Genomic DNA, 144,179 nt, shown 5'->3' on the forward strand with positions numbered 1-144,179 from the left:
GCACATACACGTATGCTAACTATACCTACCCGTTTGTGCTGGGTTATTTGCGCGGGTTATCGGCACACAAAGCACAAACTTCTGTTTGCACCACACACAATCTATGCTCGGAGGAAAGATAAATCTTTTGTTTGAGAAAACTTTAGCTCTCGTCGTATATTAGTAATTCATGGGTCGGATGGGACCGCTACGTTGCGTTGGCGAGCCGGGCGGTTGGCCAACGCAGATTTACCATTCGCGTGCAGTAGGACACAACTTCAGCAGCGTGGTTTGACGTTCGAAGTTTATTGAAATTGGGTGTGCGTGCAGACGGAAACTATTCCTACGAAGATGGCAGGATCTGGTTGGTTAGAAGAGTAAACATTTCGATACACGGTTTATCTCTAAACAGCTTCGTATCATCCACCGTACCCAAGACTAAATTGGCTATTTTCACTACATTGCCAGATTTGGTTGGCAGTTCACAATGGTTGTTGCGATGCTAACGATAAGCCTAATTTCGAATCGTTAACGTAGAATGGCACCACCGAGGCACGGTCTGTGATTTTTTTTTCAGTACCAAACTGCCTTCCACCGTCATGATTGCATTGCTCGCTGCGCTTGGTTGGCTCTAAACTAATTAATTACTAGTGCAACCGAAGCTCAAATGGCAGTTGCCATCAGCTCGTCCGTCCTCGGAAAGAAGCATAGGGAAACCTTAATTTAAAATTCACTGATGTCAGTCGATTTTCGCGAAACGCGTTAGTAGGATTAGCACGGCTTGCAACGCATACAGTCCCGGGCTGCTGGATAGACGAGTACTTACTGTATCGTACGACTACCCGAGCAGCGGCAATGGCCGCCGCTATCGTATCCGCTTTCACAGAGACGTGTCTCGGGAAACTCGTAAATTTATTTGAGTATGAAATTTCACGCGGTCCCAGGCAGTCGGTCGTTCCAGTTACGCTTCTCATTATGCACTGCCTTTTATATTAAGCTTTATTGCATATACAGTGAACTCCACCGAGGCATCGGTTTAGTTGAACTTTTGGACGCTATTGACCCAAATGTTTGGATATCATAGTCGGACAGCTGGAGAAGCACAGAAATTTTCAAAAAGCAAAACATGTTTCTAAGTCTAAATATTTGCAGTATAATACATGCATTGCTCTGTTTAACTGACGACGTCCATCTTTATTTCGGTGCAGAGTAGGCTCTTTTTACGTCGCTAGTCCGCTCCAATTGAATGAAGAGAAGTCAACCAGAATGACAATTCATTGTAGGGCAGCGGTAACAATGTGCACTACTCTTGTGCGAAAATGGTAGTCATTTCACGTCAAATGGCAGAGAAAAAGTACAAACTTGTTATCGACCTTCTTCGATTCGAACCAAATTTTTTCTGATTGCTCGCATCAGATTAGCAAGAAAAAACCCTAAGTTTGGCGCCGATTGAACGTTCGCTCGATTAATGCGATAGTTCCATTTTTAAAGAAAAGACACGTTTTGGTCAAATACTCTCAAACAAACATTAAGCAAACATTCTTATACGTACGGTGACCACGAAAAATGTCGCAGTATAGAAATGACAGGCATTCGCCCCTTTATGCTTACAGTTCTAGCTGAAATAGTATGGACAAGCGATAGAGAATTACGTGTAATTAATGATACGTTTTTAACCTAAAATTTATGTTGTGAAAATTGTTGCATTTTTGCACGATTTTGAGATTGATCACTACTTTTAAGATCTGGTAAGAATAGATGCTGCAGAGTTCGGTTTCAATTTTGAGAACGTTCTTGTTTGAAACCGCATTATTTAGGGAAAAGCTTTAGGCATACGAATGAAGCAGCAAACGATAATACCAAAAGCCACTACACTCAAGTACTTTTTTTACACGGTTTGTTTTTTCGAATATTGAGAACGGGGCTATTTAGGGACCATTCATTTATTTCTCAATACGTTTGGGAGAGGCCCGACATTCGTCGCGTATTTTGTAAATGGTCCTTAAATTGCACCGCTCTTGGGTAATCGAAAAAACAAACCGTGTAAAAAAAGACTCGAGTGTACACCTTTTGTCATGCATGATGTTCGAATGTTGAAGCCACATCCCTGGCACGAACGTCATTCTCACGTCGTGTCTTGTACACAAGTCCTCTGATTTTTGTAATGGATGAAATATAATCGCTGACGCGCGCGTTGTTTCGTTGGATCATATCATCTATCAAGATGAAACCTAACCTGTACCTTTCCCTACTAACACAAATCCTATCCCGTGATACTTGTGGAGACGGAGTGGTACCCGCGGTCTCTAGCAATAGCAAGTATCGGACTAATATTCCTTCCTTTTCCATGTAGTACAGCCTTTTGGTTGTGGCCGGCGTCGTTATTGATGAATTTTTAAAGTATTGAATTAGTAGAAGTTGCACAATAAGAATGTCATGCTACTCCCAAGCACCATTCAATTGGTTCTTTGTGCAATCTTGCTGGTACGGCCAATCACGGAGTGCAACTACGGGCAGTCTACCTAAGCTAAGCTAAGCCAAGCTAATTAATATGCCTGCTCTATTTAGTAGAAAGTTAAAGTTTCTTAAATAATATCAAAATATTGTGTTTTCATATAAAGGAAACCTAGTTTCAGTCCCCTGGGATAGCTTTTCTTTTCTGCATGGGGCATGTTATGTTGCAGCTAGAATAACTACGAATTTAAACCTGGTAGATAAATTATTCCTAGCATTTTCATTCTACAATTCTACCTGAGGTTAATACTTTCATTTGACTGTTCCTTATACCTATTCATCTGTATTCATGTAACAATGGGGCATATTGCACCATCCATCGAAAGTGGGGCATATGGGCCGCATTCGATATGTCGACAAAAATATTGAATAAATAAGCAAATTAAGCGCTTTTCACCAGTTTTTCGCCTGAGATAATGGTTTAGAACTACACTTGAGGCAATTGAATCGCAGAAACCGGATTTTTACAGATTTTAACCACAAAAAAAGCTTACAGAAGCAATGCAAAAAATTACATTTGATGCTGGTGTTAAACAAATTTATTTTTCTCTTGGTTTGACAGCCAGTGACAACTGCCAAACTTGCGTAGTAAGCTGGTTTGATCGAATTTTAATGTTTTTCGCTAGTTTTGCATTTTAATTTACGCTAGTTTAGAAATAAACGAACTAGAGCGTATTGCCCTATTGTCCCCAACAACGAACCAGAGAGCGAAAGAGAATATACCGTCAGAGAAAACATCAGCAGCGAAAAATGCCGCACACATTCATGAATTAAGATGGCAAACTTATTGGCAGAATTTACATTTTTCCTTCGCGGGAATCGACAGTTTATTAATTAGAAAGTAAAAAGCCTGATAAAAATTAGATAAACATGTAATTTAAATGTGTGTTTTACTTTAACTTTGCGATTTATTTAGAGATTCATTCTCTCACGCCTATGCTGTTCAATAACGAATTTGTATATATATGTGCATAGCTCCGGGTAGCAGTTGATGCAAAGCAGAATGTGATCAAGCGGGATGAAATATGTGTGAGTTTTGTGCTTCTTGCTATGAAAACAGAAAAACTCACGCGTGATTTTTTCTGCATAGGTTCAAGTTGACATGATTCACAGTTGATTTTGATTTTTGATGAATTTCGAGATTTTGAGTTTTGACGTAGGACTACGTCTTACGGCAAGTTTTGAGATAGGGTGTCATTAAAAAAAAATCGAAAAATGCGTGCGTCACGAAAAATGAAAGGTTTTGAGCGCTAATAGCTCAGCGGTTTTCCGAACGATTTTCAATATTCTTACACCAATCGTTCAGAAAATCTTGTAAGAATTGACCCAAATGAAAAAATGGATGGATTTTTGATGTTCAACTATTGAAAAATTGAAAATAATGAACCTATGTTTTACCAGAATTGTCGCTTTGTGATTGGTTGGAAGATTCTTTACGAAGATCTAAACCTATACCAATTTGATATCTGTGCTTGGGAAGTAAGCCAAAACAAGTGACAAAGTTTCCCCATTTCAAAAAGATTTCTTAACACCGCGGTTAAACCTAGACCATTTTGATGTCTGTATTAGGGAAGTGTGCCAGAAAAAATGACACAAGTTTGCTGTCCCAACAGATCGCCAATTCTTTACTGCGAGACGATTAAACCTCGGCGAATTTGATATCTGTGTTGGAAAAATATGCTACAGCTGCAGTGTTCGGTTATAATACGACTCTGTATGAATACGCATGCTTGCCGTTTCATTAGAAGTGTAGTGAAAAGATGTGCTGTTGATAAAATAGGATTGAATTGGCAAAATCCCTTCAACGTGGGGAACCATGGGAAATAAAAACAATCTTTAATTTCAGTAAGGTAGCAGGAAAGCAATAGTTTGTGTTCTTGATTTTGTTAAACTGTTTTCAAATGTACAATCTTTTGAGAATTGAACGTATGCAATGTTACTACTTTGATAAATGAATCGAATGATTACAAGCATGAATACATGCCACCATCACTACAAAGAGACTTACGTAGTCCTGCGTTACCTATATATGCGGTCGTGTCTTGTACACAACCCCTCTGATTTTATACCATCATTGAGTATAGACGTCTTTCAGATTTTGACCTTTCTTTATCGACAGACTTTGCAACCGGTTATAAGAGTACAGGAAAATTACGGTGCTACTTGACTCATAACGAACCCCTATTTCCGAAATTCTAAAATCTCTCACGCTTTTAATTTTGGAGTAAACATGTAATTTCTTACGTTATATAGTTGATATTTGTATGCTCTACTCCCCCGTATATAACGTATATTCGTTATGAGTCAGGTAACACAGTAGTGAAAAGATCCTATTAACTCTGTAGCAGCATCGCCCCTGTCGAGATTCAAACATACGATGACTGGCTTGTTAGACCACCATCGTACCCCGGAGCTAACTGGCCGGGCAAGAAATATAAGCAAAATAAAATAAAAAGAATTGACAAAACCGTGTCGTTTCCCTAAAAATGGAAGAACTCCCGTTAATCGAAGGGACGTCTATTCTTATTCTTATTCTTATTAATACCAACACAGCCACAATAAAGGATTCCTGGAAATAATTTTGATTATTTCTAATCATAGAAATATTTCAAATTATTTTCGTGTCTGTATTAACATTTGCAAAATATCAGAGATATATTGCAAATGTTTAATCGGCCAGGCCAACTGTGAAGTATTGCCGCAAAGACGATTATAAGAAATAAATCTTGTGTGAATAAGTTATTCATACATAGATGCATTTCAAAATCAACAGGGGAAGAAGAAACGGGGACGTCTCGTACCAACCGTTACTGATTAATCGAAGGGACGTCTATTCGGCACCAAACTTAGGGTGTTGTCTCGCTCACCTGAAGCGAACAATTTGAAAAAATTTGGTTCAAATCCGAGAAGGTCGATTACATGGCATTCGGAGACTTGATGTAAAATGACCAATGTAATGAATTTATCGCATGATATATAATGAAATGTAAATATAATAAATATGACTAAAAATTAAACAATCTCACCAGCAGTTCTTTGTACCAGATATAGTTGCGACATTTGAGTTTTCATCAGTTTTACATCTAATATCCATGTAATTAAAGAAATTACGGTCACTGTTTTCACTCGAAACAAAAGATATGTTCACGAAATTTTTCATTGTGTTCTATGCCTCTGTCAGAACACAATGATAAAATTTCGTGAACAAAACTTTCGTTTTGAGCATAAAAACTCCTTTTGAAATCCCAGGAATCAATGACGCATGTTTGAACCTTAACAGAAAGAACTCGAATTAAGTCACTTCTGGTGTCCCTCAAGGTTCTCATTTGGGCCCTCTTCTTTTATATTGTGCCTAATTTCCTTCATTCACAAGGACATCAATTCACATATTCTATGTATGATGTAAAGGAGCCTATTAGTAAAAAGGCAAAACCTTGTGTTATAAACGTTTTTAAGACGTCCTGCGGAGAGAAAAGTTGGTTCGATTTCCAGCTTGAATGTAAATTGGTTGTTGTTTCACCAAAATTTTGGCAAATCGCTTATAAAAATAATGACTAAAGGGGACATTACTCTCCAGTTGTATGCCGGTGATTTGGTACAACCAGTTTCCGAAAATTGCGAAATTTCAGTGGCGCTTTGGTTTTATCAAACTATCCTATCAATATGCACGATAAAATATAATGCGCACATGCTGCAAACGAACTAAGACTGCTAAAAATTATTTATTCTGTGGGATATTTTAATATGGTCGCTATAAACCAAATCGTTCAAAATAATCTCACAGTAAAACTTTAACTTTTTTGCTCACGGATGTATTTTCAAGTTGACAAAGCTGACGAATTGATATTTAGCTTTTACCAGAGCGAAAAGCGCAAAGCTTGCTTAAATTATGGCGGTGGCTGTCAAGCAGCGAACGCTTAATCGGTTTTATTGCTGCTTTCAGTAGAACATGATACAACTACTTGAGTTTATAACCTGATTATTATAGAGGTTATGAAAACATTCTGAGGAGTGAGTCACTTGGTCAGAAAGCAGTTTTATAGGGGTCATCAGAAAGGTGCATCTGGTGGAGCTCAAAGTTTTATTAGAGGTTTTATGAAATTGGTCATGAAAACCACAATACAAACGTAATAAAACTTGGAATTGTTACTTGGGAATGTTCCAGGTCATTCTTAATTAATGCCAAGCAAGCAAAGAAATGGTAGGAAATCTTGAAAGCAGGCGCCACCTTCAGTCACTTCCGAATTGCGTTCCTTCCTGTATATACACAATGAGTTTATTTCACCATTCACCCAAGTTTTTGTTAAAATGATGACGTTATATTAGTTTAGTTGTCCATTACCGCAGCGAAAAAGTCGTCCATTTTCGTTCGTAATCCTCTAACATTCTGATAGTAAATGCTGAGGGATAGCACGCGTGTCAGAGCGGCTACGGTGTTCGTAGTTATTCCCACGAGATGCAAATATCAACAAAGATCGACCGTATCAGAGCTCCGCATGGTACAGTAGAGGCAAGATGCCCAAAGCACTCCGTTTGCGACTGACATGTTTTCACCCCTCCAGCCATTCCGTCATCGGCACGGTGTGGCTCCGTGTCTTTGTCGATGGCAAGGTCAGGTCCCGTGACCCAAAGTTTGACTAAGTTTACCATTGTAGGAAGCCGCAAAGCACACGGTATAGCAACCTCTAGCTTAGCTACTCAGTTGTAACTCAATTAAAATGTTTCCAGGTAATGCCACGTGGAGGCGCTAGGTAGCAGCAGATGACCAAAGATATGTTGCGCACTCGTGCACACATGGCTTACCATGTCACATGTGACTTGTATTGTGTGACATGTAGCACACCACACATTTGCGTTTTGTACTTTTAAGTTCTTTCCGTTGAGATTGGGATTTTTACTGTTTCCTCACTGACACCGCCAAGGTAGCTTCGATGCTGGTCTAACAAGTATGTTCGAAGGCGGTGCTGCTAGATAGAGTCTGTAGGATTTTTACACTAGCCCCGTAACTGTCCTGTACTCTAACAGCCGGCTGTGAAGTCTGTCGATAAAGAAGCATCAAGTCTTAGAAAGACATTTCAGCCCAACGCTTTGCTTTTTTCACTGACACTGATTGTAGCAAATTTCTTTTTGATCATTTTTACTGATGAGAAATGTGTGTCAGTTACTGCTAAATATTTCCAATTGAAAGCTATGTTCACATGCCTTTGTATGCAAGAAAAGCAGATGCAAACAGTTAAGAGGAACGGGTTGCACCGTTATCAGTGTCCATCAGTTCAATATTTTATAACTGGACTGTCGCAATAAAACTAAAACTATTCGTCCTTTGAGGTGTGTTAAATTTATTTTATTCTAAGCGCTCTTGATCTTACACTTAGGTTTCCATTTCCACTGAACCGAATCGCTCGAACAATTCATGCACAGATGACCACAGTTGTAGAAGGAATACCAAGCAGGAGCAGCAGCAGCAAAAGTTGCTCAACATAATGTTAACACGAAACACTGCTTCACGCGGTCGTCCTCTGTAAGCTAGCAATTACACGCTCCGCCGGGCAAGAACCGGCTATACGGGACTCAACTTTATCTTCGTGTGGACTGTGGATCAGTTGCACTCATGAACACAAAACACGAAGCTTTGCGGTCTCCTCGAACTAAATCAGTGCCTGCGGTCGGGACTGCATGCATTAAATCAATTATCTGCGATGAAACAACGCTGATACAGAGCACAGGAGAATGCATCTTCCTGGCACGACTGGCTGGCTGACTGGCTGGTTCGTTTGGGCAGGACTGGATGGTTCGGGTCCGTCGAGACCAAATCTAGTCGCAACTTCAAGCAAACGGTATAAATCAACCTTTAAATCGGAACAATGTATTCGTTGAAACTGATTTCAAAAACAGTGAACTTTATCTCCCGGGAGAGCACAGCTTTTTCCGCTTTTAGACGAGAACTTTAGCGAGGATGAAATCGGATGTGAAGCGTCATGTCACTGGGCTGGGAGGATTAAATGGGGCGAATTTTATCGGTGGCTCGTCAGCTTCACCCAAAAGTACTATCTCTGTATGGAATGACTGGTGTGCACACACACACACACACTTGACAGCGAGCGAGAGGATTCGTTTTTTTCCTGGCCTCTATCCTCTAACGAGCAGGACTCAGTGCTCGAGTGCTCGCCCTGTGGCGCTGCTGGCACTGGCGCTGTCAGCAGGAACAGGAGGCGCGCTGTGACGGGAAATTGAATCACGCGATTGCTGGTTTGATAATTTTTATTCAATTTAGCTCTGATGAAGAGAAGATGAGGCGAAAAATTGAGGTTCTTGTGTTTCTGTGTTTCTGTGGCTCCGAGCAGTCATCTGGGCTGGCACTGCACGGTGCTTATCGATTTGTTACCAGTTCACTCGCTGTGTGTGTGTCTGTGCTGCAATTCACTGCCATGCTAACTCTGTGGATGGTACAGGGATGAAGCTCGGACAATTTTTAGGTTAAAGCTTCACCTGAATGTAGCCTCTTTGAATTGAGATTCTTTAAACCGGACGAGTTTTATCCGGAATTGTAATGTCTAGGGCTGGTCCTCAAAGTCAGCAAATTCCGCTCTCAAATGATCTCTATTAATACTTAGTTTTGTTGTCAAAATTTGACGAAAATTTTTCACCTATGCATGGGTTTTTTCATACCATTCAATCCATTCAGCTTTAGTAAATGCAGTGTTGCATCCGATGCAAAGCGCATCCATCGATTCAACTACAAAAGGGTACGCATGGTCTTTTTTATTTTATTCGATAGCAACTTAAAATAAATAAACTTTCCAAGCACATAGGTTAGTCCCTGGGACTAAACTCTTACGGATCAGAGTTAAAGAAAAGAATAAGTATGTTCAAGTGGCGTTGGAATAATTTATTTCAGATTAGATGCTGAACAATTGTTCAAACATTTTGCTGGCAGCAATTTTCTACGTCTTTTCGTTTCCGTTATGGCTCTCCTCAAAGTCACTTCGAATTAGAGCATTGTATACTTTTACTTCTAATTGATAATCCCTCTATTAAAATTTTTGTTCAGAAATTCAATTTGCCTAATGTAGTTCCATTACCTCTATTCAACTATCCAAATTCATTTATTCACGTATTTCCCTAGAAAATGTTCATTATGAAACATCAATTAAAACCGTACACACTAAAACAGCTGATTACCGTTTTGATTACGCAATATGCTTTACCCCAGTTGGGTCCGTATGCGGAAGCCATTCGAGCCGATATCAAAATTCAAACAATTCCCTTGTTACGTTCGATTCTATTTCGGTGGATCGAATACCGTTGAATCATTTGGCGGCGTTTAGGCGAATCGTAATGGAAATTTGTATCCCAGTGGAGGTAAGGCACGGCGCATATTGATTCGTAGGGTTTCTCTCGTCTATAAACCAATTTGTCATTCAAATGTGACGAATCAATTTTCCCGGATGTGATATGCAATGGAGCTTATTAATGTTAGCCTCACCCCATCACCACCACCATCGTCTTCGATGGTGGAAAATTCAATTCCGATGGAATGTTTCAGATCGAAGAGGACGAATGCAGTCATTTTCCAACAACTGATTGATATTTTACTTCATAGGTAGATCGGTGAGTGTGCGTCGGCAAAAAGGGAAATTAGGTATAGTTCCCAACAGGGCTAACATCACTGAATCACTATCAGCATCACTGTTGGTGGTGATAGTTGAATACCGGATCGCGATTTGATTCGCAATGTCCTAGTGTATACTGGAAAATTAACATACGGTGAGCGAAAGTTCCTCTCACTCGTCATCGCATCCACCCTCGAAACGCGCCATTATTAAAGAGGTGCGACCTCATTCGGCACAGTTGTGCCCGCGCAAGGGCCCATGAAAAGCAACGCTGTCGCTTGCCGGATTTATGAGTGCCATTCATTTCAATTTATGTGTTAGAAAGGCAATCATTAGCCGGTTCTCGGTTCACTTCAGCTTCCCGCCCCTTCATCACCATTTCCTTTCTAACGGTTGCAATTCTGTTCGCGTTCGGTATTGATTCGAGGGAGGGAGGAAACTGTTGAAATAAATAACTAATGGAAACCATTGTACACAGCACGAAAGCTAGACGATATTAAACAAAAACACACACACTAACTGGCTTTGATAAAATTTGTGACGTGAAATGAATATTATATAGAGCTGGAGCTGGAGCTGATGGAATGGAATTTGAAATCGATAGTAATGATGGTGAAACTATACATGTTTTTCAAGTTATCAGTTCACAAGCCAGCTCACTTATTGAGATTTTTCAATACTTCACAATACAAGCCAATAACCTTCTAAATTTAATTTATTTGTGTCAACGGGTAGCATTTATCTATGAACTAAACTTAAAAAATATTTTGGAAGTCAATATCTTCGAAAAAGTTTACCAATTTGTCTGATCCTCAACTCTCTCAACGGGACATCGGAAAACAACTCGGAATCGTGCAGTCCATAGTGAGTCGCGTGACTAAACGTTGCTACGAAACTCTGAGCATCGAACGGAAGGTGAAATGCGGTCAGAATGGATGTGTGATCAGGATCACAAGCGTGGAGTGAAGCGTTTGGGCGCAATCCTAATACACCAACCTCGAGTTTTTTGTCCGGTAGGGGAAAGTAATGAAATATGTTTAACCGCATTTCAAGGTCAAGACTTTATACGGAACAGAGCCTTTCTCCGAAAATCCGCGCTGAGAATCGCGGCTAACACGCTGACAGACGAATAACGTCACGCGCAGTACCTTGCAAGTCGTAAGGGCCTGCACAGTGGCGTCGTCCTGAAGGTAAAAACAAGTTAGATTAAAACTTCTCGGTCGGTGGTCTCTACAGTTGATGGAGGAAGAGGCACAATTTGTGTGCCTAAAAATAACCCAAAAACCAGATACGTCGCTACATTAATAAGGGGGGTTGCGCAGTCTCCTTTTGTCCAGCGCCTCTATGGTTCAAAGGTACAAGTACCAGCGAGTCACATGCCCTGGCGGGTGTTGTGCATTCGAATCCGGTTATAATATCTGATTATAGCTTGGTTCGACCAATGCACCTTCCAGCATTGGAGAAAAGGTAGGAATCACAACGACAATTTGTTAAGCGTAGCCCCCCCCTTACCTTTCCGTTCTTTCCCCTCCATTTTCCAGAAAAAAAATTTTCATTGCTTTCCCCTACCGTCCCTTCATCAATTGTAGAACCACCGTTTCAAAAAAAATATTAAGCAATCCCAATGCTTCGGTCATGGATGTAGCCAAAAAGTTGAATCTGTCCAAGTCTTTCGTTCAGAGAGCCAAGGACCGGGAGGGACTGCATACGTACAAAGTGCAAAAGGCTCCAAATCGTGACGAATGGCAAAATACGGTGGCAAAAGTCACGGGCCCGGAAACTGTACATCAAGATGCTGACGAAGCCTCATTGTGTCATCATGGGTGATGAGACTTGCATCAAGGCGGACTTCCGGCAGCTTCCGGGGTTAGATGTACCGCAGGAAGTAAGGATGCAGAAACTTTCAAAGTTTGTCAAGAAATACATGATTTGGCAAGCGATCTGCTCAGGTGGCAAACGGAGTGCGCCGTTCATGACTACTGAGACTGTAAACGGTCAGATCTACCTCAAGAAGTGTCTACAGAAGCGTCCGCATCCTCTGTTGAAGCAACACGAGGACCATACGGTCGTCTGGTTGAATATAGCTTCGTGCCACTATTCAAAGGATGTCCTGGAGTGGTACCAAACCAACGGGGTTACTTTCGTACCCAAGGGCATGAACCCCGCCAACGCACTGGAACTAAGGCCCTTCGAAAAATATTAGGCTATTATGAAGTAGGCACTACGAAAGCATCCCAAGGAGGTCCAATCTGGGGAAAACATGAAGAAAAGGTGGGTTTCCGTACAGAAGAAGCTGCAGCTAGATGTTGTACAGAACCTCATGAGTGGAGTTAAGCCTAAGGTGCGAGCATACGGTTATGGTATTGAAGTTAAATGAAATAAATATGACAAAAGATTACTAATGGGTCATATTTTATTGTCTGAAAGTTTGAAAAAGATCGGTCAACTAGGTAATTTTCTACAGCGTTTTTGCCGTGATGCAATTTGATGTTGGACACCCATTAAGAAAAATAAACCGAAGAGAAGAGGAAATCGTGGTTTCCATAACCAAAACCAACTAATACCCGATCAGGAGGGCATAACAAAATTATAACTGATCCTGTTATTTTTCGACCGATTTTTTGCTAACAATGGCTGTTATAATTTAGCTACTGCAAGTGGTTAAAATAACTCAAATTCTAACAAAACTGCTTAGCAGTGATAGCAAAAATATAACAAAGTTTGTTATGTTTTGAACAAAATTATATCAAAATTTGTTACCATATTTCTAACAAATTGTGTTATAATTTTGATAAAACAAAAACTTCTTTACCTCTTTTTCTGCTATATCGACATTTTCCCGACCTATTGTCAAAAATAGTACAACTATTTATCGGGAACATTTACAAATAGCAACAGAAAAAGATTTCCACACATTTTTTCAATTACAAAAACCGCACCCTTTCAGTCGGAATTGAACTCACGACATACCGCACACGATGCCGTCGTCTTAACCACTCTACCAGAACTACACTTGAATGTAGGTAGTTTAAATGCTCATATGATTTGACCGATAGCTTATTCTGTCAGTTGTCAGTTTTTGCTGTTCGAGCTGTCTATAAATAGATCTCTTTTGGTACTAGACCGTGATCAAGAAAAAGAAATCGAATCCGTTTTATCAGTGTTGCACCGTTCTGACAGTGTTGCTCGAAGTGCTTTCAAATATACCAGAAAATAAATTGAAGTGAACCTGGCCATTCAAACTTTTTTTTAAATGAGTTTTATATTTCAGGTTTTGATTCTATAAATGTTATTGCTGATTTTGGCAGGAACCAACCATAGTAAAGATTAAAAACAATTATGAACCTAATTATTTTAGTGATGCGTGGAAGAAAATATTTCTCAATTATATGAGGTTTTGTTAGTAAAGGATTGGAGAAAACACTTGTTGCTTTTAAATATTGTAAACAAGACGTAAACCGAGAAAAAAACTAAAACATTTTATTTTATCGTTAATTATTTTTTTCATAATGTGTTTGCTCGATTACGTTTTGTTCCAAGCATCTACCAACAAAATAAATGTTTGAGAGATTTTCTTTTTAATCCTAATTCGTTGTTCGTTTCAAGTCGTTGTTAGAACCTAATAAAGTGCAGGAAATACATAAAAGATGGCTTAACAGGAGCGGCATTTTGCATCGAGTATATTTCTAACTGCAATAGTTTATGTTTTCATTTTATACACTTGCCGTTGTCGGATGCTTATAAAACTGTTATCCAAACAAACAAAAAAAGTCTAGAATTGACGACAAAATTTTCTTAATGCAAAATTAATAGATATAAGAATTCGCCACATGTAATCGTTATTTCGTTCTGATGCACTGAAACTGAACACTGAAAACTGACCAACTGAATAGGACTTAGATATCAATTTGCAATTGCACTTGAAATTAGACACGAAATTTCACTTTGAATTTCATTTGAAATTGCATGTCAAAGGGACATGGCATTGGATTTGATATTGGACCAAAATTTAAATTTGAAATTTGACATTAAATTCGAATTAAATTTAGAATTCAAATTGAATTCAAAATAAACGTGAAATTTGACTTGAAATAGTACTTGAAAGTTAGGCTGGTGTTGCATGTAAAATTTGGCTTGAAATCAGATTTGAAATTACACATAAAATTTGCGTTAAATTTTATAGAAAAGGTATGGCACGTTCCCCATTGTGTGTCCCGGGCACAACAGTGATGATATGTAACATTTGTAGTAGTGGCCAAAGCCCTAATTCTCCTATATAACTCAATGCGTTATAACTATCAGAATCTGTTACAAACTTGAAACTTTTGTTTTCACTTCCTGAACAGTTTATTTCCGATTTGTAACACAATCTATACCTATAAAGAAGGATTTCTGTCTGTCTGTCTGTCTGTCTGTCTGTCTGTCTGTCCTGTGTTCCTTATAGAATCAAAAACTACTGAACCAATCGGCGTGAAAATTTGCATGTAGAGGTTTTTGGGGCCAGGAAAGGTTTTAGTGATGGTTAGAGACCCCTCCCCCCACTAAGAGGGGGGGCTCCCATACAAATGAAACACAAATTTCTGCATAACTCGAGAACTAATCAAGCAAATAGAACCAAATTTGGCATGTGGGTGTTTTCGGTGACAAGAATTTATTCTAGGGTAATTTGAGACCCATCCCATCTTTATAAGGGGAATTAGAACTCCTCTCCCCTTTAAGAGGGGGGGTTTCCATACAAATTTCCTCATAACTCGAGAACTAATCAAGCAAATGGAACCAAATTTGGCATGTGAAGGTTTTCGAGGGCAAGAAAATTTTCTATGTTGAATTAGGACCCCTCCTCACTTTAAGAGGGGGGGGCTCCTGTACAAATGAAATACCAATTTCCTCATAACTCGAGAACTAATCAAGCAAATGGAACCAAATTTGGCATGTGTGTGTTTTTGAAGACAATTTTTTTTTCTATGATGAATTGGGACCCCTCCCCACTTTAAGAGGGGGGGGGGCTCCTATACAAACGAAATACAAATTTCCTTATAACTCGAGAGCTAATCCAGCAAATGGAACCAAATTTGGCATGTAGGTGTTTTTGGAGGCAAGAATGTTTTCTATGATGAATAAGAACCTCTCCCCACTTTAGGAGGGGGGGCTCCTATACAAACGAAATACAAATTTCCTCATAACTCGAGAACTAATCAAGCAAATAGAACCAAATTTGGCATGTGGGTGTTTTCGGTGACAAGAATTTATTCTATGGTGAATTGAGACCCCTCCCTCTTTATAAGGGGAATTGTAACTCCTCTCCCCTTTAAGAGAGGGGGCTTCCATACAAATTTCCTCATAACTCGAGAACTAATCAAGCAAATGGAACCAACTTTGGCATGTGAAGGTTTTCGAGGGCAAGAAAATTTTCTACGGTCAATTAGGACCCCTCCCCACTCTAAGAGGGGGGGCTCCTGTACAAATGAAATACAAATTTCCTCCTAACTCGAGAACTAATCAAGCAAATAGAACAACATTTGGCATGTGGGTGTTTTTTTTGGTGACAAGAATTTATTCTATGGTGAATTGAGACCCCTCCCCTCTTTATAAGAGGAATCATAACTCCTCTCCCCTTTAAGAGGGGGGACTTCCATACAAATTTCCTCATAACTCGAGAACTAATCAAGCAAATGCAACCAAATTTGGCATGTGAAGGTTTTCGAGAGCAAAAAAATTTTCTATGGTGAATTAGGACCCCTCCCCACTTTAAGAGGAGGGGCTCCTGTACAAATGAAACACAAATTTCCTCATAACTCGAGAACTAATCAAGCGAATTGAACCAAATTTGACATGTGTGTGTTTTTGGAGACAATTTTTTTTTCAATGATGAATTGGGACCCCTCCCCACTTTAGGAGGGGGGGTCCTATACAAACGAAATACAAATTTCCTCATGACTCGAGAACTAATCCAGCAAATGGAACCAAATTTGGCGTGTAGGTGTTTTTGGAGGCAAGAATTTTTTCTGTGATGAATTAGGACCTCTTCCCACATTAGGAGGGGGGGCTCCAATACAAATGAAATACAAATTTCCCCATAACTCGAGAACTAATCAAGCAAATAGAACCAAATTCGGCATGTGGAGGTTTTTGGAGGCAAAAATATTTTCTACGGTGAATTAGGATCCTTCCACACTTCAAGAGGGGGGGCTTCTACACAAATGAAATACAAATTTCCTCATAATTCGAGAACTAATCAAGCAAATGGAACCATATTTGGCATGTGGGTGTTTTTGGAGGCAACCATTTTTCCCATGATGAATTAGGACTTCTTACCTTTTTATGAGGGGGGGGGGGCTCCCATTCAAACGAAATACAAATTTGCTCATAACTTTAGAACTAATCAAGCAAATGGAACCAAATTTGGCATGTGAGAGTTTTAGATGGCAGAATTTTTTTTCTGTGGTGACGACCCCTTTCCCTTTTAAGAGGGTGGGCTCCCATACAAATGAAATACAAATTTCCTTATAATTTGAGTACTAATCAAGCAAATGGAACCAAATTTAGCATGTAGGAGATTTTTGAGTCTTGAATTTATTTTATGATAGTTAGAAAACTCTCACCCCTGTGGTAGGGGGATATGGACTCTCATACAAATAAAACAGAAATTTTTGCGAAACTCAAAAACTAATCCAACTCCAGAAATTCGAGACTCTTCCATATAACATTAATCAATAACAAGACCACAAAAACTATCTATAGTAACACTAGATTATTCAGGACGAGCCGGTCGCGAGTCTGTGTTATGTACAACACAGGTTAATTTGTGGCAATACGAAGTTTGTCGGGTCAGCTAGTGTGTTATAAATATCATAATGTGTTATAAATTTGATGTTATCTTGTTATGCCCTCCTGATCGGGTAACCAACGGTGAAACATAATTAATTACATTTGTATTGGATCAACATGAAATTACAATACCAATAGTAGATAATTTTCAAAAGATTTTTACGAGCCAGGCATGAAGTTGCACATTATACGTTCACGTCGCTTTTCACGCGAAGGATACGTCCTGCGTAAATCAAAACCGCGTAAAAAAACCCGCGTAAATTCCGAAATTCGCGTAAAAAACCGCGTAAATTCCGAAATTCGCGTAAAAAACCGCGTAAATTCCAAAATTCGCGTAAAAGCAAACCGCGTAAAAAGCGACTTCAGTGTATACTATATTTAGAAGTAACAGAGAGTTATATAGCATATTTAGAAGCAACAGAAAATACAGGGGTTAGACAAAATGATCGAGACAGGCAAAATTTTGATGAAATTCAAACGGTCATAACTTTTACAAAATTGGACAATTTTAGATGAAACGAATTGCATTTGACGGGGAAATTTTCCTAGTTTTCCAAAAATATTTCAAAATTTGCAATAGTCAGCGGACATTGGAGATATTCCGGGTTGTCTGGGGGTATATCAAAAACTGATTTTTTAATCGCCTGTAACTTTTTCTGTGATGGAAATTTATTAACTTTCATATTTTATCCCAAAACTAAATTTCATTTCCAGTCGATTGGTCGAAAAAGAACGAAAATCTGACGAGACACAATCGAGATTGGCCATTTTAGTGAAATCAGTTCTGGAAATGTTGCCAATAATGTCTTACCTTTATGACCATTTTAAAACATGACCAAAATGATTCCAATATGGATGTCAAACTTCAAAAATTTATGAGGGTTGAAAGTCCTGTAGTTTGACAGCCATATTGACACGATTTCGAATATTCCCTGAAACGACCACTTCCGCCGGGGTACCTAGAACCTGCTACAGGGTTGCCATGGCACGCTGCGGACCTGGAAATGCTTCCAGTGTCAATGGCTCATAAAACCTTAACGTTTGATGCTCATATTGATATGGTTTGCGTCATGTCCTAAACTGGAAAGAGCAATAGATGTTACTAGAGGTGATTTTACGAAATTGGCCGCAACTTGGCTATTTTTCGTCGGATTTCCGTTCTTTTTCGACCAATCGACTGAAAATGCAATCTAGTTTTGGGATAAAATATGAATATGAATAAATTTCCATCACAGAAAAAGATACAAGTGATGAAAAAAATCGGTTTTTGACATACCCCCAGATGACCCGGAATATCTCCGTTGTCCGCTGACTATTGCGAATCTTGAAATATTTTAGAAAAACTAAAAAGGTTTTCCCGTCCAATACAATTAGTTTGATCTTAAAATGTCTAATTTTATGGAAGTTATGGCCGTTTCAATTTCATCAAAATTTTGCCTGTCCCGAACATTTTGTTTAACCCCTGTATGTTAGTATATTCACTGGAAATCGAACCAGGGATCTTTTGTGGAAGTACTATAAGATCTGCCAAGAACCTAATATTGCATTTCATTAACACTATCGAAAAATCTATCTACATAGCATATTTCCGTTTGAAATTAAAAATGGAACCTTTTTGAAACTTTAATGAAGGAAAACCCCAATAATACGAAAAGAAGAGCAAAAATTTTAAGCAAAATTCAAGCTGGACAAATCCCCAAGTATGCAAAGAGTGAATTGGAAAAGCTAATTCTTAGCTACGAGGGCATTTTCTGCTTACCTGCTAATAATCAATAATTTCTATACATAAAGCATAAATTTAAATGACAATGCTCCGGTGTATGTTACCCTCCCAGTTGGTCTCTAGGTATGATACTGACCTTAAGACGTTTAAGCCCAAGGCTATGCTTTTTTGATGACCTCATAAACCAGTCGTCGTATGTTCGAATCTCGACTGGGAGAGGCTGTTGGAGTCAATAGAACCGTAGCAACTGGCCTGAAATTGTCTGTCGTATAAAAACAGAAGGTCAAGTTTCAATACCGGAATGTAGCACCTAGGCTTTGCGCTTTGAATTATTCCGATGTAAGTACCAAATTATAAAACAATACATTCGCAAAGTGAAGAAATCCAAAAACAAGTTCAAAAAATTTCGGACGAAGGAATAATTGAACCATTCGGTTCATCATAAAAATCTCCGATACTTTTAGTACCCAAGAAATCGGGGAACGTAGACAAATAATGGGGCTTAGTTATCGATTTTCGCAAACTGAATAAAAAGATTTTATCTGACAAATTTCCTTTACCGATAATTGATAGCATTTTCGATCAAAAAAGCTCAAACGTGCAATCGATTCTCACAGATTTGAACCAAATTTTGAAAGATTGTTCGTTTTCGGTCATAAAGTAAAAATCTAAACTTTGGTGCCGATCGAACATTACCTCGATTGAGGGGCCATAAACGACTAAAAATTTTAAAAAAATCATTTTTTTTATTCCAGATTTTGATTCTGCAGTCTTTTCCGCTTATTTTGATACTATATTTGTAATGATCCGACCACGGGAAGTGGCCGAAAAACGATCATACACATAAGCATTCCAGTGTGGCGTGGAACAACTTCGGCGGAATAAAACACCGCTCCTGGTAAACCACGATTTTCAAACTTTATGTACCTTTTTCTCAGAAACTACACAACGTATTGGAACAAACTTTTTTTTTGTTTTGTTGGTAGTAACTTGGCAAAGACTTTTTTAACTTTTGAGGTTTGTAAACGAAACACAGCCAGAGAAAAAAGAAAAAGAAGACAAAATTTTATTTTTTCGGGCATCTATTTTTCTTCTTTTCGTTTTCCTCAACCTGTATTTTGTTTACGAAACTGAAAAGTTAAAAAATCTTTGCCAAGCTACTACAAACAAAACAAAAAAAAAAGTTTGTTCCGATACGTTGTGTAGTTTCTGAGAAAAAGGTACATAAAGTTTAAAAATCATGGTTTTTCAGGAGCGGCGTGTTATTCCGCCGAGGTTGTTCCACGCCGCACTGGAATGCTTATGTGTATGATCGTTTTTTGATCACTTCCTATAGTAGGATCATTACAAATTTAGTATCAAAATAAGCGGAAAAGACTGCAAAATCAAAATCTGAAATAAAAAAATAATGATTTTTCAAAATTTTTGGTCGTTTATGTCCCCTTAATGGGAGCACCTCAATTTTTAAGCAAAAATATCCGCTTTTGTCAAAACCTCTTATTTTCTTTTGCATATATCTCCGGAAATATTAGATTTAGAAAGACACTATTTTCACATTTTCAAAGGAAATTACCCAAGGAATTCGTATTATTTTCGAGCGCCAGTGCTGCCAAATACTTTTAAACTCAATTTGAAAACTAATTTTACATTTTTCTCTCAATAAAGAAAGTTTTATCTCAAAAATTCCAATTTTATCGTGTTTCGCAGATTTTTTTTACATAAGAATCACTTATTGCCCCGAGGTGTTTTTTGCCGATCCCGAGATACAGCGCTTTAAAGCAAGCAATCCCCTATTTTTTATGTAAAACTAAGAGCAAAATAACTTTTTCTCGAAGCAGTGATTCTCTACGCAATGTAAAAATAATTTGGCATATCGGGAAATCATTTATACAGTATATAACAAAGTTTTTATGAACAGTGTTGCCAACATTTCAGTTGGCACTGGCGCTCGAAAATAATATCTTTTTCGAATTCCTTGGGTAATTTTCTTTGAAAATGTGAAAATAGTGTCTTTCTAAACCTAATACTTCCGGAGATATATGCAAAAGAAAATGAGAGATTTTGACAAAAACGGATATTTTCCTTTAAAATTGAGATGCTCCCATTAATCGAGGGAATGTCCGATCGGCACCAAATTTTGGATTTTTACTTTCTGACCGAAAACAAACAATCTGTCAAAACTTGGTTCAAATCTGTGAGGGTCATTACACGGGTCTCGGACACTTCGCGTGAAATATTTTTTAATTCCATCATTAAATAACACTAAGAAGCATTACATTTACGTAAGGTCATGATAAATATTTTAAAAAAACAATTTACACAAGAAAAAAAATTAAGCGTTTTTAAATTCAATTCTTGGGGTAAGTTCCGGCGTAGTGGTTAGCATTCACGCCTCTCAGGCCGATGACCCGGGATCAAATCCCAACCCCGCAGAAGTCACGAATCACCCAAACTGGTTAAAGTGACAATAATCAAAAACAAAAAAAATCAATTTCAAAGGGAGGCGAGGGGTTTGACGAAAACCTTAACTGAATCTGCAAATATCCAGTAATAAATGAAGTCTTATTGAAGCTAACAAAGTACAGAGGCACGGAAATGCTGAAATAACTGTGATTAAGAGATAGCTGCTATCTCTAACTTTAAGTATATAAGGCCTTTGCAAATCATTTTCAAAGTTTTTGTCACCCCCCCCCCCCCTTGGACATTGGCTTGAAAAATCGGGGGGCAAAAATATAATTTGCAAGATATGAGTTAAATTTTTTTTATAAAATCGATTGTCTGTAGGCTCTACAGCTTGAAAAACTCGAAAAATGAGTCTACGAGTTGAGTTAACGCTTCTAGCACGAAATAGAAATGGAAGTTCAAATAATGGAATTTCTGAAACTCGGCCAAAAAAATTTTCTTTCGTTTTTGTCTTTCTGTTCGTAGATTTTTGCATGAAAAATAACAACGTATTTATTAAAGGCAAGAATAGATTTAGTTTTCACGTTTAAACTTTAAGTAAAAATGCCTAAAATCCATATTTTTTTGCTCGATTAAAAAATTCTCTTTGTTTTTTTTGCACCCCCCTTCAGTGGCCTAACACCGGAGGGACCAAAACTTTTTTAAATATTTGTAATGGCCTAATTGGACTTTTACGTAAAGTTAATTTTTTGCAGAGCTTCTAAGTCAAAATGTTTAGCCCCTTTTAAGTCGGATTTTTTGCTTAACATTTACACTGTTACGAAAAGCTTTCTTTCCAGACAATATGATGTGTTGATATGCTAAATGAATGCTTGAATAATGCTGAATTGCAAGCTACTGTTTTTTTCAAAACCATCAACTAGAGAGCCTTAGAGAGTCGACATCTGAAACAAATAATCTAGCAACAATGCAGCTGCGTCTGTCAGTGTTGCCGCACGCACAGACTATTCTGTGATCAACAGACATTTGGAATAAATAACTTTTATAAAATCTGGATCTGTAATTCCTTTTCATGATAATTTTACCACAGTTAATGGTCGTACCGTAAATAGTTATGCTGCTATTGTCTGTTATTGCTAATTCTTTTGAGAATCAGCGATTTAAATTAAAGATTTCAAGTTTCTCGATGCTATATAATAACAACACACTAGAGGAACCTTTCTCTGAAGCTTTTATTTTGAATAGTACATAAAAAGCTGCTAAAAATTCAGAAAAATCTGCTCAAAAAATTTTCTTGATTTGAGATGGCGTCTCTCTATCTTTAACAGGCTCTGTAGTCGACTAGTCGTTACTCTTTTTAAGGCTCTCTAATCGGTGTTTTGACAAGTCTCCTGTTCGATTGGACTAACTTTTGACAACTGATTCTGTTCGATTGGAAATTTCGGTTTAAGATGGCGACTCTCTAAGGCTTTCTACCATCAACATATAAAAAGATTCATATCGTACTGAATAAGGCGCCTCCATCGATTTTAAGGAGAATGGGGACGCATAGTTATTTGTTCAATCTGTGGAATACCCGATTACCAATAGGCGTAAAAAAAATTCAGTTAATTTGAGTAAAAAATCAGATCGAATGGTATCGATATCTATCAAATACAATTTATTGGAAAGAATAAACAAATCTAATAGCAGGGATATCTATCATATCGCTAAGATAATACTAATCCAGCGATACGAATGATAAGGATTGTTTCTCCAAAGAAAAACAATTGGCGGTATGAAAAATATGTGAATGAATATTAGAATAAATTCAACAGATACCACAGCGAACGCTATCATTTCATTCATAAAATAAATTGCAATGAGCATTTGCGGAAAATGTTATCTACAGAAACATAATAAAGAAAACTCTCAAAGCCATTAGGTAGCAACGTAAAGTTAAAAAATGACCCAAAAGAGTACCGATCAAATTTCACATCCAAAACCATCAACCTCGAAACGAGTGGCAAAACGACTGAAGTTGAACCTTTTTTCCCACCATGGCATGGCATGGCACCAAGTAAAAAATCATTGCCGGCAAACTGTTACTCACAGAATAGAAAATAAAAATCCTCGCCGACCGCCGACACAAGGAGCCACTTGCGTTCGTTTTGGTGGTTCGAACTTTGCGGAACTCTCCGGAAAGATCTTCTATTTTTCTGGAAAAATAAAAAAACGCACCGCGGCGCGGTGCGGTGCGGTGATTTCTTAGTACTGGCACTTATAGCCAGGCGAAGAGGAAAAAAAAAATCTGACATGTTTCCCCCGATAGCGGGAAATCATACCGGCGCGGCAGGACGACAAACGAAATGGAACGAACAGAAATAGATGGCACAAGAAAAAAAAATTCATACCATCAAGCAAATCAACCAGTCGCGAACGTTTGCCACAGTCATTCTCCCCCAGCTCCATCCCATCGGATCGCATCGGGCGGGGCTTGCCTGATGTTTGCACAGTGAAAGACAATGTCACGGAAGTGGAAATGCGATGAGAGCTTTTTAATTAAACTTCGATGCAGATGATGCTGGGTGTTGTTGTTGTTGTTGGTCCTATTTTCTTTTTTCAATTCAACTCTAGTACCCGGAAAGAGCAGTAATGTTTGACAGTTCGAAGAAAGGAAGACACAGAAACGAAGTTTTGTTCCCAACAGCTAGCGTTGTGTTTGCTCTTTGGCTCTGCTTGGCAGGGGATTTGCTCGACTTTCAATTGAATGGACTTGAAATTTCCGTGATATATATGTGTGTACCGATCAAACAACGCAACGAGGGTGTGAGTGCGCTTATCGTCAAAATTTCCGTGAAGAGAAATACGACCAACTTCCAGCGTGCTGAACTTTCTCGAGTCGTTTGAAGTTGAAAAATAATTGTAAGCGCTTGCTTGGCACAGGGAAATCCAATTACGAACTTGTTTTCAACTCATTTTTTCCGGGGAAACCCTCCCCGGAATTTAGCAGGTACTTGGGAAATCGATATTCCATTCATAACAAATTGAGCGAGTTTTCCGGAATTGCATTGTGCGGCTTCTTTGTGTGCGGGTGTGAATGAAAAATGGATTGCCGGCTGTTTGATTTTCCTTTCACCCAATATTTTTTGAAGTTGAAACACGACACGGTTGCACTTACCTATTCATCTTGGTTGGCGGCGTGGCGTACGGGACGCCCAGGAACGCTTCGATGGGTTTGAGGAATTTGTAGCTCTCCAGCGGCAGGATCAAGCCCTGCAACCGCCCGTACCGGGTCTGCACGATTCGCTGACTGAGCCGGGAGTTTTTGTACAGGTCCATCGTGGAGCCGTTCAGGTGCCGCACCAGCAGAAAATAGATGATGCAGTAGAACTGGAACTTGACAAACATTTTCGGTCGGTTTCGTGCGGGATTTATCACGGTGCTAGAGGTGACGCGATGCAACAAACCATAGAAAAACTGATCGAACGGAAAGGAAAGAAAAAAACACCGGCGGGTGTAGGATTCGTCACTTGATGATTGCCTACCGCTAGAAGGTCATTTCATTGAGTGTGCACACTGTAATTAACTTTAGCACAGCTGAACCCGAAGATTCGCTTCATCGACGCTTATTTACACTGCTCTTCAATCGAACCGAAGTACTTTTTCTTGCACACAACTTTTTTTTCGCCCTGCTCTGGTCTTGTGGAAAATTGATTCTGGCTTTTAATTTGAACCTTTGCCTTCGCCACTCGCCGCCCTTCGTTTCGTACGTCACTTTCCAGGCGCCCAGGCAAGTTTTACCGTCTCCGGTTCGCTGCTGCAGCCAGCCGTTCGTTCTCACTAGTTTTCCGCCTCCTCATTGAGGGTGAAGCGGCGGTGAAGTGGAACTTGAACTGTCGATTGTTGCTGCAGGAAAACTTTTCACTGTTCGTTCACCACCACCAATCTCACTTTGCTCCATTTTTGTGCGCTCTCCTGCTCCTGCTGCTGCAGCTCTAAAGCACCCGGTCTTTCTACTGGTACCCGGGACTTACGGGTTTCCTGCGATGCAACAGTGACGGGAACGCTGAAAAGAGAAATGGGAAAATGCTATAAGTTTTTGTTTTACTTTCATCTTTTGTATCGTGACACTTTGCCGGGGGCAGAATATATATTTGCACGGGAGCTAAATGTAGTGCAAAATTGATATATAATATTCTCGATTCTTATTGAAATTGTAGCTTTATTACGGAAGAAAGTATTAAGTCGATGACAATGTCATTAGATACATTTGCCATAGGATATTGCAAAAGAAAAAGAAGTTTGGATTTTGGAATGTTTCATCCATTATCGTGGAGTATATCTTTTGTTAGAAGGTGCTTACGAAATTTTTACGATAGCAACGTTCAATCAGTAAAATGTTTAAGACCAATTGCACAAAGCCAATTTCAACGTAATGCAATGCTTCGATTTGTAATTTTAGTCACTTTTCCATCAAAGCGTACTGCACATTTGCGATTAATTAAAAACAGACAATATATTTTCTCCTTATGCACTTCCATATCTTCGCTATTAATTGAAAACTAGTCCCGAAAAAATCAATATCTAACCTCTAGAACTCCATCAGTAATGGAAGCAACAGAATAGCAAAGTTTTGCAAAAATATGCAAACCGGGTTTTCGACGTGAAAACTTGTGCGCAAGGAAAAAGGTACACACAAAAAAAAAAGAAAGAAAAGACTGACGTGGTGTTGCCTGCAAACAGCAGCAAGTTTCTAGTAACATCCGAAAGGCAAAGTTTGCACTTCTCAAACTTTGCCGAGTTATCTAATGTCGTCGTCGTCGTCGTCGTCATTTCATTCTAGGTACCTACATGCTGTTAAAAGTAGCAAAAAACAACCAAAGATACAGCAGTAGCAGTATGTTGCTGCAAGTTTGCAGTGTAGCAACATGCTGTTGCAGAATCAGTCAGGTAGTGTCATTGAAGAAGTTGTTTTGCGGAGAAGAACGTTGTTCCTGGAAGCTGCATCAAGGAAAGAAACTTCTAATAAAGTGGTAAAAGTATGAGTATGGAAACGTCATTCACATCACCATTAGGATGGTAACAAGCTAGATTAACTATGCAGGATCAGCTAAAAAGTCGTTTCCGATATCTGCCAAACAATAATATCGTTTTCGGTTTTTGTAGTTGCGATACAAATTATTAGCAACTGTTCTGATGCAAATGATTATCCTAACAAAAATTTTGAAACGACAGCTTTTTACAATTCACTATTTTTATTGGTTGGACATTGGAATTCTTCAAAAGAGCGATACCAAAGTTCATAAGGTCTTTGACCAACAGACTAGTGTGGGGGCTGAGTAGCCCTGAGACAGAGTATTACATTGCGTTGATCAGAAAAAAATGATTCGATACGACTATAGATGAAGCAAACGGTTCGGTACGACCATTGGTAATTACGATAGTTCTATATTGTCCTACATTGAATGGTTCGGTACAACCATCATAAATTAAATGATTCGGTACGATCGTTACTAGATGAAGTATATAGTATGGTACAACCGTTAATAAAAGAAATATTTCAGTTCATTATTACAATTGGTTTTGTACGACCAAAGATGAATGAGATGGTTCGGTATGAACATAGGTTTTGTTTGGGCATTTGGTATGACCATCAAAAATTAAACGACTCGGTACGATCATTATTGGATGAAATACGCGGTTCGGTACGACCATAGAGAAATAAATAGACATGGTTCGACACAACCATAGATAAATGAAATGGTTCGATATGACCTTTGATAAACAGTGTTTCTGCACGATCACGATCATGCCCATTATTTAATGCATTTAATTCATTGTGTACAGAAATGAGGATACTACAATAGCAGAATCAGCAATTTAATTAAGTGCTTTTTATCATGAACAGAATTGAACTATTTTTTCCCTTCTCTAGCATTATAGTATTTAGTGTGTCAGAAGGCAAATATGTATGGACCGTCATTGATGTTGATGATGTCTAATATGGAAGGGACTCCTCATACGAAGATTTTACTGTATTTAGGAAACCAAAAAAGAGTTATACGAATCTTGGTAGGAGAAATGCAACAGCCTCGTCTCGCAAAAATGCTAAAGAAATGAATTCTGCGGTTCGGAAAGAAGTGAAAATTGCGCAAACAAAAAAGTTGCTTGACGGCCTAAATAGGATGGAAAGAGTACTTTTCGTATTACCGAAAAGGCAAAAACAGCAGTTGCGTGAAGTCAAGATTCTTCCGCGGTTTACCTCACAAGTCGATCAATCTCCAAAGCCAGAAGTCTTGGAATCTTGTGGTTTCTCTCAGACAAAGACTGTTAATGTGGATGGAATACGCTGGGACACCCCACGGGAAGGTATTTCCAGCCCATTAAACGGTAGCCTGAACAATATTCAGGAACTACGTTGAAACTATAATATTTATTCGAGACAAGAGTTTCTACCAGTTGATAGAATAATATTTACTGAATATCGGCGTGTATTTTGGTCTTAATAAAACGCTACTGAACTTGAGTTATAGTCGCGAGAAATGATGAAGTCGCTGCGGCTAAATTGAGCCCATTTTCTATACTGGTGTCTGTGTTTTTCAAATCCGACCGGCCGAAAGAGCCAGCACATGGATTAAATGCTTTTCAAAAACAGATCAAAAGAAAGACCGATGGATAACGTGTCGGTATAGCCTACATACCGACTCTTTGAAGATAACTAGTTTTGCAGTGACAAAAGCTTGCTGCTGGCGCTAGTGTATCATTGAAACGATTATATACACTAGCACCAAAAGCAAGTGGTTGTCATTCAAATACTAACTCAATACCACAATAAAATAGTTTCAGGAGTAACTACCCCACACATTGGTAGAAGTGTAAATAGAGCACCATATGCTGAAATTAAAAACAAAATGCTGCAAGTGCTAGTGAATGAAAATTGATTTATATTTTCATATCAGAAAGGAATTTTTGTGTTCTTTCGTGATAAAAAGAAGTAGAATTGTTCTGTGATACCATATTCACAGCTGTTTAGTTTCTAGAATAAGTAAACGTGATCATAATTGTGTGTTTTCCAAACCATCATCGGATACGCGTAAGCGATTGCTGCTGGTTTTTTCAGCCTTTTTTTCAGCCAAACAGTGGTTTTGATGTTTATTGAATAATATTAAGCAAATTACTTACATTTTTATGAAAATAGTTATTACACATTAAAGCCTATGAGAACTACATTCGTTTCAGTATTGTTATATAGCGGCAAAGTTTTTATTTGGGAAAGTGTAGCCAAAAAAGGTAATGTATGCCGAAATTAGTAGCGTGATGGGAATACCCTCCCGTACCCTATATAGTATAACAGAGATAAAAATGTTTATTCTTCAATGTTTGGATTGTATTTCTAAAATAAGGGATGTCCGAAGAAATAGGAAAATTTTCTGATTGAGTTGACGTTGAATTTCTTAAATATTGTTTTTGTTCATATGTAAGTCAGGGTCAGCGAATAGTGAATATCAAAAACCGAAAACCAGTTTACTTGGAAACAGAAACCTGAAAATTAGCTAACGGAAAACTGAAAAATGGTAAAAGCTCTGGCACTAGCGTCCTAGATTTTTTCGAAGAACGTTTTGGCCTTGAAAAAATACAAACAATCGTAGGATGACGGGCTTGGTTTTACGTGATTAATTAATCTATTGTAAAAATACCAGCCGCTTCTAATACAAACTCTGGACGTCCGGGCTACACCATGAGGATTTTTTACATTAAATTTCATGATGCGTGTCCCAGTCTGGGCACACCAAAGAACTTGAAGATTTATACTTAAAATTGGAGTTGACATTAGGTTAGAATTTTGATTTTTATAACGGTAGTTTTTACAATCGACGGAGGGGCGGCAGAAGAAAGTAAGGAAACAAAGGTGTTGATAGTGTCCAAAAAGAACGGGACAAGACGTCAAGTTGGAAATTAGCAGTGACAATTTTAGACGTTTTCAGACAAAATCATATAGACAACGGACAGACTAGTTAGTGAGTAAATGATAAATACTAAAAATTTGTAAATATCTCAAATACAAATGTTTATAGCGATTCCTTGAAAAGGCCTTAGAAATAAAAAGCGAAACGTCGGAGAGTAACTGAATATCTGTTACGATTTTGGTTTGACTACATACGTCATTGGGACGATTCAAATGTGACGTCCACCAAATTTCTGCTTTTTAACCCCCCCCTCCCCCCTCTGTCCGATTGTGTCACAAAACTCAAACTCCCCCCTCCCTCCCCCCTTTGGACGTCACAAAAACTCAAAATAAAAATGAAAAGCGTGTTGAAAGTAAAAGTGGTTTATAAAACTAGCTTAAGGTTTTAAGAGTTAATGTATGATTAAAAAAAATATAGAAAATAACAATTAATAAAAAATAATAACTACGAACAAGGGCTCTAACAACATTCAATTGCAAATTGTTACAAATCAATGAAAAAATGAAGCTTTGGTTTCAATTGAAGTAGCATGGCTCCGCTTCAAAACAAGCTTCAATCTGCGTTGACGAAGCAGGTTTCACTACATCGTGACGATAGCTTTTAGAGTTCATTATACTTTTCTATCCATTATTTAGTAAAAAGCTAGAAACTTTGATTGCAAAAGGAACTGAAATTGATGTGTAAATTGATCCTTCAATGTAACGCGTGGTCTATCTAGTTAACATTGACAAATTGTGCCTGACTTTCAAGCGCCGTCAGCTGGAACAATAAGTTCGAAAATCGAAATAAATCAATGAGTGATGAATGACTGAGAAACATATTTTTGCTGCCTTTTGATGAAAATGCAATTTTTTTCGACGGATGTCACATTTGCCTAGACCCCCTCCCCCCCCCCCCTTTGCCACAACCTGTCACAAAATCGATACCCCCCTCCCCCCATAAGACGTCATTATTGAATGATCCCATTTCCCAAAACGTTACAAACAATGATTAATCGACATTATATTTTTCTTTATACAGTGAGTTTTGTTCTTAGCCTAAAATGACAGGAGAATTTCCCCACCTATTTTGGGTCCCTAAGCGAGTTCACCATTCGTGCTTACAAAAGTTCATTTTGGTGATCAAACACACGTAGTGGCTAATTTTCATATATATAAAAATGGATTTCTGTCTGTCTGTCGGGATGTTCCTTATAGAATCAAAAACTACTGAACCAATCGGCGTGAAAATTTGCATGTAGAGGTTTTTGGGGCCAGGAAAGGTTTTAGTGATGGTTAGAGATCCCTCCCCCCACTAAAAGGGTGCTCCCATACAAATGAAACACAAATTTCTGCATAACTCGAGAACTAATCAAGCAAATGGAACAAAATTTGGCGGGTAGGAGATTTTGGAGTCTTGAATTTATTTTATGATAGTTAGAGACCTCTCACCCCTGTGGTAGGGGGACTCTCATACAAATAAAACAGAAATTTTTGCGAAACTCAAAAACTAATCGAACTCGAGAAATTCGAGACTCTACCATAAAATATTAGTCAATAACCACCACAATAAGACCACATCAATCAATCAATCAATAAGACCACAAAAACTATAGTAACACTAGATCATTCAGGACGAGACGGTCGCGAGTGTTGCCGGCGACCCGCCGTCGGAAGCGCCGCCCACTGGGGGGAGCCAACTCCCCGCAGAAATCACTACTGTCTAGGTTTATTTGTTTTCCTAGGTCTACCTGGGTTTCCTGGAACGAGCGACAGCGAGTAAGGAGAGGATCGCGAAATGGTACTTTCCACAAAAAAGTTTTCCGTGAAATGGTACATTCCGCTTAAGGTTTTTCACAAAATGATATTCGGCGTAATGTTGTACAATCATGGCGAATATTACTATCCGCTTTCTGGCTATGCAATGAGGGGACAGGGGAGTTGTTTTCTATTTTACTGTGAGGAAAAATTGCAAATTTGTATAATAAACTACCCATTCCTGGTAACGAATAAGCATTAACATAAGCGGCAAATCAGCGTATCTGGCATTTTATACTGCACGCTGTTGTATATTAGCTTTTTGACTGCATAGGTGTCGTAAATTGGTATCCAAAATTGTATTCAAATTCTTCGTGTCAGTAATTAGCTGTAAATTAGCATTGTCAGCATTATAAGAAGGTTATCAGTAAAGTAGCTGTATATTTTGCCAAAATAGCATTTAAGTAGCATTTAAGGCGACTTAAATGCTTATTGCCCTACATTTGAATAGCATTGGTGATGCTTATTGGTTATCTGGGATGCTTTCATAGTTACGTAACTGCCAAAATGAATCATCTAAGGTTGAACTTCTCAGAAACTTGCAAATCTCCAGATTATGACAAAGATCATCCGAAATTCATGATTTATGTACAACACAGGTTAATTTGTGGCAATACGAAGTTTGTTGGGTCAGCTAGTCTTATATATAAAAATGGATTTCTGTCTGTCGGGATGTTCTTTATAGAATCGAAAACTACAGAACCAATCGGCGTGAAAATTAGCATGTAGAGGTTTTTGGGGCCAGGGAAGGTTCTTATGATGGTTAGAGACCCCTTCCCCCACCAAGAGGGGAGGCTCCCATACAAATGAAACACAAATTTCTGCATAACTAGAGAACTAATCAATCAAATAGAACCAAATTTAGCATGTGGGTGTTTTTGCAGGAATTTTTTTTCTATGGTGAATTGAGACTCCTCCCCTCTTTAGGAGGAGAATTTTGACCCCTCTCCTCTTTAAGAGGGGGGGCTTCCATACAAATGAAAAACAAATTTTTTCATAACTCGAGAATTAATCAATCAAATGGAAGCAAATTTGGCTTGTCAAGATTTTAGGAGGCAAGAATTTTTTCTATGGTGAATTAGGACCCCTCCCAACTTTAGGAGGGGGGGGGGGCTCCTATACACATGAAAATAAATTTCCTCATAACTCGAGAACTAATCAATCAAATGGAACCAAATTTGGCATGTGGGGGGTTTTGGAGGCAGGATTTTTTTTATGATGGTTTTAGTTGCCTCACCCCTGTGGTAGGGGGATAAGGACTCTCATTCAAATAAAACAGAAATTTTTGCGTAACTTAAAAACTAACTGAACTCGAAAAATTTTAGACTGTTCCCTAAAACATTAGTCAAAAACAAAATCACCAAAAACAATTAGGTTTATTTATTTTCCTAGGTCTACTGACCTCTATTAATTTCTTTCAGTTGGGTCCGAACGAGCGACAGCGAGTAAGGAGAGAATATCCCCGGCGAAATGGTACTTTTCACGAAAACATTTTCCGTGAAATGGTACAGTCCGCGTAAGGGTTTTCGCGAAATGGTATTCCGCGTTATGGTCAACCGAGAATTGGTGTTCCGCAAAATAGTATTGCGAAATGGTTTATAATGATGGCGAATTTTTAAATGCTATTTGCTTTATTTATCAGGGTCTAACAAGTTTATTACTGTCTCACTCGCGGATTTTCTTACACGCAACGAGGCGGACCACTCGCGACAGATTCCTCCCAGCAGGGCCTAAGCACTCCAGTGACAGCCCATGGGTCCGAAAGGCCTAGGGGGTCATAGGAAGCGGAATGTCATCTATTAGCACAGCCCTTAGGTCCGGAAGGCCAAGGGGGCGCAATAAGAACTTCCTAGCTTAACGGTGGATAGGAATCAAGTTGATTCATTTATTCAAAGACTGTTCTATTTATACTCGAAATGTGACATCGTCACAAATCGATATTTGGAATCGATACTTGGTGGTTTACAATGTTTCTTAACGTTAAAACGAGATAGACTACCGAGACAGCAGGTATCGAAAAAAGGTTCTATTTAATTGTTCAATTCCGCTATGTACGTAATGCTTATAATGTGACCCTTGCCGAATACAGTTCGATGCCGGACCATCAGCAGCGTGGTCAGCATAAAATGTGCAGCCGATCGACGGTGCTGGTGCTTGTGCATCGCGGCGGACGGAAGAGTTTGGCTATGTTCTTATGACTCATTTCTTACTGTTTGTTTACTGTTTAAATGATGATCAATTTGGATGGCGTACGTATAGTACAAGGGTGAGCAATGGGGGGAGTTGTTTTCTACTTTACTGTGAGGAAAATTTGTATATTAAAACATCTATGAACTCCTCAGAAACTTGCAAAACTCGAGATTGTAACAAAGGTCGTCCGAGATTCACGATTTATGTAGAACACAGCTTAATTTGTGGCAATACGAAGTTTGTCGGGTCAGCTAGTCTATACCTATAAAAATGGATTTCTGTCTGTCAGTCCCTATGTTCCTTATAGAATCGATAACTACTGAACCGATCGGCGTGAAAATTTGCATGTAGGGGTTTTTGGGGCCAGGGAAGGTTCTTATGATGGTTAGAGAGAGTATGGTTAGGTTAGAGGGGTTTTTGGGGGCTCCCATACAAATGAAATACAAATTTCCTCATAACTCGAGAACTAATCAAGCAAATGGAACCAAATTTAGCAAGTGGGTGTTTTTGTACGCAATTTTTTTTTCTATGGTGAATTGAGACCCCTCCCCTCGTAAGGAGGGGAATAATGACCCCTCTCCCTTTTAAGAAGGGGGGCTTCCATACAAATTAAATACCAATTTAATTCTAGCGTCATCCAATTTAGAATGAAAGCACATATTTCGCATACATAGTTTAAATTTCTATAAAACTGAGTGGCATTGCAAAATGTAGACATCACTGGTACTGGTATCGCTTCCAATCAAACTCTTTCCTCATAAGCAAAAGCATCGCAGCAACATTCTTGGCTAAACTTTTCCGAACTGTCTTAAATTTCACTGAAATTCAAAACACCCTCTTTGTCAACAACACACTGACCGGGTCCTGGGGCAAAAGGAAACAGTTGTTCCTGCTATGGTTTGTTGAAGCAAACAGTTTCGAAGCTCGTGTCGTCCACCTCTCCTCCCCGTCGTCCAGCGCGCCCCTTCCGGTCGCATTCCATTGAAGTACTTTCTACACATTCACGCCAGAACTGCTCTAATCGAATGTGAAGTTTACGATGGAGTTTCCGATAGTTCACTCCAGCTTGCCGACAGATTTCCATTGGCTGGCAAGACAACCACTGTGAGAAAAAGAGTAAGCGAGAGAGAGAGACAGAATGAGAAAGGGAACGGCGCCCGGAACTTTTTCCATTAGCTTATGATTTGTTGCTGTACCTTCCTGCAGGAAGCACCGATGCGGCCGCTTATGGGTCCAAACATCTTTCTTTCAACAGTCGGCTGGGTGGTTCAACTCCCATCGGGAGGACATTATTGATACTTGTAATAACAAAGTTTCTTCCTAACAACACGATAAAAACGTATAAAAGCGCTACACTTTTTTTTAACTTATAGTCAATTAAATTTCAGAATGTGTAAACAAACAGTAAACCTTCTCTTAGCTTTTGAAACCGAAAGCTCGGAGAAACAGTTTTCAATAATTGATAATTAAAAAGTTAATAAAGCTGTACCGTGCGGTTGCGAAGCGAAGCGACGGTAATGTGAGGGATTTCTTTTTAATTAAATTTGTTTTCCAACAATCCGACAGAAAGTTTTCCATGTTTGCATTTTTTGTGGTTTGAGTTGATGTGGCCGGGGCCCAGCAGTCAAAGAAACCACTAAAGTATGTAGTGTAGAGTGGTTTCAGACGGGCCCCGACAAGATAAATGTGAAATATTGAATCCGGAGAGCTAATGTTTCCGACTATAATCTAGGCGAAGCGTGGCCGCTATCCGGCGGAAAGATGCCAGCAGCGGAAGCGGTGAGTTTTCCGGACGAACATAAAGCCCAGGCCAGGGCCCAGGAAAGTCGAAGAATGTGTCCGTTTGAGGGCGCTTTTCTGCGCCTGGTCATGTTCGACGACGGGAACAATACCGAGCGGAAAACAAAAGTTTCGGTTTTATTATTGCCATAATGAGAGGCCGTTATTACTTCGGCTCACTGGGTTCGGCTTTGTTATCGCGGCTGTTGTACCGCGTGGAAATAGTCACAAGATGGGATGGAAAGTTGAAGCGGAAAAATTGTTTGATCTTTGCTCCCGGGCGTGGTCGGTAGGGCGCGGCTCTCGACGTAACACGAAGCAGGATTTAGCAGGCTGCAATAGTAATAAAATTTTGTTAACCAAACTGCGACGTTTTGCATTCGGTGAGGATTTGGACATCCACAGACGGCTAAAGGATTGGCAAAAGGAAATGATTTTCATTAAAGTTTTATGCATTTTTTGGAAAATGTTTCAAGTGATAAAACATGTTTTTCATTATGATTAGAATAAACATTATACTTTATTTTGCGTAAACGTGAAAATCAGATGTGGGAATATTGCCTTTTAACAACAACTCTTCAACGACACGTGGAAATAAATAGTAGCAAAAGCAAATTCCAGGGTTTCAGTTTTCTTAGGTGAAGCAAAAGCCCAAGCCCACTCGCTAATCATTTCCACGAGCCGATTTCATGGGGGCTGCAGCTACAATTCAATTAGGATTCACCATCAATTTGCCATCACAATCGATGCTCGTTGCCGTCCAGTTCCGATTCACTGCCTCCTGCTGGCGGCTCATAATTTGCTCTTTCGACCGAGCTACATTTTCACCGTGTCGATACAAGAAAACCTATAACAACAGTAACGCTCGACGCTCCAGGCTCCTCCAGTCAGTAGTTTTATGCTGCCATTGCTCATAGTAGAACAAGATAAACAAACACACCTGAGCCAGGATAATCCAGACCACCCTTTCCACCCCTCGAACGCCGAACTAACCCAAACGTCGCAGACAGATGCTTGAGCATCTGCTGACATCGGATAGCCGGTTGGTAGGAAACCTACCTGTTTCTATCAGGCTTCATTGCATGCTTGTTAGCAGTCTCAATCCGGATGATCGGCTACACGGCCAACACCGAACGTCTCATTTTCGAGCTTGTTTATGGTACTAATAAATGGTCACATGTTCCGATTGCGACTAGGCGTACATTGTGCTCCAGCAGGAGCTCTTGCGATGAGTATCGGACCAGAGATTGGGATCCGTGTCGGGATTCTTTATTACCAATCGTTAGGACGACATAAACAGTGAAACTCCGGTGCAGTGCACAGTGCTGCTGGAATCCAATAATGAAGAGAAACCAATTGTACCGGACGTCCCGACGATTTCGAAGAAACACAGTGCTGAACCGAGCAGGCAAGGGGACATTTGTTTTCCCGCCCCCTCAGCAGGGATAAGTGCAGTGCGGAAATGGCGACCAGTTAGATTCGGAATCGGAACCACCAGATCCAGGAAAGAGATCGAAACAAGTGGAATGCACCCGGCAGAAGAACTAGCAAAGTGATATATACTAGCAGTCGTTATTTCGCAATTATGTGCAAGCTGGAACGATAAATTCCTTACTTCCTGTGCTACTGTTTGATACGACAACGATGAAAATATATATTAACAAACGTCCACTTTTGCCGAAATCCTTCCCGCATCCGCGTCTTATGTTGGCAAAGAACGCTAGCAAGTTCACAGCTCGGTGTCAGCTTGTTTGCGAAACGAAAGATGCTGGTTTTTGGTTATTTTTAGCGTTCTTAGCAATAACGCAATGATATTTATTTTTCTGTTTTTGACCACCCGTTTTTGCTACACAAACGCTAAGCGTGTACTTGAATGGAATGAACACTTATTGGCAGCAGTGAGTATATTTCATACTTCAGTCATCCAATCATGTGGCAAATAAATACAATTCCAATGATTTTGGTATGCGATTTAGTACGTATAGTTGTAATGCCCTAATCTGTCCCAGTTGTCGAGTTGAGCTTGCTTTTTACGATAAATCATGTTCAACACGGCAACTCTCGTTACTACCTGCTGGTGGTGCCAACTGGGATACAAGCAACCTTAGTGGAGATCGGATAACCAGCCCCGAACCAAGGTCTTAAACTAACAGGTAAGGAACACACTATGGATTGAAAACTCGGGACGTGAAACTGCCGGTTTTACAATTTTTAAGGCAGCACTCGAAAGTTTCTCCGACGATGTGGGACGAGTGGAATTTCAAACTCTCAACACACACCAATGACACAGATAATATTATTAGCGCGTACTATCAGACTGTGCGAGGTTTAAGGACTATAGATGTAATCAAGTTAACTGAAACCGAATTAGATGGTTGCATCATTTCCATTCAGCAGTCTACAAGTTGTCTCGAACAAGTCTGTGTTCCTACTGACTGCTGTTATTAGAGGCCTGTTATTAGACTGCTGTTATTAGAGGTTATTAGAAGGTTTTGCCTATAGCAGTTTTCAATCCTCCCGACAGAAGCAAGGTTGTCAGGTTCATAGACGAGCATATTCACTCGATTCGTGAGTTACGTGAGAAAGGGGCTTCTGACCCTCTTTTGCGGTGATTACAACCAACCGTAAATTTGCAGATTTATTGGAGAGAATGAAGTACAATACGACAATTCCCGAGCAGGAGCGAAGAGCAAAATAATATAAAAACAATATCGAACTGTGTTTAATGCTATATTTTGTTATTGAATTGATATGGAGATACATTGATAACACATTTTGTTATTAAGTATATATTTAAAACAGTGGTTGTAAGATGAGTTTAATAACTGATTTTGTTATCATATCATATTATGACCTTAAAATGTCTCATATGCTACTGCATTTGTTATTCAATACCTTAATAATAATAAAATATGTTATTCCAAACTCTGAATACAGTCATGTTATTGCTTTGTTATTCAAATAACACAAGTAGTTTTTTTTTTGGCCTTAAAGGAGCAAAATTTTGATATTATTTTTTGTTATTTTACCAACTATGTCAGCCAAAACAAGACCAAATAGTGGGATAAGGACTCTCATACACATTAAACAAAAATTTTTGCGTAACTCAAAAAACAATCAAACTCGACAAATTTTTGAATCTTCCATAAAAGAATTTTTTAATCGAGCAAAAGCAATGCATTTTTATCTAAAGTTTAAACGTGAAATCCAAATCTATTCTTGCTTTTCATTCAGCCCTCCCCCTTCCGCAGAAATCACCTCTTTCCAGGTTTATTTGTTTTCCTTGGTCTACTGACCTCTATTACTTTCATTCAGTAGGATCCGAACGAACGATAGCGAATAAGGATAGGATCACCCTTGCGAAATGGTACTTTCCGCGCAAAATGTTTCCGTTGAAATGTACCATTCCGCGTAAAGGTTTTTCGCGAAATGGTATTCCGCATTATAGACCGAGAATCGGTTTTTCGCAGAATGGTAATCGGCGAAATCTATACCTATAAAGAAGGATTTCTGTCTGTCTGTCTGTCCGTATGTTCCTTATAGAATCGAAAACTACTGAACCAATCGGCATGAAAACATGCATGTAGAGGTTTTTTGGGGCCAGGAAAGGTTTTAGTGATGGTTAGAAACCCCTCCCCCCACTAAGAGGGGGTGTTCCCATACAAATGAAACACAAATTTCTGCATAACTCGACAACTAATCAAGCAAATAGAACAAAATTTGGCATGTGGGTGTTTTCGGTGACAAGAATTTATTCTATGGTAAACTGAGACCCCTCCCCTCTTTATAAGGGAAATTATAACTCCTCTCCTCTTTAAAAGGGGGGGCTCCATACAAATTTCCTCATAACTCGAGAACTAATCAAGCAAATGGAACCAAATTTGGCATGTGAAGGTTTTCGAGGGCAAGAATATTTTCTATAGTAAATTAGGACCCCTCCCCACTTTAAGAGGGGGGGCTCCTGTACCAAAGAAACACAATTTTCCTCATAACTCGAGAAGTAATTAAGCAAATGGAACCAAATTTGGCATGTGGGTGTTTTTGGAGACAACATTTTTTTCTATGATGAATTGGGACCCCTCCCCGTTTTAGGAGGGGGGGATCCTATACACATGAAATACAAATTTCCTCATAACTGAAGAACTAATCAAGCAAATGGAACAAAATTTGGCATGTGAAAGTTTTCGAGGGCAAGAATATTTTCTATGTTAAATAAGGACCCTCCTCACTTTAAGAGGGGGGGGGTCCTATACAAACGAAATACAAATTTCCTCATAACTCGAGAACTAATCAAGCAAATGGAACCAAATTTGGCACGTGGGTGTTTTTGGAGACAAAATTTTTTTCTATGATGAATTGGGACCCCTACCCACTTTAGGAGGGGGGGGCTCCTATACAAATGAAATTCAAATTTCCTCATAATTCGAGAACTAATCAAGCAAATAGAACCAAATTTGGCATGTGGAGGTTTCTGGAGGCAAAAATATTTTCTATGGTGAATTAGGGCCCCTCCCAACTTTAAGAGGGGGTGCTTCTACACAAATGAAATACAAATTTCCTCATAATTCGAGAACTAATCAAGCAAATGGAACCATATTTGGCAAGTGGGTGTTTTTGGAGGCAACCATTTTTTCTATGATGAATTAGGACCCCTTACCTTTTTAAGAGGGGGGGCTCTCATACAAACGAAATACAAATTTCCTCATAACTCTAGAACTAATCAAGCAAATGGAACCAAATTTGACATGAAAGTGGTTTTGGACGCAAGATTTTTTTCTATGGTGAATTGAGACCCCTCTCTTCTTTAGAAAACGAGTTATGACCCATCTCCCCGTTAAGAGGGTGGGCTTCCATACAAATGAAATGCAAATTTCCTCTTATCTTGAGAACTAATCAATCAAATGGAACGAAATTTGGCATGTGGGAGTTTTAGATGGCAGAAATTTTTTCTATGGTGAATTACGACCCCTTCCCCTTTTAAGAGGGGAGCTCCCATACAAATGAAATTCAAATTTCCTTATAACTTGAGAACTAATCAAGCAAATGGAACCAAATTTGGCATGTGGGAGATTTTGGAGTCTTAAATTTATTTTACGATAGTTAGAGACCTCTCACCCCTGTGGTAGGGGGATATGGACTCTCATACAAATAAAACAGAAATTTTTGCGAAACTCAAAAACTAATCGAACTCGAGAAATTCGAGACTCTTCCATAAAACATTAGTCAATACAAGACCACAAAAACTATCTATAGTAACACTAGATCATTCAGGACGAGACGGTCGCGAGTGTTGCCGGTGACCCGCCGTCGGAAGCGCCGCCCACTGGGGGGCTTGCAAAATTCGAGATTGTGACAAAGATCATCCGAGATTCATGATTTATGTACAACACAGGTTAATTTGTGGCAATACGAAGTTTGTCGGGTCAGCTAGTCTATACCTATAAAGAAGGATTTCTGTCTGTCTGTCTGTCTGTCTGTCTGTCCGTATGTTCCTTATAGAATCGAAAACTACTGAACCAATCGGCATGTAAATATGCATGTAGAGGTTTTTTGGGGCCAGGAAAGGTTTTGGTGATAATTAGAAACCCCTCCCCCCACTAAGAGGAGGGGGCTCCCATACAAATGAAACACAAATTTCTGCATAACTCGACAACTAATCAAGCAAATAGAACAAAATTTAACATGTGGGTGTTTTCGGTGACAAGAATTTATTCTATGGTAAATTGAGACCCCTCCCCTCTTTATAACGGGAATTATAACTCCTCTCCTCTTTAAAAGGGGGGGCTTCCATACAAATTTCCTCATAACTCGAGAACTAATCAAGCAAATGGAACCAAATTTGGCATGTGAAGGTTTTCGAGGGCTAGAATATTTTCTATAGTAAATTAGGACCCCTCCCCACTTTAAGAGGGGGGGCTCCTGTACCAAAGAAACACAATTTTCCTCATAACTCGAGAAGTAATTAAGCAAATGGAACCAAATTTGGCATGTGGGTGTTTTTGGAGACAAATTTTTTTTGTATGATGAATTGGGACCCCTCCCCGTTTTAGGAGGGGGGGATCCTATACACATGAAATACAAATTTCCTTAGAACTGAAGAACTAATCAAGCAAATGGAACAAAATTTGGCATGTGAAAGTTTTCGAGGGCAAGAATGTTTTCTATGGTGAATAAGGACCCCTCCCCACTTTAAGAGGAGGGGCTCCTATACAAACGAAATACAAATTTCCTCATAACTCGAGAACTAATCAAGCAAATGGAACAAAATTTGGCACGTGGGTGTTTTCGGAGACAAATTTTTTTTCTATGATGAATTGGGACCCTCCCCACTTTAGGAAGGGGGGCTCCTATACAAATGAAATGCAAATTTCCTCATAACTCGAGAATTAATCAAGCAAATGGAACCAAATTGGGCAGGTGAAAGTTTTCTAGGGCATGAATATTTTATATGGTGAATTAGAACCCCTCCCCACTTTAAGAGGGGGGGGCTCCTATACAAACGAAATACAAATTTCCTCATAACTCGAGAAATAATCAAGCAAATGGAACCAAATTTGACACGTGGGTGTTTTTGGAGACAAATTTTTTTTCTATGATGAACTGGGACCCCTCCTCACTTTAGGGGGGGACTCCTATACAAATGACATACAAATTTCCTCATAACTCGAGAATTAATCAAGCAAATGGAACCAAATTGGGCAGGTGAAAGTTTTCTAGAGCATGAATATTTTATATGGTGAATTAGAACCCCTCCCCACTTTAAGAGGGGGGGCTCCTATACAAACGAAATACAAATTTCCTCATAACTCGAGAAATAATCAAGCAAATGGAACCAAATTTGACACGTGGGTGTTTTTGGAGACAAAATTTTTTTTATGATGAATTGGGACCCCTACCCACTTTAGGAGGGGGGGGGGCTCCTATACAAATGAAATTCAAATTTCCTCATAACTCGAGAACTAATCAAGCAAATAGAACCAAATTTGGCATGTGGAGGTTTCTGGAGGCAAAAATATTTTCTATGGTGAATTAGGACCCCTCCCAACTTTAAGAGGGGGTGCTTCTACACAAATGAAATACAAATTTCCTCATAATTCGAGAACTAATCAAGCAAATGAGACCATATTTGGCATGTGGGTGTTTTTGGAGGCAACCATTTTTTCTATGATGAATTAGAACCCCTTACCTTTTTAAGAGGGGGGGCTCTCATACAAACGAAATACAAATTTCCTCATAACTCTAGAACTAATCAAGCAAATGGAACCAAATTTATCATGTGGGCGTTTTTGTAGGCAAGAATATTTTCTATGGTATATTTTCTATGGATTTCCCCACTTTAAGAGGGCGGGGGGGCTCCTGTACAAATGAAAAACAAATTTCCTCATAACTCGAGAACTAGGAGGGAGGAGAGTTCTCGAGTTATGAGGAAATTTGTTTTTTTATTTGTATAGGAGCCCCCCCCTCTTAAAGTGGGGAGGGGTTCTAATTCACCATATAAAATATTCATGCCCTAGAAAACTTTCACCTGCCCAATTTGGTTCCATTTGCTTGATTAATTCTCGAGTTATGAGGAAATTTGCATTTCATTTGTATAGGAGCCCCCCCCTCTTAAAGTTGGGAGGGGTCCTAATTCACCATAGAAAATATTCTTGCCCTCGAAAACTTTCACATGCCAAATTTGGTTTCATTTGCTTGATTAGCTCTCGAGTTATGAGAAAATTTGTATGTCATTTGTATAGGAGCCCCCCTCCTATCAAATTTGACATGTAAGTGGTTTTGGACGCAAGATTTTTTTCTATGGTGAATTGAGACCCCTCTCTTCTTCAAAAAGCGAGTTATGGCCCAGCGGGCGGGCTTCCATACAAATGAAATGCAAATTTCCTCTTATCTCGAGAACTAATCAATCAAATGGAACCAAATTTGGCATGTGGGAGATTTTGGAGTCTTGAATTTACTTTACAATAGTTAGAGACCCCTCACCCCTGTGGTAGGGGGATATGGACTCTCATACAAATAAAACAGAAATTTTTGCGAAACTCAAAAACTAATCGAACTCGAGAAATTCGAGACTCTTCCATAAAACATTAGTCAATACAAGACCACAAAAACTATCTATAGTAACACTAGATCATTCAGGACGAGACGGTCACGAGTGTTGCCGGTGACCCGCCGTCGGAAGCGCCGCCCACTGGGGAGCTTGCAAAACTCGAGATTGTGACAAAGATCATCCGAGATTCATGATTTATGTACAACACAGGTTAATTTGTGGCAATACGAAGTTTGTCGGGTCAGCTAGTATTATATAATCACGGCGAATATTGCTTTCCGCTTTATTATCCGCTTTCTGAGTAAGCAATGAGGGCAGTTGTTTCTACTCTACTGTGAGGAAAAATTGCAAATTTGTATATTAAATTAAATTTGTATATTATTATATGTATATTAATGTATATTTGATGGTGATGGTGATGATGGTGAAGATTGAGTAAGATTGCACAAAGAACCAATTGAATGATGCTTGGGAGTAACATGACATTCTTATTGTGCAACTTCTACTGATTCAATACTTTAAAAATTGACCAATAACGACGCCAGCCACTACCAAAAGACGGTACTACAAGGGAAAAGGAAGAAATATTAGTCTGATATTTGTTGTTGCTAGAGACCACGGGTACCACTGCATCTCCACAAGTATTACGGGATAGGATTTGTGTTAGTGGGGGTAGTGTCGGGTCAGCTAGTATTAACAATAGAAAAACTTAAATGAAATGCAACTTATCCCTAAAATCAAGCTAAGCCTATTTTTAATATTCGCTGGTGCCATGGTAACATTCACTATATGCTGTAGATCGTCGAAAGCTTTCCTGAAACTGCACATTGTCTCATCTTGAGAGTAATTCCTGTTTCAATGAGGTGTTTTAAACACCCGGGCATTCCGAAGCGCAACTTGGCTGTGATTGAAGTGCAACCATGAAGCAAGCATTTGACTGTCGGCTCGTCCAGATAGGATGTTTGTGGAGAACACTCTGTTGGCAATCTTATCTTATGTCTGCAGTGGATTGTGTCAATGTTGACTAGAGAGCATAGGTCGGGATACGGCGGCAGCTCATCTGCATTGCACCTCAAGTTCCGTAATGGAAAATGAACACTGTCTCTATCCGTTGCGGACGCCAAACTACTATTCAGTTGGTTCTTTGTGCAATCTTACTGGTTCGACCAATCATGGAGTGCAACTACGGGCAGTCTACCTAAGCTAAGCCTACATGTTGCGGACGCCAAACTACACTTGCAAAGTCTAAATTTACTTCGCACAAGACGTACATATATTGCAAGTATTGCATATGTATCCTTCAGGTCACGACCGTATCGTCTCACAAGTGCGAATAGCTTGAAGCAGTCTTTAATAACGTTGTTTATGTGACTTGAAAACGAAAGTGAACGATCAAATATGATTCCTAGGTCACGAATGGTTTCCTTGCGTGGCAAAACGATTCCGTTGTAGGAGTATTGAAATTCGATTGGGCGTAGTTTTCGGAAAAAAGTCATAACAGATCATTTATCTGGGTTGATGTTCAAGCCGCTATTGGAACAGAATATTCCAATGTTATCCATGTCAAGTTGTAGCTTAAGACAAGCACTGTCAGTCTTGATAGGTAAAAAGATTTTTACATCATCCGCGTATATTAAGATTGTAGCATTGGACAACATATCCGGAAGCCTGTTTATCACCAGTACAAAAAGCAACGGTCCTAGATGACTGCCTTGCGGTACTCCCGAATTGACAACAAATGAAGCAGAGAGGTTTTCGTTAATTTTTACATACTGAACTCTGCGCGAAAGGTAAGCTTATGAAATAGGATCTGAACCAGGCGATTAAGGATCTGTAGACTCCAAGTTTCTCTAGTTTTCTGGACAGAATTTCGTGATCCACACGGACAAATGCTGCCTTGAGACCAGTGTAGACATCATCAACTTGTCCACTGTTGTCCTTTGTGCGAACGTATAGTGATAGAAATTTGGTCAGGTTTGTCACTGCAGACCGCTTGGGATAGAAACCATGCTGCACAGTTAAAATTCAATTCTTAGATTCAATTTTCTGGTCTCATTAATGAGGAGGTATAAGAGTGGTTGTACATACTAAAGACATTCTTTGTCACTGTTATGAACAGAATTCAATTAATATCAATTATTTACAAATAAACAGTAATGTTTTATGTTTTATTAGTCCAAAGAGAACACTGTTGGAGAGAATACAATAATTAATTCGAAATAGGAGTTTAATTAAATGTGTAACAAGAAACATTGTACACATTATATAGATACATAGACACAATTCTCCACTTAAACATGGCATTTCGCGCGTTAGCGGCATCCTTCTTACAATTAAATCTAATTAGTAACAAAGGTTAAAAAATAGCAGCAAACGAAGCAAGCAAGAGCTCAACGGCATCCACGCAAGCCGGGATTACGGCAGGCAACAGGAATTTGCCGATAAGTAGATCACCAGTCCAATTTAATCCAAGCGAAGTCAAAAAGTGACAATTTGCTATCAATGTAATTATATCCCTTTTTTTGCCAGACAGGCCGGCCGGGTTGATTGGAACCATCTTGCACCGTACGTACACAGGATGCGTATCTTGCCGGCTGTCGCTGTCATCGGCCTTTCCTCGCTCTTTCGCAACGGCCGGCCCCGTTTTGGCCTAAGACTTCTCAGCTTGCAGAACAAAAGAAATCGATTCCTTTCCATATCATCATCGTCGTCGTCGTCGGAACAATCGAGAAACACAAACCAACTATCGATAGGATGACCTGCTTGATGGGCTAAAACTTCCTTGATTTAATTATTACTTACTCTCTGTGTGCACACTATAGTGTTCCAAAGGCAAAGGCAGTCAGCCAGTCAGCTAGTCAGCTAGCCAGCCAAACGAAAGGCTACGGCTGCCGATGAACGGCAGCAGAGCAAGCCGATCAGGAGCAAATTCTTTTCATGTTGAAATAAACGAGAAAGGCGCAAAAAAACTACGAAGAATCTAAGAGGCGCATTAGCATCGTCAATAAACCTTTGCACGGTGCCTAACCTCAACTCTGGTTTGACGTTTTTGTGTGTTTTGTTTTGATTCCCTTTGTAACCTAATTTTATTGCTAGTGAGTTTATTACTTGTTATTCGTGCCAGTAGTTTGCGGAAACCAAAAATACCCGACTTTTCCGAAGCAGGAAAATGATAACAGTTCTGTACAACATATATTTTTGTCCTTTTTGCAGTTTTTTGCTTCTGGGTCTTGCGAATAAGTAATCAAAACAAACCCCACAACACTGTCAAACCTGGGAGGAAAAAAACGCACTGACATCTGCGTGCAATGCTTTATGGGCCCATTTGGGACCGGCTCGTGTTCGTCTGCCTTAAGCCAAGCTATGTACATAGCTATACACTATAGCTGCAATACAAGCCTGGGTTTCTTTATGATAGGAGGCCGTAGCCCTGCGGGCCATTGGCAATGACTTGGATCCGGAAGAAACTGTGGTTGCGACTTACACCGTATGGAAGTTCAATCAATTCAATTTCAAACAATTTGATGTAATATTGATCCGTTTAATTCAATATTTAAGTCATTATTATGTTAGTCATTACTACAGCAGATGCAGTTTTAAGGATTCTAATTTGAAATTGCTTTATTTTAGATTTTCGCACTGATCTGAGGGTTTGCAGCTGAACCACAACAGCAACGAATCTGCTCTTGTCATCTGTCCGGTTAGAAAACCAGTGCTGAAAAAAGTTATTCCAAGAGCTATGTTTCGAATGACATGAATGCAGCGAGAAATGCATGCCCTTTTCGTTTTTCTCTGCAACAAGGGTTGCTCTTAAAGTTGTTTAAGTGAAAAAACTTTTCTTGAAAGTTTAGTTTTGGGCTCCCAAAAGTAAATTATTTATGAAAATCCCTGTTCACATTTGTATTTAAAATGGTTGAAACTAACAAACGGGTGGACGGGTGCTGTATTCCGCTTTCAACTGTTTGCGAAACTGTTTTAGGCGGTGAAAGTTTTCAACAGGCTAAATCTTTCCTAAATGGATTGGACAGCTAGCAGCGGACCGGACCAAACAAAAAAGGGCTCTGTGTACAGGCTGTAAATATGCCACGGCAACAACGTGCCGAAGTGAAGTGTAGCCGGAACGTGTTTCCACTTTCCGTATATATCAAATATGGAAGAATATTTTTTCTGCCTTACCAGCCTTGTACTGTACGTCAACAAACTAAATTTCTTTGTCAAAACAGAAGCGTTGTTTGTTTCTGTTCAACTAATATTTTAAAACTCTTTAAATCATTACAAAAGGTTTTAAAGTTATTGTTGAAGGTGACCCTTGTACCCAACGATTATCACAGGTAGGACAGAACGTGAATTTTCAGCAACGCAAAACGTGCTTACTTTATATATCAGGGATATGGTTCGATCACTTTCGCTCAATTTTGATTCATTTCCCAATACCTACCGTCTCAGCCGAGCAAAGTTTGACAAAATTATGTATGGAACATTTGTAGAACTTGTTATTATCTATAATTTCGCTGAATAAAGTTTTGCTGTATCTTACGCTGCTACAATGCTAGTAGTTCATTAGTAGCTAAGTGCAATTTCTACCACTTCCTTCATCTATTGTAAATATTACCGTTATTAAAAATTATTCAAATGTTTAACTTTATATAATAATCTAATACCATAAGCACCTTATTCTGTCTTAAACGATCGTACCGCGCGTCCTAAATGCTTTACACAATGCTGCAACTAATACATATGCACCTAAACTACAACTGGTGTGAGCCCTTCGTTAACACTCTCTTATCCGGGATAGGATTGTTTTTTTCGTCAATTGCGGAAATGCGGAAACTGTCTGATATTTAAGCATATTTTTGGAAGTAAAATATTTTTTGTAGCCAAAATCGAACCATGTCAAATTCGAATCCCACTGTACTTGGAATACAACGATGAACCACGGTTAAAAGCCCAGCGCCACAGCACTATAATTAATAGCAGAGTGCGTATCATTCGATGTTTGCATGCGAGCACTCTCTGTTGACTATTTTGTATGTAAAGTTTATCTGCGAGATATGCATATATAACATCATGCTATATTTATATATGCATAATTTTATGTCACAATTATACCTGATATTAAACTAGACTAAGAAAAGACTAGACTAGAAAAGCGCTATTTGTAAAGTTCGGGTCACTTGAGTAGTCATGGTTGGGCCACCATAATTTTAAGCGCAGAAGCGCATTAATCGCTAGAGAATGTCAGTCACGTAAAATGTGACAAAATAAAGTAAAATTAATACGATAAAAACTTAGATTTTTGTATTTTTCTTCATTGTAGTTGTACACTTCGGAAAAGGCGTTTGTAGCAATATTGATTTTACAAGATCGCCAAAATGTTGCAAAAATGCAATTAAAAATAGGGTATTTGTACCTATATGAGCCGTTGTTTACGGAATGCATTCTTTTCATGTCTCTATATAGAATTTCAATACGCATGTCTTAGATTTTATGCGGTGGCCCAAGCTGTACAACATGGCCCGACTTTGACAACATTTTTTGTCTTCACGTAAATGCCTATAACATTTTTATTTTTCAAGCAATCAGTACATCTTATTCTTAGACCTTTGCAACGATGTATTTAGATTTCCAAAATTCCTTTTGAAACGAAAGTTATGGGCGAATTCCAAAACTAGGCCCAACCACGACGACACTCCCTTACAAAATGTTATTTTTTGTCGAAAAAAGAAAACTTCTATCTCTTAAGAGAACGAAACTAGGGTGCTACAAACTAATGTATCCCCTTAATACCAATTTTTCTATTTTTTTTTTGTTATTTTCATTTCAATTCAGTTTTGATGTTCCACAAAGTTTAACCTACTATGAAAACACATCTTTTTGCTGAAAGAAGTGTAGCTCTACCTTTATGGGTTTCTGAGCTATACCAGCTTTTGTCTAATTTTCAAAGAAATTTTAAGGGCTCAGGTACGCGCAGCCAATCTCCGCTACTTTACGTACTGCAATATATTATATTGCATGTCATATGTATGTCACGGTCGATACGGTGGAACATTTGAGAAAACGCTAAATGAAATTCCCAGTTTTGCACCATTTTTTTGGTTTGAAATCGAAAAACGCCAGGTGTATATGCCAAAAAATATCAAAAGTAAAAATGATCAGATGTGAGTGTCTCAAATAAGCACCGCAGGCCATGCCACGTAACTGTTGAATATTTTTGGCAATATTTTTTCTTGCATATTTTGGGTATGAAATGGGGAAGGAAAATGAGGAGCGTCCAATATAGCTCTAGCCATCCCAAGCCCCTACCTAGCGCCTCCACGTGGCACAGTGGGGCGACTCCATACAAATGCTGGCCAAGCAAAAAAATCTCTTTAAATCAAGGATAATATGTGGTTCTTAAGTAATCTGGGGGTGCTGAGCCCGAATTTCAGGTTTATTTTGCATTAGAACGAATATTTTTTGTGTAAGGCAGAATTTTCAACTATTTTTCAAGTATTTTTAAGTATAATGACGTATAAGAAATGAGGGTCATTTGGAAAACTATTGCAGATGGATTTTTATAGGATAAAACATTATATAAAATAATACAAAGCAAGTATGAGCTTTAATAATCAACACAAAATCCATATGAGTTAATATTAATCAAAAACCAAAACTTTTCCCCTTATTAGTTTTCTTAATCTTCTTTATCTCCATCTTCTTTTTCTTCTTCTTTTTCTTCTTCTTCTTCTTCTCCTTCTGCAGAATCACTCGTTTCACGTTTCGTCTTCAATAGTTATATAGCGTTCTCAGAGAGATTTTTCTAATTACTTTTTTCGTTTCGAAGAATCTATAAGCTTTATCCGGAGAAATAAGAAGACGAATAATTCTATCACGATTTGTATTTTCACACTCATTTTTGCATGTAAAATATTGTCTTGTATTTTTATCACTATTTTTAGCTTAAAGCAATAACCTTATTTTCGTGAGGGTCAATACCGGTGTAGTGGACCGTGGTTCAATTCCCAACCCCGCAGAAGTCACGAATGACCCGAGTTGTTGAAGTTACTATAATTAAACAAAAAAAAAACTTATTTTTGTGCTTCTTCTGTCATTCATCCTATCAGCAATATTGTTGTCTAGATTCATTTATGAGCGCGAATTCAAATTCTTTGCATTGCAGTGGACGTATTCTACGAGGACTATACCCTGACATAAAGGTTTTTGGTATACAAACAATAAGTTTCGAATTTTTCTGAAATAATGTGTTCAAGAACTTGGTATAAGGAAATTTCTCAACCTTTTAATTAATTTCATATCTATACCCGTGATTTCAGAACTAATACCAGGATTGGTATAAGATCTTCAAGCTGTATTTCCGTCATTACTATGGCTGTATCCTCCAGATTTCCTCCAACCTCTAAAATCTAGTCAATATGCAATATGGACCATACATTCGAAGCAGGTTATCCAACCATGTAAAGGAGATATCCCATAATAAAGATATCCTACGTTTACTTTGAGTGTTTGCATTTTGTCTATATTGTTGAATTCTGATATAGTAGCCTTACAAGCGTAACATCTGTGCTCTGCGCTACTCTGCGCTAAATGAGACTATATCCAATTGAAAGCTCATATTTTACGCTAACTTTTACCGGTAGTGTCAATAGTGGCGAACCTTGGCTTCAAAACTTTTAAGCGTGTTTTACGCGAAAATATGGCACTTTTTTAATGAAAATTAAAATTGTGGCATACTATGATAAAATTACTGCAAACTCAATTAATGGACTTTATTCAGCACTATTTTTTGAAGAACTTTTCCTTAGACACTGTTGAAATCCGAGCTACCATTAGACCTCTAGCATTTTTTGAAATATTGGGTTATTTTTCAAAAAAACGCTAAAACATGCTGAGATTGCCTACTTTCAAGATTCATAGAAAATTCAAATTTTGTCAAATTGATCTAAAATTTTGGATTTGAACACTTCAATAGTATAGAATCATAGCAAAAATACAACGGAGAGTCGAAATGAACTTTCATTTTTTGGCTGCTGGCCAGCGATTCCCCACTGTGCGTGGCCATGCTCTGGTGGTAATGCTCTATTGAGTAGCCAAGCTAGGAGGTGCGATGCTGGGTGATTCCCGGTTGCCTGGTCTCAAAACCGCAGTTTCGGGCAGACGGCGGAGCCAGACGGCCTACTTAATAGGTAACCCAAGCAACACAGCTTGTTATAGAATAGTATAACATTACATACATCAGAACTTCTTTATTACCAGAAAAGCGCAAAAAATTGAAGTCTAATGAAACAACAATTGAAAGAAGTATGAATTAGGTTATTTCATACCATTTTAAAACGTTATTATAGCATAAGCTACAACTTGTTCTTCCAGTAGTTTAAATTTAGTAGTGGAGACATAATAAAAACTTCGTGTTGACATGTTGACAAAAACAAACATTATTCATTTGATATGAGCTGTCAAATAAATTCATGTTATCACAAAACATCTCAAAGCCTTAATAATAACGACACATGTTTTCAAAGTACGTTTATAGTACTCTTAAACGATTACTTTCCATGAAGATTATTTTCTAACTTGTTTTGTGTGTTACTTGGGAAGCCTAATAGTTAGTTAGTTTAGTTTAGTTAGGTGGCTTGCCGTCCTAAGACAAAGCCTGTTGAACAAAATTTCTCCATGTAACTCGGTTGAGGGCTACCGCTCTCCAATTCCTCGGACACCGAGTATTCTCCGCCAGATCTCGCTCCACCTGGTCTAACCATCTTGCTCGCTGCGCTCCTGGTCGTCTTGTTCCTACCGGATTTGAGGCGAACACCATCTTTGCAGGGCAGTTGTCCGGCATTCTTGCAACATGCCCTGCCCATCGCATCCGTCCAGCTTTAGCCACCTTCTGGATACTGGGTTCGTCATAGAGCTGTGCGAGTTCATGGTTCATCCTCCGCCTCCATACTCCGTTCTCCTGTACGCCGCCGAAGATCGTTCTTAGCACTCGTCGTTCGAAAACTCCGAGCACTCGCAGGTCCTCCTCGAGCATTGTCCATGTTTCATTCCCGTAGAGAACAACCGGTCTAATAAGCGTCTTGTACAGGGTACACTTTGTACGGGGACTTAGTCTGCTCGACCGCAATTGCTTGTGGAGTCCATAGTAAGCACGACTTCCGCTGATAATACGCCTCCGAATCTCACGGCTGGTATCATTGTCCGCCGTTACCAGTGAGCCAAGGTAGACAAATTCATCGACTACCTCAAACTCATCGCCGTCGATCAATATACTACTGCCCAAGCGGTGTCGTTCGGCCTCGGTTCCGCTGGCCAGCATGTACTTTGTTTTAAACGTATTTACCTTTAACCCAATCTTTTTTGCTTCGCGCTTTAGTCTGGTGTACTGTTCAGCCACCGCCACAGATGTTCTGCCGATAATATCCATGTCATCGGCAAAGCAGACGAATTGACTAGATTTGTTGAATATCGTGCCCCGCGTGTTGATATCTGCTCGGTTCATAACACCTTGTAGCGCTATGTTGAACAGCAGGCATGAAAGACCATCACCTTGACGAAGCCCTCTGTGTGATTCGAATGAACTTGACAATCCACCCGAAATTCGAACACAGCACTGCGTACCATCCATCGTAGATTTAATCAGTTTGATGAGCTTCCTGGGGAAGCTGTTCTCGTCCATGATTTTCCATAGCTCTTTCCGGTCGATGGTATCATATGCGGCTTTGAAGTCAACGAATAAATGATGCGTGGGAACTCTGTATTCGCGGCCCTTTTGGAGGATTTGCCGCAGTGTAAATATTTGATCCGTTGTAGACCGACCTTCGACGAAGCCGGCTTGATAAGTTCCCACAAATCTATTCGCAATTGGTGATAGACGGCGGAAAATGATTTGGGACAGCACTTTATAAGCGGCATTGAGAACGGTGATCGCTCGATAGTTCTCACAGTCCAACTTGTCGCCCTTTTTGTAGATCGGGCAGATAACCCCATCTTTTCACTCCTCCGGTAGCTGTTCCGTATCCCAAATTCTAACAATTAGTCGGTGTAGACAAACGGCCAGCTTTTCTGGTCCCATTTTAATAAGCTCCGCTCCGATGCCATCTTTTCCAGCTGACTTGTTGTTCTTTAGCTGCATGATGGCCTCCTTAACTTCGCCTATCGTTGGGGCTGGCACCTCTTCCCCGTTTGCTGCACCGTCGAAATCGCTTTCCCCGCCGCCATGGTTTTCCGCCTGGGCGCCATTCAGGTGTTCGTCGAAGTGCTGCTTCCACCTATCCGTCACCTCACGATCGTCCGTCAGAATACTGCCAGTCTTATCCCGACACATTTCGGCTCGCGGCACAAAGCCTTTGCGGGATCCGTTCAGTTTCTGGTAGAACTTCCGCGTTTCCTGAGAACGATGCAGCCGCTCCAACTCCGCATATTCCTGCTCTTCCAGGTTGCGCTTTTTCTCCCGAAAGATTTGGTTTCGCTGCATCTTCTTCTGTTTGAGTCTTTCCACGTTCTGACGTGTGGCACTGCGCATCTTGGCCGCCCGCGCAGCGTTCTCCTCATCCATCACCCTCCTACATTCATCGTCAAACCAATCGTTCCGCTGATTCCGGGCCACATGCCCGATGGAGCTCTCCGCTACACTGCTGATGGCTGTTTTGATAGTGTTCCAACAGTCCTCGAGAGGGGCTTCGTCCAGCTCGTCCTCTTCCGGCAGTGCAGCTTCGAGTGAATGCGCGTAGTTTGCGGCGACGTCTGGCTGCTTCAGCCGCGCGAGATCTAACCGAGGCTGGCGTCGGTACCGAATGTTGTTCACAACGGAGAGTCTTGGGCGCATCTTAACCATCACCAGGTAGTGGTCCGAGTCAACGTTAGCGCTTCGATAGGATCTGACGTCGATAATGTCTGAGAAGTGCCGACTGTCGATCAAAACGTGGTCGATCTGTGATTCTGTCTGATTTGGTGACCTCCAGGTGTACTTATGGTGGATTCTGTGCTGGAAAAAGGTACTACGTACGGCCATATTCTTGGAGGCGGCAAAGTCGATAAGTCTTAGGCCCATTTCATTGGTTCGCTGGTGTGCACTGAACCTTCCAATCACCGGTTTGTATTCCTCCTTCTGGCCGACCTGAGCATTGAAATCCCCGATGACGATCTTGATATCATGTTTTGGGCAGCGGTCGTATTCACTCTCCAACTGCGCGTAGAATTCATCCTTGTCGTCATCGGTACTTCTGAGGTGAGGGCTGTGCACATTGATGATGCTTATGTTGAAGAATCGGCCCTTGATTCTCAACCTGCACATTCGAGGATTGATTGGCCACCACCCAATCACCCGTTTCCGCATCTCGCCCATCACTATGAAAGCTGTACCCAGCTCGTGTGTGTTGCCGCAGCTCTGGTAGATGGTATGTCCATCTCTGAACGTACATACCGTTGAGCTCTTCCAGCACACCTCCTGCCGCGCTACGACGTCGAACTTGCGGCTCTTCAATACGTCGGAGAGCACTCGAGTGCTCCCTTGGAAGTTGAGAGATCGGCAGTTCCACGTCCCGAGTTTCCAATCCATAGTCCTTTTTCGTCGCGTGGGTCTATTCCGATTGTTCCAGTAAGAATATATTTGTTCTTCGTTCCATGCTTTAATATTTTTCGTGGTGACGGCTTGCAAAGCCTGCTACACCAACCCCCTGTTTCGCCGGAGGGCCAACGAAGCTCGAAAGAGCCCTCCTTTCCTGTCAGCATACGACCTTGGCTTCCACCGGAGTTGGTTACCCGATCTCCACCAAAGTTGCTCGTATCTCGGCTGGTACCACGAGGCGGTAGGAATAGGAGTTGCTGAATAAGAGGCTATGAACCACTGTAGGGTCTATTTTATGCCTACACGTGCACAAGGCACCGACGGTACGCATTATTCAGCCGTTTACCAGCCGGGAAGCCTAATAAGTTATTTCATTTATTTTTTTCGATTTAGCTTTTAGAAAAAAGCAATTGAGTGCGGTCGCAATGAAAATCCGGATCTCTCGTTAAGAAAACTTGCCAAAAAGCTTGGATTTCCTCCAAGCACTGTTCACAGTGTTTTAAAATCATTCGATACTCGCTTGACAACAGCTAGGAAGAAGGGAAGTGGAACAAAAACGGATCTGAGGAACCACCACAAGGATGCGAAGGTAAAACAAATATTACGGAGGAGACCAGAACTTTCTGTGCGTACCATTGCTCGTAAAATAAAAAAGTCGCCAACATTCGTGCACAATTCGAAGCAACGTAAAGGCATGAAGTTTTTCAAGGTAAGGGCTGTGCCAAACCGTAAAGATAAGCAAAATACGACGGTCAAAAGACGCGCTCGTAAGCTTTATCGCGAATATTTAACGAAGTTTCCTTAATGAACGATGAAACGTATGTCCTAGAAGACTTTAAACAACTTCCTGGTATGCCTTTTTACACTGCCATGAAATGGAATGGCGTTGCAGAGCATTTTAGGACAAAGAAGAAAGCCAAGTTCCCCAAAAAATATTTAATATGGCAGGCCATATGCAGCTGTGGTCGAGTAAGCAAAAGTTACATCACTACGGGAACGGTTAACAAGGAAATATATCATGAAGAATGCCTGCAGAAACGATTGTTACCGTTCCTACACAGCCATGGTGTACCCACGCTGTTTGGGCCTGATTTGGCATCCTGTCACTACGCCAAAGATGTTTTGGAATGGTATGATGCTAATGGAGTCCATATTGTACCGAAGGAGGCGAATCCACCTAACTGTCCAGAGTTACGCCCCATCGAGCGGTATTGGGGTTTGGTGAAGAGAGAGCTGTCCCAACACAAACAAGCAACAACTATTCGCTATGTGCGCGAAACGGTGCTGCCACCTTCCCAAGTTTGTTCTATTTGTGAAGTCTGTGCACAGGTTTGTTAAAGAGTGAAAAGGATAGACAAAACTTTGCACCAAATCTTCACAAACTTTCCATATGGCAGTTCCATGAGAGTACAAGATATCGATTTGTGCTTACATAGCGAATAGATAAATTTCGAAAATCTTGGACAAACTTAGCTAAATTGGTTGCCAACAAGTCTGCACTGACCCTCATTAAGGGTAAACTCCAAAGTTCGCCATTTTATCATGCAGACCAAATAAGTAATGTTAATTTGTTTGATAATTACACACGATACACACATAAATGATATAAAATTGTTTCATGGATTAAACTTCTAGCAAATTTGTTTTATTGCAAAATTGAGGTGTTTTGTCGCGAACAAGCCTTATATAGTAAAAACTTTGGTTAAAACGAATTTAATACTGCATATGGATACCAGAATGAAAAATTAAATTAACTATTAAAAGCACTTTGGAACCTCAAAGGACGCTACTTTGTTCCATACGAAGGACTGCTGGTGAGATTGTTCTATTTTTACCAATATACCACATTTCATCTTAATATCATATTATTAACATTATTAACATTAACATTGATATCATAAATGTGGAAGGCTGGATGATGGAGTGGATTGCCAACCTGAATCCTTAAGGTCTGAAGCAAATGTGGCACTTCTCAATTCAAAACAAACAAATCATCACGTGGGTTAAAGTTGGTATAGCGAAATTGATTATTACATGGAAGGATCCTAATGCTGGAAGGCGACTCTTATAACCCCGGAATGCGCACAAGTGCCTCTGCTTGTGGGTCCGCCCAATGCCTTTTGGCCGTTCTGTAACAGCATTAGTGTGAAATTCATTCGATAATCAAATTTGGATCTACTGTAATTCTACCCACATACATTGGCAAGTCCTTGAAATGATAGTGGCTTTCCTCTACATACATACATATTTTTTCTTGCATTTTGATTCTGAACAAAGAAATCATGCGAAATTGCGAATTATATTTGCAGTTTTCTCAAATGTTCCACCGTGATCCACCATGACATACATGTGCCATGAAACATAATATACTGCAGTACGTAAAGTAGCGGAGATTGGCTGCACATACCTGCGTCCTTTAAAAATAAAGCCCCTTAAAATTTGTTTGAAAATTAGACAAAAGCTGGAATAGCTCGAAACCCCAAAAGGATAGAGCTACACTTCTTTCAGCAAAAAGATGTATTTTCGTAGTATGTTAAACTTTGTGGAACATCAAAACTGAGTAGAAATGAAAATAACCAAAAAAAAAATAGAAAAATTGATATTAAGGGGATACATTAGTTTGTAGCACTCTAACTGCGTTACATTAAGAGATAGAGGTTTTCTTTCTTCGACAAAAACTCCTTAAATAACATTTCGTGCAACTTCTTCTTAGGAATTGTTTATTTTTGGGTTTAAATAAAAAAGTTAAATCATTTAATTTTTGATTCACCCCCTTAAAGCAATTTTTTTGTTAGATTATAGTCACTTTAACAGCTTGGGTCATTCGTGACTTCTGCGGGGTTGGAATTTGAACCCGGGTCCTCGGCGTGAATGCTAACCACTACGCCGGGACTGACCCCTAGCAAATTTTTTTTGGATCTAACAAAAAAGTACCGTCAAACGGGGTAACTTGCAACAGTTCTCAACTATTAGTGCAAGTAAAAACTTATCTGTAGTACATTTGAGGACATTTAATTAATGCAAAGTTATTCGGTCTAGGATAGAACAATTTCACATATTGAGAAAAAATTAGCGATCAATATTGGCAGTTGTAGAATTTTTTAACTAGTTTGTTACTAGTAACCCCTTAAACGGGGTAACTTGCAACAAGCAATTGTTTTTGGAAATTGAACGAATTTAATGATTTGTATGAGTTTCTTTTGACTTGAATATGCAAATGATAATCCGACTTGCGATTTTTAATGCTTTTGCTATGAATATACGCATTAACGTCCTATGTCACGTTGGTGAAAATAATTTATGAGCCCCGTAACGGAAAATTACGAATTAAACCTTTTATATTATTCACGCAGTTGATATTCCTTGTCTAGATCCGATAGAGCTGCCTTCTTTTAGGTTACGGACCATTCACATATTACGTAACGCACTTAGGGGAGCGGGAGTTGCGTAACTCACTACACGTCGTATATCCACTATGCAAAATCACGTCATGAAGTGGAGTGGGGGAGTTGAAAATCATCGGTATCTTGGTTACGTAATGTATGAATGTTCATTACGTTACGAGTGACCGTAATTAGACACTGTCATATTGCTGGTTGATTTCTCCCAGTGAGGATATTTTCTTTTTAGCCTCTTCTATAGCCATTTTCGGTATACCCAGAGAAAAACTGGCATATTTCTGACTTACCGAAAGTATCTTACACTCTTCGTTGTACTTTAGTATTGCTTGATGCAAAATTAAATGATAACTTGCCTCGTGAAGTTAACGGAACACAGCCTTTTATATCCACCAGCTGTTGCAAGTTACCCCGTTTAAGTGCTTTAAGTTTAAGTGCCCCGTTTAAGTTTTACGAATAATGTGGTAACAAGCAGGATAAACAAAATTAGTCATCAAAAATCAATTATTTTGTTTCCTTATTATTCATTTTACTATAAAAAATATATGTTAAGCTTCTTTTATTTGAAGTGCTTGTGGGCGACACAAACGTTTCACAAACGAAAAAATGACGATGAATTTGACATCATCTTGTGCGATTTTTTACAAATCACCGAAACAGCAAAAAATCACCATAACATTATCCAAGGCTTCTTAAATCTGTGAACAACAAGTTTCAGTGACTGATATAGATTAAAAATTGAAGTAAGAGATCAAAAAGTACAATAAATTGGATCGATATAGCGTTGTTGCATGTTACCCCGCTGTTGCAAGTTACCCCGTTTGACGGTACTTCGAAAATCTAGAAACTTTTGTAAAGACATCAATGCAGAAAACTTAGTAGGTTCTACGCGAAATCTGATGTCCTCCTTTATTTTAAACCGTTCCACTGTGCGTCTTGTCGTAGAGGTGGATCGGGCATACTTTGAGAAGAGAAGTAAGCGCATTCTGTAGAGAATCTGTAGGGATCCTCTCGGACGACAGTGCGGAAGAGGAAAACCCAGACGTTTAAGTCGGAGTAGCCTTGCAAATGATATTAAGTTTTTTTTATTTCGAACGTCACTGGGTGGAAGGCGAAAGTGAACTTGACTTCATACCTTTGGTCAATGGAAACGGAAAGATGGAGATGGAGATGGAGCTGGAGCTGGAGCTGGAGATGGAGCTGGAGCTGGAGCTGGAGCTGGAGCTGGAGCTGGAGCTGGAGCTGGAGCTGGAGCTGGAGCTGGAGCTGGAGCTGGAGCTGGAGCTGGAGCTGGAGCTGGAGCTGGAGCTGGAGCTGGAGCTGGAGCTGGAGCTGGAGCTGGAGCTGGAGCTGGAGCTGGAGCTGGAGCTGGAGCTGGAGCTGGAGCTGGAGCTGGAGCTGGAGCTGGAGCTGGAGCTGGAGCTGGAGCTGGAGCTGGAGCTGGAGATGAAGATAGAGATAAACTGGCAGACCAGCTTGCGCATTGGCTTGGATATTGACTTGTAGATCGCTTGGTCGGGACTTGGTGATCAACTAGAAGATCGACTTGCAGATGGAGAAAATAGGAAAGGACTGGACTCAAAAATACGGTGCATGGATAAAAGTAAAACAAGCCAAATACATGAAAATTTGCTACTGTCTGGCTGTAGATTATAAGTTGCTATTATGCAGGTCGAGGAAATATATTTCGCTTTATTTTGCATGTCCGTCCTCCAACACCTCTACCTTTATAAGCAAGTCTCTTTATTTTTGTTCTAGTTTTTTGAAGCACTATCGCAACCTCCATCTTTGTAGCCAGTCGTGTCAGCGTTTTCGTTTATTAGGTGGTTAGGTATGTGAAGTGTTAATAGTAAAGTCTAAATAATAAATTATCAGGATACGCGAGTCTTTAGACACCAACCAGAGGCAGGATCGTTGAAAAATAAAACAAAAAAAAAGTGGCCCAAGTTACTACCCTGCGGTACATCAGATTTATTACAGTCAAGCGTTACCTGCAAAACGCTGTGGTACAAATGCGTGCGTAGTCATCGGACAAACCGTTGCGAACCACCGAATCGTAAACTTTTATCTAGTAGCATGCAAGGTTTGACACTGTCAAAGACAGCTTTGAAGTTAGTTTTTTCGTCACGTCCAACAGTGGAGCGGATCACAGAAACACGATCATTAGCTTTTGCGAAAAAATGCATTATTTTACAAGCATGGTACCTATGAAGAAGTTTTAATCGAACAATCTTGACACTGCTCGACTACACATTGTTCTAAATTGGCTTGAAAATAATTGAAAAATAGCTGCTGGGTAGTTTCATTCCACCCGCCATATGCACCAGATTTTTCTCCACTTCGACTGCTTTTAATTTCGATCAATGCAAAATGCCGTTCTCGGATGACAAAGCCTTTGGGCGGGGTGGAATGTATATGCTAACTACATATAATGAGTTCTACCTAATAATGTTGTTTGATGATATTTCAATGCGGACTCCCCCTATGTTTTGCTTGAATTGGTATAGCTAAGCTCATTGTACCAAAATAAACGAATAAATTCAAGAAAACCAGAACGACCTAGTGAATACCAACTAGCTGCTTTTAGTCAATGTTTAACCGAACAAACAAAGACTGAGGTTGGAAAATGCTAAACTACCTTCTTAAGCTTAAGCTTGGTCTTGAGCATACAAAGCCCGCTCAATGTACGAATAATGTGGAATATTTTAGCAAAAACAACACAGCACAGCGAATCATCCCTCGCATGTTTTCGTTTGTTGCTTTTATCCTGTACCCGACAAAGCGCACATTTTTGCCTTCTTTACCACAAAAGGTATAAGCATTCCGCCCGACAATTGCGGTGTCCACCAGCAAAACAATTCCTTGCGCTGCTGGCTGCTTTGAAGAAAAGTTTGCCCCGATTACCACATCATTTACATACTAATATACCGCTCTCGCTCGTGAAAGCGATGCGGGCGAGCAATGTTTTTGTGCGAAACAGAACACTTTCGACCGACCAAAAATATAACCGAGAAATGAAATTTTCCGTCTTCGCCTGCGGCCCGGATCATTGCACGAATCGTACGGAAAACCCCACCCGCGCGCGTCGCGATCCGAAATAATACAATACCGTCGAATTCAAACCCGGTAAAGGATTAGCTCTAGGCGAACGGGATACACACTTCCAGTGCAATTTGCTGTGGCAGGTCCGTGGCATGACTTATGATGGCTGAAATATCGGAACATATCAACGAGCCCGCGCGCGCGTTTGTTTTCCGCTCTAGCATCTATTTAGTGAGTGAGCGAGCGGGCGCAGAAAAGACTAAAGGAAAGTACCCCCGGGTTGGGGTTTCCTGCTTTCACGTCTCATTAGCGCTCTAATTTATCATCCGTGTCGTGTTCGGTTCAGCCTGTTCAGCGCATTGGATCTTTTCCGGATTCCGGGTCGGATCGGAAGAGCAAAGGTCCTTTGTGTTCTGTTGGTTAGTCGGTTGGTTGGTTGGTTGGTTTGCTGTGCACATCCCAATCAATATTGCAACGGCCTCTGGTATCATCAATCTAAGCTCTCAGCTCGGTGCGGCTGAATTAAAATATCTATAGGCTTGTTCCGATTGGTGTCCCGGAAATGCAAGTACGGTGTAGCTCATTGGACTATTTTCAAAGCCACTGCTAGTCATTTGCAGTGGAACATATTAGGCTGTTCACTACTTTTCACTTCTACTGAATTAATATCTTTAAATGGAGTCACGGCTGTATTGGATTAAATGACGTTCTTCAAATCACAAGCATTGCTTTAATGTTGCAATTCGAAATTAATTTCACTTTAATGTATCGAATTGGTGTATTCATTTTGAATTATATTTATTAGAGTTCCACGACTGCAAATCAAAAGCTGAAAATTCGACTGCCCTTCAATGCAAATCATGCCTTCGTGCATTATAAAATCTCATTGCCGGCTATACTTTTAGTAGTGTTTGCCATGATTGAATCATTATGTCACCATCACACATTTCGCATAATGTCCGAACAATCGAATCACACTAATGGCTAGTTTAAACACCCTTTTGCTAATGACTATATTTTCCATTCGAGTATCGTACTGATTGGTTCCAGATTGTAAATCGATGGGCTTCACACCGATTATCCTAGAGAACCCGAGCAGAAAGAGAATGTAAAATGATATCAAATAAAATCGTTAAAATTACTAGTAAGTTTACTAAACAAATATTGAATATTGAAATTAAATAATACGATAATTTCATGCACTCGAAAGTTGACGCTGGAGTGAAGTGATAACTAAACATTACACCAACACAGCAGTTCGATGAAAGCCACCACACACTCTGGCAGGCAGCCCGTGAACATGTTCTGGCAACAGAAACAATCAGAAAGATTGGTGGTACAATCGGTGCATGTGATGGATGATAATTTGCGAATTGTTTCACAATAGTCCCCACATATATAGATGCACATGTGCGCACTGAAATATGCAAATAAATGCCAGGGCAATAAAAACACGAGAACGGGATCCTGTAATAAAAACCACACTCGGACATGTTCGTTTGCCAATCTCTACGACTGGCCATTTGCCTAATTGAAACATTGGTTTATGGTTTACGGATGGAGCAGTTTTTGATGGCGCTTTTCCTTCCCTGGAAATGTTTTGTGCCACTCAGCGCAAAACTATCGAGCGGAATGGATTTCAATAGAGTGATAGCTAAATGATATTCCAGTTTGATAAACATCAATTAGCTCTGTCCAACTGCGACTGACAGGGAATAAACAGTCAAAACGAGTTTTCGGCGATGGAGATAATTCGATCACAATGAAAATCCTGTGAAATATCGGCACGTGAGTTGGTGGAACTGTTGAATTATCCCAAATCCATGCTTCAATCCTAAAGCTCATTCGAAAGTGATGGCTCTCTTTAAACGGAATCCAAAGTTGCTATCAAGAGACAAAAATGGCAGAAGTTTCGTAATCCTATATCTATAAAGCAAAGAATACGATTTCCTCATAAAAGATGATGACACATACTTCAAGACCATTTTCGGACAAGATTTTTATACCGCTTTCGAAGTGCTCTGGAAGACTGCAGAATAAATAAAGGGATCGAAGTTCCTGAAACAGTTTTTCGTTTGGGAAGCAATCTGCAGCTGCATACTGAAAAGTGACATAACTTCTGTAACCATGAACCAGAAAATTTATCAAAAAGAGTGACTTCAGAAGAGGTTGCTGCTTTTCTGCGATTGATTACCTTTCATAGCTCATAGTGACAAGCTGTCACTATTACACTTACAATGTTATATCTATTACACTACTGTGTTACACTACACATTGTTACTCTATGATATATGTACTATGAATAATAAAATTACATTCAACCAGGGATGGAAAAATTTGCTTCTAGTAATCAAAAACATACAAGTGATTAGGTTCAGATTTATTGACATCATTACTTGTAGACGATTAATAATTTGCAATAATCGGTATATGTTATGAAATACTACATAACATATTATGTTCCTTGCTTGAGTGCGTTGAAATATAACAGATAAGTAATTCTGGTCAAAATAGGGCCACTACTGACAAAAGGTCTTCAAATTGTGTGGTCTGAATGCCCTCGATACAGAATATCGCTTATCTCAACATCGAAACATGTCTCGCGTAATACACCATCTCGATAGTGTTACGTTACGGTACCGTCGCGATAACATCGGTACATCATCGTAGCGGCAATCATCAGTATTTGAACAATCATTGTTGGTGAAGCATATGGTTCGGTACGACCATAGATGAATTAAATTGTTCGGTACGACCATTGATAAGTAAATGGTTCGGTACTACCATCGATGAATTAAATTGTTCGGTACGAATATTGATAAGTAAATGAATCGGTCGGTACAATCCTTGTTCAGTGAAGTATAGGATCCATTTTGGCAACACGCCAGAAAAATGAATGTTGCCCAAATCAAACTATGCCAAAAACGAACAGTTTTTAAATTTTTGATTTAATGTCACTATTGATTGTTCAATACAAAAATAATGTGTTACAATGCATTATAAAGATCATCAAACATACTTTTGTTTATTTGTTTAATTAAAATTCAACTAACAAACATGTCTTATTGAATATTATTGAATATTGAATAATAAAAATCTTATACTATTTAATTTATGTGCAAACTTATACGACGGTTCATTAAACTCGAAAAGACTGTCAACGTTCCTGAGATCCGAAAAGTTGTCTGATGGAATCGCGGCTGCAGCAATCCGGTCGACCGAGGTGAGTGTTGCGACGCACGAAAGTTTAAGGATTGTCGGTGAATCGATTCCGCCATTTAATATCTTCACAATTTCAAATCTTCAATTAGCAAAGCCTCGGTGCTACATTCCGTTATCGAAACTTGACTTTCTGTTTTTATACGACAGGCATCGCAGCCAGCTGTTGCAGTGCAGTGCAGGACAATTGCAGGGCCAGTTGTTACGATCCTATTGACTCTAACAGCCTCTCCCAGTCGGGATTCGAACATACGACGACTGGCTTATTAGGCCAGCAATATATCACGAAGCCAACAGGGAGGCGAGTAGTAGACGTATCAAAGAACAATATGGTGCCTTTAGACAGTGAGGATCATTGAAATCACGAGCAACTTTAGCGATGAACCCTGGGGCAGGTCGAGGAGCTTTCGCTATTACAGAGTTTGGGGTCAATCAGTACCCCAAGGTCGGTAACTTCATCAAGTCTAGTGAGTACACGGCGGTTTATTTAATAGTTGTAGGCGATTGGATTGGCGATGCGGCTGAAAGTGATTGCTTGCCATTTTGGAATGCTGATCACAAGCCAGTTTTTCCTGCAGGAAAAACAAATCCAAGAGCCTCTGCAGCCAGACGCAGTCAATAATAGAACTAATCACCGAATAAAATTTCAGATTATCAGCATACTTCAGTTTGCATCCAACACTAAGCAGCGTCAGAATATCGTTGAAAAACAACACAAACCGGAGAGGCCCCATGGTGCTGCCTTGAGGAACACCCGAGTAGTTGGTAAACTGAGAAGAAAAAGAAAGCTGGAGGAAGCAGTCGAGCTCGACACGTAGTACTCTGCCGCCGTACAAATACCATTTTGAATTGAACCATTTTGTGAAATTATGAGTTGCGACGTGTCGCGAAATTTTCTGCAGCGGTATTTTATTGTCAATACGATCGAACGCTGCTTTCAGATCACCAAGTAAACATTTTCATATGCATATCAGAGTAACAAATGAGTTATATGTACTTATATATACTCTGAAAAGTCGTATCTGATGCACAAAACTAGCATATGCGTACTAATTTGGAGGCCATATACGTACTACAAAATATACATTAACAATTCAATTTTATAAGTCTTTGTATGCGATTAGATCCGACTCAAAGCGATTAGTTTTATAATGCTATACAATTTTGTACTGGAAGTCGTAGGTCAATCAATTGTTATCGTCAAATACGACAGAATATGAATTGGTATGCATTTCGTTAGGCTATATTTACGATTCTGAATTTATTAAAAGTCAATAACGATACTTTTCGTACATTGATATACGAGTTGGTGTTTTCTGAGCAGTACAGATTATTCAATCTGTGTTTTTTTGTTCCATACAGGATATACAGGTGGACGTGAAATCCGTAAGGTTTGTGCTTACGAATCGAGCAGGTATAAATCCGTGTTGGTCGGTAGAGATATAGCATTTTGTTCTGCCGAGGACGAAATTACTCACTACTATTTGAAACTGTTTGGATGCAGCAGAAAGGCTGCTAATACCACGATAGTTCCAAACCTTCCGACGATCGCCACTTTTGAACACAGAAAACATGAATGACAACAGCTGGAATACCATCATACCAAAACTATTTTTAAATAACGCTTCAATTTTGGCACATGTGCCAAAAACGAACCGTGCCAAAAGCGAGACGCGCCAAAATCTAAATGATGCTGTATATGGTTCGGTACGACCATAGACGGATGAAATGGTTCGGTACGACCATAGGTAAATAAGATGATTCTCTATGGCATTTAATTAAAATGGTTTGGTACGACCATTGGTAAATAAAATGGTTCTGTATGGCAAAGAATTGAATGGTCCGGTACGAGCTTAGACAAATGGAATGTTTCGGTACGTTTATCTATACCTATAAAAAAGGATTTCTGTCTGTCTGTCTGTCTGTCTGTCCCTATGTTCCTTTTAGAATCGAGAACTACTGAACCGATCGGCGTGAAAATTTGCATTGGGTTTTTGGGGCTACGGAAGGTTCTCTCGATGGCAAAAGACCCCTCCCCCCACTAAGAGGGGCGGCTCCCATACAAATCTATGCCTATAAAAATAGATTTCATTATGCTCTATGCTCCTTATAGAATCGAAAACTATTGACCGATCGGAGTGAAAATTTTCATGTAGGGGTTTTTGGTGCCAGGGAAGGATGATGAATCTCATGATGGTTAGAGATCCCTCCCCCCACTAAGACGGGGGGCTCCCATACAAATCTATACCAATAAAAATGTATTTCTGTCTGTCTGTCCGAATGTTCCTTATAGAATCGAAAACTACTGATCCGATCAGCGTGAAAATTTGCATATAGGGGTTTTTGGGGCCAGGGAAGGTTCTTATGATGTTTAGAGACCCCTTCTTCCACTAAGAGGGGGGGCTCCCATACAAATGAAACACAAATTTCTGCATAACTCGAGAATTAATCAAGCAAATGGAACAAAATTTTACATGTGGGTGCTTTTGGAGACAAGAATTTTTTATATGATGAATTAGGACCCCTCTCCCTTTTTATGAGGGGGGGCTCCCATACAAATGAAATACAAGTTTCCTCATAAGTCGAAAAGTAATCAAGCAAATGGAACCAAATTTGGTATGTGGGGGGTTTTGGAGGCAGGAATTTTTTAATGATGGTTTGAGACCCCTCACCCCTGTGGTAGCGGGGATAAGGACTCTCATACAAATAAAACAGAAATTTTCGCGTAACACAAAAACTAATCGAATTCGAGAAATTTTAGACTCTTTCATAAAACATTAATCAATAACAAGACCACCAAAAACTATCAATAGTACCATTAGATAATTCAGCGCGAGATGGCCACAGGCCGCGAGTGTTGCCGGCAACCTCCCGTCGGAAGCGCCGGCCACAGCGGGGGGCAGCCCCCTGTAGAGATCGTCTCTATCTAGGTTTATTTATTTTCCTAGATCTACTGACCTCTATTACTTTCCTTCAGTTGAGTCACCCCTGCGAAATGGTACTTTCTACGAAAAGATTTTCTGTGAAATGGTACATCCCGCGTAAGATTTTTCGCGAAATGGTATTCTGCGAAACTCTACATTCCGCGTTATGGTCAACCGAGAATTGGTGTTCCGCAAAATGGTATTCGGCGAAATGGTTCGTAATGATGGCGAATATTTAAGTGCTATCCGCTTTATTTTAACAGGCTGAGCGATGGGGGGAGTTGTTTTCTACTTAACTGCGAGGAAAATTTGTATATTAAAACACTCATGAACTCCTCAGAAACTTGCAAAATTCGAGATTGTGACAAAGGTCATCCGAGATTCACGATTTATGTACAACATAGTTTAATTTGTGGCAATACGAAGTTTGTCGGGTCAGCTAGTATTTTAATAAAATAAAGAGGTTAAAAAACACGTGCCCATAAAAGCGCGGTAAATAAAACTAAATCATTGATGAATAAAGTACATGGTTCGGTACGACCATATATGGATGAAATGATTCGGTACGAGTGTACGACCGTTGATAAGTCAAATGATTCGGTAAACTCATAGATGCAAGAAATGACTTGATACGCATTGGTAAATGGAGTAGTTTTGTACGATCATTGTCGAAGAGATGACTTTAGGAACAGGAAAAATCTCTCTTCTTCTAAGGAGTTAAATATATCCCGATGTAAAATGATCGAAAGTCGGGAACACTGTAGAAAAGCCAAAACAAATTCCCCGAGGTGTCGCGAGGGCTTGCTAATTTAAATTACTCAAATGGTTATCCAGCATTTCCACAAACACCAAAAGTCCTACTGTCCCTGTTTTTCGAAGAAAAGTATCAGCTAGCATGCTGAGCCTTAAATTATTTGCCTATCAACAAAAGTCTTCTCATTATAAACGCAATTCGATACAACTGTAATTTTAGTTCGGTATGTTATTTTCCCCCGTCGTAAGACGGCAAAAAATCAGGTTGATTGAATAATCTCAATATAGAATTAACTAAAGAGTGGTTATTTAGCAGCCTAAACACCAATTATGGCAAATATATGATATAATAATTGAGCAAAAACCGGGCATTTGATTGAACGAGAACCGATACAGTATGAAAAAACTTCTCCTGACCTACAGTACACAAAGGTAATCGGTAGTTTGCCTGGGTAAACAATAAATCAAAGGACAAAATAAGCATCGTGTAGAATTTCCACCGGGAAACAAGCATAACCTTCAGCTGTCAGACTAAGCTGCTGAGCATAATGGGAAACGTGTGTTTCCATTTCCATTCCCGACCTACGTCTGCTACTGCCGTGCCGGCGTCGCGCCGGCTCTAACCAACGAGCCTACGAGCCCGGAACCCGATCAGTAGCAATCGTCTACACCTTCAGCTCGTATGTTAGCGTTTCTGTAACAAAGTTCCCATTACGGTAAATTAATTCAATTATTCATTCATTGGAAGAGAAAAGCTGCTCCGACACACTCGGCACGGGTCTTAAGTAGCTAGACGGAATTACCATTCCGTTTGCCGGTCACCGTTACCAATCTCCCTTCCTCCCCCCCGCCAGGACTGCCTATACTCTCAAGTGCGCCCATGCTGACTTTTCTCCATTCTCTGCCGGTAACTCGACTCGGCTCGCCGAAAATGGAAAGGGGATTCTTCTGTGAAAGTGCTCCAGTCTACCCAACCAACATCCGTCGCTTCTTTGTCCGGGGATGACTATGGATGAGTTGACAAGAAAAAAAGGACGAACCGCGTACCCCCTGGTTGGTGGTTGCGGAAAAACAACCGGGCCCCATATAGGAAAATTGTATTTCGCAGCTCAGCACTCTGTTAGTCAATTAAATGCCTAGCGGAATGAAGGTAAACATCCATTGATTTCCTTCCGTACCTCTCCTCCTTGCGTACCACGTAAGCAAACAATTGCGACTAAAACCCCAAACCGACCCGGGCTGCCGAATAATTTATCCCATTGTGAGGTAAACTGGTTACCTGACGTTATTGGGCGTAGAGTGAAAGGTAACATTGTTGGTTTGGCAATTGAATCCGGCTTTCAAACTGCAACCGAACACAAAACAGCATCTGACGTGAATAATTTCGTTACATCGTCGTCGTGTGACACGCCAACAACCGGCAACGCAACGCACGTGTGCTCTGTGCTGCTATGTACGAACAAGGATCAGGGGGCGGACGGACCACGGAGGGAATCGTGCCGTAATTACGGTGTAAATTGTAATTTATTTAATCTAGGTGGGGACAAGGACTAAATCAATGCAAGGTATGTTAATAATTTCCGAACCAGCTTTTGCTAGGTTCTGCTACGTTCTTGTGTTGGATTTTTTTTTTCATTTGCTTTCAACAACGAAGTCTTTGTCTCACCAACGTGAGTAATTATTATGTGCTCCAGTCGATGTCGTTTCTGTCTTCTATGTAAATGACAACGATAGGATTTCTCAGTTTTTAACATACTAAGAGTTTATTTTTTTAGCTAATCCGCTTACAGGAAAACTCATTACTTTGCATTGTCATTTGATATGCAATACTTTCAATGCCTAGCACAGACATAGAAGGAATAATACTTGTTAATCTCTAAATTTACTTCACTGTAGCATGTGTCTCGATTGGAATAAAATTAATATTAAAATCGTGTAAGTTACGATTGAGTTCGAAACTCAAATGACTGATTTTAAGTCAATTTTTATTTTTATTCTTACTAATGCCCTAAGAACAAAGCTCCCTATAAATGACAAGAACGTGGTACCTAAGCCACAAGTACTGATACTAATGCCATGACAACCACAAAAAATAATTACTGAAAAATAAATTTAGTTATTTTTGATCTTAGAAATATTTCAATTTGTTTACTTGTCAGCTTTAACATTTGCAATTCGTCTGAAATACATCTTAAATATTATTGCTGATTGCAAGGAAAATTGTACCATACAAAGTGCGATATCGCACATAAATGTGCTATTTTACATTACATCGTTTCGGCATCTTCGACGCACTTTTTCCTTACAATCCAAGCAATAAGTGCGCCGAAGAGGCCGAAACGATTTAAGCTGAAATAGTACTTTTATGAGCGATTGCGAACTTATTGCGAACTAAATCGGCTGTGGGACAACTTTTGAGTGCGATATACATAAATAGTTACATTTTAAAAACCAGCATCGAAATGAAACGAAATGGATGAGCAACTTAGACAAATGTTTTATTCGCTAATTGTTTTTGCTTTCCTAGGTCCATTTTACTCCAATCTTCCTGCTTCATCCAAAGCTGGGATTTCTAATTGTTATCAACTAGAGCGGTTAGAAAGAATAGGCTGGAGTGGCCTATGTCCAGCTGGGAACCGAAACCTCTGGCCACGCGGTGCGTTTAAAATTTCTGACAATTTTTTTTTCCATGGTAAATCAATTTCACATAGTTCTACAATAAAATACATTAAATTCACATTCCAAATCTGTTTTTTCAAGTCTTTTTTTAACATTGAACTTCTCAAGTAACATTTGCAGTTTTAATGCATTCTTAATATGAATTTTATAACCAATTTTGGTTAGTAGAACCGTTAGAAGTGCATAATAAAACTAAATATGTTACTTGGAAGAGGGTCAAGGACAGAGACAGGGTCAGGGTCAGATACAGGGACTGGTACTGGGACTGGGACTGGGACTGGGACTGGGACTGGGACTGGGACTGGGACTGGGACTGGGACTGGGACTGGGACTGGGACTGGGACTGGGACTGGGACTGGGACTGGGACTGGGACTGGGACTGGGACTGGGACTGGGACTGGGACTGGGACTGGGACTGGGACTGGGACTGGGACGAGTGAACATCGCCGGCGCTCAATTTAGAAGTTAGCGACATACTCGTTACATTAGTTGTAACATCGCACACTGGTCCAATCAGCGAAATTCGTGATCGTGTGATATTGCGCCTAAACGTGAGGTTTTTCGCATATAGTATCTTTAGGAACATTTCTTGGCCAAGCCCCTTCTTGTGAGAGAAATCTTTAGGCGATTAATTCCCTTAAAAGTGAGATAAGAAATTTATTTTCTCGTACATTCGAGATACAGGTTTGGTACATTCAGCAAAGTTGTAGTAAATATCAATGCAAACAACTTTGTCAAAGACACTATACTTGTATCTCTTCATGGAAATTGTCTATGAAGCGTTATTCGTGGACAAACCCTTCAAAACAGTTTTTAAACCCTAACTTATTCTGGTCAACTTTTACGTGTTCATAGTTTTCTAGAAAATTGTTTATCTTGCTAAAATCAACGTTTTTGTAGAACATTACTATAAGTGATTTTCTGCAGTTTCGGAGATTTTGAGCATTTTTGCTGAAAAATAGTACTACTTTGAGCTTAAATAATTGCCAAGGTGGCAAATGGTGGCAGACCAAACAACTCCTACTTAAAAGTACAACAAAAAACCTTTAAAATCAAATGTCAATTGACTGTATCTGTTTGTATCCTCAAAAGTTATAATTGTTTTAAAAATCCTTCACAGTCATGTTTATCGAACAATTAAAATGTACTTCGGATGCAATAAACGCCATTTTGTTTATGTTGACAATCTCTTTCTAACAAGTTGAGTTACCAGCAATTTTTTCGCCTATTTTCGAGTCGAAAATGAATGTAGACTCAAAATTATTTGACGCAATTCTTAACAGAAAAGCTTCCAAACAACTAACTTAAGTCTATTTTGTTCAATACCTTCGATTGGTGTCTTTTCAAAAGATCCCACTCATAATGGGCTGGTACCAAATGGCCGAAACACAAATGGTCGAATCCCGAATGGCCGAAATCCAAATGACCGAATTTCAACAACAGTCACAGAAGGTCGAATTTTCTCGGAATGACTTTTTAGTCTATTTAATTAGAAAACACGAATTGACAAGTAGTTAACAATTAACTTTACTCAAACAAAAAATAAAATAAGCAACACATCTTTTTGTTGTACTTTTAAGTACGAGTTGTTTGATCTGCCACCATTTGCCACTTTGGGAAATATTTAAGCTCAAAGTAATACTATTTTTCATCAAAAATGCTCAATATCTCCGAAACTTCAGAAAATCACGTATAATAATGTTCTACAAAAACGTTGATTTTAGCAAAATAAACAACTTTCTATAACACTATGAACACGTAAAAGTAACCAGACCAGACCAGAATAACTCAGGGTTTAAAAACTGTTTTGAAGGGCCTGTTCATGAATAACGCTTCATAGACAATTTCCATGAAGAGATACAAGTATGGTGTCTTTGACAAAGTTGTTTGTATTAATATTTACTACAACTTTGCCGAAAGTACTAAACCTGTATCTCGAATATACAAGAAAATAAATCTCTTATCTCACTATTAAGGGAATTAATCACCTAAAGATTTCTCTCACAAGAAGGGGCTTGTTATACCAACAAATGTTCCTAAAGATACTATATGCGAAAAACCTCACGTTTAGGCGCAATATCACACGATCACGAATTTCGCTGATTGGACCACTGTGCATCGGAGAGATATTGCGTATAACAGAACTGAGACTAGAACTAACAGGGACAGGAGCTAACTGGAATAGGAAGTAAATGGGATTGGAAACAACTGGGACAGAACCGAACTGGGGCAGGAGTTAGTTGGGACAGGAAGTGTCTGGGTCAGGAACTAACTAGAATCAATATTAATTGGGATAGGAACTAACTGGGATAGGGACTACCTGGGACTAACCTAGATAGGACAGGAATTAACTGTGATGGAAACTATCTGAATAGGAACTAATTGGCACAGAAACTATATGGGACAACAATTGTCTTGGGCAGGAACTAACTAAGACAGGAACCAATAGGGACAGGAATCATATGGGACAGGAATTAGCTGGAATAGGAAATAACTGGAACAAGAACTATCTGGTACAACTAGGACAGAAGTTTTCTGGGACAGTAGTTATCTAGGATTGGAACTAACTTGGATAGAAACTGATTGGGAGAGGAGTCAACTGGGACTGAAATCAACTGGGATGGGAAATAAACAGGACTGGAAACAACTAGGACAGGAACTAACTGGGACAGGAAATATCTGGGACAGGAACTAACTGGGATAGGAAATAAATCGGAATGGAAACAACTGCGACGAAACCGGGTTGGGACAGGAACTATCTGGAACTGCAACTAACGGAGACTGGAACTATCTAGGACAAGAGTTATCTAGGACAGGAATTACCTTGAATAGGAACTAATTCGGGCAGGAGCTAAGTAGAATCAGAATTAACTAGGACAGGAACTATTTGGAACAGGAATTAACTGTGGCACGAAGTAACTGGGACAGGAACTATCTTGGATAAGAGGATAGGATTCACTTAGGGCTGGAATTAGCTTGGATAGGAACTGATTGGGACAGGAGTTGTCTGGGACTGAAAAAACTAGGACTGGAACTAACTGGGATGGAAAATAAATAGGACTGGAAATAACTAGGACTGGAACTAACTGGGACAGGAACTATCTGGGAAGGGAACCAACTGGTACAGGACCTAGCAGGGACAGAAACTTACTGGGATAGGAACTATCTGGGACAGAAACTATTTGGGACAAGCGTTATCTAGGTCAAGAATTATCTGAGACAGGAGCTAACGCGGACAGGACCTAAGTAGCATCAGTACTAACTGGGCCAGGAATCATCTGGAACAGCAATTAACTGGGACAGGAATTAGCCAGAACAAAAACTAACAGGGATAGCAACTACCTAGGACATGAGTTATCTGGCACTCGTCTTAGCAGTTAGCGACATACTCGTTACGTCAGTTGTAACATAGGATCATTGCATAGGGGGCGTCGCGTAAAACAGAAGTGAGATTAAAACTAACTGGGACAGGAACTAACTGGAATAGGAAGTAATTGAGATTGGAAAAAACTTGAACAGAACCGAACTGGGACAGGAGTTATTTAGGACAGAAGTTATCTAGGACAAGAACCAACTTGGACAGTAACTAATTAGCACAGGAGTTGTCTGAGTCAGGAATTAACTGTGACAGGAACTATCTGAAACAGGAACTAACTGGCACAAAAACTATATGGGACAAGAATTATCTGAGACAGGAATTAACTGAGACAGGAACTAATAGGGATAGGAATTATATGGGACAGAAATAAGCTGGAACAGGAGTTAACTGGGACAGGACCCCCCAAGTAGTACACTTTAGGTCCATTTAGTTGAAGCAACCGAATTACGACTGAAATTAGTCATCTTTCGGTTACCACAACAACTTTATAACAACCGTGCTAGTAGAGCTATCTGGTATAGGAACTAACTAGGACAGAAGTAATCTGGAACAGTACCTATCTAGGACGGGAACTAACTTGGATAGAGACTGATTGGGAGAGGAGTTTTCTGGGACTGGAATTAACTGAGACAGGATCTATCTGGGATCGAAACTAACTCAAACAAGATTTCACTAAGATTTGAACTAACTGGGACAGGAAATACCTGCGATAGGAATTGGCTTGGACTGGAAACAATTGGAACAGGACCGGACTAGTACAGGAACTATCTAGGACAGGAATTAACTGGAGCAGCAAGTAACTGGGACATGAACTATCTGGTAAAAGAACTAACTACTACAGGAGTTATCTGAGATAGGAGCTACTTAGGACTGGAACTAATCTCGATGGGAACTATTTGGAACAGAAACTAACTGGGACAAGAACCATTTGGAATAGAAACTATCTAGGATAAGGGTTATGTTGGAACAGGAATTAACTTGAATAGGAACTTACTCGGACAGGACCTAAGTGAAATCAAAACCAACTGGGACAGGAATTAACTGAGGTAGGAAGTAACTGGAACAGAAACTATCTAGGATAGAAACTTACTAGGGCATGAAATATCTACGACAGGAGTCACTTAGGTTAGGACTGGAACTAGCTTGGATAGGAACTGATTGGAACAGGAGTTATCTGGGACTGGAAAAACTGGGACAGGAACTAACTTCGATGGGAAATAAATAGGACTGGAAATAATTGAGAAAGGAACTATCTAGGAGAGGAATAAGTGGTACAGGAACTAACTCAAATAGGACATAACTGTAATTTGAACTAACTGGGATAGGAATTAAATAGGAGTGATATTACGTATAACAGAACTGAGATTAGAATTAACTGGGACAGGAACTAATTGTAAAAGGAAGCAAATGGGATTGGAAATAACTGGTATAAAACGGAATTGGGACAGGAGTTATTTCGGACAGGAGCTGACTAGGACATGAACTAACTGAGGGAATTATCTGGGATGGGAACTATCTGGGATGGGAACTATCTGGGACAAGAGTTATATAGGACAGGAATTATCCGGGACAGGAACTAACTCGGACAGGACCTAAGTGGAATCAGAACTAACTGGGTCAGGAACTATCTGGAAGCAATTAGCTGGGACTGGAGTTAACCGAAACAAGAACTAACAGTGATTGGAAGTAACTGGGACAGGAACTAACCGGGAAAGGTATTATCTGGGACAGGAATTGACTGGGGTAGAAAGTAACTGGGATAGAAACTATCTGGGATAATAACTAACTAGCACACGAGTTATCTGAGACAGAAGTTATTTAGGACTGGAACTAACTTCGATAGGAACTGATTGGGACAGAAGTTATCTGAGACTGTAATTAACTGGGACAGGAACTAACTGGGATGGGAAATAAATAGAAGTGGAAATAACTGGGAAAGGAACTATCTAGGAGAGGAATACAGGAGCCGGTGTAGGAGCTTACTCATACAGAACATAACTGAAATTTGAACTAATTGGGATTGGAATTAAATCGGAGTGGAAAACACTGGGACAGAACTAACCGGAACAGGAATTATCTTGGACAGGAACTAATTGGGACATACGTTTTCTAGGACATGAGTAATCTGGGACAGGAGTTATCTAGGACAGATACCTTGCATAGGAAATAATTAAGACAGGAGTTGTCTAGGACAGATAATTTGCATAGAAAATATTTACGAGAGGAGTTATCTGGGACAGCAACTAACAGGGATAAGAATTAACTGGAACAGGAACTAACTGGGATAAGAGCTCTCTGAGACAAGAACTCACTGCGATAGAAAATAACCGGGACAGAAGTTAACTAGGACTTGGGATCTTCAGGTTTCGTAATCGCTAGTAGCACAGTTGTTACAAACCGGTAATGGCAACCGATTTAGGACTAATTTCAGTCATAAATGAGTTGCTGCAACTAAAAGTGCTAAATATGTGCTGCTAGGGATATTAATTACGTGCAACAATTGGCGTTTGTAGAGTGATTTTAAACTAACACAGCTCAAAACTCTTGATTTTAAGAGCGTGTGAATATTAATGAATGGAGGGAATGTTTTCCGTTCCTGTATCTGTTTTTGGTAATTTTTCAAAATGGGAGGAAGTGTCTGGTGCGAAGAATGAATAATTGGATGAGCTGGAAAATTTCGATATAGACCAACAATATTTCGGGGCCCTGGCAGGTGGGGTGCGAATGAATACAACGTTCTTTCGGTTGGTATTCGAATTTTCCACTAACTAAACTACTGCCGCCCGTTATATTTCTTTCCGGACAGCACGTTTTCTGAAATTTTGCGGAAAATTGTTAACGAAACAACTACTACTCCTAGAACGTATTTAACTAACGAAGTGTAACTATTCAGCTAACATTGCCCAACTTTTTTACATTGTAGGTTGCATGAATAATTCTAGGTAGAATTTGTGCTTTTGCTTCAAATTTCGCCTACACAACTGTGTAGATCGGAACTTGAGGGGAGACCCTACTCTAGAAGGTCGAAAAATAATGTATTTTCGTAAAATTTTTTCCGATGCTGTAATTAAAGTAAAGTGCTGGTGTATTTTGGTTATTGGTTAAGGTATATTTGAAGATGCATTTTGAATTTTTTGAATGCCAAAATAATGATTATTATGGTGACGGCAGCTGGGCGCGTGGATGCTCTCTGGAAAACGGTTCCTTGCTGGCGGTACGTTCCGAGAACCAACGGAGTATCGGAGAATGGATTTCAAGGATGATTTTGAAGCTTTAGGCCTAAACCTAAATTGTTTCGTAGCGGTTTTTGCATGAGTTCTACTTAATGTTTGTTCTAAATTTCACAAGAAAATTCTGTTTTGCCAGAAAGTCCATGTTTGGTAAAATGGATACATTCGTAAGCAAAGTTGGAGCATATGGAGGGAAGAAATTTCTCCATCAACCAATTGATGGTTTTGTTTTTTGAAAATGATTACGACATTTTTATACCACAATTGAGTGCCTCTAATCTGGATCATCTATAGTTTCAACAAGATGGCGCAACATGCCACTCCACGTGTTACAATTAGTTTTAATTTATTGACGAAACGAAAAAGTTCGCCTAATGGAGCAGTGAATTGCCTTCTGAGATCTGTTGGACAGTTGTTTGCGAGACAGTGTGAATTTTCTGGTCAAGAGTTGGACCTCCTCTGAGCCAGCGGAGGTAGCGATGTGCCGGAAATCACATTCATATGAAAATGGCAAAAAATTATCTTTTAGAGAAAGACTAGCTCTTGGCCATTTATACTATTTATCTGTTTCCTATTTTAATTAAAAAGTACTAGATTTGCTGACTGCAGATAATCCAACAATTCGACTATGATTTGACTATTAAATTCGGAATAAAGCATTAAATCGTAACTTACCAGATCACGTCCTGGGGGCCATGGTCACCCGGAGCCTGCAAACAATAATAGTAAGCATTAAGTATAAATTTCGTCCTATTTTCATATTATAACTGACGAAGAAATTGCCACTTGCCAAGGATATTCCACAGATTTATGTATTAGTAATAAAAAGAAAATTAATAAATTAGGTTTAATTATTGTTCTATTGTAAAACAACCTTATGTGTGTTTTGGATTCGCATCATGAATGGCCGAGTATTCCAAAGTCTATTACCCATCATTTTCGTAACCTTTGATTTTGGTATGCAAGAGAACTAACTAATATTCTGGCTAAATGTCAGTTTGCTTTACAGCGAACCAATAATGAAAAACTGCAAATGAATGAAACCGTCCTTCTTAGAAGCTATGTCAGCCATGCAAGGCTAAAGCAAACTTCGTCACATCATTTTCGCTCTCATTATTCCAGTTTCTTATCTAAGTATCACTTATTGTTAGAAAATCCTTAAAACAGCTTGCTACCAGCATAGTACTGAGGGCGGTTTCGTTCGTTTCAATTAAAAACATACCGCATCGCAAGCTAGTGGTTTAACTTTCCCTTCCAATTTGAATATAAACCACTTTTTAATCCAAACCGTATCCTCATTTTTAGTCTGTTTTAATTGTCCACCCGACAAGAAATGCCACTTTGGGGTTCGGATTCACTGGATGTTTTTACCCAGCACTGGAGGTTTTTTCCACCGCAGCCCGCAGCTCTACAGATGAAAAACCGCCACCGCCACGAAAGATGGTAATTTTCGTCGTTCCGGTAGGTTTCCAGCACAGCAGTTCGACGTTGCCTCAGGCTCTATTGTTGTGCCGAGAGAGCATAATAAAAAACACATTCTTCCATCTCAAACTTAGCGGGGGTGCTTGCGTGAAAACTGCTGACAGGTGGCACTAGTAGTCAAAATAATCCAGCTCCAGCTCCCACCAGCTCGCCCCAGAGGCAAAAGTCCGATTTTTATCCGAGTGCGTGTTGAATGGATCACCGGGGAGGATTATCTTGCTGGTCGGCCAGTCGTCATTCGGGTCCTACGTCGTTTAGCATGCCAAGCAAGCTGGTATCTAGTATAACGGCAGCAATGGCATGCGGGTGTACGGCCATCACCCACGCACGTACGGCTTCCGGTTGCGGCGCGGTAATGGATCCGGCACCATGATGGCATCCTTCACTCAAGTGGTGGCCCCAAAATGGAGCAAATTCTCGTGCTAGAAAAAATGACGCCAATCGCAATGAGGCGGAGTGAGTGCAACTTGCGAAAGCGCTGGCTGATGTGAAAACGTTTCATTGCAAAATTAGTTCAAAATGGTCCTGCTTGATTGTGTACAGTTTTGTAGTGTTTATTCAGCTTTAGTGATCCAGTATAGAAATAAATATATTGCTAAGTACCGGGCGATAATGCTGTCATCGAAAAGTACCCTGATTATATACTTTACACTATCTTGCAAGTAAACTTTGGCTGACTGAGCGCATTCCTATCGCTTAGCAAAACATGTGTACTGTTCAGTCTTTAGCCGTTCTTTTGAATGTAAACACTGAGATTACAGCAGGAAGGATCGAGTTTCCCATAAACCTTCGGCGCTCGCTGTTAGCCTTTTGAATCACACCAGACTGTAGCTCGACACCAACATCAACACCATAAATCACTGCAACTGCTCACTGCTGCTGTTGCTGCTGTCCCTCCTGACGGTGACACCCCCTTTTGGTTAGAACCGCGTTGGATCGCCGACGGCCGACGGACGGGTGGCATCAATTTATCTTCATTCATTTTCGCTATTTTGTAAAACCCGTGCAATGCATCGCACATACTGGATTAGATTCCCTCTCTGCAGTTCCTGCCTAACTGTCTGCAGTGCACTGCACCCGTACGGATAGAAGCTAGGGAAAGAGTGTTATATTTTTAAATTTTAACACATGAGAAAGAGACAGAGAGAGAGGCAAGCTGTGCAGCCTTTTGTTGTAGGACGTGATGCCCCATATTCGGTTGAAGAGGTAATTATTTCCGGTTACCACCCAACACTAACCAAAATTGCCAGTTTTTGGTTTTATACTGCGTGGAACGTACTGCACGTACCTACTACGTGCGGGTATAGAGGTAAAAAGTAACTTCCTGTACGGTATTTGAAAACTTAAAGACAAGGACGAAATTCACATTCAATAAAAGTACCTGATTATTGAGAACAGCAATCAGGATGCAATCAAAAATCTGTAATCAGAATGCAAAAACTGGCAACCAAAGCTAGCTATTAATTTCAAAATAATCGTAAACTTTTTTGTTTTGGTATCAGCTGCTATTTAAAATTATTATTTTTATTATATTTTTTGATTTGAATAACTTTATGAGCTTATCATTTTGTAATTTCTTAGATTTTTGATCCACTGCTTGCCAGACAATTTGATAATCTGTTCGTTCTTTTACTTCCTGGTATTGCTGTTTTCCTAGTGGATAAATTTTGAGTGCTCAGATTCTTACTCAGACTCGGTATTTTCATAATTTAGTTGATAATTTATTTCATTATTATATTATTTCCGATATTCTCAACCTCTGATTTCCTCTGATCTTCAGTTATCCGTTGATCTTAATTTTAGTAGTAAGAGGTTATTATTGCGTCTTATTTCTGTTCCGGATTTTCTAATATCATTGATTTTATTGGTTACCCATTTTTTTACACTCTAGTTTTCTAAGGATACTTTGCCGGTGTTTTTTTTTTATTTTCAAGCTCTCTGGTTTTTTCACTTACTGATTGAAAGTGCTTCTTGAATTTTTTTTCTATTGTAATTGTTATTAATGTTGAGGGTTTTGAATTTCTTCGGTTTCCAAGCCGTTTATTCGGAAATTATTAGGCGCAATGCATGATACTCAACATCATAGATCATCTTTTCAAAAATTTTAGGGAGACAATTTAGAATTGAAACTTTCTACACCGTTGAAAAAATGTTACGATCTAATTACCGACTAAAGATTATCAACACGGACGAAGCGAGGGGGTTAAATAAACGAAGGTTGCAAACTATCAGCGCCAGAACCTTTCGAGGAATCCGCCGATGAAAACGGCTAGAAGTCGTAAATCGAAGTTTGACTCGATTTGACTGTTCGATTACTGCACTCGACTGCTCGATTTAACTGTTCGACCGGACTGCTCGACTCGTATGCTCGATTCAAATCGACTGCTCGACTTACCTATTCGACTTAACTACCCGACTTGATTACTCAACTTGACTGCTCGAGCTCAGCTTAGCTTAATGTCTGCTTTCTTCAAACAGTAATCTAGTTTATGTCAACTAAATTTTCAACTATTTTTCTCGCGTATAGTGATAATCTGATTTTCTTATGATCTCAGGTTTTCTTATAACGAAATTTTTGTCCCAGTTTCAAGTATGCTGACTTTACATTTGCTGGTTGCCCGGTTTAATAAAATCCCGATTTTCTAATACGTTGCTTCCGATTTGTCCAATGCTGGAAGGTGCATGAGTCGAGCATGGTCGAGTTGGACTAAAGGTAGGAGTCAAAACGACTACTTGTTAAGCATAGCTACCAATGTCTCCCCCCCCCCCTCTCCTCACCTTTCCGCTCTCCTTCACCAAAAATTTTTATTTCTTTCCCTACCGTCCCTTCATCGATTGTAGAACCATCGTTTCAAAAAACTTATTAATATATATGTATGACCGCATTCCAAGGTCAAGACTAAAAACTTGAGATTAGTCTAATCCTAATTATGTTACATTGTATCGGCAGCGGCAGTGTTTGATAGTTACTAAGGTAACGTTGGTAACTTTTGTACGCCAGACTTTAGGTCAAAGCAAGCTGGTCTTTTTCTTATGGTTTTTGCAGTTTATCCCTTTCGTTCAAGTTGCTGATAAAGTATTGTCTTTAATCAGCCGACTGGCGACAAAGAGATATTTTATTGTATACCTGCATCGCCAACAACAAACGCTTGTGAGAGCGAGTGTATATCAAAATATGTTTTCATCGAAAGTTGTCCTACTTGTTGGTGTGAATGGATATTCATTTGTCCCAATATTTTGATACATTCTGGTTGCTACGTATGTTTGTTTTATAGGCAGAGAATAACTGGTTTATCGCTCTTCGTTTTTGTCGGTTATTTCTGCATTCCCTGCTCATAATATATTTAGCAATTATGTTGCCTAAAGTTGACTAGTGACAAGTCACACAAAAAGTTTCAAAATTCGATATCGTCGCCAATCACCAGAAAAAGTGTAATTGTGGCCTGATGAAAGTCTCAATGGAACTGCAAACTCTAAGAAACGGAAAAAACTGATATACAAAGCACGGGAATTTAGGAAATTTAGGCTTGTCTTCTTGTATTAAATGTATAGAAATGTTTCAGAGCAGTTTATTACAGTACAGTAAACTAAAAATTTGCGTAATAAACATTTGCAAAATGTCAGGCTTTGTCGAATTGAACCTGCATTCGTAGTTCTATCATCATCATCATCATCATCATCATCATCATCATCATCATCATCATCATCATCATCATCATCATCATCATCATTATCATCATCATCATCATCATCATCATCATCATCATCATCATCATCATCATCATCATCATCATCATCATCATCATCATCATCATCATCATCATCATCATCATCATCATCATCATCATCATCATCATCATCATCATCATCATCATCATCATCATCATCATCATCATCATCATCATCATCATCATCATCATCATCATCATCATCATCATCATCATCATCATCATCATCATCATCATCATCATCATCATCATCATCATCATCATCATCATCATCATCATCATCATCATCATCATCATCATCGTCTTTTTGAACCATCATTTGACTGTTTTTCGAATCCAGTCAATCTGCCGCTTGCGCTGCTGCCGTCTTACAATTCATGCGGCATCTCAGCAAAAGCAAACGGTCAATCTCCCGTTTTGCTTTGCGCTTTGAGAATATGAACTGCAAACTGACTGGAAGCATACGGTGACGTATTTTTTCGTTTCTCTTTTTGTCTCCAAATCGGCTGCTCACAGTAATAGTTTGTCACCCGGACGTCGGTCCGACGCAAGCAAAATATTCGTTTGTATTGGACGGAGTCCGACCGACTTCTTCCATGCACATGTAGTGGTTGTTTTTTTGTAGTATTGAATCATACGATTGTGCGGTTGCTTTTCGTTAGCGTGGTGATTGTCAGTCATTTGACTGTTTTGCAGTCATTCGCTGCTCCAAACGGTAAAGGCAACTTGATCGAAACGAAAATGTCAAAAAGCTTTAGAACGCGTTCATTCTGTTGCGTGCATTCGGCGTTTGACTGAGCAAACTGCCAGTTGTGTTATGCATAGCGTTCGTATTCCACCTCTAAACGGACGGTGTGAACTTGAATACGCGTTGGTGTGACTGTGGTAGAAAAAAAAAACGATCGGTCGAAGCCCTGGTTTCGTCACCTATCGTTTTCCGAACCACATCAGGTAGATTGTAATTATTTAGCGTATAATATTGGATGATATGTTCCGATTTTAATTTTGGTGCTTTTTCTTTAATTTTTGTGAGTTTTGGAAAGTGTTTTCTTTTTCTTCTTATCCCGCTCTAATTTATTATGCAAGAAAAGATACGAACTCGAACTTGAATGAGTGGACTTGAAGTTTACATCAAAATATCCAAACGTTGATACAACCAAATATAAGTGAATATGTACGGTACGGTACGTTTATTGTATAATTAAATAAATGGTTCGGTACGACCATAGATGAACCAAATGGTTCGGTCGATCAATGTTGAATGAAGTATATGGTTCGGTACGACCATGCATTATTTCAACGGTTCGTTCAGTTAAAACAGCTAAACTAACTGGAAAATGACTCTTGTAACCTAGATAACGAAAATGCGAAACATCTGCTTTGTAACTGCGTAGCACTTAAGGACTGTATCGAAAAGTCTTTAGCAACAACTACCCGTGAATAAAAATGAAATACGAATTATATTTCAATTTTTGTTTTCGGTTTATTGAAGATCAGTATGACTTGAAACAATAATATGGTATATTAGTCAAAATATTAGGTTCTAAAGAATGAGCGTACTTTTGATGAAACTCCTCCCAGTAAATTCTGCACAGTAGCTTTTGTGCATTTCCTGGATGCTGCTATTCAATCTTTCTTGAATTCCTCCATGCTTTGGGAAACTGTTCCTTTCCTCCTGAAAATCCTTTTCACAATCGACCAGTAACGGTCAATTGGTCGGAGCTCTGAACAATTTGGTGGATTGATGTTCCTCTCGACTAGTTGGATATTATTGTCTGAAAGGCACTGTAGTACAGGCTTATCGCAATGTACAGATGCCAAATTTGGCCAAAAGAGAGGGGGAGGTTGATACTGTTTGTAGAGAGGCCACAATCTTTTTTACAATCATTCATCTTTGTAAATTTCAGCATTTATTGCACACTTTGTTAAGAAAATACGCATCGCAGACCACAAGTACAAATAGCTTACAATACTAAAACCTTCTGCCTAAATTTTTCCAGCGCAGTCGTACGGTCGGTATCGTCCACCACTTCGTCCACCGATTTCGTGTAGAATTTCGGCCCTGGAAGCGCTTTTGAATCCTGTTTGATGTAAGTTTCGTCGTCCATATCCCCCATCCCCCTTGTAGTGACGCTTCTCCATTTTTCTTAAATTTTCGAAAAAACTCATTTATCATTGCACTAGCTGACCCGACAAACTTCGTATTGCCACAAATTAACCTGTGTTGTACATAAATCATGAATCTCGGATGATCTTTGTCACAATCTCGAGTTTTGCAAGCCCCCCAGTGGGCGGCGCTTCCGACGGCGGGTCACCGGCAACACTCGCGACCGTCTCGTCCTGAATGATCTAGTGTTACTATGGATAGTTTTTGTGGTCTTGTATTGACTAATGTTTTATGGAAGAGTCTCGAATTTCTCGAGTTCGATTAGTTTTTGAGTTTCGCAAAAATTTCTGTTTTATTTGTATGAGAGTCCATATCCCCCTACCACAGGGGTAAGAGGTCTCTAACTATCGTAAAATAAATTCAAGACTCCAAAATCTCCCACATGCCAAATTTGGTTCCACTTGCTTGATTAGTTCTCAAGTTATAAGGAAATGTGAATTTCATTTGTATGGGAGCTCCCCTCTTAAAAGGGGAAGGGGTCGTAATTCACCATAGAAAAAATTTCTGCCATCTAAAACTCCCACATGGCAAATTTGGTTCCATTTGATTGATTAGTTCTCGAGATAAGAGGAAATTTGCATTTCAGTTGTATGGAAGCTCACCCTCTTAAAGGGGAGATGGGCCATAACTCGCTTTCTAAAGAAGAGAGGGGTCTCAATTCACCATAGAAAAAAATCTTGCGTCCAAAACCACTTACATGTCAAATTTGGTTCTATTTGCTTGATTAGTTCTCGAGTTATGAGGAAATTTGTCTTTCATTTGTATAGGAGCCCGCCCCCCGTCTTAAAGTGGGGAAATCCATAGAAAATATACCATAGAAAATATTCTTGCCTACAAAAACACCCACATGATAAATTTGGTTCCATTTGCTTGATTAGTTCTAGAGTTATGAGGAAATTTGTATTTCGTTTGTATGAGAGCCCCCCCTCTTAGAAAGGTAAGGGGTCCTAATGCATCATAGAAAAAATGGTTGCCTCCAAAAACACCCACGTGCCAAATTTGGTTCTATTTGCTTGATTAGTTCTCGAGTTATGAGGAAATTTGTATTTCGTTTGTATAGGAGCCCCCCCTCTTAAAGTTGGGAGGGGTCCTAATTCACCATAGAAAATATTCTTGCTATCGAAAACTTTCACATGCCAAATTTGGTTTCATTTGCTTGATTAGCTCTCGAGTTATGAGGAAATTTGTATTTCATTTGTATAGGAGCCCCCACTTCTAAAGTAAGGAGGGGTCCCAGTTCATCATAGAAAAAAATTTTGTCTCCAAAAACACCCACGTGTCAAATTTGGTTCCATTTGCTTGATTAGCTCTCGAGTTATGATGAAATTTGTGTTTCGTTTGTATAGGAGCCCCACCTCTTAAAGTGGGACCCCTCCATTATTTACCATAGAAAATATTCTTGCCCTTGAAAACTGTCACATGCCAAATTTTGTTCCATTTGCTTGATTAGTTCTTCAGTTATGAGGAAATTTGTATTTCATGTGTATAGGATCCCCCCTCCTAAAACGGGGAGGGGTCCCAATTCATCATAGAAAAAATTTTTGTCTCCAAAAACACCCACATGCCAAATTTGGTTCCATTTGCTTAATTACTTCTCGAGTTATGAGGAAACTTGTGTTTCTTTGGTACAGGAGCCCCCCCTCCTAAAGTGGGGAGGGGTCCTAATTTACTATAGAAAATATTCTTGCCCTCGAAAACCTTCACATGCCAAATTTGGTTCCATTTGCTTGATCAGTTCTCGAGTTATGAGGAAATTTGTATGGAAGCCCCCCCTTTTAAAGAGGAGAGGAGTTATAATTCCCCTGATAAAGAGGGGAGGGGTCTCAATTTACCATAGAATAAATTCTTGTCACCGAAAACACCCACATGCCAAATTTTGTTCTATTTGCTTGATTAGTTGTCGAGTTATGCAGAAATTTGTGTTTCACTTGTATGGGAGCCCCCCCTCTTAGTGGGGGGAGGGGTTTCTAACCATCACTAAAACCTTTCCTGGCCCCAAAAAACCTCTACATGCATATTTTCATGCCGATTGGTTCAGTAGTTTTCGATTCTATAAGGAACATACGGACAGACAGACAGACAGACAGACAGAAATCCTTCTTTATAGGTATAGATGTCACATTGATCAGTTCGTACTAAACTTTAGGAAATTTAATGTGGGGTCGGAATGAGCAATTATACCAAATTTGGGTGAAATCGGAGGTGGTCGATTACAACGGATGTGATCACTTGAGAGGGAATGACCCCTATATAACCTTGAAAATTGAATTTTGTAAAAAACCCAAGATAGAATATTTTAAGACCTTCTCAAAATTAATCGTTTTGACCAATACTAACACCTTGTGAAGAAAAATCTGAGGTGCATGAAAGTTAAATAATAATTGCCTTCGGACATAGCGTGTGACATTGATTAACTGAATTAATGCAATGCTTGTTTTAAGTATTTTAGCCAAATAATATGATAGTTTAATATGACTTATTACTTCAGAATCTACCGGGGCTAACTGGAACCAGGTTTTCTTCCGGAACAAGGCAGATCCTTCAAGGATAACTTTTTTCCTCATATATCGATGACATTTTTACGCTTGTGTGGTGCACTTTAAACCGTTTTGCGATTTGGTTGGTGGAAAACACCGTTTTCAGTGTACCACGTGTGCAGATTTTTTTTCTGATTTCATGATCAATCCGTGGCATAGCGAAAAGTAAAAAAATAATCGATAGTACAACTTTTTTAAGATGTTTAAACAAACTTTTGCTTGCACGTACATAAAAATTGCTTTACCCATTTTTGAGTAAAATCATTTTGAAAATTGCTAACTACTATTCGTTATAGTCCTTAATAATAGAAGAAGCAAATTCTTTAGTGAGGGCCATCATTATCAGTTGTCTGGACAAGTACACTGAAGTCGCTTTTTACGCGGTTTGTTTTTTACGCGACTATTTTTACGCGAATTTCGGAATTCACGCGAATTTCGGAATTTACGCGGTTTGTACGCGATTTTCGGAATTTAAGTGGATGTGCTCAAAACGTCTATTTTTTCGCGTAGTGTTGAAATCCACAAAGTTTTTTTTACGCGAATTTCGAAATTCACGCGGTTTTTTACGCAGTTTTAATTTACGCAGGTCGTATCCTTCGCGTAAAAAGCGACTTGAGTGTACTTCCAATAAGACTATAAACTTTATTCGTTATATAGTACCTTATTGGGACAATGGCATCTGTCAAAAAGTGGAAATTACTCACACTTATAGTGATACGATACCGTAATGTTGCCACAGTAAATAGGGGTCCGCCACAATAGATCAAGTAACTGGTCGCAGTGCAGAAAGTGCCCAACAAGGAAAAAAACTGTTCGCTACGATAATTTATTAGTAAAATGATTTGGTGTAATCAGTTTTAAATAAAGTATATGATTCGGCACGGCCATTTATGATTCGGTAGGATCATTGGTAAATGAACTATTTGGTTCGGTACGACCATAGATGAAATAAATGATTCGGTACGGTTAGTGTTCAATGCAGTATATCGTTCGGCACGTCCATAAATTGTTTACACGGTTCGGTACGACCATTTGTAAGTGAATTGATTCGGTGCGATCATTAACAAGTAAGAGTTGGGCGATTCTTTGTGGTTATAATTTAGGCGTGTGATTCGAAAAAAGTTGTCTTAAAACCGCCGCAATCTAAAAATCGTCACAAGATAATTCGCAGGAACTTAAAAATTGTCGTAAAAAGTCCGCGTTTCGGTAAAAATATTTACCGAAAAAGCCGTTTAAAATCCAAAAGTCGTCGAAAAAACCGCTCGAGTTTAAAAACCGCAGAAAAATGCGCTAATTCGAAAAAATGATGTGAAACAACTGCATTTATTCAAAAATCGTCATAAAAATAAACCTTGTAAATTAAAAAAAAACAGACAGAAAAAAACCGCGGTCATTTAAAAATCGTATAAATAAACCGTTGAAAAAAAAGACTGTCTCGGTGATTCTCTCTTTTGTTCTCTGTTTAGCGTATATTTCGATCATATAGCACGAAGATTAATGATCCTCGGATACTGCCTTGAGGAACTCCAGTTGGTATAGGAAAGCAATATGATTTAGCTCCTTGCACATTTACGAAAGCAGTGCGACCAGTTAGATAGGAGCGTAACCAAGTGCATATCCACTCCGGAAGGCTTGGACGCTTAATTTTTTTAACTATTAGGATATGCGCAACCTTATCGAAAACCTTGGAGCAGTGGACATGTATTGTATCTACCTTTGCATAACGCTTCTCCATTTGCTTGGTAGTCGATAATGATATGGCGAACAACTTCGTATAGTGAGCAATGTACTATTTGCTCAAACGCTTTTGACATACTGTTCAAAACCGAGACACCCCGGTAGTTCTCGACGTTGTTCAAGTTGCCAGACTTATGAGTTGGAGTTGCAGAAGTGTACTTTTAAGTACAAGAGAAAACTCCAGTGGTAAGAGAGCTGTTTAGAAGCATTGAGGGTGCCGGAGTAAGTGTTGTAGCTCATTGTTTCGTGAAAAGCGATGGCAGTCAATCAGGAGCGTTTCAAAACTCGATATTATACTACCTAACAGAAGGATACGGGGGAGGTGTAAAAGTATCGCACTTCACCGACAGTCGAGATTTGCGGGTTTAAGCCCCACCTACCTTAGAATCCAATCTACTGTCGGTCTATATATCGAAATTTTGCAGTGCTTTAAATTTACCATTTTTCGCAACATACATTTACTACCTTTCCAAATCAGAATTATATTGAATGATCGAGTGATTTAATTATCTAATCTTCATATCGATTAGATGATTAGATGGTTTCATTTTTGAGCTAAGAGACGATTCAACCTTTAACTTTTAAACTATATTTAACAGTTGAGATGATCGAAACTGCTGACGCAAGATTGTTTTACCCTTATTCGCCACCTAAACCGTGTTTTTGCTTAAACTATTCCAAAGTAGCAGCTGCAGCATCCCGCTTTTTATGCAATTTTTCTTCATTTCGCAACGTTTTTGTTCCTCTTTTCTCATCACTCTTCACAGACTCGGTTTTCTCACAGGGCGCCGCGCTGCTGAAATAACGAAACCGGAAGGAGGTGTGATCCGACAGGTGCTAATGGAAGTGGGTGTTCTTCTTCTGCCCTGGTGGTGCTGGCTCCTGTGGTTTGTTCGCTCCATCGTTCGCCGCTCGTCGAGAGACGTCGGAAGAGACGTGAGAAAGTAGTGAGTTGAGAATTGTGGAATAGTTTCGAAAATTATAAGCCGAAAGTAGAAAAGCCCTACCCGCCCTGCGCTAAGAATATCCTAGATGGAAAAAAAACTATTCGTCAGGATGAAAAATTATTCTGCTGAAAATGCTGATTTGAAGCGAATGATTTGATATGGAGTAATAAAGTGGGTAGCTATCACATGAAGATGCACGGCGGCGGACTGGAAAGCAACCCACTAGAGAGTGTTGAGAAGCGGTGGAAAAATAATGCATCGAAAGAAGGATTGACTAATAAATCCTGGGATTATTCGTGCCAGCAATGATTTTTCATTGCGTTGGTGCAGCTTGCAATTATGGTCCGACTCTATTAGGTGAATTATTTATCCCCAACAGTTGGTGGTTTAATTTTGTGGATGTATTTTTTTTTGAGTGCAGTTCCGGCAGACCGTTACCTAGATTAATAGCAATGAGAAACATCATCTTTGAATAATGATAATCCATTTGCATCAGTTTTTCACCTTCTTCCGTACTATTTTGCTCAACTACGGGTACTAACTTCTTCAATTGAATCAATATATCTTCCATGGTATTCGAACACCTTTTCGCCGAAGCAGCGAAAGCTTAAGCGCGACAAAGTTAGCTTCTGTTACCGAATCTAATCTGTATGCAAGTAACCCTCCACCTGAGGCTACCATTTCGGAAAACCGGGAATCTTCCTTTTAAACTTATCCCTAAGGATGAACGAACCTGTCCATTTTCAGGGGTGCTTTCGTTGCTGGCGTCTCACTTATTGCGAGTTACTTCATCTGCGCTGGCAAGTTTCCTACCATCCGCATCGTGCCAAGCAAAAAGCGGGACTATTTATCTTGCTAAAATTAATTAAAATATTTTTCGAATAACTTTGTACCTTGTGCTTGGTGGGATAACTTCCCGTTCCTAACGGTGATATTCACGGTCTTGGCTCTATATGTAAATGAGACTGCTCAAGAACACATCCTAGCCTAGGTGGGAAGCGACTCCGGACCCAAAACTGGGAGGACGACGAGAGCAGTAATTCCCGAATATCTGCGATGATGCATGAGTTCCATTCTGTAGTGTAGTTCAAAGCGATTGAAACTTTCTTCATTTGAGCATCCCGATCCGGAGTGGGAGTGGAAGCTGTCATATGCATTCATGCGCGAATGGAATGCAGATGAAGGTATGCCGAAAACGGAAAGTTTAACATATTCTTGCTTCGTTGCCAAGTGGTTGGAACTGGCAGGCGACGGTATTGCAACAATGTGGCAGAGTAGCTTACGAGAGCAAAGATGCGTTCATAAGGATGAACAGTGTAACGGGTTCGGTAGACGGACATGGTTAGCAATCTATGCTGCTGCTGCTGCTGCTGCTGCTGCTGCTGCGCTACCATAACTGGGTAGCAATTGGCAACAAGAACAGCAGCATCGTGTGCATACACCCTTAAAATCCCTACGCTTGGCATTGCAATTATATGTCAACCATTGATTGCTACCGGCAAAGTTGATACCACAAGCTTTGGTTGTGCTTGTTACGAGTTGAGCTTAGCGGTAAGAAAATAGATTATGTTTGTTTAAGATCAAAGCTCGTTGCCAGACGTTGCAATGCACACACACACACAATTCCTGTACTCACATATTGTATTCCTTTCGTTACGGGGATTGGCGAGGAGCTTTCACAGCTATGCGCTTGTTCAACATTGTGGCCGCATTTTCTCGTTACCAAGGCAAATATGATTGAACACACCGAGTTGATACAGTCGGTACACACAGTTGCTATCCTTTGTTTGATCAGACCGCCTACAGTCAGCGTCCGGACGGGACGTTGGAAGTCACAAGCACTCGGTTATTTTCTTTTCTTTTTTTTTGCTGTTAGGAAAATAACCTATCTACATATCAGATTTTATTATAATTAAAAAGTGAATTAATTTCGCATTCGAAACCTGACCTACCCCTTCATTCGACTTGTTTTCACAATCAACTTTTGCTGTGTGAAAATCTTTTTACTTAGTCCCTGTTTTCAAGTCTGGAACAGAATCCGAACCAATAGTTTTTTATTTTATTTTTATTAAATGTGGTTTCATAATCAGTTGTCAAATGCTTACAATTTTTCGAGGAATGACTTCTTCGGTACGAAAAACGTACCGAAGATAGGGGATCATCCCAAGAAGTCTTACTCAAAAAGTAGTTAGGCATTGAACGTTGCTACCCAAGCAACAATTTAGGTTTTATTACATTCCTATAATATAACCGCAATAAGAGCGTAATACTACTCACATTGCTACTTTAGTAGCTTTGAGATTTTCTGATCGATTTTTAACATTTTTGCACCAATCGATCGGAAATTCTTCTACAATTCTCGCTGAAACGGGGCCACTACTGCCACGAGGTCCTCAAATATTGGACCTTTTGCGCTTAATTGGTTGAAAATGGTTGAAAAATAAGAATTACACTTTTGATACCTCGAAATAGTGGATCCCTCGTTCGCCAAGGGGTCTAACAGTTTCAAAAAAGTTGAATTTTGAGCATACCTGGAGACCTATATCATGATATATTTCATAAATTTGCCATGAAACAACTAGCAAATGGCCCGGTTTTTAAAGAAGAAGAACAGGGCTTTCAAATGAAATAAAAATATTTTTTGGCGGCCATTTTGAATTTGGTCGCCATATTGGATTTTATAAAAAAATCGCCGTTTTCGCCATGAGCCTCCCAAACGATTTTAATTTTAAGACCACCATCGAAAAGCTGTGAAAAAATGCTTCGAGGAACAGGAACAAGGAACAAACAGTTTTTTGCTGCTATTATGAAAAATACCGAAGTTCAACATCAAAATCATTTTTTTATGCGAGGCCATATTGCCATATTCTAATATTTTGTTTTAGCTCGCAAAAAAAAAATCCATCGAAGCAAAGTGTTTTGCAGAAAGAAAGTTATTATCAATCGGGTTTCCTGTCAGAGGGAGCAACTAAAATGATTTTGCTAGAAATTGAAAGTGACTAACTGAATATTTTGTGCTACGAGTATGTTCTAGTATCAAATACGAATCATTTATAATAACAACTGTATGTGCGGTACAAAATAAACCTACAAATGTTTTTAAAAGGTGACATTTCTATATCAGTTACGAATAGTTTCACAAATATTTTTTTTAAAACATGACATTACGTTCTCTGTGTATTCTCACTAGCAATTTCAATTAAAAGCTTCAAATACTCGTTAAGGTCCGATTTATTGTCTAATTCAAAGTAAAACCTCCAGTCTAAATTACGCTCAATTTAAGTCCAATTTCAAGTCTAATATTTAGTCAAATTTCCAGTTCAATCTGAAATAAAGCTGTAAGCCCAAATTAGTCCAACTTCAAATCTAATTTAATGGCTTATTTCAAGTCCCATTTTAAATGCAATTTTGACTTTAATTCTGGTCGAGTTCCAAGTCTAATTTTTAGCCAAATTTCAACTTTATTTTTCAATCCAATCGCACTCGAAAGTCTGCAGTTTTCAACCTAACTGGTCGGCATTTTTGTGATAAATAATATTAGATTCACCATCCCACGATTGCTCGATTTTCCAGGCTAAACATTCTTCTGAAAGGTCGGCTGCCCCACTTTTTGTTTATAGTCTGGGCATGCTAGTGTTGATGACGAAGGTTCAACTCTGAATGATCTTGCTCGGCTTAACGAGGTTCTACTAGAACTTCTAGGAAGAACATTTTTACTAGTTAGGCACAAGCACAACGTCACACCGGCCGTTTTTGTTTTCAAAAATTGTGCCAAGACTTTATAAATATCGTGTTGAAGGATGATTTCTTTCAGCAATAGATAAATAAAACAATGTTCTTCATTAAGAGGCAATAAAATATGCAAAAAACTACAAGGTATACAGCCCTAAGGGTTGTACAAAAGGGTGGCGTAGGACTATATCAGATCAAAGACTAATGTTTTAGGAAGGGAGAAATGTCTAATGCGAAGAATGATAGATTGAGTGAACTGGAAAATTTCGATACAGACCAAAAAGATTTTCGGGTAGTGCAATGCTAGGTGGAACTCGCACCCACAGCCTTTCGATTCTTCGTATAAGACATTCCTCCCTTCCTAAATAATAGAGTTTACGTTCATGATCGCGTATAGTGTCCTATACAAGTAAATAAAAAGAATCCAAAGACTAATGTAAACTGCATTACTGGAATATGTATGTTTATAAGAATCATTGTTTAAGTGAATATTTAAAAGAGAAGAGCGAAATATTCAGATTCCATTCTTCATTGAATGCAATAGTGGATTTGAAAATACGTGGACGGGGGTTCATAAGTATAACGCCTGCAACCATTGAGACACACTTGTGTGCATCATAAAGGTTGAAATAGTAATGTATGACCAGTCTACAGATTATTGTATTAAATACGAGTATGCGTAGCTTGACATGTTTCAATAATCTTACTTTAACTTGGTTGTGGCCTTTAAAAGGGCCATTGGTCACAAATAACATTAAAACCAAAGCACGTTCATCGTAAATATGACATGTCATTCGAAAGTCCTTCTCTTTTGACATGAATGGCAATATTTGCTGAATATTTGCTTGATTGGTTCTCGAGTTATGAGGAAATGCCTCCCCCCTTCAATGGATCTATGGTATGGATGGTTCTATGGTATGGATCCCCCCTTCTTAAAGAAGGCAAAGGTCCTTATTCACCATAGAAAAATTACTGGCTCCAAAAACCCTCAAAATGTGTTATTGGAAATCGAATAACTCATATCAAAATTTCGTCTTGTTTTGGCTGACATAGTTGGTAAAATAATGTCAAAATTTTACTCCTTTAAGGACAAAAGAATAACTACTTGTATTATTTGAATAACAAAGCAATAACATGACTGTATTCAGAGTTTGGAATAACATATTTTAGTATTATTAAGGTATTGAATAACAAATGCAGTAGAATATGAGACATTAAAAAATCATTTTATAAAATATTTATAATCTAAAATCTCTTTAATCAATAAAAAAAATTTTATGATTTATATCGAATGTCATTTTAAAGCCAAAATAAGATATGATAACAAAATAAGTTATTAAACTCATCTTACAACCACTGTTTTATATATCTACTCAATAACAAAATGTGTTATCAATGTATCTCCATATCTATTCAATAACAAAATATACCATTATAACACAGTTTGATATTGTTTTGATATTATTTTGCTCTTCGCTCCTGCTCGGGTAGTTTTCGAGTATTGGGGAAATTTGTGTTTCATTTGTATAGGAGCCCCCCTTACACCGTCCATAAAATTGTTCTCTCGACCCCTCCATAAAATTACCGATCATTTTATCTTTTATCTTTATTGTTTAGTTTTGTTCAGTAGTGTAGTAGTTTTTTTTGTAAGCCAGAAGGGCATTGGGTTAAAAGGCCAGTTTAGTATTTACAGTGGTATTCCGATTATATCTACACCTGGTTTAATCTACACCCGAATTTAGGTACCCCCGATTTTGTCTACTATTTAGACCCGGTTTTATCTACCGTTTTTTAAATTGTCATTTCGGCATGAAAATTTGGAAGATTTCATGATTTTATGCATTACAGGGAATATTTCTCTGTATTTTATAGTTTACTATATGGCATCTGTGGTATGTAATTATCCCCTCCAAGGTCTACATCATTTTTATCACCGCAAAATTCACTAAGATAGTCGTAATTTGTTATCTTTAGAATTTTTTCACCAAATTTGGAGGAATTCCCGAAAATCTTTTCTATTTTCATAATATCTATAGATAATGGCCATATGTCTTACGGCCTCGGAGTTATTCCGGAGTTCCTTGAGGGACCGCGACATGGCTTTTTTTAGATAAAGTGGCCAAATAGTTAACACTTCTTTGAAATCTGTTGATTTTTGGAACCATATTATCGACTGTGACCATATTAGTTACTTTGCCGCAGATACGAGCCATGGTACGTACCATCCGGATCCGGGGGGACACTTTGAATTCGGAACCGGTTCCTATCAAGGGACATTTCAGCATCAGTAAAGTATGTCGTGTCGCATATCAAAAAACATCAGCACCCCCGAACCGCGTGGCGCGCACCATGGCTCGCAATTGCGGCAAAGTAACTGAGATGTCCATAGTCGATGACATGGTTACAATAATCATCAGATTTCAAAGAAATTTTAACTATTTGACAACTTTATCTAAAACAGCCATGTCACGGTCCCCCAAGGAACTCCGGAATAACTCCCGGGCCATAGGACATATGGCCATTGTCTATAGATATTATGAAAATAGAAAAGACTTTCGGGAATTCCTCCAAATTTGGTAAAAAATATTGAAAGATAAAAAGGTTACGACCATTTTAGTGAATTTTGCGGTGCTAAAAATGATGTAGACCTTTGAGGGGTTATACACAGAATGGGTATAATAATGCTGAAGTCAAATACGCAAAGTAACTTCCATTTATTTTGTAACGCATACATGCACTATGGATAATGGTTGATATGAATAAAATGAGCCCTATGCGTAAAATTACGCTAAAATAATACATAATTGAAGAAAATGATCAATATTAACAATATTTTTTGTTTATTTAAATTATTTTGGAGCAATTTATTTTTCTCCAAATTTGTCTACTTTCCAAATATATCTACCAAAAATTTTCGGATGGGTAGATAAAATCGGTAAACCACTGTATTAGCATTTGAAATCTTTCATTCCAACGTTACACTTCTATTTTCGTTTTCACAAAGTGCTACCCAGTCCCAGCTAGTAAACAAAGACGTAGTCCTAAGCTAAGTCCATGTCTTAAGCCGCCCGCTACGGATTAGACGCTGTGGTGAGCCGCTCATAACCTAGAGTACACCTGTACACTTGTTTGAAAAATCGACAAGCCATCAAAAACTTAAAATAATTTTAATTCATACAATCAAATGATCGATTATGCAGGGAGTAGAGAGTAGGGAGTAGGGAGTAGGGAGTAGGGAGTAGGGAGTAGGGAGTAGGGAGTAGGGAGTAGGGAGTAGGGAGTAGGGAGTAGGGAGTAGGGAGTAGGGAGTAGGGAGTAGGGAGTAGGGAGTAGGGAGTAGGGAGTAGGGAGTAGGGAGTAGGGAGTAGGGACTAGGGACTAGGGAGTAGGGAGTAGGGAGTAGGGAGTAGGGAGTAGGGAGTAGGGAGTAGGGAGTAGGGAGTAGGGAGTAGGGAGTAGGGAGTAGGGAGTAGGGAGTAGGGAGTAGGGAGTAGGGAGTAGGGAGTAGGGAGTAGGGAGTAGGGAGTAGGGAGTAGGGAGTAGGGAGTAGGGAGTAGGGAGTAGGGAGTAGGGAGTAGGGAGTAGGGAGTAGGGAGTAGGGAGTAGGGAGTAGGGAGTAGGGAGTAGGGAGTAGGGAGTAGGGAGTAGGGAGTAGGGAGTAGGGAGTAGGGAGTAGGGAGTAGGGACTAGGGAGTAGGGAGTAGGGAGTAGGGAGTAGGGAGTAGGGAGTAGGGAGTAGGGAGTAGGGAGTAGGGAGTAGGGAGTAGGGAGTAGGGAGTAGGGAGTAGGGAGTAGGGAGTAGGGAGTAGGGAGTAGGGAGTAGGGAGTAGGGAGTAGGGAGTAGGGAGTAGGGAGTAGGGAGTAGGGAGTAGGGAGTAGGGAGTAGGGAGTAGGGAGTAGGGAGTAGGGAGTAGGGAGTAGGGAGTAGGGAGTAGGGAGTAGGGAGTAGGGAGTAGGGAGTAGGGAGTAGGGCGTAGGGAGTAGGGAGTAGGGAGTAGGGAGTAGGGAGTAGGGAGTAGGGAGTAGGGAGTAGGGAGTAGGGAGTAGGGAGTAGGGAGTAGGGAGTAGGGAGTAGGGAGTAGGGAGTAGGGAGTAGGGAGTAGGGAGTAGGGAGTAGGGAGTAGGGAGTAGGGAGTAGGGAGTAGGGAGTAGGGAGTAGGGATGTTGTTGTTGTTGTTTAATGTGGTTTTAACCAGTTGGTCATTCACCAAAGTAGGGTGTTGGGTGTAGGGAGCAGGGAGTAGTCCCCCACCCATCTGGATACACAGCTGAGTAGGGAGTGGGGAGTAGGCAGTAAGCAATAGGAAATAAGAAATAATGAACAAGAAATAAGAAGTACGAAGAAGTGCAAAGTACGAAATGAGTAGTTTTAAAGTTTCTTTTTAAGCGTCTTAGTGGAATATGAAAATTGAATTAAAGGAAGCTTGGAATTTTCAACTATTGATTGATGAGTCTATATTAGGAAAAAATCATAAAATTCTTACAATTTTTGATTCTCCTTGAAAAATTCCTTTCTTGCAATATTTTGTTGCTGTAAATAATCGATTCAATTAATTTTATTGCAGGTCATATTCTTTCGATTTGGGGTATTATAATATACATACAATAATTGATGCACCTCCGCAAAGTCAAAACATTATTTTCTAATGATTTTTTCATTGTGAATTAGGGATAGAAACTATCATTAAAAATCGTTACTGATATCCATTACAGGTCGGACTCAATTATCCGGATGAAAAAAAAATGATGTTAAACACGTTTTGAACGTATACACATTTCAGTAATTTGCCAGGGGTCTCACGAGGGTGGCGCAACCAGACTTTTAACATCCGATAAATCATACAAAAATGTCAAGAGTATAACGTTCCCACGCATCACATCTTTATTGATTTCAATGCAGCATACCATACAGTTGATCAAGACCAGCTATGGCACATAAAGCACTAACATGGGTTTCCGGATAACCTAACGCGACTGATCAGAGCTACATTTGAACAAGTTTTTCGTGCGTCTCGGGGACACACTCGAGTTCCGGCGGCGAGGGTTGAGACAAGGTGACGGCTTGTCCAGCATGCGGTGATCCGACGATCAGGCATCGAATCGAGAGGCATGATTGTCATCAAGGGTGGTCAACTGCTAATTTTAGCAGACGAGTCTGATAGCATAACCAGGAACGTTGCGATGGCGGAGGCAATTTACGCCAGATAAAGCCGAGTTTAGAAAGATTGGGTTAAATATAAATGCGTCGAAGGCCAAATGCATGAAAGGAACAGGCTCAAAAGAAACAAACGCGTGCCTCCCACAAACCGTAACCGTTGACGGTGACGAACTAGAAGTGGTATGTATATGAGTTCGTGTATTAGGGATAGCTGGTGAGTTTTCTCATCCCTACAGTGAATAATCGAATCCTACAGACCTCTTCGCTCACATAGATTTCACAAAAATTATGAGCGAAAAGTCTCTAAGCTTTCACATCACCACTAGGTCCCAGCAAGTCGGACATCGGGAAATAAACTTGGCTATCACCTTATATGCAAGAGGCCGTTATATGTAAGGAGATGCCACGTAAGTTTACCTAGGAGTGACTACAAACGATAACAGCGTGCGGGCTCCCGATCGCGAAGCGATTCGGCGATAAATCGGTCAACTGAAGAATACAGAGCCGCCGGAAAGAACCGACATTCGAAATATCTCTACAAAAATAGCCAAGAGTCGCTAGCAACGGCACTTCATTGGATAATTCCAAAGATTCGGGAGGGTGAGAAACTACCGGAAGAGTGGATGGATGGTGTGATTTGTCTTATCTACAAAAAGGGCGATCGACTAGATTGCTGTAATTACCGTGGCATTACGCTGATCAACGCCCGCATACAGGGTGCTCACTCAAATTTTGTTGCGTCATCTATCCCCAATAGCAAGAGAATTCATAGGGCAGTCTCAGGCGGGCTCTATGGAGGCCTATGCTACTACGGATCAAATTTTTACTCTCCGACAAATCCTCCAGAAATGTCGAGAGTACAATGTGCCCACGCATCATATTTTCGTGTGTTTCAGGGCAACATACGATATAGTTGAACGCGAACAGCTTTAGCAGATAATGACGAGTACGATTTTCCGGATTAAATATCGCTATTGAAAGTGTGATCTGGCGAGCGGACGTCGAAACGACAGAAACGATCTTCATCTCTGATAATTTAAATCTCATCAAACAGTGTTCACCCGAACATGGTCCAGTCCTGCTGCAAGCTTCTCTTTCGCTAAACTCCTACTGCTATGCACTATGCAGTAGGTAACAAAGATGGCAACACTCTATCTCATAATTTTAATGGCGCCATAAGACTCGCGAATCGGAATTAATTGCCAAGTGTTTTAATTTAATGCGAAATTGTCTTGGCTCGTGAATTAACTGGTATCAAACCCACAACTAACGACTAACGAAAAGTGCACCTGCAGTCGGTGAAACTCTACAAAGACATCATTAGAAAAAATACCCTCTTCAGATCGTTCGTTCCGAAAAACTTGATAGAGATCTACGTTAATATATGAATGAAATTTTTTTAATTGGTACACTGCCTGACCATTTTCCACCAGCGCAGCTGTTCTGGTCTAGGACAGCAGTCAGAGTCAGTCGAGAAAAGCACTACGGCGGCGGCACACGAAAGGACAGGAAATGGCTGCCAACTTGCTGTTGCACATTAGTTTCTCTTCTGCTGACTGCGCTGTTTCGGTGGCAATTATCATAAAAAATTAAAGACCTGCATTCACGTTGCACATTGCTGTGCTGCTTTGAAGAGCGGGTGCCATTTTCGGCAGCCCGGGGAGGCTTAATTGGGAAAAGCCAATTAAGTGCTTGCCAGCGCAACCGAGCGAAAGATCGTCGTCGGTTGTGTTGTGTAGCAAACAGGTACCACGGGAGGAAATGCTGTTTATTCCGAACGGAACGAGCTATGTGCTCGTTCGAATGTATGTGGGAAATAAGGCATCACCTTTTGTGAAAGTGGCACTTTAATTGAATAGATATTGTATTTTACTCGTTCCACTTGTTTGGCACTAGTTTAGTATGCATGCTGAAAAGATGAGTAAAGTTTATTGGAATCTTTATATTTTATCGTAAAATTATTATTATTAATAATCTGCAGCTTCTCATTTGAAAATTCATTACCATTAGGTCAGTACAAGAAGATGCTTCTCCTGTATTTTACGAACTGGTCGAAGGTCTGACAGCTTATTTTCAGTTTAACCGTTCAATCGTGTATAAAAGGATGGAAAAGAAAAGGGAAAATTGCTTTGAAATGGAAGCACTGGAAAGCTCACTAGCAAGCAGAGGTCAGTATCAAAATGTGAAATTGATAAAGTGCTTCGTTCTACTCCAGGGAGCACCCTTTGCCGGTGCGGTGGAATCCTGCCGGAAGCAAATCGATATGTGGGGTAAATCGGTTTTGACTCTTCGAAGGAACGCAGAAGGTAATAGAATTTGTCACTGCTTTGCGAAATGTTGCTGCCCAGCTCCTGGTAGGGTGCGCTAGTTACTGTAGATAGGAACCTAACAGAGCCTGTAAATATGGTAATTTTTCTTCCCACCCGATCGAACGGCTTTTTGATTTGGGCCTTTGCCACCGGCAGAGCATCATTTGAGACCAATTTTCCTGAACGGAAATGGGGTTAATGGACCATATCGTGACGGATGATTCAGTGTACTTTTGGCAGTAAAATCGATCGTATCAATGAATTAAAACTTCTGTTTTACGGTGTTTGGTTAGATAGATTGAATTTAATTGAGCACTATAATATCACACGTTACTTTTTGGGAAGTTAAAGTGAAAATAATCATCTAATTCACCGTATTATCTCAGCATTACCACTAAAATATGAAAATGAAAAGTTTCTGAAATCAGCAGCCATATAAATCAATTACGAAAACTCATTCCTACCACCTGGTGGTCGTCTGGATTACGGTGTAGCTCAAAACAGATGGCTTAAATTGTTTCAAATGGATTTTAGCACACGTCACACTCGCCGTTCTATTAGTCGAAACGAAAAAAGAGAAAACCATCCACCATTTTTGTACCGACCCTTTCAGAAGTCTAGCGGAAAACCTTCCGAATTACCTCAGACTGAATGCACATAGCCACCCGACCCGGGTCAGTCTAAATAACAAACAGCAGCGGGCAACGGAACAGCGCGGTAGCAGCAGTGACCAGGTGGACGGGCGGCTTGCAGGATTATGTGTGCTCGGAAGGTCGTCGCTTTCGCTTTTGTCGGGTTTTTAAGTTTTGCTACTTACAGCTGGATCAGACGACGAAAAAGTACCGACGCAGACTCTGCGGGAGTGAAAAAGTTTTTTTTTTCGTCTCTTTAATCCCAACCTGAATTACACCTGTTAAGCCTTTTAAGTCCCAAAGTTTGGGTCGAGATCAGTGAAGCTAAACGAATGCGGATCTATGCCGGAACCCGCTGCTGGTTTGCATTTGAAGGTGAAATTATCATTCTATCATTCTAAGCATGTTCACATTTTCTTTACTTTTTCTTTTGAAAAGTGAACCCGCAAAAATAAACGAAAGTCAGTTTTTTATTCAATTTTGTCTCTTTTTGAATGGAAAAGCAACTGAGCAACTCCTCCTTTCTTTCCCAACCCCCCGTCAACGTCAGCTATTTTGTTGCAGATAGTCATTCGGTAATCGCATTAATCCTACTTCCGGGTATGTGGCACAATGTATCTATTTTTTGCGTCTTTGAGGATACCATATAGATACAAAGCTGACAGCATCTCCCACACGACCGACAGCACAATAGGAATGTAATTTGAAACCATTGATAAGTCGGCGAAAGATTCCCCGTAAAATGATCAGATAGGCGAAAATTTTCCATCTCAGCCTACCCAGTGATGTTCAAGGCAAAGCGTAGGGTAGGGAAACTTAATCCGATTTGACGTCGGCGTCGTGGAGTCGTAGGAAGGTTTTCCCGGAAGATTTCTCCTTTCGCGAGCTTCCCGACGCGGCGTCGTAGCATATGGGCTAGCTCGATGTTCGCAACTTGAACTTGGGCTGAAATTTGAAAAGCGCATTCTCAAATGATCTTCTTTACACAGCTTGAATTTAGCTTGAATGAAATAACATTCGGTCATTTTATCAACTTCAAAAAATTACGTAAATATGACAAACGAGGTCTATTTTGATTTCCGATATGTCAGTTTTTTTTCAGAGAAAACAGAGATTTATCTAGACCAACCTAGAGGTTTTAGTCTTGACCTTGAAATGCGGTCAAACATATTTATTAATATTTATTTATTTATACGGTGGTACTACAATTGATGAAGGGACAGTAGGAGAAGTAATGAAAATTTATTTGGAAAATGGAGAGGAAAGAGTGAAAAGGTAAGGGGGAGGGGGGGGTTCGAATCCGGTTATAATCTCTGATTATTGCTTGGTTCGACCCATACACTTTCCAGCATTGGACAAAAGGTAGGAGTCGCAACGACAACTTGTTAAACGTAGCTACATATTACCCCTCTTTACCTCCCCCCCTTTACCTTTCCACTCTTCCCCATTCATTTTCCAAATAAATTTTCATTACTTCTCCTACCGTTCTTTCATCAATTGTAGTATAGGGTTTATTTCTAATTCCCGTCGTAGTAAGGAAAGCCACTCTAATTTTCATCATTTCTTAGGTGGATTTAATGAATACTTAAAAATTCTGCTGCTGATTTGACATAAATACCCTTATCTTCCGATCCGTGCCCCTTGTATTCACTAAAAAGCGATTATTAAAGCATTTTATTGAAATTACGCAACTGACTTTATATCTTAAATTCGTCGTACCGTTTTAAAATCCGTCCATCAAAATTTTTCATCGTCCGAACTAAATATAACAATAATGTTTACGAAACTAGCGCGCATGAATTTGTATAGGACGGCATGACAAATGGTACTCTGCAAAATTTCTGCAGGTCATGCAAGTTTTCCCGGCTGCAGAATAACGACGATGCGTTGCGTGAGTTATTTTTATTTTATGAATGACGGAAACTGAAACGTTTTCTTATTCGTCGTGCGTCTTTAATGAAAAAAAGCATTAAAATAGATCTCAGCTCGCTTTGAATTGATCGCGTATGATAGTCAACGAACTAAAATATTAGAGAATAACTAATTTTGCATTGTGTGTCATAATCGCTGATATTTTTAGTAATTTGTGTTGGATAGGACGGGAATGAGGAATTACGACGAAGCAGCAACATACCCTACCACCGCTTCAAAAAAATATTAAGAGATTTATCTATTTTTCGATAGGCGTCAATATTAGGGGAGTGTCGTCGTGGTTGGGCCACGTTTTGGAATTCGCCCATAACTTTCGTTTCAAAAGGAATTTTGGAAATCTAAATACATCGTTGCAAAGGTCTAAGAATAAGGTATATTTCCGGAAAGTTTTGAACTGATTGCTTGAAAAATAAAAAAGTTATAGGCATTTACGTGAAGACAAAAAATGTTGTCATAGTCGGGCCATGTTGTACAGATTGGGCCACCGCAGAAAATCTAAGACATACGTATTGAAATTCTATATAGAGACATGAAAAGAATGAATTCCGTGAACAACGGCTCATATATGCACAAATATTCTATTTTTAATTGCATTTTTGCGAAATTTTGGCGATCTTGTAAAATCAGTATTGCTACAATTGCCTTTTCCGAATTTTACAACTACAATGAAATAACAACAAAAATCTAAGTATTTATCGTATTAATTTTGCTTCATTTCATCACATTTTACGCGACTGACATTCTCTAGCGATTATTGCGCTTCTGCGCTTAAAATTATGGTGGCCCAACCATGACTACTCAAGTGACCCGACCTGTACAAATAGCGCTTTTCTAGTATTTCACCTTAGCCTTCCCAAACACCTTACTGGAGGGGATTTTTCTATAGTCTACGTGTGCAGCACAATTTATCTCGATAATTGCATTTCATGAATCATTTCCTGAAGAAAAGTTCGTTGCGCGTGGAAAACTTTTTTTTGGAAGATTTAGTCACTGAATTCAGTACGGGTGTTTTGAATACACGATTGAAACTCACAATATTGTGAAAAGTTAGCTATCACACTAAGAAGTTTTACAATGATTGTATCATAGATATCACGTGTTACTAAAACTGTAAAATCGTGATGGCCCGACCATAACAGTGGCCCGACGATAACGACAATACCCTATACTATTTTTATCGTGAGCTTTTTCGTACATTCGTATAATTTACGAAGTATTTTTTTAAATAAAATAAAGTTTGTAAGGTTATAAATTTGTTTAAATGTACGAAATAACACACCGAAACCTAACATGTGTAGGGAAGAGGTTGGGGATATAATAACAAACGAGCGCGAGGTGGTCGACAGGTGGAAGCAGCTTTTCGATCAGCACCTCAATGGCGATAAAGCAGAAGGAGATGCAACGAAAGTTATCCTAGAAGTGCCCATCAAACAACAACAGTGCGCCAAAAGGTCGTTATGCCAAATTTTTTTCTACCAAATTGTGCAGTATGTTTATGCCGTAAGTATGTATGTTGTTATGGCAAACGACGCTATGCCAAGCAGCATTCGGTGAAATGAATCTATGTTGCATGGGTTGCCCCGGTTCTCATTGTATTGTGACGCAGTGGCGGCGATGATTGACTCAAGTGCGCATTCGTCTGAAAGCGAAAATTGTAAATTATGTCTAACGTCTATTATGCCCAATGTCCGTATGCCTAACGTCGCGCATCCGAGGGGAAACGGGACATAAAAAGTGGAAAACAAGCCGAAAAAGAGGAGACTGGACTGAAACATATGAAGAACGGAAGAGAAAAGAAAACAATAAGTCAAACGAAAGAAAAACGATAAGGAAAACATGGAAAACGAGAAAGAAAAAGAGGGTAAACTCGACAGAAAACGACAAAAAGTTAAAAAAACGGAATAGAAAAGGAGGAAAAGAAGTGGAAAAAAATAATGAGGAACAGAAAAAAAGAAGAAAATGGAGAAAAAATTAAAATGGAACACAAACGGCATAGAACGAAAAACAGAAAGTGACGTTGAAGGAGGAAAAGCAGGATCTAATAAGAGCAAAAGAAGGAACAGATCAAAGCAAAAAAAATTAAAATAAGGTAATGAGACAGAAAACAAAACAGAAAAGAGAAAACTAAGAGGAAAATAAATATCCGGACTAAAAAGGGCGAACAACGGGACAGGACGAATAGAGAAGGAGGAAACAGCGGGCAGCAAAAAGGAATATCGAGAGAGAAAAGAAAGGAAGATGACGCAAATACGAGGAAGCCTAACAGAAAAATTAAAATAAAAAACTTAACAGAAAAGAGGAAGAAGCGGGAGAAAAGATGGGAAATGAGATAAGACAGAAAAAATGGAACAGAAAACAAGATAAACCAAGAAGGGTAAGAAGAATAGCGAGAGAGAGAAAAAAGTAAACCGTTAGAGGAAAGGAGGAAAACAGAAAAAAGAGGTCAAACGGGATATAAAAGGACAAAGATGGAACAAAATGGGAAAGACGGAAAAGGAAATGAAACGGAGCAAAAGAGTAAAAACACGAAATAGAAAAGGGGGAAAAGAAAACAGGAGAATATGGGAGCTGGAAAATTGGAAAACAGAAAGAACAGCAAAACAGAAAATGTAGGAAAAAGTGAAAACGTAAGATAAACGGAATACAACGAAAAACAGAACGTGACAGACAAGGAACGGACTAAAACAAAAAGATATAAAAAGAGTTAACGAGTCAGAAAGCAATAAGGCCAAATCATTTTTAAAGTTTTTGTCAACCCCGTTTTGGAAATTGGGTTGAAAAATCGGGGGGCAAAAAAAATAATTTGTAAGATATGAGTTAATTTTTTTATAAAATCAATTGTCTGCGGGCCCTACAGCCTGAAAAACTCGAAAAATGAGTGTACGAGTTGAGTTAACGCTTCTAGCATGAAATAGGAACGGCAGTTCAAATAGTGGAATTTCCGAAACTCGGCCAAAAAAATATTCTTTCGTTTTTGTCTTTTTGTTCGTAGATTTTTGCATGAAAACAACGTATTTATTAAAAGCAAGAATAGATTTGGTTTCCACGTTTAAACTTTGAGTAAAAATGCCTAAAATCCATATATTTTTTGCTCGATTAAAAAATTCTCTTTGTTTTTTTGACCCCCCCCCCCCCTTCAGTGGCCCACAACAGGAGGGACAATAACTTTTTTAAATATTTGTAATGGCCTTACCGAGACTGAAAAAGAGGATAAACTTACCTGGAAATGTGATTAAACGGAAGAAAAAAAACAGGAAACAGAATAAAAAAGAGAAAAACAAGAGGGAAATCAAGACCAAAAAGGGCGAAAACCGAGACTGGAAAGGAAGAAAGAGCGGACAGAAAACAGGAAAACAGAAGAGGAGAAAGAAAAGGAGGAAAAATGAGACAAATACGAGGAAATGAGAACAATACGAGGACAGAAAAATTAGAAAAAAATTGACAGAAAAGGAAAGAAAACGAGAAAATACGGGGAAACGAGAAAAGGAAAACGAAACAGAAAACAAGAAAAGCCAAAAGGGGAAAAAAGAATAGCGTGAGCGAAAAAAGAAACCCCATAGAGGAAAGGCGGAAAACGGGAAAAAGAGGTCAAACGGGATATATAAAAGGAGAAAGATGAAACAGAATAGAAATGACAGAAAAGAAGATAAACCCAAGCAAAAAAGGCAAAACGGGATAGAAAAGGTTGAAAAATAGAGGAAACGCGGGAACTGGAAAATTGAGAAACAAAAAGACCAGAAAAAGACGAAAATAGAGAAAAAATGAAAAGGAAAGATAAACAGGGTAAAACGATAAACAGACATTGCAGAAAAAAATGAAAAGCAGAAAATAAACAATATAAAAAGATATCCAATGAGGAACTCCATCACCGATGTCATCAACGGCCGATAGCAACAGAAATTCGTGAACGTAGGTGGAAGTCGATCGGACACACCTTGAGGAAAGGAGCGAACGAGATCTGCGGAGAAGTATTCGGCTGGAAGCGTTGAAGAGACAGACCCAGAGGCTCATGTCGACGCAGCTTAACCCGAGCAGGAGCGAAGAGCAAAATAATATAAAAACAATATCAAACTGTGTTATAATGGTATATTTTGTTATTGAATAGATATGGAGATACATTGATAACACATTTTGTTATTGAGTCGATATTTAAAACAGTGGTTGTAAGATGAGTTTAATAACTGATTTTGTTATCATATCTTATTTTGGCCTTAAAATGGCATTCGATATATTTCATACATAATAAATAATTTTATAAAATAATTTAAATAATTTTATAAAATGATTTTTTAATATCTCATATACTGCTGCATTTGATATTCAATACCTTTATAATACTACAATATGTTATTGCAAACTCTGAATATAGTCATGTTATTGCTTTGTTATTCAAATAAAACAAGTAGGCCAAAAGAATGGCCTTAAAGGAGTAAAATTTTGATATTATTTTTTGTTATTTTACCAACTATGTCAGCCAAAACGAGACCAAATTTTGATATGAGTTATTCGATTTCCAATAACACATTTTGATATTATTTTGCTCTTCGCTCCTGCTCGGGAACCAACGACATTTGGGATGTAGGCGAGAGCCTGTCTTGGCGACGGGTAAAAGTCATCGCGGATAACCGTCAGCAGTGGAGATCTCTGATTTCATTCCTTTGGACTGCCGGACCGGCGGACATGGACACATAAGTAAGTAAGTAAGTTAGTACTGTAAAAGAGGAACAAACGGGCTGAAAATGAAGTAAAACGTAAGAAAAAAGACGGAAAGATAAGGTCAAACGGGATATAACAGAAGAAAGCTGGAACAAAACAGGAATGGGAAATGAAAAAGGGATGAGAAAAAGGGATAAAAAATCAAGAAAAGAAATGTTTGGATTGGAAAAACAAATCGTAGAAAAACGTAAAACTGGAGAGAAAAGACGACAAACGGAGAATAAAAAAGGAGAACCGGTGATCAAAGGAAAAACAAGGAGCCAAAAATAGAATATCTGTAACATAAAAGAAGACTGAAGTTTTTGGAGCGTCTTAGTAGAATACGAAACCTAAAATTAAATAAAAAGCATAAAACTTATCCAATTTAATTCTACTATGTATATTTCATTCACGACAGATACGTATTTCGCCTACGACTTGCAGGCTTCCTCAGTGTTTGTTTTCGAACCAACAGACACTGAGGAAGCCAGCAAGTCGTAGGCGAAATACGTATCTGTTGTGAATAAAATATGCATAGTAGAATTAAATTGGATAAGGATCTTCTTTTTATTTAATTTTAGGTACATAAAAGAAGAAAACCGGAGTAACTAAAAGAGGAAAGTAAAGAACGAAGAGGAAAAATGAAAAGGAGGAGAGATAGAAAAAGACGAAAACAGGAAACGAAAAATGGTAATGCGTAGTGATAAGACGAGAAATGAGAAAGAAATTTATAATAAAATGAGTAAAAAACAAGAAAAGATATTAACGAGAAAAATAATAAACGTGAGAGAACTAGGAAAAACAAGAACAGAAATCAAAAAAACGGAACAGAAAAAAGGGAAAAATAACACAAAAAGAGGAAAAACGGGACTGGAAAAGCGAAAAAAGGAACAGAAAACAGGTAAAACGGGTGGTAGAGTTAGATGAAATATGTCAACCCTAATTTCAAGTAAAACTTCTTGTTTAATTGCGTGTCAATGTCCAAATTCAAGTCTAATTTAATTGCCAATGTCAAGTTCAATTTCAAGTCCAATTGTATGTTTGATTTTTTGCTCAATTTTAATTTATTACCAATTTTATGTCGATTTAAAGCTTTGATTTCAAGTCCAATTTCTAGTACAGTTTTGATTCAAATTTTGAGATCAATTTCGTGCATAATTTCAAATCCAATATAAAATCAAATCTCAAATATGACTTTAAATACTCTTTTAAGACTGATTGAATGTCTAATTCCAAGTAAAACGTCCAATCCCAATAACTCCAAAATTAGATTCAATTTCAAATAAACTTTTCAGTTCAGTTTTAGATAGTGGCTCAAGCCCAAATTATACCAAATCCAAGTCAAATTTAATGTCCTATGAGAAGTTCGATTTCAAATCCCATTTTAACTTTAATTTCTTGTCCTGTTCCAAGCCTAATTTGTCCAAGTTGCCAAGTGTGCCAAGTTGAATTGGACTAGATTCAACTTTGATTTTAAATCCAATTGCACTCGAAAGTTTTCAGTCTAATCGGTTTAGTATTTTTGTGATAAGTAATGATTCGCCATCCTATGATTATTTTCCTAAACCAATCTGATACTAATGCAGCCAATTCGTGAAAGCGTCTTGTAAAACGACGATTACATTACTATCACTTTTTGTCAACGGCTAGGCCAACTGCGTAGCATTTACCACAGAGAGAATTCCAAGGTACTAAGTGGAACTAGAAATAATAGTTGACTTTATTCAACTTCTTGAAATTGCAAGTACGGAAGAAAGCGTGGACCTCCCGTACCAAACGCTTCCCATATAAAGTGCTTAGAGTCGTTGGGAGTTTCCTTGCTAATAAAGGTTAAGTATTACGGACTCACGAGGATGATGAACAGTGATGTTAAAAACTCGAAATCTCAAAACCCATCAAAAATCAAAATCAACTGTGAATCATGTCAACTTGATCCTATGCAGAAAAAACTCACGCGTGAGTTTTTCTGTTTTCATAGCAAGAAGCACAAAACTCACACATATTTCTTCCCGCTTGATCATATTCTGTTGCTTCAACTGCTACCCGGAGCTATACACCTATACATACAAATTCGTTGTTGAACAGCATAGGCATTCTCTCGTGCGATACGTAACTGTGACTGAGCGTAAGAGAATGAATCTCTAAATAAATCGTAAAGTTAAATTAAAACACACATTTAAACTACATGTTTATCTAATTCTTATTAGGCTTTTTACTTTCTAGTTAAGAAAATGTCGATTCCCGCGAAGAAAAAATGTAGATTCTGCCAATTTGTTTGCCATCTTCATTCACGAATGTGTGCTAGCTTTTTTCGCAGCTGAAGTTTTCTCTGGCGGTTAATTCTCTTTCGCTCTCTGGTTCGTTGTATGAAATGCCAGCTGTGGAAGAAGTAAGCAAAATGCTCACAGATGAATTTGGTTCACATCGCATAGCAACAGAGACATCGCATATACTAGCGAGAGAAATTCATATGTGAGTTAGGCGCTTCTGATCAAAGTTGAAATTTCTTGTGCTTGAAATCTCATTGAGTTTTTTGCTGCTGTGAATTTTTCAACACTGAGGAACGGAGTAACGTCATTTGGGCCAAAAGTCAAGCTCAATAGCTGCAATAATTTTTTTTAATAAAAGTACCGAGCAAAAGAACGCACAAATGGTCAAACTGGGAGTTAAAAAATTATTATAGAAAACTATGACGGGGTAAATGATATTAAAATCGCTGCCAGTATATTATCTTTAAGCTGGGAGAGGTTGCAAGATTCAATAGTATCAAAGCTCTAGCCCTGCAACAGTCCTGTATTCCAGCAACTGGCGAAGCCTGTTCAATTAAAACAGAAAGTCAACTTCCGAAAGTGGAATGTAGTATTAAGGCTTCGCTTCTGCTATCTTTTTTTATGGATGTAATCAAAAATCAGTAAAAATATATAACAGACTGATATCTAATGCACTCCAAATTCCTGGAAAACGTACAACAACAAACACACGAAAACGGTCACCGCCAATGGTAGCTCATTTGTCACCGATTCCTGAAAGTTTTCGATAACGGTACCGATCAATTCGAAAGCTGAAAAGCTTTTATATCGCTCTGTACTACATTCCTCCGCTATTTATCGAAAATCAAATGTTCATTCCAAACAGAAACCTATCCCATGGCCGCGCCGGCACCCGACCCGGAAGGTGCTAACGTCGCTTTTGATTCCGGAAAAAAGGACAGGAACCTCTTTTTCACGTCTGGCGGCCTAAAGTGCGGTTCTCTTTTATAATCCGAGAAAAGTTATCTTTCAACGTCCGCCGCCGTGGCGTCTCCCCGCCGCCGGCCGGCCCGTTGTTGCAGCACACCGATATTACAGCTGCCCCAAGTCAGGTTGCAGACAATGCCCTCTGTTGGCGCTTTCGGAAGGCGCGAACCGAAATAGATCAACGGGTTGCCTGCTATGTATAATATCTTTGTCGCAATGGCGTTCGCGACATGACGAGGGGGAAGAAATAGGACGATGGAACGTTCCCGTTCGTCCTTACCCATACAATGGATAAAAAGGTTTTGCTCTGGCTACAAAAGCCTTTTTTGCTGCCGCAAAAGAAAATTCTGAGGAAAGGTCTACTTCTCGTTTACCGAGGGATTCATTGTCCTGAGTATACCAACCATGCAGCCATCATTTGATATTGATGCTCAGAAGCTCTTAACGTTAAAAATTGAATTCCAACGAAGGTCACAGCTCGATAACTAGCCTGTCGATGGCAGATTGCTACTGCCCTAGAATATAATCGTGTAACAATTTCGAATTAGTTAAGCGCGAACTTAACCTCACAAACGTATCCCGGTAGAATATCCGATTACATTTTCAACCATCCAAGTACAATATATTTCATTTATTTATGTCTGCGGTAGAACCGCATCAAATTTGGCCTCGTAACAGATAGTACCGGTGCAAAAGCGTGTAACACTCTGTGTATGACGCTTATTCACAAACCAATGTTGCCGGCTGTTGAACGGAACGGAGGGACATTCGGCGGGCGCAGCGGTCGTAAGCTCCTGAATCGTGCCTTGTTTTTCCAATTTGTCTCAATTTCCGCACCAGGAAACTGAAATTCGAGTCCAGCTTGTTGCCAGTTCGAGTTTGTTAGGAGATCGGAAAGCTTCAAACAACGAAGTTGAAAACACTGAACACCGAACTATGCATGCTGCCTTTCTTCCTGTTCACGAGTATGTGCAATAATGTTTACACAGCAGTTGTACGGTTGGTTATAGTGCGTTTTGCGATGGAATAAATTTCTGCTGTAGTCATGACCTTCTTCCAGTGCCAGCGCTCGGCTATCATAATGCAGAGATTATACGTTGTTTTGTAGAATGGTTCATATGAAATATTACACACACCATAATATTCCGACATTAGTTAGTTCCACCTTTTATGAGATATCGGAACAAATGAAATCGGACCAGCAACAGTAGCGAGCTGTCGTAATACACAATATGTTTCAAATGCACTGCTGTTCTGTTCGCAACATATCGATAAGTAACGACCTCACCCACAGTCCTACTGCGGACGAGGGGTGGGAAAACTACAGTAGAAGTGGTTCGAGCGGGGCTCGCGACTACGTTATGGTATTTGAATTCGGAAATTGTGCGTACACACGCTCTCTAAATGGAACCAAAAACCACTGTGGGTTAGACGATAATCGGTTATACTAATGAGTATCGATTGGAATATTGTACCATTTTCGAGCAAGTCATTTCAACCACATAATTCCAGAAATTGCTACAGTTTGGATTGCGAATGTTTTTCAAATTGTTCGCTAGTGGTGCGTAGCGGTGAGAGAATTAAACAATTTTGCATTTCAGATTACTGATCATAGCCTCGTTATAGGACACAGCAGCGGATAATACTGTGTCAAATAAAATGTCACTTTATATTATTAGGCATTAAGCAGCGAATTAGATCTCTAATACGCCAGATAATAATACACATTGCCGGTTTAAGGGAAATTGTTAAGTGAAAAGAAAACAAATTATGTTTAATAATGTGATTTGACTAATTTTCAAACACTCTTCAATTGCACAGAGATGGCCCTACAGATACCAGTTGCGCTTGTTATAATCGCGAATGCAAAATTATTGTTAAGACTGATGTGGCATACAAGGCCTGTTAGAAAATTATTCTACTCTTGGCCAAAGAAAAAAAAATCTGGCATACCTGGGAAGCTGGAAACTTAATCACCTTCAAAATCTTCTTGGGTTTACCTTCTTCCATAGATGCCGCATTAATTAGAAAGACTCTTTCTGAATTCAATTTGATTCGGTTGATCATAACGTTCACTCGTAGGTTGGAAAGCAACTGTAACTCTTCGCGGAGAGCCAGATCAGCAGAGTAAGCAGTCTGTTAAAGTGAAGAAGTCCACTTTTTTCCTCATTAAGCTTCATTCAAGTGGTAGGCATGTGCTTGGGTATTGTTGCGATGGAGTGTCCTGTTATTCCTGTAATGCGAACTTGGTGTTGAGTCTGATGTTGTCAATTTTCATCAGTCACTCCATTGTTTAAGGTGTCGATATTGTCTAAATGCAAACCTCGGGTGTAGTCCTGGAAAAGCTCGGTTTTGGTTGGAGTTACTGCCGATGAATGGCATGCATCCAGTCTCGATAACTTTCAACATAACACAGCTGGCTATATATTTATTATCAAAACGTACGTGGACTTTGAATAGTAATCGATTCAACGAGAATGTTAGGGAACGGAACGGTTTTAGGACTTGACCCTCCTTCATCGATAGACCTTCATCGCAATTGCTATCAAGGTACATGACAATTACGAGACTAGTGCAGCGATCCCACTGACTCTAGCAACACGGCCCAGTCGACATTCGAACATTACCACAGTGGTCCGGTTTCGAAAAAGTTCGGACATTAGCAATTGGGTAAAAAATGTTTAATTTTTGAGGGGTGGTGCCTTCGGAGAAGTTTATTAATAAAATATAGCACATCTTTCTGCATTATTAGGGTGAACGTGAATTCACCTATTAGGGTGATACAAACTTTTGTTTTTTAAAATAATTTCAAAAAAAGAAATTGTTTTTCCTCCAAAAAGTTGTAGAACATACTAAAATAAGCAACTTTGCTGAATGAGCAACGTAAGAAACTACTGACATTTAACAAATCTTTCGGCTGGATCCAAGCTCTTTAGAAATGTACTATCTATAGTCAATTTAAAACCCGAATTAATCCACCTAGCGGTGTGACCTAGCCTTTCTACTGCCGCAATAATTATTTTTCTATTTCTCAGTAACATCTATAATCTATAACTTGACTATATTTTTAAATATCCGTTCCTTATTTTTAAAAATCAAAAGATAATACCTGAATTTGATTTTTTTTGTTTTTGTTTAGATTATAGTCACTTTTACCAGTTTTGGGTCGTGACTTCTGCGGGGTTGGGATTTGAACCCGGATCCTCGGCGTGAGAGGCGTGAATGCTAACCACTACACCGGGACTGACATCATCGAAAAAATATTAACCCACCGAAAAAATAACTGAGTAGAGCATTAGATATGAAAAACGAAAAAGAGAAATTGGACTTTTTCTTAGTTGGCGCTCTTTCAGTTAATTATTTTTGCATGAAAATCAAAACTTAAGCTACTTTTGAATAAACTTTAATCAAAAAATAGTCATTAGCTGGATCGTATCGTTTATACGATATTGCCCTTTAGATGTTTTGGGAAACGATGAGATCAAAAAAACAAAAGCGGCGTCATAAACATCCTTGAGGATGGGAAATATGATCGATATAATTTCAAGTGCTTGTTATTTTCGCTGGTATGAGTGGACCCATATTTATTTACATGATACATGACATATGACTATTCTTTTTTAAAGTGTCACTAGCGAAAACAAATCGTACAAAATTATTAGGAATCTTTTCTTCCTCTTTTTCATATAAAATTTCTAAGCTCTAGCATCTATTGATTGGAAAAGCATCTATTGATGCGTAAAATTTGTTTGAAATTGGTATAAATTTATTTGGAAAAATCAACTCATTAGCATTTGCAATCCTATACTGTACCTATATAGTTAAATCCAATACTTTTCTTCGCTTTTTACTTTGCTCGTCCGATTGCGAGTAACAGCAAGTAAAGAAAATGACAATTGAAATGTTTCTCACTCTTCTTGTATTTCTATGCAAATTTTTAAATTGCAAATCACATATGCATACATACACACATACATACATACACGCATGCATGCATACATGCACATACATAACACATACATTGAATACAATCGACCCTTGATTAATTTATTTAGATTTTACACATTTTAACGGTTTAATATGCGGTGCTGAAGTGTGAAAGTTTGAATAATTTTTGAATGAATCGTCAGATTTTCAGTAACTTGGTTTCGTTTGATAGATCTCAACAGTATCTTTCGAATAATAATAAATTGTAGGATTTTTCCCTTTGAATTAATGCTTATATGTAACAAAAAACTGTTTTAAATAGATTTTTTCCACATTTCTTTATTCAACTTTCAAACCACAAGTCCATTCGTCATGAAATCTGGAAGTTAGGGTTTTGAAAGGCTCCCCTGTCATATTCAATTAATTCTGTTCATTTCGGTCAAAGGACCTATGAGATAATAAAGTCCCATATTTTTCGTAGTTTTATACATAACTTTTGAACTAAAAGTCCGATCAGTATGAAATTAAATAGCGAACAATGGGACACCTGGACCTTTCATTTGACACTAAGATCATTAATGGATGGTAAATGGTTGAATAATGCGCTCCAGAACCACAATGAGGTTCCACAGCCTTTTATTCAGCAACTCCTATCTCGACCTCCTCTGGGTACCATCCGGGGTACGTGGAAATCGGACAACCGGTCGAAGCTAGGGTCGTATGCGGATAGAGAAGGGGGCACTCATGCGAAGGCTGAAGTGTAAACTCTCCGCCTGCAGGACGGTTCTCTTGACTCCCTGGAACCAAAGCAGAGGGTCCAAAGCCCCTAAAGGAGATGGTTGTAATAGCTGTTATCCATGGATATTATGTGAAACCTTGAATGGATAAACCCGTAATCCAAGGTGTGACGCGACCCGTGCCGAGGAATGAATGGTGGAGGGGGTTCTATAAATTCTCTCGCCGAAACGGAGCCTGTGGAGTACCAGGGCGCCCTCCACAGCAATTTGCCCGTGCTGCATTAAGCCAGTCACTGATGCAGTGGACGATTTCTTACCGTGCAAGCTCTCTCTGCCGAAAAACAAAGAAACGAATGAGGTGGAGAGGAGAGTTGGTGAGGAGCAGGACTTGAACGATGCGCTAGCAGGGGTTCAGTTCTGATCCTCGTCTATCCTCAACACGCCGACTCGTTGTGAGTCGGCAAACGAAGATGTGGCTCCAAAACTTTCTACTCACGGATCGAGATTCACTCTGCCTGATCTCTGACTGTGTGCTGGAGGGTGGGCTGAAACATAAGGAGAGCCGAACAGTTATGGCCAGTAGAATGGCTGTACAATCGCTCAAACAATCTAAATAAATATATAACGTCGAGTATCCACCTCTAGGTTACTCAAAAGTTGCTGAGTCTCAATAAGAGAGATCGCAGCAAGCTTACCGGTCTTGCCACAGGATATTGTCCGAGTAAATATCATCTTCGGAATCTCAGTTGCGTATAAGATGATATTTAACCTCAGAACCCTTGCTCTGCAATCGTGGAGCACATATAGTACGCAGACTGCAGTATCTCAAAAATGGGAGATCTGGTTGGCGTCGCCGATCATGGTACTAGGTTCATAAACCTAGTCATCCCTGATTGGCACATGTCTCGCTCCAGCTACCAGCCTTTCACTTCCTCAATAAGTGATAGGTAAGCTTGAAGCGTATAGTAAAACAATATACCAATACCACAATAGTTCAAAATAATGGACGCAGTGGTAAGAGTACCCAACAGAGGAGAAGAGAAGATCATTAAAATCGGTCCAGCCATCTCCGAGAAAAGTTGACTGAACCAAAAGCGTTCCACACACACACACACACACACACACACACACACACACACACACACACACACACACACACACACACACACACACACACACACACACACACACACACACACACACACACACACACACACACACACACACACACACACACACACACACACACACACACACACACACACACACACACACACACACACACACACACACACACACACACACACACACACACACACACACACACACACACACACACACACACACACACACACACACACACACACACACACACACACACACACACACACACACACACACACACACACGCACACACACACACACACACACACACGCACACACACACACACACACACACACACAGCCACGTTCATAGTGCAAGTGACACAACTCAACCTGAACCACTGCAGCACGGCTCTCAGCAGCTGTTATACCAAGCAGTTTCTGAGTCAGCAATGGATAATCTCGGATCCATATCGCGTTCCTGCCGGAAACAGCAACTGGGTCTCGGATAGGTCTGGGACGGCGACTATATGGACGACAAGCAGGTTCCCGGTTCAGGAGGTTGTGTCAACTGTAGACGAGTGATTTGCGGTTGCCAAAGTGGGTGGAGTGTTCTACTGCAGCTGTTATGCTCCGTCGAGTTGGTCTATCGAGCAGTTTGCGCGGATGGTAGACCGAGTATCAGTTGTGCTGACTGGTTTAAGGCCGGTGGTTGTGGCGGGCGACTTTAACGCTTGGGTGGTAGAGTGGGGAAGTCGTCGCACGAACCATATGGGTCGGATTTTGCTTGAGGCTCTGGCAAAGTTTAACGTAGATCTGGCGAACGTCGGCAACACAAGTACCTTCAGTAGGAACGGTGCGGAGTCCATCATCGACGTGACTTCAGGCAGTCCTGGTCTGATAGGAGATTGGAGGGTAGACAATGGCTACACTCCAAGTGACCATCAGGCGGTCTGCTATGGTGTCGGTCAGATAACGAGGCGGCAGGTGGCGAGTAAAGCCGACACTCCAAGCACCCGTGGATGATGGAAGACATCATACTTCGATCCCGAAGTATTTGTGGAAGTGATCCGAAGAGAGCGCGGTGATCGCGGATCGCCCGATCCGAACGCTGATCATTTGATTGAGGTACTGTCACGAGCGTGTGACGCTGCCATGCCTAGGAAAAGCCGACCTAGGTGTGGGAGGTCAACGGCTTACTGGTGGTTAGCTGAAATTGCGGAACTCCGCGGAGCCTGCTTTCGTGCAAGGAGAATTATGCAAAGAGCTCGTTTGGACGAAGGCAGGGCTGAATGTCGAGTAGCACTTGTTACTGCACGCGCAGCGCTTAAGAGTGGGATAAAAGCTAGTAAACGAGCCTGCTTTGAAAGGTTATGTGCTAGTGCTAATGCGAACCCGTGGGGTGATGCCTACAGGGTCGTAATGGCAAAGACCAAGGGCGTGATGGCGCCCGCAGAGCGATCGCCAGAGATGCTGGAGCGAATCATCGAGGGCCTCTTTCCGCGCCACGAGCCAAGGCCCTGGCCTAAAGCCACTGAGTCGTCCCACGGCCGACGTTCCAGTATCTCAGACCATAGCGTAGGATGGTCGGCCTCCACGCCGAACATCCAAAGTAACGTGGGCGACGGCGGCTTAGAGGTTGGGGAGGAAGCGACGGCTACGAATGAGGAACTCATCGCTAAATCCCTAAAGGTGAGCAAGGCACCGGGACCAGACGGAATCTCGAATTTGGCCATTAAAGCGGCTATTTTGGAGACTCCCGAATTATTCGGAGCAGTAATGAGTAGATGCCTGGAAGATGGCCACTTCCTGGACAGATGGAAGCGACAGAACCTGGTCCTATTGCCGAAGCCGGGAAAACCTCCGGGTGTCCCCTCGTCATATATGCCGATCTGTCTACTCGATACTGCCGGCAAGGTGCTGGAGAGGATTATCCTTAACAGACTCGTACAGTACACGGAGGGTACAAACGGTCTGTCAAGGAACCAATCCGGCTTCCGAAAAGGCAAATCTACGGTGGATGCCATCTTATCTGTCACTAAGACAGCTGAGGTGGCAATCCAGCGTAAGAGGATGGGTATCCGCTATTGCGCAGTTGTCACGCTCGACGTGAGAAATGCGTTTAACAGCGCTAGTTGGAACTCCATAGCCAACTCGCTCCGGAACGTCCAAGTGTCGGTGTCGCTGTACAGGATTCTGGAAAATTATTTTCAGAATCGGGTGCTATGCTACAACACGGAGGAGGGTCAGAAGTGCGTTCCAATCATCGCAGGGGTTCCGCAAGGCCCGGTGTTGTGGAACGTCATGTATGACTAGGTGTTGAAGCCAAAGTTCCCGGTAGGGGTGGTGTTTGTCGGCTTTGCGGACGATATCACCTTGGAAGTCTACGGTGAATCTATCAGAGAGGTTGAGTTGACGGCTACCCACTCTATAAGCATTGTCGAAGATTGGATGCGCTCGTGGATTGGAGGATATCGTTGTGAACAACCGCAAGTCAGTGCTGCAAGCAAATATCAGCGTCGAGGACTGCACTATTTCGTCAACGCGGTTCTTAAAACTCCTGGGAGTCATGGTCGACGACAAGCTCAAGTTCGGGAGCCACGTCGACTATGCCTGCAAGAAGGCTTCTACAACTATTTCGGCATTGTCTCGTATGATGTCTAATAGCTCTGTGGTATATGGCAGCAAGCGTAGGCTTTTAGCCAACGTGGTCCAGTCCATACTTAGGTATGGCGAACCGGTGTGGTCATCGGCGTTAGGAACCAAAAGCTACCATGGTAAGCTGGAAAGTACCTATCGTCGCATGTGCTTGAGAGTGGCGAGTGCATATCGCACAGTTTCATATGACGCAATCTGCGTCTTAGCGGGTATGATCCCTATTGGCATCATCATCAGCGAAGGCGTAGAGTGCTTCAACCAACGTGGAACTAGGGGCATACGGAGTACCACAAGATCGGCCTCGATGACCACATAGCAGCGGGCATAGTCTGATTCCACAAAGGGCAGGTGGACACACCGACTTATTCCGGAAGTATCCGGGTGGGTCGACAGGCGCCACGGCGAAGTCAACTTCCACCTGACACAGATTCTGGCAGGGCATGGCTGTTTTAGACAGTATCTACACAAGTTCGGGCATGCGGAGTCCCCCAGGTGTCCCGAATGCGTGGATGTTGAAGAAACTGCAGAACATGTTTTCTTTATATGCCCTCGTTTCGTGGGCGCAAGAAACAACATGCAGTCAGTGAGCGGACAGGACACAACGCCGGACAACTTAGTCCAAAGGATGTGTTCCAGCTCGGACGTCTAGGGAGCGGTCAATGCAGCTGCTACTCAGATTGTACTTGAGCTACAAAACCGCTGGAGAGCCGATCAACGGCTAGTAAATAGCCTAACTACCATAGTCCAGTAGTTATCTAAGAGGGTGCGTTAAGCACAATAGCCCCTCCCTGAAGTAATACCGATAACCAGGGTGGTACCAGGGAGGATTTAGGCTGGAGACTCGAGTAGGGTTTTAGTGGGTCTAGGTCCTCACACTCCATTAGGGGGGTCGGGATACCAAACCCCGCTCCCTGAGTTGTCTTCTCAGGTGTCTGATAGTACCGTATCTTCTAAGGTGCTGAGCAGATTTCCCTACTCGTTAAAAAAACTCACACACACATACACAGAAAATGACGGATACGTCGCAACGATGCCGGACGACTGTTCAGTGAAATCCGATCTCTTAAAGAATCTCACAGGCGTTAGGACTAGAATGGCCCAACGCGTTAGATGGCTTAACTAACTGAAACTGACTTGCGTGTGTCGAGACGCTTAACGAATTGGCGACGAGCAGCCCAGGACCGAATACAGCGGAGAGGATTTCTTGATATGGCAAGAGCCACCTTGCCGATTCTCTGCTAACAGAAGTGAAGTGTACGCCGATTCACGCCGTCTACAAGATGCTCTCCCAGATTTTGCTATGTTGTATAACCTCAATAGCAAGAGTTTCCGTAAAACAGTACCTGGCGGGATTTTTGGGGGCCCGCGCTACACCGGATCAGATTTCAACTCTCCAATAAATCCTTCAGAAATACCAGGAGTACAGCGTGCACGTATCATATTTTCGTGAATTTCAAGGCAGTATACGACGCAGTCGAACGCGAACAGCTATGGCAGATTATGCACAAGAACGGTTTTCCGGACAAACTGACGCGCCCGATTACAGCTACTCTGGAGCAGGGCTGGAAAAGGGATCGCAAGTTGACTGTAAATGACACGATGTAAATCGTGTGAATGCGTACGCTTTCTGCATTACACTTGCGCTTTGAAGACGCTTTGACTGTTCTTTGAATCCGGTCAATCTGCCGCTTGCGCCGCTGGTTGCCGCCTACAATCCAAAGAAACCTACAGTCGTTCTCTCGCTTTTGAATCATATTGAAGAGTCTAAACTGCAAACTGATTGGCAGCATAAGGCGATATGTTTTTCCGTTTCTCTTTTTGTCTCCAAATTGGCTACATACAGTAAAAATTTGTCGCCCTGTGTCGCGTCGGTCCGATGCAAGCAAAACGTTTGTTCCATGCACATGTATGGCTGTTTTTTTGTAGCAGGTATAAAATCATACGATCGCGCGGCTGTTTTTCGATAGTGTGGTCACTCCCAGTCAATTGACTGTTTTGCTGTCATTCGCTACTCCAAACTGTAAAGTAAAGTTGATCGAAACGAAAATGTAAAAAAAGATCAGAACGCGTTCGTCTTGCTGTATAATCGGAGGTATGACTGAGTGAACTGCCGGCTGTGTTATACATACCGTTCGTGTTCCACCACTAAACGAAAATCCGGAAACAAATTATGTTAATCCGGTATAGATACTATTGACTCTGCCTAAAGTAAGTTGACCAGACGTCCCGAATTTTGCAGGACAGTCCCGGATTCGGATGATTTGTCTGTGACGACAAAGCGTCCCGGTAAGTGTTCCTCATTGATTTATTTTTTAATCGTGCCAGTTGTATGTTAAACCGGTCATAGCAACGTTCATGACAGATTATTAAGATTTTTTCTGGCAGTTTCAATTTGCTTACACCATTAGCTGGAAAGTTTATGTTGGATGAAGCTAACTCAATTGAACTACAATTTATTATTATAATAGTCTAATATGTTGCCAGAATCAGTATCAATTATATTTGTTAAACAAGTTTGACGTATCGTACAACTAGTGGGAGTGGCTGAAACAGTTTGACTAGAGAACCAATTTGGCAAATAAGCCATTGTCCTGCATTCATTCAGAAAATATGTGGCCACTTTAACGTAAAGGGGTCTGACTTTTCTGCCTTTTATTTATATATTAATATAATTACCAAATTTGCATTTCAAATTATTTTGATCAACAAAGATTGCTTTATGAAGTCTGCGAACTATGGCATTCATCTATTAATTGTCGACGCTCAAGAACACTTCCGGTCGTTTTAACAATTTTAAATCACCCATACAGCATAACACATGGATATTCATACAGCCAAGCAAAATAAAGCACGTACATAAACCCGGATGCTTTCATTTATTAAATTTATCATACATCCTTATAAATTGATTGATTGTTATCACCGAAAGAGCACATATTTTTCAATTTTCTCTATTTAACAACCCCTACAAATACGGTGATATAATTGAGTTGGCATCTTTCCAAGCGCAGCGCTTTCAATTCCTGTACCAAACAATAAGTTGTCATTTTCGCTGTAGCAACTAAATTTCGCAAAATATTGACCCATCAGCTCAAAATTCCACTTACCCGAGCGCTAATAAGTTACATCCTTTTATAAACATATGAATATTTATGAGCCTGTATGCCCATTTGTCCCTCTTCTAAGGCAATCGGAGCTCCGCAAAATTTTCAATGAATTATTCAAAATTGGCCCGAAACGTAATTTCCGCCTGCATGGGCCATTAGCTTTAAGTCCCTGGGAAAAAAGCTATTAACACGTTCCCGAAAAGCCTTCCCCCTTTCCGCTCCGTTTCGGGTCTCCGGTGGGTCATAATCCGATGTAATCTATAGGAAAACACATCGTTTCATATCTAAGGGACCAAACCGAACCGTGCACCCGGGCCGCTATATGTGGTATAGTCGGACTCCCCTCGGATGCGGTTCTGCCAGCTCGAAAGCCGGCGGTACTAATATGCAACTCTCGACACCTTTGCAGAACCTCGGGTTGGAATCCGTAATTTATTTATGTTATTTTTGGGGGAAAGTTTGTGTTTTCGTAAGCAATGGGTTACGGTTTTTGCGGTTGTAAAATTATGACGCACCAGGGGTAATCGGTTTGGTTATAGCAACTTTTACTGTGCTAAACCCAAAAGTAATTCATCTTTTTTGATTTTTAAATATTAATTAATAAATTGTTCAAAATTTTAGTTAAAAGTTATTTCCGAATGAGGGTCTTTAATACAGCAATTTTGTTTTATTGCTATGGCCACAACAATATTAGTTTGAATGGATGCCAGCAAATTCGTCCCCAAATTGTTACGCAGTGTTAAACATGAATACGTACAGCCGCTCAACGTGAGTTGCAATAAAGTCTATGTGGGTACCGTTTTGCTGCCAACCGATTCCGTGTCCTAGCTCGTTCGCTCATATTACAGTAAAATATATTGTAGAATAATGACACCGACCTCCGACATTTGAATACACAACCAAACTGGCAGGCTAGGCTCTAGCTGTACGAACCGGATTTGCACATCATCAAAAAGTGGCTGAATATAATCATTGTAATCACCGGCTGCCCTTCAGCCCGTCAGCATCCCACCTTTCTACCCTTGCTTTCGATTAGCAACCCTCATAAAAATCCATAGATAATCGGATCCTCACGGAACGTGCTTCCCGAAAAACACCCTTCGGGTCCTCCCCGGGGTTGGACTCGAACTATGCCTGTGCAGCTCCGGACAATCGGGAGGGAATGTGCAAGGCAGAGAAGGAAAACTTTTCCTGTTGTCGGTTGGCAGGATTATTATTTTCATGTTCCCGTGCTTTATCCGGGTAGGTACAAAGATGGACCGACCATTCAATTCAGACATAATTTATCCCCTATCGAAAATCCGAACGGATCACACAATGGCGATATTAATTTTCCTCTTTTCGTAATTCGTTCCGCAATCCTCGCGCACAAATGTCAGAATACCGGATTGGGGCCGGGATCTGTTGATCCACGGGGACGTGCCAAACCGGGCAAATAAAGAGCCGACTGTGTCAAGCATCCCCTGCCGAGCGGGAAACGACGGTGGGGAGAAACATTGAGTGGCATAAAAATAGCATAGTCATCACGTCACTGCCCTGTCACTGAGCACGGTCGTGCGACCGCCCCAGTCAGGGATGCGATTAATTGCTACAATTTAGGGAATCCTGTCATCATCGCATATCGGTGTACGGGTACAGGAAACTGTGACGGTGGTGATTATATTTTGAAAGGCAGCTAAAATGCATCCAATCATCTGCCTCACAATGCACTGCTTAAATTTGTTCCGCAAATGCGGCTTTGTATCGATGAATGAAAATGGTTCGTTATGAAGTTTTATTGGAAATTCCAAACGGGGAAAGAGGTGAAATTGATTGGACAGCCTGATTGGAGAACCCGTTGTTTGATGTGATCGAATGGGAGGGCTTTTTTGCTCCTTTCCGATTTTTGACTGACGTTTTCGAAATTGATCTTTAGTTTTTGTTTCCGGCAAACTCCGATAAATTTAATGCTCTTATCAATCTCTGAGAAACAATCCATTACGGATGCTAGCTGCCCGTATAATCCACACAGAAAACAATGGAAATAGGCCTTTATTAGAGCTTTATTTCCTAAGCTTTGTAGGCAATTGGTTTGAGAAATGCAAACAAAATGTAAATCTCTGTTTAAAATAAACTGCTTTTATTAGGACAATAATGAGCTTATCTCTACAAAAATATTAGTCACGTCTTAACAAAGACTATAGAGAGACCAATGCCATGCTGTGCGTCGTTTGTAATTTCCGTAATAGATTTCCGAGTTATTTTATTTCAGAGATGCTAAGTAAAACCACACAAATATGCAGAGTGCTGAAGTCTATTATAGAACATCTAATATGGAGGCGTTTTGCATGTTTAGCAGTGACGTATTAAACTCTAAGCTTTCGTCTGCCTACGAGATCTACTCGCTGGACCGTAATCATTATACATCTCAACTACTGCGGGACGGTGAAGTACTGGTAGGTGTTCAACAGCATTTACGATGTAAGTTGGTTCCCCTGGTTAACGCTAACAGTTTGCCAGTGTAGGCAGTATAATGGATCACGCATCCTGTAATACCACTAAAGCGACTGCTCATCGTACCTACCTACTGGATGACTACAATTTGCCAAGGCCATTGTGGAAATTTGGCGCCAAAATGCTTTCTTAGGCATTATACCGATTGAACAAGAAACTGGACTGACACAATACATTCTCAAACGCGGGTTACAGTAAATTCAGGATGAACGTAATGCGAATGACTGGCTCCTTGATTTGGCTTTCGTTAGCGACACTGAGAAGATCGAATTTTTCGAGTCGCCGTGCGTAATTTTAAAACTTGTCGCTCATCAATGACCTTATTAAATTTGACTACATTCGAATTACTGAAGATATTATATTAATTTACTATTACTACTTATACTTTCAAGATTCATACACTCAAAAAAGATCAAGTTTACGTGAAAATACAGGTAATTCTCATCCATCACACTGTTCATGTAACATTCACGTGAATTGTTGGTAACTCGCACTCATACTAACTTAACTAACTAACTGACAGTTTACGTGCGATCCCAGTAAATTTTATCAACTTTCCCATTAACTAGTACATGAAGTTCATGTAAGTTGCTGTACAGAAGTTTACATGATTTTTCACGTGGATGCGAAGTGTCAATTGTTTTGAGTGCAGAAAATTCAAATTTTGTCATATTGATCTAAAATATTGGATTTGAACACTGCAATAGTTTAGAATCACAGCAAAAATACAATGGAGAGTCGAAATTAACTTTCATTTTTTGGCTGATGGCCAGCGATTCCCCACTGTGCTTTGTGAAGAAGCTCAGACGTAATGGAGGTATTCTGCATGCCGTTTTCTACAAAGAAAATTCGGTAAACTAATATGCTAGCAGCAAGAAGATTTTATAACTCACAGCACTAAACATTGCACTTTTCAGGTTGTATTAGTTGAGGTCATAAAGTTCACTAAACGCCGAAACCTATTCACAATTAAAATTCACCATTAGGGTAGACGCTCCATTAGTCGCGTAGCTAAGCAATTAATGCTTCAATTAATGCTTCAATTAATGCTTGTGGGATATAAATTTATCAAACACAAGGTGTTTGTCATAAGGCAAGACAATTGCATTCGTTGTACGAGAAGCTTTATAAAGAAAAAAATGAGTTTTCCGATTATATTGTACCAATAGTTGCGCTATTGTTCCCGTAATTAATTTTATTGTTTCAAATCCCAACCCCGCAGAAGTTACGAATGACCCAAGCTGGTTAAAGTGACTATAATCTAACATAAAAAAAGTTCCTTAAACTGTGTTATTCCGTATACATTGCAAGGTTGCTAGATGAAAAAATATTGTAGCGCAACTATAGAAATGAGCGCCTATATTTGTGCGCTTCAACTGCGCCTATAGTTGTGTTAGATTTTAGAAAATCGGCATTTTAGCAAATAATGCTTTAGTTTTTTTAGTTGGTAAACGGCTGGATAATGCGAAATATAGACCCCATAGTGGTCGTTAGCCTCTTATCCAGCAACTCCGATCCCGACCTCCTCATGGTACCAGCCGGAATACGAACAACCTTAGCGGAGATCGGGTAACCAACCCCGGTGGAAACTAAGGTCGTATACTAACCGGGAAGGAGGTATAGTGAGTTTCGGCACTATAAGCTGGCAGCTCCATCGCGAGACTCGGTAGTGTTGCCCCAGTACGGCTACACACCTAAATTCAAAAATTAACAACAATCAAGCATATTCGGAGCGGAATATTCGGCATCGACCTAGGCGACGGAACAAGGACGACGAATGGAGACTCGGGACTTGGAACTGCAGATCGCTAAATTTCGCAAGTTGCGAGCGGGTGCTGATTGAACATCTGGAACCCCGCAAACTCGGCATCGTAGCTCTGCAGGAAATCTGTCGCAAAGAAGGGAAGGTATGGAAGATCCGTGGCGGAAAGGCCCAGTTTTACCAGAGCGGTGGCGCTACCAACGAACTGGGAACGGGCTTTGTAGTGCTGGGCGGAATGCAGGATCGCGTGATTGATTGGAAGGCGATCAACGAGAGATTGTGTGTATTGAGGATAAAGGGCCGTTTCTTCAATTATAGCATCATTAACGTGCACTGCCCGCACGAAGGTAGACCCGACGATGAGAAAGAAACGTTCTACGCGAGGCTGGAGGCAACGTACGACAGCTGCTCGTCACGGGTCATCAAGATCGTCATCGGGGATATGAACGCCCAGGTCGGTACGGAAGAAATGTATAGACCGGTGGTAGGACCCCATAGCCTGCACACCGACACAAACGATAACGGCCAAAGATGTATAAACTTCGCAGCTTCCCGAGGCCTGGTGATCCGAAGCACCTTTTTCCCGCGCAAGGATATCCACAAAGCCACCTGGAGATCACCTGACCAACGCACAATGAATCAAATTGACCACGTTCTCATAGAGGGGCGGTTTTTCTCTAACATCACGAACGTATGCTTCCGCCGGGGTGCGGATATTGATTCTGACCATTACCTAGTAGCAGTACATGTGCGCTCAAAGCTGTCCACCGTATACCGGACACGTCAAAGCCGGCTGAACATCAGGCAGCTAGATAACCCACAAGGTGCCGAGAACTACGCGCGAGTACTGAATGAGGCACTGCCTTCTTCCGAGGAGTTAGGTGCTTCAAACCTCGAAGACGGTTGGGGCAGAATACGCTCGGCCATCGGAGAGGCCGCTACCGCGGCACTAGATATTGAGCCTCGGAGTACACAAAATGATTGGTTTGATGGGGAATGCCAACAAGCGGTGGAGGAGCAAAAAAATGCTTGGAAAAATTATCTAAGTATTACCACTAGAGAGAACCTGGTCAAATACCGACGAACTAGGAACCAGTTGACCACGATCCTGAGGAGAAAAATGCGCCAAAAGGAGGACAGAGATCGTGAAGAATTAGAGCAACTATTCCGAGCTAATGACACGCGCAAGTTTTATGAGAAGGTGAACTAAACTCGGAAGGGCTACACACCTAAACCTGACATGTGTAGGGACGAGGGAGGGAATCTAATTACAAACGAGCGCGAGGTGGTCGACAGGTGGAAGCAGTTCTTCGATGAACACCTCAATGGCGAATTTGCAGAAAGAGGCGGAACGGAAATCAACCTAGGAGCGCCCATGGAAGATAGTAATGTCCTTGCACCTGACCTCCAAGAAGTCAAACGAGAAATCATGCTGCTGAAGACCAATAAAGCCGCTGGAAAGGACCGCCTACCGGCAGAGCTTTATAAACATGGCGGAGAAACGCTAGCAAAGGCTCTACACTGGGTTATTTCGAGGATTTGGGAGGAGGAAAAGCTACCGGAGGAATGGATGGAAGGAGTGGTTTGTCCCATCTACAAAAAAGGTGATCGACTAGACTGCTCCAACTATCGTGGTATTACGCTGGTAAACGCCGCCTACAAGGTACTCTCCCAGATCCTGTTACGCCAGCTGTCACCGATAGCACAAGGTTTCGTAGGGAATTATCAGGCGGGTTTCATGGGAGCTCGCGCAACTACGGACCAAATTTTTACTATCCGACAGATCTTGCAGAAATGTCGGGAGTACAACGTACCCACGCATCACATCTTTATTGATTTCAAAGCAGCATATGATACAATTGATCGAGACAAGCTATGGCAGATAATGCACGAATACGGTTTTCCGGACAAACTGACGCGACTGATCAGAGCTACATTGGATCGAGTGATGTGTTTCGTACGCATCTCTGGGACACTCTCCAGTCCCTTCGAGACGCGACGAGGGTGGAGACAAGGTGACGGTCTATCCTGCATGCTGTTCAACATCGCTCTTGAGGGGGTGATCCAACGAGCGGGCATCGAAATGAGAGGCACGATTTTTACCAAGAGTAGCCAACTTCTAGGCTTTGCACGCCGCCGCACGAAGCTAACAATGTACAAAACTCTTATTAGACCGGTAGTTCTTTATGGACTTGAAGCCGTGACGCTGCTCACGGACGACATACGCGCCCTTGCCGTGTTCGAGCGGAAAGTGCTGCAGACGATATTTGGCGGAGTACACACTGAAAGCGGAGAGTGGCGGAGGCGTATGAATCACGAGCTACAGGCACTGCTTGTGGAGACTCCCATCGTACATCTAGCGAAAGTTAGCAGGCTACGCTGGGCCGGACACGTCATAAGGATGCCGGACGACAGTGCGACAAAAATAGTCCTCTTCAACAACCCCACCGGCACACCGTGGGATGAAACCCAAATCTAGGTGGACGAAAGTAATTACGCTTAAACCGTTAGTCCTAGGTATAAAGTATCTTCGGAGAAAATTTGTTATTTCAACTTCCGCGTTTTTTGCTGTATATAGCATTAGGGTGACCATCATAGTAAGCGTGTGCAAAATATAAACTTTTTTATGGTTGAAGTTAGCTGAATAAAATGTTCTGCAAAGTTAAAGAAAGTTGAATTTTGAGTAACTTTGCTAAAGAAATAAAAGCCCTATCTTTTATGGTTGATGGACTGGGGTAATTTAAAGTTTTTTGGTCGGGGTGGACCTAAAAAATCTGTTTTTCCTTAATATCTCCTTTCGTGTTCATTTCTCACAAATTATGCCTTCTGAGCACTTTTACATCCATTGAAAGCGCACATTTTGTTTGAAGGAATCAGGTCGCTATCTCCTCAAACTGCTCAAAAGCAGCACATGAAATTTTGTATGGAAACATCCATTGTTTTTTAATCCATCTTATTATCGTAAAAATTGTGATTTTGGTAAGTAAAACGGTAATTTTTACTTCATATTCAATACGGTCTAGCAAAAAAGGGCCGACCTGGACCGATGCGATTTCAATTAATTTCAGTGGCCAATATATTACTAAACATCCATACAAAATTTCATGTGCTGCTTTTGAGCAGTTTTTACGTTATTGACATTTGAAAAAAGAATATTTTTTTAGAAAAACTGTCTGTAGCTTTAGAACCGAAGGAGATAGCGACCACTATTCAGTGCAATAATACTTTAAATTATTTGCTTATTTAAATCGCCGTGACACTAATATTATAAGAACTTGTTGATTCTTTTCGGTGAAAATCAAAAACTATTGATTTGGTGTGACGTTTCTGCCTACTGTTTTCGTTTGGTCATCATCAGACGTAATAACGCGTCAATTCTGCTACTTTAAATTGTTAGGAAAATAGATCAGCATAAACCGACATCACAGAAACGAAGCAAGCAGCACATGAGGTGTGCCGCAATTGTTCGATTAGTCAAAATTTAAATTCTACCAGACGATAGAGCAGTCAATTTCAAAAAACTCTTCCAAAGGTTTGATAAACTTAAAACCTAGTTTTCCTAGTCAAAACCTTAGTGCGCACGTTTTCTTTGGTTTTGGGCTATTGTGCGCGCGAGTAAGTCTATTATAAATATTTTATAAAATTTGTGTCTGGTGTTGGGTCACTGAAGCGGAGGGTGGGGGGGAGGTGCTTGTAATATATTCGTTATTATTTTCTATGCAAAAATGTACGAAAAAAGACAAAAACGAAAGAATTTTTTTTTCGGAAATTTCATTGTTCGAATTTAAGACCAAAATTGGTCATTAAGACCAAAATTGGTCTTAATTTAAGACCAAAATTGGTCATGAAAACCCCCATAAGAGTACAATAAAACATACATTATTGCTTAGGGCGTTAACTCAACTCGTACACTCATTTTTCGAGTTTTTAAAAACTGTAGAGCACACCAGACAATTGATTTTATAAAAAAATATAAAAAATATTCAACTTAAATCCTACAAATTATTTTTTTGCCCCCCGATTTTGCAAGCCAATTTCCAAGGGGAGGGGGTCATTCAATTCCGTCAAGCCGTTCTTAAGTTTATCCGTTACATACAAATACCAACTTGGTAAAATGTTTATTAATTTTCGTTTGTTAAAGAAGCACTTCAACTCACCAAGAAAAGAGAATTCTCACTCAACACAAAGAAACAATTCTCTAAGGATTTTAGTTTTGATGGATGTTCTCTGAACTGGATTGATTTTGTTACTCACATGCTTTCACTATCTGAAAAGATAAGACAAAAAATAAATGTATTCTAACTATGTAGGAAGAAGTATCGAATTATTAGTGCTGGTTGATGAAATTCAAGAATCTAATGAAATACTATCGGTAACCATGTACGGCATTGACATGGAATCAAGTAATATTTTTTTTCAGAATGTCGATTAAAATCGATAACTTTCGTTTGAAACTAATCTTAAAGGTTAGATGAAAAGTAGTCCTGACGGTGTTGAAAAACATTACTTTCCTGGTACCATAGAAAATCTTTCATCGGGCTATTGAAGCAAAAAACATACAATGGGTGAGACATGCCTGCAGCTTACGAGTTTCCATCAGTTTGCTTACAAGACCCACAATAAGCTGGCGCTTAACCTAGTTTCCGAAAAGACAAGCTACAAACACGTTTAGTAGCAAGTCATTCTACCGCTTCTATAGTGGCAATAATTTACGAAACCACACCGTCAGGTAGATTGGATCCGGCTTCCAAAGTTCAAACGATTTCCTGAAGTAAAACAGCAATGTCACGTAAAACACATTAGGCCATAATAAATCTCAGGCAACAGCAGCGAAAAGAGCCCGCATCCTTCTCGATCGACATTCACAATTCACAGAACATCCGCTGTATCCTCTGCTGCTAAAAATGGCATTATATGTGTGTGCTCCTTAGCTGAATGAAGCTTCACAAAAAGTTCCACAAGTGATTTCTTTTCCCGGTCAATGGCGGTCGACAGCCGCGAGTGTCGAACAACCGGTCTCGGGTGCGGAAAGTTCCGGCCTCTTTGCACATGCTCGCCGTCGCTGTCGCCTCGAGCCCGGGCTCAGGCCCGTGCCCGGGTAGTTTGTTTCATTGTCATATCCAAATGAAATTAAGCTTCAAGGCCGTCCGCCTTGGTGGCGGCGGTGGCGGCGGCGGCGGCGGCGGCGGCGGCGGCGGCGTGGCGCTCTGTGATAGCCAACCAGCTTTCAACAGTCGAAACCGGCAGCAAACGAGATTTTATCTAAATTGAAAAGTTTCCGCCAGCAGCAGGCTCTTGTCGATTGTCCTCAGCGCGCAGCTCTGCTCCACTTCAGCAGCACAGTGTGAGTGTAATGTCTCAATTAGAAAGTGAAACTTTCGACTGCTTGTGAAAAATGCTGCTCCAATTTAGTCTCGACAACGATGATGCTGTCCTAGTGAGTCAACTTCAACTTTAAGCGAAGGTTTTTGTGTGTGAGAGGGAGAGGAAGATAATTTGGTACGTTGATTGCTAGTCGACGAGAAGTCGACTAATGGGAAAACTAGGCTTTGCTCCATTCGACGGCAATTGACTTCTATCATCTAGTCTTTTATCGGTGGAATAAAAACTTTAACCAACAATTGGATTAACAAGTTAAACGAAGAAGCATGTTCAAGTTATTCCGAGACCGTAGTATGCTGTAGTGGCATCGTTCAGTTTGCCCACTGGTGGTGCTCCCTGATCCCGAAAGCTTAGCGTTTCCAATAACTCATATGTGCTACTTTTATGGCATCCATACACCGAAGGATAACGAATGTTAGCTTTGGGGTTTATTCGTTACACTCGTTCACTCAACCAAGCTATCAACCGTGTTCGATAACTTGATAAATATTAATTCGATTACCATCGTACGCTTCCCGTTTGTGCGCCGCAATTCACACCGCAGCAGCAGAAGCAGCAGTAGCAGCAGCCAGGATTCTGTATCATTTCATCATGAACTTCTGTTTCTGTGAGCTCACGCTTTGGTTTCGTACTCCCCAGTCAATCTGCAAGTCTGTGTCGAGCAGAAACCACATTCACCATTCACAGGGGCTTCCGCCTAAGTTTCGTTCTTTCCTATATGTTGCGCTAAATTGGTGTGCGCACATCTAACACAATCGGCATTCAAGCATTTGGTGGAAATTATGTGATGAAACACCAACGCAGCTTCCCTCAGCTAGTCTGTTGGTATGTCACGATGAAATATACATCCTAACAGCGTAGAAGTACATTACGCTCCGGTAGAGGTGCGGTATGATAGCAATAGACAGCCAACAGCCTAGAGGGGACTCTGAACTTTCCCGTTGCTCGGTTGCTGCGCTGCTGGTGGGTTGCGGAAAAGCTAAACACGAATCGTGAACCCGCTAGACTAGGGTTTGTACCATCATGACAGTAGTGTTGTCATTAAAGACCATACGTTCACCTTTAATGAGTTATCTGTTTTAATGCTGTGGCAGTGGTGGTTTGGTTAGAGGCTTTTCCCGACCGGTTTTGGCACGTGAATGTCTTCAGAGTAAACGTAAGGACATTAAATAAAGTCTCCTGTTTCACTTGGCAGCGTACGAATTCGTTTAAAGTTGATAGTTCGTGGTATCGTAAAAGTGACTGTATAGCTTGTGTCCTAATATTTTTTCCCAGAAACCTTTTGAACTCTCCCAAAACGTTTTAAAAGTGGAAGTGCAATGTGAAATGCAGCAGAAACATCTTTCACCTACGAAAACATGTGCCCAGATTGCTTTCCTCAGAAGCTTCCTTCCTGCGGTACGATGTTTTAGCAAAAATAATTGAGTAACGTGGACAATCTCAATCAATGTTAATGATAGTACCTATGATCAATATCATCGACTGCTATAATAGAAGCATGAATCGATACCACTGAAACGGTTTCGGTACTTATTTTTGGGGAACCTGTTATTTGGAAAACTGCTAACCGGGTAGGTAATTGATAAATTCTAGGAAGTATATTACATTTGGGAGAAACATTACTTTCGGCAAAATTCATTCGCGGAAAACTGTTGGAGGTATTTTGATTTCAGAAACATATTATTCGAGGAAAAGTATCGTTCGAATATGTCTGTGATACGTATACAGGTAGCATCTACGTGATGACGTGGTTTTCTGTTTGTCGTACGATTATGCTAAGCTTTCTGAAATGTCCCAAAAGCGTTGTTTTGGGCCAGTTCTGAATTGCGTTAGTAACGAAGGATGATACCTACAAATCTTTATGAGGGCAGTGCGAAACAACCCAATTGAACGAATCAAGATGTATAATGCCCAATAACCTTTCAAGGAGATGTATGAAGCATAAAAACCTTTTAAGGACAGCTTGTTTCCGTCAATTTTTCGAAAAACTCTCACTACGAAACAATTGCTTTTCCCAGAACGCGTTTAACTGTGTGTACAAAGAGATATGAAGCACAACTTTTAAGGTGACGTTGCTCAACTTTTGTGCTTTGTATTTTGTAGATCACATCAATAAACTACGGCATTGTGTTGGATAGTGCTGACATGGTTAGTCCTTGGTAGAAGTTGGGGCATGCCTAGGTTTAATTTTCATGGCTTGGTTTATCCATTGTTGGTGTACACATACAGAAACGGAAGGTGGGACACTGATCTTTCAAAAGCATGTTTTGGACGGAAAATTATCGAGTAATCATAGGATGAGAGATCTTTGGACTTCAAACTGGACTTGCAATTGGAATATAATTAACTCGCACCAACTTAGATTTATAGGCATGCTAAAACCGACAGAAATAGTGAAATAGGAGTATTTTCCTTTGAGTCCCCAGAAATCCCAAATTGCCAAATGGCGCGGTTTGGTATTAGTTGGTTAACATAGGAGAAAATTGACACAAAATTAAATTTGGAATCGGGTATTAAATTACCGTAGAAAGTTGACCCGTAATCATAGGTGAAACTGGAATCAAATCACTCGACTCGAAATTGGACTTTAAATGGAACGTTAAATTAGACTTGAAAGTGAACTTAAAATTAGACTTGCCATTAGACGTAAATTTGGACCTAAAAATAGAGTTGCAATCCGAAGTGAAATTGGAAATACAATAAGAGACAATATTTGACTTGTAACAAGACATCAATAAACTTAGGAGTTGGACTTCGAATCGGAGGCAAAATTTTGATTATATTAAACATAAAATTGGCTTTAAAATTTGACATTAAAATTGGGCTATAAGGCCATTGCAAATTATAAGTTTTTGTCCCCCCCTCCACCAAAATTTGCTTCAAAAATCGGGAGGCAAAAAATAATTTGTGGGATATGCGTTGAATTTTTTATAAAATCAATTGCCTGTGGGCTCTACAGCTTGAAAAAAACTCGAAAAATGAGTGTACGAGTGGAGTGAACGCTTTTAAAACGAAACAGGACTGGAAATTCGAACAATGGAATCTCTAAAAATCGGCAAAAAAATTCTTTTACTGTTGTCCTCCTCTTCGTAGGTTTTTGCAAGGAAAATAATAACGTCTATCTAAAAAGCAAGAATATATTTGGGTTTCACATTTAAACTTTAAGTAAAAATGCGAACTTTTTTTTTTGGTCGAATAAAAAAATCTCTTTGTTTTTTTTTACATCTCCGCCCCGTCCCCTCCAGTTGCCCAACAACGGAAGGACAAAAACTATATAAAATATTTGTAATGGCCTAATTGGAATTCAAATTGCGCTCAAAATAGGATCTGAAATTGTCCCTAAAGTCCCAAAATTTCAGTTATAATTGGGCCTGAAATCGAAGGAAAAGTTGAATTAAATTACTTGAATTTGAAACTGAAATCGGAACTATACTGAACATTAAATTCCGCTTAAAATGGGACATTAAATTGTACATGGAATGGGAAGATGAAATTAGATGTAAATTTAAATTGAAATGTGATTGAAAACTGGACTTAGAATTAAACATGAAATCAGACTTCAAATTAGACCTCAATTAGATTTGAAATTGGACTTAAAATTAAATTCGAAATTGGGTTGGAAGTTGTACTTGAAATCGGCAGTGAAAGTGAAATTAAAATAGTATTGAAATATGACTTAAAATGGGACATTAGGTTGGACTTGAGAATGTAGGCGCAAATTTTATTACATTAATAATAGCACATAATAGCTACATTTTAATAGCATTCAAATTGGACCTTAATTAGATTTTACACTGCGTTTGAATTGGACTTGCAACTGATTCTAAAATCGGACATTAAATTGGACTTAAAAGTAGACCTGAAGTGGTAAGTGAAATTGATATAAAATTAGACTCGAAATTAGACTTGAAATGGAACATTAAATTGGACATGAAATTGGACATAAATTATACTTGAAATCAGAGGCAAAATTGTAAAAGTCTAATTGGACTTCAAATTGCAGTTGAAATTAGGTTTGAAGTTGACCTTAAATCGGACTTTGAATTAAACTTGACATTGGACCAGAAATCATAGGTGATATTGAAATTACATCAGACTTGAAATTGAACCTAAATTCGGTCATTAAAATGAACCTTAAATTCGAATTGAAATTAGGCTTGAATTCGGAGATGAATTTGTAATTATAATAAATATTAAAATAATACTACTAGGAAATTGGACCTTCAATTGGACTTTTGATTGCGCTCGAACTTAAACTTAAACTTAACTTAAACATTATATTGCATTTGAAACTGAACCCAAGATCATAGGTGAAGTTGGACTTGAATTGAGCTTGAAATCGGATGTGAAATTGGATTTATATTATGCATTAAATTGGGACATTTCATTGGACTTGAGAACAGAAAAATTAGAACGGCGCAATTGTTAACATGAAATTTTCTTTAAAATGAAACATGGAAAGTGGTTGGAGATTAAATAGCACTCCAAAGTGAACCAAAGTGGTACATGAAAGTCACGGTAAATTAGATTTGAAATTAGACTTAAAATGGGACATTTGATTGGTCATGAAATTGGACTTAAATTAGACCTCAATTGGAGCTAAAATTAGACCTCAATTGGACTTGGAATTGGGCTCTAAATCAGGGGTAAAATTGGAATGAAATTAGAATTGAAATTGGAATTGGACATGAGATCGGAGATTAAACTGGAAATAATTTAGAGTCAGAATTGAATCGGAATCGGAAGTAAAACTCGAATGATATTAAACATAAAACTCCCTTTAAAATGAAATATTGAAATAGGACCTCAATTGGATTTAAAGTTGTGCTTGTAATTAGACTAGAAATGGGAAATAAAATTTGATATTAAAAACTTGCAAGTGGAGCCGAAATCGGAGGTAAAATTGAAATTAAATTAAGCTTGGAGTTAGACTTAAAATTGGACATACTATTTGGCTTGATTTTTGAATTGAACTTGGAATCGGATATAAAATTGGCCTTGAAATCGAAGGTGAAATTGGATCTAAATTTAAAGTTGACTTGGTCGTACTTGAAAATGGTCATGATTGGAATTGTAATTAAGTTTGAAGTTAGAGCCAATAGGATCGTAGTAACTGGCTCTGCAATTGTCCTGTACTCTAACAGCTGGCTGCGAAGTCTGTCGTATAAAAACAGAAGGTTTCAAGTTTCGATAACGGAATGTAGCCCTAGGCTTTGCTTTTAATTAGGGTTGAAATTGAATTGAAAACTTGACCTATTTTTACTCTGGACTTTTCTGTTTCATCTTGAAATTACATTCAATTTATAGTGAACGTGGAGGACGTGCCCCAGTCAGAGCACAAAAGAGCTGGAGAGACCGCAGAAAGAATAAAAGAGACTCTCACATCAAATCCAGAGACCAGAAGAAAGCCAAAAAACACCAAAAGAGCCAAAGTAGCCACAAAAGAGCTAGAGATACCACAGAAAGAGCCAGAGGGGCCACAGAAAGAGTAAGAGAGACCCCAAAAAATCCAGAGAGACCATAGAAAGAGCTAGAGAAACTACATAAAACCTAAATAGGTTAAAATATAGCCGTAGAGACCACAAAGAAATGTAGTGACACAATAAATAGAGCCAGAGACATCACAAAGAGAGCCTACTGAACCAAAATAGAGCCAAAGAGGCCAAAAACTGCCAGCAGGACCACAAAAGGAGTCACGTAGATCACAGAGAAAGTAGGCAAGTGAATAATAAAAAATACACAAAACACAAAAAGAGTCAGAGAGACCGCAAAATGATCCAGGGAAACTACAAAAAGAACCAAAGACTATAAAAAAGCTAGCTGGACCAAAACAGAGCCAAAGAGACTACAAAAAAGTTATAGAGATCAGAAAAAGAGCCAGAGAGCTCATAAAGAGCAGGAGAAACCACAAAAAGGCGAGATCACGAAAAGAGCCCAACTACAGAGAGACCACAAAAAGAGTAAAATAGACTACAAAACAATCTGAAAGACCAGAGAAAGCGAGAGAGAGACCAAAAAGAGCCAGATACATTAAAATATAGCCCGACAGAACAAAGAATGAGCCGGAGAGACCACAAAAAGAACTAAAAAGACCATAAAAAATTAGATGGGTTAAGAAAGACGCAGAGACACAAAAACAAGAGCCGGAGAGACCAGAAGAGAGCCAGCAATAATAGCACAAAAAGAGTTAGCGAGACTAAAATAGACCTAGAGAAACTCAATTGAGAGAACGACCAACGTAACTCAGTAGCTCGCGAGTACTCGTGATCATTAAATCAACGACACTCTTTGATCAATGTTTAGCAAAAATTTCAATCATCAAAGAGTGTCATTGGTTTATCGCTTTGATTTATCGTTTGATGAAAGTTATCGATTTACTTGACCATTCATTGAATTTCTCTGAATAGACCCAGAGGGACCACGAAAAGTGTCAGATAGTTCACAAAGAGCCAAAACGAGCCACAGTGGTCCAAAAACAGACTGAAATATAGCCAGAGAGACCACAAAATGATTCTGAGAGACTACAAAAAGATGCAGAGAGACGAAAAAAGAGCCGGACTACCGGAAGAGCCAGAGAGACAAAAAAGATCGACTCGAATATGAAAAAAGCCTGACTACAGAGAGACCACAAAAAGAGGTAACAAACGAACCAGAAAGACCACCCAAAGAGCTAGAAAAACCACAGAAAGGGTAAGAGAAAAATATAAAAACACTCAAAGAGTCCACAAAAAGAGCCAATGGTTCCAATAGAAATGGCTGGAGATACTACAAAAAACCAGAGAGACATAAAAAGAGACTAAAGAGGCTAAAGAGGCCAAAAAACTAGAGAGACCGCGGAAAGAGCCAGAGAGACCAAAAAAGAGCCGGAGAGACCACAGGAAGAACCAGAAAGACAAAAGAACAGCCAGACACCAATTGAACCAGTTAGACCAAAAAGAACCCGCAGCAGTGCGCTGGTTTAAAGAAAAAAAACCAGAGAGACCACAAAAAGAGTAAGAGACTATAAAAAATCAGAGAAACCACAAAGTAAGCCACAGAATCAACAAAAAGAGCCAGAGAGTCCACAGAAAGGACTGATAGAGACCTTAGAATAAGTACGAGAGACTACAAAACCTTCCAGACAGATCACAAAAAGGGTTATAGAGACCACAAAAAGAGCTAGAGAGACCACAGATAGAGTAAGAGAGATTACAAAAAGATACAGAGAGTCCTTAAAAAGAGCCAAAGAGACCACAAAAAGAGCCACCGAGACAGAACAGCCAAAAGGACCAAATAAACCACAGCGAATAATAAAGATTCAGAGTGGCCACAAAAAGAGCCAAAAAGATCACAAAAAGAACTAGAGTACAAAACGAGTAAGAGAGCCCACAAAGAAATTCAGAAAGATCACAAAAAGACCCAATTAGGCCACATAAAAGCCAGATAAACCACGCAGAAAACAATAAAAACCACAAAAAGAGTCAGAGAGAGCATAGAAAGCGTAGTAGCGGGCTACGAAATGATCCAAAGAATTGACCAAACCTCGAGATTTTAGTCATGACCTTGAAATGAGGTCGGGTATAAATTAATATTTTTTGGAACGATGGTTCTACAGTTGGTGAAGGGACGGTAAGGGAAAGTAATGAAGAACGATTTTTTTTGGGAGTGGAGGGGAAAGAGTGGAAAGGAAGAGAGGGGGTAATAGGTAGCTACGCTTAACAAGTAGTCGTTGTGACTCATACCTTTTGCCAATACTGGCAGGTGCAAGGGTCGAACCAAGCTATAATCTGAGATTACAACCGGATTCGAACCCACAACACCCGCCAGGGCATGTAGCTCGCTGGTACCCGTGTACCTATGAACCACAGAGGCACTGGACAAAAGGAGTCTGCACAACCCCCCTTACTAACGTAGCGACATGGGTTGGGCTATTTTTAGACACAAATTGGGCCTCTTGCTCCACCTACTGTAGAGACCGCCGACCGAGAAGTTTAATCTAACTTTGTGTTTACTGGCAGGACGACGACACTATGCAGGCCCTTACAAGGTACTGCATGTGAACGCTGTTCGTTCCCAACGAGCCACATGCCCTGACGGGTGTTGTGGGTTCATATCCGGTTATAATCTCAGATTATAGCTTGGTTCGACCCATTCACCTTCCAGCATTGGACAAAAGGAAGGAGTCACAACGACATCTTGTTAATCGTAGCTACCTATTACCCCCCCCCCCCGCCTTCCTTTCCACTCTTTCCACTCCATTCCCACAAAAATCCTTCTTCATTACTTTCCCTTACCGTCCCTTCACAAGCTGTAGAACCATTGTTTCAAAAAAATTCTAGAGAAACCAAAAAAGAGCCGAAGGGACCACAAAAGAACCAAAGAGACAAAAAAATGCGCCAAAATAAACCAGAGAGACGAAACTAATTGCCAGAAAGAAAGAATCACAAAACAGATGAAGTAAAGGGAAACCAGGCAAAGTGTTAAATAAATTGACGTTTAGAGAAGGTGGCTCATGTTGTATGAAAAATTTGTCTCCATTGTGCTCAGTTATGGGCTATTTGTTGTTGTTTTATTAGCAATACCTTAAAAATATTATAATTTCAAAGTGATTTTTTCCGATTTTATCGATTATTTATAATTTCTTCAGTCTTAGAAGCCTGGATATTTTTACATACTACACATTTTACACATTCAAAAGTCTGGAGATGTAAAATTTTTTATTTTTGCGACACAATTTTTCAATAAAGTAAAGATGCGATATTGCAATGGAGACGCATAGTGTTTTGGTTTTATCTGGTAGGAAATAGATATATCGGGTTCTCTAAAATGTCTCTAGTCTCAGTCTAGACTTCATGCTTATTAGAGTTTTTTCATGAAACCTTAGAGCTTTATAGAGATTATTTCAAGCTATTCCATAAGTGATTGTCTCGAATTTTTTCTCGTGGAGAAGCTCAAACTTGTCAGATTTAAAACAAAATGTTTAATTTAGCTCGAAAAGTCAAAATTCAATACCGTTTGAGGTGACGAATTTTTTGTTTAAAATTCACAGCAATAAGGTGGTAGGTGGTAATTTCACAAATATTTGGAAACCCGGTTCTCAGCTGTTATGCCGTCCGGTCAAAATTGTAGCAAATAATGATCATCTTCCGTAGAAAACTTCCAATACCTCTTTCTATTTTGATACCGAAAGTCAAACGAAATTATAATTTGCTTTTTTGCTTATCCAGCCTTCTCTATTGTTTTACCAGTTAGAGCTACGATTTCGCTGTATTTATGAGTCTCACCCAGCCGAGATGGAAAAAGACGACAACTATGTAACTTGTTAGATTATATCCTGACTGGCGTGTATTCGAACATGGGCACCAATATTTTACAATTTGCCTAGACTGAGAAAATTATCTGTTCTAGTGTTTTTTCACTTAATTAATTTATTGCTCCCATCCCTAACAGTTAGATTCTGTAAGTCTAAAGCGTGTTTTACCATACATATCTCGTAGCACGGGCCTCGAGGTCGATTTCGAAGGACTCTTAATGCAGTATTTATCTCAGATCAATTAAATGATATCAACTGCCATAACCGTTTGTATGCCTCCACCACATCCGAGAGAGGAAATAGCCTGAAGAACAGTTAAATGATGGTTTAACCTTTCCTTGTACGATGGTTTACGGACGGCGACATGATTAATGAGTTGTCATTTGGGGCAAAACACTTTGATTAATATGACAGATCTGATGGGAAAACAATTTTTCATCAACAGACAGTCCCGCAGGTATGATAATGGACAGTTTTGAATATCTAAACATTAGGTCGACAGTGGCAAATTTAAGTTGTTTTGTTGTCATGTGACATCGTTCCAAAAACAAAAACAGAACTCAAATTTGCTATCGATTCCCTATTCGTAGCTAATTGATCCCAACGGAAGGGACCTTCCCGGAGCGTATAGTATTCATAACGCTAAAACACATTGACAGCACTCCGACAGAATCTTGTTAACAGCAGTTTAGTCCTATAACGCTATATTAATCACTTCTTTCGCCTTGGTTTAGTGAATCACGCATCGTTCATTCGGTCCAGCCAACCAACAACGAAAGCAGCGGACGGTGATTCGGTTGGGCTCTTGATTGGGCACTTTTGTCCCGGGAACCGAATAAATCAATTTATTCCGTGCTGGGAAAGTTCAAAAGATTGCCAATCCGATAAACAGTGAAGGCACCGTTAGTTAGTATAAATGAACGGGGAGAAAAAATCCGCCCGCCGCCGGTCGTCGTCGGTAACGCAGGCGGACTTTTCCTCACGGCTTTGTGACTTTTTCTCCCTTTTTCCCGTTCGATGGGCGTTCGTGATTTTTTTCCCGATGTGCTCTGCTACCGTGCTCTCATTGTTGTAGGATCCTAGAACCCGGGACGGACCGGTACCAGAAGGCGAAAAACAGGATTTATGGCTAGTCACGATAAGGTTGAAATATGATTTTCATTCTACTCGCATTATTTCCCATCGGCTGGTTGATTGTTTTCTGGGCGGGGTCGATCGAAAATGATCCAATGCTTTTTTTTCTGGCTGTGCCTCTCTTGCCTATCAATGTTTAATATTTTCCGATGATACATTTTTATATTATTATCAAATAAATATAAATTTATCTAAAATATGGTCATTTGCTGTGAATTGCTATTCTCTCAGCGTTTCCAAATTTACCATTATGAAATATTGGTATAAAGCATTCTCGCGTTCAATTTATCAATGACGCAATTAAATTTTAACTCCAATTCGTGATTATGTTTAATTGCATGGCACTAAAAACCATGCTAAAGTTTCCAAACTACAATAAATTGAATCAATTTACGAATGTTGGTGCCACTTAAAAAGGGTTCTACTGAACCCTTTTTCGGTAAAATTCATAATTGTATGGACCATTTCCCAAGGCCCCGTGTCAGTAAAAAAAAGTGAATTCGAACACCCAGTTATTCATTGCCTCAATTTGTATCGAGTCGAAACAACAGAATCGTGCCGACCTGACCCGATACCTTTCTTATCGAGTCACCATTTTCTGGAAAGCCTCTCACTTCACTCTGACTACATACTTTCCATACCTCCGAGGTCCTCCCAAGCGTTTCGATGCCGAAATCAGACATAAACGATAATCCAATAAAACCGAATCTATGAACTCCAGCCCGGATTTCGATTATTTTCGCACATACATACATCGCTTCCAACCGTGCCCGATTTCGACGACTTGCTTGCTACCCCGGCGCCCGGGGTGGATCAGTTCCACCCACGCCGGGCGTAACTATGTATGGCTTCTTGCTTTCCACATCCACCTGCATCCATACATACATATGCGAATCTATTCATCCAGATAGTCCCACAATGGTTTCCAGTAGGTTGCTGGTGTACTAAAGAGAGAAAAAAGTAAAGCGTCTGAAACGACCAACCGGCGGAAGTAACGGAACTAGATTACATTCCCTGGATGGCATCCAATATTTTACTTTCAAACTCGAATCTGCCCCGCCAGCAGCCTGACCTCCTGAGGCAGCACCTCTCCGCTGCAGAAGCGGTGAAAATTACCGTTCACCATATCCTAGCTCACCGTTATTGGCGGCACATGGAAGGCCTTCAACGGGGTGTGGAACACACGGAATTCCCACCTGCAAACACACTCCGCCATTGTTGTGTGCCAGCAAACTGTGCTCGTCGACTGATATTGACGTCGATAAAGGAGTTCGGATTTTTTG

This window comes from Sabethes cyaneus, chromosome 3 (assembly GCF_943734655.1).
Source record: "Sabethes cyaneus chromosome 3, idSabCyanKW18_F2, whole genome shotgun sequence".
NCBI classification, from domain to species: Eukaryota; Metazoa; Arthropoda; class Insecta; order Diptera; family Culicidae; genus Sabethes; species Sabethes cyaneus.